This window comes from Meriones unguiculatus, chromosome 1 (genome assembly GCF_030254825.1).
Source record: "Meriones unguiculatus strain TT.TT164.6M chromosome 1, Bangor_MerUng_6.1, whole genome shotgun sequence".
Lineage (NCBI taxonomy): Eukaryota > Metazoa > Chordata > Mammalia > Rodentia > Muridae > Meriones > Meriones unguiculatus.
The window spans coordinates 199201086-199345264 of record NC_083349.1 but is presented as its reverse complement, the minus strand read 5'-3'; the positions used below and the strand labels follow the sequence as shown (position 1 = coordinate 199345264).

Genomic DNA, 144179 nt, shown 5'->3' with positions numbered 1-144179 from the left:
TTTTATTTTTATTGAGCACCTTTTAAAAATTGTTACACTTAGCATATAAAACATTTCACTATGAATATTGTTTGTGTATGTATATATTATGTATGCATGTATGTATATATCATTGTGCTTTGCTTATAGTTCCCCCATGCTGAGTCTCCCTTCTCTCTGTCCCTCCCACTAATTCCCTCTGGCCCCCTAAATAGTCCCCTTTTTCTTTAATGCCATATATATGGGAGATTGTAAATGCTGAACATTTTAAGGTTATCTTTTTTTAATTGCATGTATGTGTGTGGGTTTATGTGTGTAATTGCAGTTACTGCAGAGACCAGACCCTCTGGAGCTGGGACATGAACTGTTGTGAGCCACCTGATGTGTGTTTTGGAAACCATTCTCTGGTCTTCTTCAAGAGCAGCTAGTGCTCTTAACTACTGAGCCATCTCTCCAGCCCCATTATTCTATACTTTTAATATCAGTGTGATACAACCTGTTTTCATTATTATGTAGTCACTCTTCTGTTGATAGTGATTTGTTTTTTTTACAGTTTTGTGCTGTCATGCCAGCCATCTGTAATCACACTTTCTTGGGTATGTGTATCTGTATATATGGCAGGGGTTGACAAATACTCATGTTTGAGTGAGGAAATGATGCAGACTGCTTCACCTTGTTGGTCTTTGGTGTTTATGTTGTCCTAGTAGGACAGCTTTGTGCAACACGGGTTCTACTGGTCCAGAAAATCATCTATGATAACCATGATTTTTGTTTTGAATGAACACATTTATTAAGTACATAGCAAGTCAAAGTAAAATAAATAAATAGCAAATGATAGAGATAAATGATAGGTAGGTAGGTTGGTAGGCAGGTAGGCAGGTTCGTAGGTAGGTAGGTAGATAGATAGATAGATAGATAGATAGCAAAACATCATGAAATTGGACACTCAAAATGTCTAATAGAAATTGACTAGGAGTCCCTCTTTAAGGCAGACACCTGGAGTTCCCAAGCAGAGCAGAGTATCCTCTCAAGTGATATTCCCAATTGAAAGAGGAAATAATGGTAGAAAGGTTACATCGTCAAATCAGGCTCTCATAACATCATCAAATTGTGCTCTCACAACATCCAGCAGAAACCAGCTGGGGAAGGTGGGGTTAGATGGAGCTGCCAATTGAGCTGTCTCTGCATGATCAAGTTTCCCATTGTTCTAATTTAGGCTTCTTTTTCCATTGCAGGCATTTTTATATCATGGGATAAATAGCCATAAAATCTGCTAGAAATTTTTTTTTTTTAGCTGATCTTTTTTTTTTTTTGTCTTTCATTCCTAAATTTAATTTATTAAAATAATTCTCTACAAAAAGCAAGACAAAAGCTCTGAATTTGTTACAGTCTGTACATCCCCCTTTTCCTTGGCTCTCTACAGAAGACCTTAATGGCATGTATTTTTACTCTTGAGCTCTTTTATTCTCTTCCCTTTCTATTACAGAATTGGGGGTCAGTTCATTCCCAGACAGGAATCCACCCAAGACATTTGACTTACACATTCTTTGTTCTAAAATTAGGAAGAGGGGCAACCCCTATTCCAGTGCCAGCCTCTGAATCAGCACACGACAGTTTAATAATACAGCATTCATGACACAGAAATGCAAGCTGTGATCCAGGGCCAGTGACAATCTTATATTAACCAGTGTTCTGGTTCCACAGCTCCCAGATTCCTAGAAACATGCATCGTAAGGATGTTGAGGAAATGACTCACTGACTAGAAGAATGTCCCACTCTTGCAGAGGACCTGAGTTCAATAGGGTCCATGTGGAGTGGGTCATGGACAGCTGTAACTAAGCTCCAGACAGGGATTTAACACCTCTGACCTCCCCAAGAACCCACCACCACACACATAATTAGAAATCTTTTATAAGGGTACATATGAGAATTAAATATTGAGGTCAGATTATATATGGGTGAATGTTTAACTTTGATATGTTGTGGAATTTTTCTTTTGTGCACACTGACTCAGGAAACCCAAAGATATATCAAGCTCATTTGAAAAAGAAGCTGACCCAAAATTGGTCCAGAAAGTTGATCATCAGAGGTCAGGATTTCTTTAAGCAAGAATTGACCCAGGAAGACTATGCTTATTTTGAGGACATTCTTGTATCAAAGGCAACTGGAAAGAAGCCACAGACGGTGTTCCTGCAAGGAGTGGCAGGAATTGGCAAGTCCCTGATGTTGGCAAAGATGATGCTGGCCTGGTCAGATGGCCGTGTGTTTCAGAACAAATTCTCCTACATCTTCTACTTCTGCTGTGACGATGTGAAGCAGTTGAAGACAGCAAGCCTGGCTGAACTGATCTCCAGAGAGTGGCCCAGCCCCTCAGCTCCCATAGTGGAGATATTATCCCAACCTGAGAAACTCTTATTTATCATTGACAGCTTGGAAGGGATGAAATGTGATTTGACCGAATGGGAATCAGAGATGTGTGATAATTGGATGGAGAAGCAGCCAGTGAATATACTGCTGAGCAGTTTGCTCAGGAGGAAGCTACTCCCTGAATCCTCTCTCCTTATCTCAGGTACACCAGAGGCTTTTAAGAAAATAGAGGGTAGGATTGAGTGCACAAATTTGGAAATAATAACAGGACTCAGTGAGGACAATATTAAGAGGTATTTCTACAGCTTGTTCCGAGATAAGAACAGAGCCCAGGAAGCCTACAGTGTTGTGAGAGAAAATGAGCATCTGTTTACTCTGTGTGAGGTCCCTCTGATCTGCTGGATGGTGGCTACTTGTCTGAAGAAAGAAATAGAGAAGGGAAGAGAGCCAGTCGCCATCTGCCGACGTACCACCTCCCTGTATACCACTCACATCTTCAATTTGTTCATTCCCCAAAGTGCCCGTCATCTAAGTAAGAAAAGCCAAGCCCAGCTGCAAGGCTTGTGCTCCCTGGCTGCAGAGGGTATGTGGACTGACACATTTGTGTTCAGCGAGGAGGATCTCAGGAGAAATGGGATCATTAGTTCTGACATCTCCACACTGCTGGACATGAGGATACTTCTAAAGAGCAGGGAACCTGAAAACTGTTACATATTCCTCCACCCATCTGTCCAGGAGATCTGTGCTGCTGTCTTTTATCTGCTAAAGAGCCACGTGGACCACCCTAGTCAGGATGTTAAATGTATAAAGACACTCATGTTTACGTTTCTAAAGAAAGTCAAAGTACAGTGGATTTTTTTGGGCTGTTTCATCTTTGGCCTTTTGCACGAATCAGAACAAGAAAAGCTAGTGACATTTTTTGGCTACCAGCTGTCCCAGGAAATAATACAGCAGTTGTATCAGTGCCTTGAAACCATTAATGATGATGACGAGCTTCAAGAACAAATAGACGGCATGAAGTTATTTTACTGTCTGTTTGAGATGGAGGATGAGGCCTTCTTAGTGCAAGCAATGAACTGTATGAGACAGATTAACTTTGTGGCTAAAAATTATTCTGATTTTATGGTTGCTACCTACTGCTTAAGACATTGTTCTACACTGAGGAAACTATCCTTTTCAACCAAAATTCTTGTACTTGAAGTACAGGAAGGCAGGTATGTGTGAGTAGCATTAGTTCATGTATCTCTGTCATTCTTTTTGGTATCATTTTCAGAGTCTGTCCCTATGCATTTTTCATTTATATAGACTTGTGATTGAAAACTCGCACTTACCGGTTGTCCATTGGTGACCAGTCACCTTAGAAACCACATACTCACAAACAACAAAAACAGACTCAGCAAGTTATATGTGCATGTATGTATATAGACATATGTACATATTTTGTGTGTATATATATATATATATATATACATACATATATATACATATATGTAAAGGAAAAGGCTGTCAACTTGAGGGTTAGGAAACATGTAATTCTATGTCAATTAAACATTTTTAAAAAAATTTAAAGACAAAACAGAGCTGTTAAGGGGAAAAACACAAATTCACCCTTTGACAACAGCTTCCACTTTTTAAGATTTATTTTTATTTTACATGTATGTGGCTGCATGGTAGTATGTACATGTGTGCAGATGGCCTAAGTGGCCAGAAGAGGGCGTCAGATCCCCTAGAGCTATAGTTTACTGCCCAGTGTGGGTTCTGGGATTCAAATTCTTACTCTGATGAAACATAAGCACTTTTAAATTAACCACTGAACTTCCCAGTCCAACAGGCAGCATTTTGAGCCCTGGATTAACTCTCTTAAAGATAGGCAATTTGATATTATTAATATTTATATTGCTCATTTTTTTTTGAGACAGGATCTTACTATGTGGCTGTATCAAGCCTGGAACTCAGTTATCCTTCTGCCTGTCTACAGAGTACTGGGATTAAAGACATGCATCACCATGACTGGCTATTTTTGTTATTTATTAGTTGTGCATATTTGTGGAGTGGCAATGATATATCAATTCATATATACAGGAATTAGCTCAGTTGGCAGAGTACCGCCTGTTACAATGGGTCCTGGATTTGTTACCCAGCATCATATAAAACTGAGTATAGGTACATGCCTGTAATTCAAGCACTCAGGTGGTAGAGGCAGAGCAGAAGCACAGGGTCATCATTGGTTATATATAGTAAGTGCAGGACAAGCCTAAACTACATAAGACAGTGTATCTAAAGAATAACAAATGTTAATCCACTAAGCCATGGATGGGGTCCCACACTTGCAACTCCAGCACTCAGGAAACTGGGGCAAGAGGATCTCTGAGCATTTTAAATTAGTCTGGACATACAGAGGGAGTCCAGGTAAGTCTGGTCTAAAGAGTGAAATCCTGTCTCCAATAAGGAAAATCAAACAACAAAAATACATGTGTAAAATTTATGATCTCTTGAATCTTTTTGTTTCCATCCTGAGGCTACAATCCAGGGCCTATACCAGGCTAGCCCTTTACCAGGCACTGCAGCTCCAGATCATTTTTATTTTTTGAGACATGATGTAGTCTTCTCTTTGTTCTGTAATCAAGGCTGGCTTTGAACTTCCAATCTTGCTATAGCAATAGAATAGGTTGACTCTTTAGGAGCCCTGGAACTTATCCTTGGGACTTTCCTTTTTTTAGTTATTGTGGCCTTGTTATCAAAGCAGCAATGCTATTAACCCACCATACTGGGAGGATGGAGAGGGACGATATTTGTCAAGTGCGTGTCCTGCCCCTCTGAGGTGTGAGTGTCACACTCAGACTCTTTCTTGATCTCCTGGCTGCAAACTTCCATTTAAAAGTCAAATGTTACGGGGAATATGGGGATGGCTCAGCTGCTGCACAAGTGTGAGAATGTCAGTTTCATCCCCAGGACCCAAATTTTTTGAGAAGGCTGTGCAGAGCAGCAGGTATCCCAGCACTAAGGAGGCAGAGACTTGGCTTCCATATGTGAGCACACATGTGTGCATGAGCCCACAAACGTACACACAAAAATATGTAATAGATTGACTTATTTTATACTTGGAAATCATATAAAGTGAGCTGGCAAGATGGCTTACCAGATTAATGGTGCCTGCCCTCAAGTCTAATGACCTAAGGATTCTTGCAAGTTGTCCTTGGACCTCTACACACCTGATATGACACACACAGAGAGAGAATAAGAAATGTTATAAGGCAAATTGATTATTCTGCTAGAAGTGAGGAAGGAGGCAGAGAAGTCACATATATTATCCAGGACTTGTAAGTAGTCGCATCTAGAGCTTAAGCCGGGAGATTCTTGCTCTAGGTTTTGACTCAGTGGCTCTGAGACCCTGCCTCATTTTTCATTCTGAAACCACCAAGGTTGCCTTTAAGGCAGGTTTTCAGCACCACCAGGCCATCTGTGTGCTCTTCTGCTGCTATGTAAGTAGGAAGGGGAGGGGAAAGTCCCAGACAAGCCTGGTCCCCAATGTGTGGGATTCTCAGAGTTCTCTGGCCATTACCCAGTAGACATTAAGTACATTAAGTACCCTCTACCCTCCAGCTACAACAGCTGGAATCCCAACAGACCTTGCCACACATCTGGCTAAGAACTGTAGCATGAAATGGACTTAGCTGGCTACCCTTCCTCTGTTGAGGGAGTCAGTTTGCTACATTTATGTGCTGTGAATCCTGCATGTGTGCATGCATATTGTGTGCATACAGTGCCAATGGTGCCAGAGAGGGTGTCAGATAATGCTGGAATTGAACCTAGAGATGGTTGTGAGCCACCATCTTAGTGCTGGAAACTGGACTCAGGGCTTCTGCACAAACAGCAAATGCTCTTAACCACTAAGCCACTTCTCCAGCCCCTTGAGTTAACTTTTAAACAATGAAATGTATTCCTTTCTCTTCCATCACAGGGAAAAGTTACTCGTCTTTTGGCATCATATGTGCTCTGTGTTCATAAATAATGACATCCAGCTACTACAAGTCAAAGACACTCATTTCAGTGAGCAAGCATTCTTGCTCTTGTATAATCACCTGAAGTACCTCAACTGCAACCTTCAAGTACTTGAGTAAGTTAAAGCTGGACTTTGATTTAGTGGTAATATGGAGGTAACAGTTTAGTCTTCCCATCATCTTGCAGCTAACTGCATAAATGAAGGCTTCTACAGTCTAAAGTAGAATCTCACCAGTGTGCACCACTAATGTCTGTTGCTGACCATTCTTCGAGGGCTGTCCCTTGAGTTATAAGATGATTAGAGTGTGTGCAGGGTTCCACTTTCTTTATGCTGGTGTGACAGCCAGCATTGCTCCAGACATTTTACATAGTTCACATGGAAGAGAAAAATTAGCCAGTTTGAGAACCAGTGAGCAGTGTCACTGCATTATGAAATTAGAGTTATACCCTCATTATAGGATCTAGGATTGTACCAAAGACCCAGAGTTCAAGCTGGGTGGAAACTAATGGATACCTCTCTGTTGTACAGGGCAAATAACGTGTATGCACGTGATACCCACCTGTTCTTTGCGTTGATAAATCAGAGCCGAAGTTTGCAGCACTTGAACCTCAGCCACACATTCCTCTCTGAGACTGATGTGAAATTGTTGTGTGATGTCTTGAACCAGGCAGAGTGCAACATAAAAACTCTGCGGTAAGTTTGTGTTCACCAACTCACTATTCCCCTCAAAGGAGGCATCTTAATTTTGATCCCTCTTACTGTTATAAAAATGCCCTGACCTCAGCACCATTAGAGAAAAAAAGGTTTATTGGATTCAAAATTCCAGCTTATAGGCCATCGCTGTGGGAAGTCAGGGTAGGAAAAACTAACCTGGAAGCATAGTGGCATCACATCTACAATCAAGAGCCAAAGAGCAGTGGATTAATGCATGCTTGCTAGTGCTCAACTTTCTCTACCCCTAAACAGTTCAGGATCCTCCTTCCTGAGGAATGGTGCCACCCCCAGTGGGCAGATAATACCACCTCACCTAACTTCATCAAGGAATCACCCATACACATGTCCACAGGTCAGCCCCATCGAGAGAACCCTCACTGAGACTCCCTTTCTAGGTGATCCTATTGTGTCAGGTTGACAATTAAACCACCACAGGACCACAGTTTTTAATTTATGTACTTGCGTCCTATTTTTATGTTGTTCATGTGCAAACTTAAGAGCTGATCAGAGCTAGCCAAAGAGATGGATCAGTGGGTTAAGGCAGTTCTAGCCCAGGACCTCCATGGAGAAAGGAAAGAAGCAACTTCCACAGGTTGTCCTCTTTTATTCCACATTCTACACATGTCCTTTTGCATGCTGTAGCATATGTGCTCATGTGTGCACACTTGTATTAATAAATAAATGAATGTGATTTTTAAAATTTAAAACACTGGGCTGTTAAGAGCATTTGTTGCTCTCCCAGAGGACCCGAGTTCAATCCTCAGCACCCACGTGGTGGTTCACAACCATCTGTATCTCTAGTTCCAGAGGATCTGATAATCTTCTGACATCTGCAGGTTCCAGGCATGCATGTGGTGCCCAGACACATGCAGGCAAAACACACATGAAGTAAAAATGAGTAAGTCTAAATTTTTAAAAGTTTACCTGACTGTGGAATGTGAAGGTTACACACTTTGAATGTGAAAATATACACTTTGGAACCATTGCTTCTGTTCAGGTTTCATGGATTCTAACATAGCTTAGACTCAACTCGCACTATGTGTACGTTCGATGGTTGCGTGACTCCATTTGCTGATAGATAGGTGCTTCCTGAACCATTCATGGCAGGTGTTCAAACTTGAGAATTTGGAATTCTGACTCACAGTAAGCTACATGAGAAACGTGTGGTTATTGAGCATATCTAGATGGATCTCAGACATTGCTGGTAGCATAAATTTGATTAAAAATGATTCCACGTGGTTCACATATAAAGTCAAGGATGGACAGGACTGTGGTATTAAGAGGCAAGGATAGTATTTGTTTAGTGACAGAAAAGGGGGTGGGGTAAATATGGAGAAAGATGGTTCTTAGTGTGTGTGCTTTTGTCCTATTTTTCTGCCCTGGATACTCTGTATAGTTCTATGATAGCTATGCTTTGGGTTTTGAATGATTGAGTGTATTGAATATATAGCAAAACATTTTAAATATCAAGTAGCAGAAAGAAGCTACATATAACTAACAATTTATCCTCAGATCTGCCACTGATACATCATCATCAGAGACTAGGATAGCCCAATGACAGAGAAAACTAAAGATATCATCAAATTGGAACCTATAAACATCTGCAGAAATTGACAAGGGAAAGCTCATTGAAGCAATCAGAGGGAAATCCTGATTGCCTGTCTTGGGAGGAAGAACAGAGTGTGTCTTTTGGGCCCTCGAGTAAAACAGTAAATAACAGCAGGTAGATAATGTCTGCAAAGGAGCAAGACAGGTACTTAGACTCATCCAGCAGACATGACTGGGGAGGCCTTGAAACAGCCCTGCTGGAGTTCCCCTTTCAGAGTTCCAGGCAGAGAAGAGCATCATCTCCCCCCCATGAATTCCTTCCTGCCTTCCTTCTCGTGGTCAGTTGTTATTATGTTATGGCATCAACACTAGTAACTTTGGTTGGAACTGTTCTCAGGAACAGTGTATTTACTCTTGGGCTGTGTGACTGCTCTCCCCTCTCACTATTACAGACCCGAAGGGCCAGCCCATCCCTGGACAAGGAGTCTTAGAGGACATCTGCAGTAAACGTGCCGGAGTTTGGGACATGAAATTCCTGACTCTTAAGAGTTCAATTTCAGCAAGCTTAAACAGCACGACACAGTTTACCAAAATAGCATACATTACATCTGGTTGCTCATGGGCATTAAACACACACACACACACACACACACACACACTCACTCACTCACTCACTCACTGGAAAGATGGCTTGGCGGGTTAAAAGCACTTGTTGCTTGTTCAGAGAACCCAAGTTTAAGCCCTGTCCCAGCACTTGCCTCGAGTGGCTTACAGCCACCTGTACCTCTGGTTCTAGGGAATATGAACCCTTTTCTGGCCTCTATAGGCACCAGGTACAGATGTGATACATATGCATATCTGCAGACAAACACTAATACACATTTAAAAAAATCGTTTTAAAATAAAGAACAATGTCAAGTTCTGAGAGGTCCCAAACCTTCACAGGGATAGCAAGGGACAGTGTCGTGAAAACAGAGAAGAATGTGATGTTCTCCTTTTCCTGCAGGGTAGCAGACTGTCACCTTTCACCTGATGTCTGCAAGATATTTGCCTCCGTCCTGATCAGCAGCAAGACATTGAAGTATCTTAACTTCACATCCAATAATTTGGACAAAGGAATGCACTCACTGTGTAAGGCTTTGTGCCACCCAGACTGCGTGCTAAATGACTTAGTGTAAGTGGCCTTGAGGAGAGGGGACACTGTGGGGAACTGTGGGAATATCTTGAACATGGGCTCTGTTTATTAAAAGCTGCCTGTTGTGTGGCTGGGAAAATGAGTATTTTCTAAGCTAACTACAGAAGGACACTGTTTGTCTGCAACCCCAGAGCTGAGGGTTGAAGTTTCAGAGCTCAAGGATCAGCCATATTTGTGAGCTCCAGTCTCAAACAAGGCAGAGAACAACCGAGGAACACACTGACATCAGCCTCTGGCCTCCACACACATGCAGCATGCACACTGTTAAATTTTGGAGGCAGCATAGAGAGGCAGGAGGTAGAAAAGGAGACAAGCCTAATCTCAACAGACTAGACTGTTTCTTTCAGTCAGTGAAGGATAGTTTCCGGTGTTGGGGAAAGCTAGCTGTGACTCTTGATAGGGGTGGCATGTGGTTATTGTTTACATCCATAAGAGGACTGGACAGTTCTCCAGCCTCTTTTTCCTTCAGCTTAGAATGCAGCCAAAGAGTGCTTAGGAGGTTCTTCATTCTTTCCTTGAATTGTCATACCTTTCTGTGCTTACCTGCTAACCAGAGCATCATCATTTGTAGGAATCCTGTCCAGTGACCAAAGCATTCTCTTATATACCACACAGAGAAATTAGTTTTAAGAGCTTCCCATTGATACAGTCTTAGAGCAGAAGTTTCAAAGCATAAACTTAATAAACATAGGCAAGTTGCAAGGGGCTAGAGGGATGGCTCAGTGGTTAAGAACACACACATTGCTCTTCCAGAGGACCCATTTGCTCCCTAGCACCCATGACAGGCAGCTTAACAACCACTTGTAGCTCTAGGTCTGAGGAATCAAACACCCTCTTCTGGCCTCTGCAGATACCCTTACATAGACTGACCCACACATAGCACTCACCAATACACATAATTAAAAATCTTTAAAAGACATGTATGCCCCACGCTTGGTTGTACATCCCTGTAGTTCCAACCGTGCAGAAGGCTGAGACTGGAGGATTTCAAATTCAAAGACAACCTTTGAAACAGCTCATGTAAAGGTGGAAGGAGAGACCAGTTCAACAAAGCTGTTCTCTTACCTCCACATACACACTGTAGTATGCCCATACACATCATATATGCATACACACTATAATTATTCAAAACTTTTAATTTGCTCTCAACTTTACATTTGTAGATTCATTTTCTTGTTGATATTCCCTAATCAACATGATACACCATTTAGTTGGTATACAGGAGAGTATGGACAGGTTCTAGACACATGCTGAACTGTTGTAACGTAGCTCCTGAGCACCTGTGGAGTTTAGCACCCATGGTGACTCTGACCCACATGCACACACTGTGCTGCTGCCTATAGATACCAAGGAATTAATGTATTAAATTTCAAAAGATGTTAGACTAGATTGAAGTGTCAATAACTTCTATTTGCATGCAGAATGGGCTCTAAACTGGGACAGTCACAGAGTAACATGCCTATGAGTGCCTTGACCTCATTTCATCTGAATGAGCCTCTCTTGTAATTGTGGCTACAATAAGTATGTAGGCTAACATAGAAGAAAATTAGGGTCTTTGGAACTCAGGAGGAAAGGCTTGCTGCTTTGGAGGGGGCCAGATTATTATAATTTTTCATATTGTGTATTCCTATATATTTTATATTGTGATGGTTAATGTTAACTGTCTACCTGGCACAATGTAGAATCATCTGAGAAGACAGTCCCAATGAAGGATTATCTAGATCAGGGGGGTCTGTGGGCATGTCTGTAATTGTCTTGGTTATGTTAATTGATGTGGAAAGACCTGGGCTACTGTGGGCAGCACCATTCCCTAGGTTTGGGTCCTGGATTACATAAGAGTGGAAAACGTAGGCATACATGCATGAAATCTCTGTGCCCTTGACTCTAGATGTGCTAGAACCAGCTGTTCAAAGTTTCTGCTTGACTTTGCACACTGAGACTGCAATCTGGAATAGTGAGCTAAAATAGAGCCTCTCTCCCTGAAGTTGATTTTTATAAGGATATTTTCATCACAGCAACAGAAATGACACTAAACCACATACATTTTTTGAAATGTATTTTCATACTGTCCATTAAATAAGACAACATGGGTTTGGTTACCTATATTACAATAATCATGTAATATTAAAAGCATCATTAAAGCCAGTAATTGAGGCATTATTAATATAAAGAATTTAGGTTAGCATTAAGTAACATCATCCAAACATAAGCATTTTCAATGAATTTACTCAGTTTCAATGCTAGATCTGAGGTGAGTCAGAAGAAACAAAGGAAGATGTGTTAGGATAAGCCAGAAGTTCCTTGTCTAGCTTGAATATTTTGTTACTGTTATTATGCATAGAGTTGTGGAAATGTTACATTTTCCCTCTTCACATGCTGTCCTTTCCCTCCTACAGGTTGGCCAACTGCTCCCTGAGTGAGCAATGTTGGGACTACCTTTCCGATGTTCTTAGGCAGAACAAAACCCTGAGCCACCTGGACATCGGCTCCAATGACCTGAAGGATGAAGGACTGAAAGTTCTCTGTAGGGCTTTGACTCTCCCGGACAGTGCCCTGAAGTCTCTATGGTAGATTTTGTTGCTCTTTGCCTGAGCCCTGTCTAGGAATCTTTAATGTCTATGCCTGAGAATATGGAGGTTAGAGTTACTCACACCAGGTTCCTGAAGACCCTTTCCTGTGCCTCGACCTCTGTGTCAAGGTTTTGGTCTGAGCTGGGCAGCCACTCAGAATATAGACACAGGGACTGAGAGAAAGAATGAAATTATGACTTGAGTCCAGGGGGTGGTTAAGATGTTTGGAGTAGTGCTAGAAGGTGAGTGGATATCATCAAATGGAATACTGGACCCCATATTCTGGATGGAAGGTTATATTAGTGATACAGCTCATCACTGTGCCTGGGATGAGATACCTGACTGAAGCAACTTAAGGGAGGCAGAGTTCATGGGAGGTTACAGTATGGAAAGGTCTAATCTCCCCTGGTTCAGAAAAAAGCATGGTGGGGTAGCCTCATGGTGGCAGGAGCATGTATAAAAATTCTTCGCATATTTTTGTAAGCAGAGAGTGGAACCAAAATCGGGGTCTAGGATATAACCCTAGACACGGTGGCCCACATCTGTCTGTTAAACCCCAATATTCTAGATGTCCCACAAACTCCTAAAACAGTGCCCCCATATGAGGACTAAGTGTTTAAGCACATGAGCCTGTAGGAGACATTTCAAATTAAAAGAAAGAGTAAGACATGGAACAGGGGACCCAAAAATACATGTGTGAATTAGTGTGCATAAAAATTCTACCTTGGAAAGAATAAACAGTAGTGTAACAGAAATGAAAGAGAAATAACAGAACTCTTCATTTCAGCTTATAAGTCATATGTATTTGGAAAGTTTAGTGTGGTGGTTGTTTGGATCATGCCAAGTAGATTTGTGTTCCACGATCAAATGACTTCCTGTGAGAAAACCAGACATGGGACTTGGGAGGACAATGTCACCTAATCTGTTATGAAATCTCAAGAGTCACTACATTTTGTCGTGTGTAGAAAGGGGATAAGGAACAAAATGAAAACACAGGGTGGAATGTGTGTGGTTTTCTCTCTAATGATGGCTTTGGCTATTTTAGAAACCAAAAACAACTAAAGATGTCAGATTTGATATATTTTAAGGACATTAAAATTATCTATATTCCCTAACACTATAAAGAATGAAGAAAAAGTAACCTAAAAGTATAAACCATTTGAGGTCTCTAAAAAGGCTGAATATGTATTTTAAAAGCTGTTGGGAGAGGGAAAATGGGTTTTCTCCAATGAAATGACACCCTAAGGTGGGCCCCATAGTCCAGAGTAGTTGGCTAACACAAAATGGACTCCATGTTTTATGGGCCTTTTTGGTTGGTTTGTTTGGCCAAACTTGGCTAGAATAAGACCCTAACATACACACACAAGTAAAAAACGCATGGTACTTTCAAAAATCAAAAATTGCAAACGCTTTAAGAATATGAACTGTCAAGCCTCACTCAGTATTTTCACAGGTTAAATAAATAGTTGTGTGAGAACTGGAGAGTGGCTTAGCAGTTCAGAGCACAAGGTTCCCTTGAATGGAATCGAAGCTTGTTTCCCAGCACCTAAGTCCAGAGACTTAGTACCTTCTGTAATTCCAGCTCCAGGAAACTAGACCACCTCCTCTGGCCTTTGAAGGCACGTACTTACATGTGGCAGGCACACACACAAAGACAAATTTTTTTGAAGCAGTGTCAGATTCACACTGGAATTTGAGAAATTAGACCGAATGGGCTGCTCAGAAACAAGCCCATCCACTGGTGTTTGTATAATGCAAGTGGATCAACGATAGTTCAGGAAAAGAGCGAGCTTTACTGAGTGCTCCCAGTCAGCCACCATTCCTGTGGATGGCAAAGGCAGTAATGCTATGCCATCTTTCTTCTGTGATGTAAAAGTGTGGAAACCTTGAAAGCTGTACAGTAGCCACCCCACCCCTGCCTTATCCACAGTTTGGATTACCCACAGTGCTCCATTCCATTTTCATATGAGTTACCCAGTCAATCATTGCTCAGAAGTATTAGTTAACATAGTATTTTAATACTACTTAACCTAATATTTTAACCTTTAAAAAGATTTTTTTAACTTCATTTTATGTGTGTGTGCTTCTGAGTGTATGTCTGTACACCATGTGTATGCAAGGCCCTGAGAAGGCTGGAAGCAGAAATCAGATGCCCTAGAAGTGGTGGGATAGGTGTTTATGAGTTGCCTGATGTGGGCTCTGGCAGCCATACCTGGGTCCTCTGCAAGCACAGTGTGCTCTTAACCTCTGCGTACCTCTCCAGCCCCCTGTTTAAACTTTTATTACAGTGTATTACTCTTGATATCTTAGTGTGCCTGCTTTAGTTCGTTGTCTGTAGACCACTGAGAAGATGGTATTCCTGAGAGGCTCCGTGCTGTGTGCAGTTTTGAGCATCACTGTATCTTGTGAAACACTTCCTCTTTAGATCAGGGAGTAACCACTGCATTGTGATTTTTCTCTTGCAGTTTGAAAAACTGTCTTATCACCACCAGCGGCTGCCAGGATCTAGCTGAAGTCCTCAGCAGCAACCAGAACCTGAGGAGCTTAGAGGTTTCAGAAAATAAGCTAGAAGATGCTGGTGTGAAGCTGCTGTGTGATGCTATGAAACATCCCAACTGCCATCTAGAGAATCTTGGGTGGGTGTCCTCAGGGTCAGACCTATGCATTTGAGGGTGACAAAAGGCGAGCAATTAATGTGCAGAAAGAGAAATTAAAACTTCATTGGAGGGCTGGAGAGGGGACTCAGCAGTTAAGAGCACTAGCTGCTCTTCCGGATGACCCAAGTTCAATTCCCAGCACCCACCTGGCAGCTCACAATCGTCTGCGACTCCAGTTTCAGGGGACCAAACACTCTCTTAGAGACATACATGCAGGTAAAACACCAATGCACATAAAATGAAAATAAATTAATTAAAAAAAACCTCCATAGGGACATCGTAGCAGTTAGCAGGGATTGTATTACTAAGCCCCTCCAAAAACCTCACAGCCTGGAGACAGTGAGTCTTTACTGCTGGCTGATCACTAGTTTAGCCAGGTTTGATTTATCTCAACTGGCATACTTTTACAACATGATAGGGGACAGCCTAACTATTAGGAATGGAAGCAGAATAAGTAGATGGTACGTGGACAGATATGTAGATGGATGGCAAGATGGATGAATGACTGCATAGATGGGTGGGTGATTGATAGTTGCATGCAAGGGGTAGGTGTTTATTACATGGATGGATGTATATTTGGATGTGTACATGCAAAGGTGGGTGGGTGAGTGATTCATAGTTGCAGGAATAGATGTATGGTTATAGTTATAGATTGAAGCATGCATAGGATCGATAGCTGTTACATGGATGGGTGCATATATGGATACTGGAAGCATGCATGGGTGGTTGGATGGATGCATAGATGGTTGTCCACAGGGGGTGACAGGAGTGACTAAACCCCATATCATGTATTTATTTGTCTGGACTAGCTAATATGGCAACTGCTTTGGCTGCCATGATAAAAATCAATTGGGTGACTCATACAGCAGAGATTTGTTGATAAACATGGAGGTAGAGACTAGAAGTGAGACCATGCTATCAGCAGCGATGGTTCCTTTAGAGGACCAAGAGGGAGTATGTTCCAGGCTTTTTTCATTGACTTGAAAAAGGCTGTCTCCTCCCTGTCTTCACAATTTAAATCTCACCCTGTTGTACTTATTTTAACTTAGTTGCATCTCTGAAAACTTTATTTTAAGATTCAGTCCCATGGGACACTGAGGATTAGAACTTTAACATAAGAATTTTGAAGGGATGTAGTTTAGTCCATAGCAGAAAGAATCTCAAGGGTTCAGATCAAGCAGTATCAAAGTGCTTGAGGTATAGGCTCAGAACTCAGCAACACGTGCTTCATTGTGTTACCTAGTACAAGGTACAATGTCAGCCCACGTTCAAGGGCTGGGACAGCAGACTATTAGTGGAACTATTAGTTCACACAGACATGGATATGAAGAATGGACCATTGTGGTCACATCTGCCACAAAAGGGAGAAGTTGATGTTGTGAACGTTGAGCTTTTAAGAGACTGTCCTTGGAGGCTATGGAGTGAGTGTAGGCTAAATGACTAAATCACCTCTCACCCTTCTGCCTTCCCACCCTCATGTGGAACTGTTCCTTTCTGTTGCAGGCTGGAAGCCTGTGAGCTGACTAGTGCCTGTTGTGAGGACCTTGCTTCTGCTTTTACCCAGAGTAAGACCCTGTGGGAGATCAACCTGCTGGAGAATGCCTTGGACTACAGTGGGTTGATTGTATTGTGCGAGGCTCTGAAACGTCGACCGTGTGCCCTGCATGTACTTGGGTGAGCTGTCCTCTGTTCTCCTTGGTGGGAAGTCCTTAGGGCTAAGAAGGGATTAGCTAAGATCTTAAATGTGCAGCTAATAAATATAATTAAGATAGAAATACGAGCTAGGGAGATGGCGCAGTCCATAGAGTGCTTGGCACACAAGTATAAGGTCCATAGTTTGATCCCCTGAGACTACATGAAGAAGCCAGGCATGGGGTTTGCACTTGTAATGTCCGTACTGGAGAGGGGAAGACCAGAGGATACTTAATGCTCACTGGCCAGCCAGTCTAGTCAAATTAGTGAGTTCCAGGCCAAATGAGAGTCCTTATCTCAGAAATCAAGATGGATACCTGAGGTTGGCCTCTGGCCTCTCCATGCTTATACATACACATCCAAAATGCAAATAAATCAATAATAAGGTGGTTGGTCACACCAATAATAATCATGCCACTGTTACAGCAGCAAGCATATCTTGTCATGAAACCATACCCCTCGCTGAGGGACTGTGGCGGTTAATTGGTGTTTGGGGAGGGACGCCATAAAATAATTTTAAAATCAAATTAAAAATAAATTCAAATAATGTTCTCTCACTTACGGGTGTTGTTGCAGGAGTGTTAGATTAAATATAAAGCCCTCCCTTGCCCTGTGACTGGTGAGTGCTCAAGTACTGATGGCATTTGGTACTATTAAAATGATGAAACATAAATATACTTATATATTTATAACTTGTATAACTTATGTTTATGCAGACAGTCCTGACTTAAGATTGCTTGGAACTATAATATGGAGATCATTCATTTTTTTCTTCCAACACAGTAACCAATAATTATATGAGATATTCAGCATTTTAATGTAAGGTGGTCTTTATGTTAGATGATTTGATTTTGCCCACCTGGATACTAATGTGAACATTTAAGATAGGCAAGTGAAGGTGGTACACTTGTAGATAAAGGCTTATATTATGCATTTGCCATTTAAGTATGATTCAGACTACTTTATATCAGCATCAGATACATATAATGTGTATCATTTTATAAATATGCTATACATTATGTAATATTTTACAAATATTTGTGGTTAATTTTCCTCCCATGGTCCCAAATCCATATGAGAGCAAGGTAGTTTTATGAAAGTATGGTAGGGATTGTGTCAAATGTGGAGACCAGAGGGCAACCTCTATAGCCATCCATCATCAGTTGTCATCCACCTCAGTTCTTTTTGAGATGGGATCTCTCACTGGAACATAGGACTAACCAATTCTATAAAGCTGGCTGGCCAGCAAGGACTAGGGACCTGCCAATCTCTGCTTCATTGGTTCTTCGACCACAGGTATATGCCACTATCCCAAGCTTTTTTGTTGTTTTTTCCAGGACAAGGTTTTTCTGTATAATAACCCTGCTTGTCCTAGACTCGCTTTGTAGACCAGGTTGGCCTCAAACTCAGAGATCTGCCTGCCTCTGCCTCCTGAGTACTGGGATTAAAGGTATGCACTACCATGCCCACCTTTTTTAAAATGTATTTTTGTGTTATGTGTATGGGTATGTTCTGATATATAAACCCACATATTTGTGGTGCCTGAGGAGGTTACAAGAGGGTACTGAGTCCTCTGATACTGGATTCATGGACAGTTTTAAACTGTCATGTGAGTGCTGGGAACCCAGGCTCTTTGGAAGAGCAGTTAGTGCTGTTAACTACTGAGCCACCTCTCCAGCCCCTATTCCCAGATCTTTATGTGGATGTTGGGGATTAGCATCAGGTCCTCATGCTTTCATAGTAAACACTTCACTGGGAAAACTGTCTCTCCAAACCCTCAAGGTCAGGGTCATTTTATGTTGCTATTAAGCCACTCACTTATAGAAAAATAAAGCCTTATTTTGATGTCCAGCCTGTTGACACTGCAACATGGCTGCAGAAACACAGTTCACACTCAAAAACTATTCAGTTGGTTTTAAAAAAAAAAAACATTCTTACTGTTCAGTAAATTCATAATTTTGTGCTGGACCTTTTCATGGCTGCCTTTTTTTTTTTTCTTCATGTGACTAATGGGCTGGAGGTTGAATATGTGTTGGGTTAAAATGTTTGTAACTCTAACAGTCTCCCCTGGAAGGAAGACACAGGCTCACTTCCTTAAGTTCTTGCAAGTTCCCCAACTCCCTGGAAATTCGGAGTGCCTGCAAGATTTCTTTCTTACTTGGTTTTAGCTAGAGGTTGAGAGGGTACCGAGCTGGAGTGGATGCAAAATGAAATAGAAGAGGTGAGTTATCTGTCATTTTCTGAGCCATCCAGTCTGCATTTGCTTCCAATTCAGCCATGTTTACTCTGCACCCTGAGGCAAGGTATCCGTTCCTCTGATTATCAATCTTTGATATGCAAAGTAAGAGTCATTATTTGACATGAGACATTCAAAAATATATAGGTGTTATATAATGTGGTAGATATTGTGAAGCCAAGTAAGTTTTATTTGTTTCTTCTTGTCCTCCTACACCACCATGGAAAGTCTGAGAGAGAAGTGTACTGCAGTAATGTATGTCCAGAAGCATGGTTTGTTCCTACAGGACAAAGCTCCCTGAAACATAAAATATACATAAAATGCTGGTTTGGATGAAAATGGCTTCCATAGGCTCAGATGCTTGAGTACTTGGTCCCCAGTTGATTGTGCTATTTGGGTAGGTTTAGGAGGTATGACTGCACTTGAGAAAGTGTGTCACTGGGACAGGCTTTGAGGACAAAAAGCCTTGTACCGTTCCCAGTGTTCTCTCTCTGCTTTATGCTTGTGGTTCAAGATGTGAGCACTCAGCTTCCTGTTCCTGCTGCCACTCTTCCTGCCGCCATTCTTCCTGCCACAACGGTGGTAGACTCTAACCCCTCTGGAACTGTGGGGGTTTTAGGAAAATAGACCCATCATTCTGTAGGTTGTCTTGGTCATGATATTTTGTCACAATAATAGAAAAGTAACTAATATAGAACTAAAACAGAGGAACCAGGGCAAGTGTGTATGTGTGTATGTGTGTGTGCTTGCCTGTGTGCGCATGTGCACATGTATGCATAATGTCTGCGTGTCTGTGTCTGGGACTGTGATTATTGTGTATGGATACATGTGCATAAGAACAGTTAGTCAGAGGACTACGACCAGACACACAGATCATGGAAAGAATTACTGTTTGGGGCTGGAAGAAAAATAATCCTCAAGCCTTTTCCAAGTGTTCTGCTCAGCACTGTAAGGTTTAGATGGGATCAATGCTTCCTACCACTATTCTGGATATTGACATCAAACTGAAATAGACCACAGTTGAGTTGTAGAATTCATGGCACAGAGATGGCCAAAGCAGAAGCTGTGAAGAGACTCAGTCAAGTAAAGTCCTTGCTGCAGAAGTATGAGGACCCGAGTTCAGATCCTTAGCACCCAAGTGAAAAAAGTTGATTGTGGTCTCATGGGTCTGTAATTCTATGGCAGAGGAAATGAATGGAGACAGGAGGCTCCCTGAAGCTTGATGGCCAACAAGTCCATGAATGGCAGGTTCAGTGAGAGACCCTGTCTCTAAAAGATAAGGTGGAAAAGAACTGAATACACCTGCCATTGACTTCTAGCAAGCAGGCATACACACACACACACACACACACACACACACACACACACACACAAACCAAAAAAAAAATAAATAAATTTTCCTTCATTTAAAAAAAATTTATGTGTAGGGATATTTTTTCTGCAAGTATATCTGAGGCCAGAAGATGGTATTAGATCCCCTGGAACTGGAGCTACAGATGCTTGTGAGCTGCAGTGTGGGGAATTGAACCTGGGTCCTCTGCAAGAACAGCCAGTGCTCTTAACCACTGCTCTTAACCATCTCTCCAGTCCCCAGATCAGTTTTAATGGAAGAATCTGAATGTTAAACATGCTCATCATCTCATAGCATGGGTATGTCACCCTATTTAGAGGCAACATCTGGGTCTCCTGAACTTGGCCTTGGAAACAAATTATGGAGGGAAAATGAGATGTTGGGAAGCACAGAAGGAAGTGTGAGGGTCTGGAGAAATGGCTCTTCAGTTAAGAGCACTTGCTGTTCTTGCAGAGGACTCCACTTCAGTTCCCAGCACTCAATGTGGCAACTCAAAACTGCTTTAACCCTAGTTCTGGAGGATCCAATGACCTCGTCTGACTTCCACAGGCACCTGCACACACGTGGTACACCCATGCACATACATAATAAAAATTTTAAATCTTAAAAGAAGACTAAGTTAATTAAAGCTGTTTTTTTTTCTTTTTAGACTGCGAATTACTGACTTTGATAAGGAAACCCAGGCATTTCTGGTTGCTGAGCAAGAGACAAGTCCTTGCTTTACCATCCTAAGCAGTATGTAAGCAGAAACAGAAAACAAGGGTAGACATTTGGATTCAAGAAACATGGATGTATTCTGACCCCAAACTATCTCCAAAAGAAATAGACGGAATCCTTATTTTGACCCATTGTATACAAAATTACAGATCACTAACATTCCAACAAGATATGATTTCTTCGCCCCCCACCCCAGATGAGTTTTGCATGATAGATGTGACTTTTTGTTTGCACCTCAGTTTCGGGAAGGCCAGTCAGTGACCTTCACACTAAAATGACTGCTTTATGATGATTTTTTTTTCCACACTGGTATTTTACATGCCCAATAAAGTGTTAACTATCTTTATATGCTTTGGAAATATCTTAAAATGAGATTTGCCTGTTGGTGGATTCCTGGAGCTATAGTGTAGGTTCAGGCAATAATGGCACCCTAGAAGGTTGTTGGCAAATTTTTATTTGGCCATACATGAGAAGCCTTTAGCAGAGGGTCTAGACTGAACACTCAGATAATGGGAACTGTTGCTGTTTTATGTTGTGTATTAAATAATAATTTGTGCATTTTGCAACTCTAGTGACTTGTAGTTTCAAACCTTAATGCATATACATAGTCATGTGCATGTGTTTATGTGTGTGTGTAAGAGAGAGAGAGCATGAATGTGTGTGTGAGCGCATGAGTAGTTACCTGTAAATGCCACAGGAGGGTGTCAGATCCCTTGGTGCTGGAGTTACAGGCAGTTATGAGCTGTCTGTCAAGATGCTGCAAGAGCAGTATGTGAGCTTAACTGCTGCACCATCTCTCTACCCTCTCATCTATCTTGACCTAGAAAGATGATGACCATACTGAGAGCCTGAGAAAGGCTGATCTCACTTGATTCTCAGTCCTACTAGCAGTCTCATTATGACTTTCTCTTCTCTTCCTGGATGAAGGCATTTAAAAAGCACATTTTTATAATTTTTTTCCAAGATAGGGTTTTTTCCAAGATAGGGTGTAGCCTTGGCTGTTCTGGACTTGCTTTGTAAACCAGGCTGGCCTCAAACTCAAAAAGATCCACCTGCGTCTGCCTCCCAAGTGCTGGGATTAAAGGAATGCACCACTACACATGGCTACATTTTTATATTTTCATTAGCTCTTTGATATTTTCATGCAATGTGTTTTGATCATATTCACCCTCCCTCTTAACTCTTCCCAGATCTATTTTCCTCTCTCCACCCAACTTTGTGTCATCCCTCAGCTCTTGCATCAATGCCAATATGTGTTGTCCAAGCATTACTGGATATGTGGTCTTCCACTAGGGCATGGCCAGGGGCTATATTTTCTTCAAGCAAACTGACCTTCCTTCAGTCACCTTCCTTCCAGCAGCCAACAGTTACAGCCACTCAGCAGGGGTGGAACTTGATGCCCAACTCCACTCTCCATGCTGGGATTTGGTCTTAATTTGGGCTTGTATAGGTCTCAGGCATGTGATAAACACATTTTAATAGAAATCACCCATTCCTTTACCTAATAAGTGCAAATACCCTTTTTAATCACACCCTGTCTTATTTTCCTTTTCCTAAATTCCACAAGTAACCCTATCATAAGACAAGTGGATGCTCTTACAGCATCACTCATATATACTTAACCAAGACTTTAATGACATAAAACATTGAGTTTTTTTTCTGTTACGTAGAAGATACCACATCTTCAAGGTGTCAATATTGCTAGTCTGGCCCTGGAGCTACTTGTATGTGCTTATCAGCACAGATAGAATGAGTGAAAAAAAACATAGACAACATGTTTAAATGTGTATATACACATCTGTCTCTGTGTGGCCAGACTAAAAGCAAAAGTAAATATGAAATGTATGTATGTATGTATATAAATGAACAATTTTTAGTGATGTCTTAAAATGTTAAAGTGGGGTAGGTATGTTGGTTCAGCAGGTAAGTATTCTTGCCACCAACATGGATAGGCTCAGCCTTATATCTGGAACACTGATGGTAAAAAAACATCTGTCTCCCAAAAGTACTCTTCTGACCAGACACAAATACACACATAAAATGAATGTACAAAAAGTATGTTTATGTGACCAGGTATGGTGTCCCACATATGTGATCCCAGTACTCTGGAGGTGGAGGCATACAGTTCAGGAGTTCAAGGTTATCTTTGACTGCATAAGGAGTTTAAGGGTAGCCTGAGCTACATGAGACCCTGTCTCAAGCAAAATCCCAACTAAGGAGAGGTAAGCGTGAAATCTCACCTCTATCTAAGCTCTTAGCAACTGATATGTCCTGAGAGAGAGTCAGTTTCTTTAAGGGTTTGGCCAATGGTAAGGCTACCATTCTCCAGTAGACAGCCAGACATCCAAGAGTATGTGGGCAGCAAAAATTATAAATAAGGTATCCAAAAATGGACACAGTTTAGTGGCAAAGTGTTGTGTGATAATTATGCCTAGAGACAGATGAACAGGTTCTCTTCACTCCAGATAGGGAACCAATGACAGAACAAAGTATACCACCAGTATCCAGCATTGGTGGACCAGTGAGTTTTATTGAGGTTACTTATAAAAGCAGACATGACACAAAGCCTTACCCCAGTGTGGGTGACAGCTAGGAACCTGGAGCACACTGTACAGCCTGCAGGCAGCTTAGGTAGCGGGCTGATCTCTCTTCTAGGCAGTCTTGTTGGTCTCAACTTCCACGATGGTAGTGTGGTCTCAGAAGCTTTCTGGACAGAGTGCAGTGGAGGGTGGGGGATTGGACTCAGTGCAATGGTAGGTAGTGGCCTAATGAACTGGTCAGTGTCAGGGCCTTTATGGAGCTATTCTTAGTTAACTTTTCTGTCTTACTGTGTTCTCTAGGTAGAACACACTCTTGTTTCACTTCCTTATAAAAATCCTGTCCTAAAAATATCCTGTTTTCACCTCCCTTTCACATGCTGTGTTTTATGATGTTTCTCTCCAAGTTGGTAGAGTTTTTATCTCAGAAGAAACTGCTTCACAACAGTGGGGAAGGCAGTGCTAGGTCTGGGAGGAATTGAGGGAGAAGTGAATATGATCAAAACGAATAGTACAAAATATTCAAAGAACTAGTAAGCGAGAAAAATATTTGTATATATTAACCCTTATTTTTTAACCTGACATGTAGAATACAAATACCTGATTTTCATATCTATTTTACAAGGCTGTTAGGGTTTTTTGTTTTTTTTTTTCAAGACAGGGTTTCTCTTTGTAACAGTCCTGGCTTTTCTAGAGCTCACTTTGTAGACCAGGCTGGCCTCAGACTCACAGAGATCTTTCTGCCTCTCCTGCAGAGTGCTGGTTAACAGGAAAAGTATCGGCTTAGAACACCCAATTCCAAGGAACAGGACCAGAACCTACCACAGAGGGCCTCTGAAAGACTACCCAGCTCAATAGGCAAACAAATTAGGCTTTTAAGGGGAACCTGAGGGAAGGTGGTTGTTGGGCAATGAGCCCTCTCAAACATATTGAAGTCCAGCAATCAAAAACCCCCTTTAGTTCACCTAATTAACATGCTCAATTAAAATTAAACACCTCATCCTAACATGGGGTTTTCCATTTTACCTTTATAAACCACAGTTTTCCTTTGTCCCACATTGTCTCCTCTCTGAGGCAGTCCCTTGTTCCCCTCTGGGACAAACACCCCCCCTCCCTCTCTCTTGTTCCTTTCCCCTTCTCCCTTATCTTCTATCTCCTGTCTTTGTTTCTTATTCCCTGTCTTCCGTCTCTCTGGGGCAAATAAATCTCCTTTGGGCTGAGAACTTGGTCTTGGGGGTCCTGAGTGATGTGCTTCAGGCCCAGGACAAGTAGCTCCATGTTCTCCCAGCATTCCTTAGTCCCTACCTGCTGCAGTGCCTGGCTGGCAATTCTCTACTATCAACCCTTTACCCTGAACTTTCCAGGGCAGGGGCTTCCCCCCCTCCTCACCATGTAATCTGTACATTTTGGTGCTATTACTTTTTTTTTCTCTCTCTTACCCCCTTGCATAGCAACCAAGAGCTGCTTCCAGTGAACCTACGTTTATATGTTTTAATTTGCCTTACATGAGAAGCAGTCATAGCATCTCATTTTTAATTATAGAAAAAGGGAGAATGTTAGTATTTAGGCAGCCTGCTTCCGGGATGCCTAGCAATCGATGATGTCATCATGTGTCCCTGGTCCTCCACCCCTGGACAGATATCTCTCCCCCTTTCCCTTGTTCCTTTCCTCTTCTTCCTTGTCTTCTGGATCCTGTTTTTGTCTCTTATTCCCTGACCTTTGCCACTCTTGGGAAAATAAAATTCCTTTGTGCTAAGAACTCAGTCTTTGGTTGTCATGTGTTGAAAATAGGTCCCTTCACTTGGGATGTCTCCACTCCCCAGCACTGTGCACCATGCCATGCCCAGCTTTTGATGGGAGTGCCAAGGATTTGAACCCACATTCTCTTGCTTTCACACCATGTCCTATTGCCCACTGAGCTGTCTTCCTGGCCCATTCAGGACACAACCTACCAGCAGTTATGTTTCTCAAAAGAAAAACCAATTCTCCCTCGATCGCCAGGGGCTCCTCAACTAGGGATAGGGCCTTTGGAGCCCCGCCCCCCACCATGCTGATTTTTGACTGCCTTCAACTTGTGCCAGTCTCCTGCAGGCAACCACAGTTGCTGATAACAACCTCGTGCACCATGGAGAGAGGCATGGTCTTTGCCAGCTGCCTTAGTATGAATATGAGAGCCCAGAGAATATGAGGGGTGACAGCTTGGAGAAGATGGATAGAGAAAGAAGGTAGATGGTTACCGGGACTGCTGGTTATCCTGACTACAAGATTGGTATTGTCCCAAAAGAAACCGACAACCCTAACCAGCAGTAACTAAAGAGGTCTATGGCCCCTGTCACCACTAACCTTTCTTTTCTACCTATAGTTGGAGTGAGGGTTGGTGGAAGGGAAGTAAAGGCATTAAGAAACTCCAAATAAAACAGAGTTTAAAAAATAGCTCCTACACACACCCTCCCCCCTCTTATTTTTTGAAACTACCTCTGTATAGTATATAAGGTGCTTACAAAATATAAATGAATGAAAAAGCAGCCAGCTGGACTTCTAGACAGAGGGTGAGTCTCTGGTGGAGCAGAGAATCCCCTTGGGTGAGGCTTCCAATAAAAAGGGGAAAAAAAGTTAAGAGATGATGTCGTCTAATAGAGAGCTTACAAGATCCCTCAGAAAGCCAAAGGACAAGTTGAGGCAGTAGCTGGAGTTCACAATGGTGCTTTCTCTCCATGGCCCAGCTGCCCATGGATGATTCCAGTGGCTTCTGTTCACACTGTAGACACCTTTATATCATGGTATAAACAATAAACCTCTGTTGGAGATGATTCACCTTCCAGCTCTGAGCTGTTTTATTCTGTCTCTTATTACAGAGGTAGAGTGGGAAGCCCCTCCTCAGGCAAAAGGGTCTTTGTTGCTAACAATAAAAATGGTGTTGAGCTAAATATTTTTTATTAGCCCTATGATTATTATGGTGGTATTATTTAACAGATGTCTGTGTCTGTGGCTCTAATATCCATTATACTGGTAAACTGTCATGGTAGATTTTATAATTGCCTTATTTAACTTGGGATGGGCAGATATTTTCATCTACGATATCTCAATAACCTCATGGCCTGGATACCATGCCTTCCCCCTTAACCATCCTGTCTGGGCTACCTTCCATCCATAATCTTATAAATACTTGCTTATATTTTTTATCTTGATGTCTTCTCCATCCACACCATCCTTGGAGTTCTTCCCCCCTGCTCACGTGGTTCCTTCTCTACACCAATCCATTGTGGCATCCTCCTTCCTCTCTCTTTTTGTCTGTCTCTCTGCTTCCCATGATTCTCCTGTCCTCAAAGCCCAGGAACCTTTAGCCACACCTACCCCATTCTGCCCTTCCCAGGTTTTAGGCCTTTTAATCAACCAATCAGGAATAATAATGTCTTAGGCATTATTATTTACACAACAAGAATAGATGTATCCAGGCAGCAACTAGATCTTGAGGGACAGTAATTAGCATCAAAATATTAGCATCAGACCAACCCCCAACAGGTCCTGAAGAGCACTTGACCTACAAATGCTCGGGTCTGAAGTGTAGAGACAGGAACCCTACTTTCAGAGCCAGCTTCTCAATGAACTCAAATAACACGTGACAGTTTACCAGTATAAAGTACATTAGACCCTGCTGTGGAAGCACATTCTGATGGGATAACCTTTTTTTTTTTCATCTGTTGCAAACATACTTCCTACCTATGAGCTACCAATGGGCTTCCATGTAAGAAAAACACCACTGAGTTTAGCCACAATGAGGTATGTGCTGGTACTGTGCCAGACTAATAAAAGTGGGGTACGTATTAAAACAAGAAACTTCATTGCCTCATCAATGTAGACTGTACATTAAGGTGCATATATGTCTCTTCTACTCATAATAGTTTGGGCAAAAATAATGTTTGTGAATTCATGTGACCACAGGAAGCCCATCCCTCAATACACCTGGATATAGAAGATCTAAAAACATCATCAAAGGTGCTCTTCTGTCTTTTTATGACTCAGTCATTTATAGAACTTGGCTTTGAGCAGTCTCTCCCCTTTACAGTAGCCAGGTTCAGCCCCAGCTAAAGGAAAAAACAGGAAACAGGACAGGAGCCTACCACAGAGGGCCTCTGAAAGACTACCCAGTAGTGTATCAAAGCAGATGCTGAGACTCATAACCAAACTTTGGGAAGAATACAGAGAATCTTAGGAAAGAAGGGGGAGATAGTAAGACCTGGAGAGGACAGGAGCTCCATAAGGAAGTAACAGAACCAAAAAAATCTGGGCCCAGGGGTCTTTTCTGAGACTGATACTCCAACCAAATTCATGGATATAAACTTCATGGATATAACCTAGAACCCCTGCTCAGATGTAGCCCATGGCAGCTCAGTGTCCAGGTGAGTTCCCTAGTAAGGGGAACAGGGACTGCCTCTGACATGAACTCAGTGGCTGGTTCTTTGATTACCTCTCCCTGAGGTGGGGGAGCAGCCTTGCCAGGCCACAGAGGAAGACAATGCAGCCAGTCCTGATAGGTCATGATAAGCTAGGGTCAGGTGGAAGGGGAGGAAAACCTCCCCTATCAGTGGACTTAGAGAGGTGATGGGAGGAGATTAGGGAGGGAGGATGGGATTGGGAGGGAATGAGGGAAGGGGCTACAGCTGGGATACAAAATGAATAAACTGTAATTAATATAAAAAATAAAAATTTTAATTAAAAAAGTCTCTAGCCAGAACTCCAGCAATACATGGCCAATAAATCCTTGGCTATAATATCCTCAAAATTTATTATGCCATTCTTTTATTTGGCATAGATAAAATTGGTTTACAGTTTAGTTTCATCCTAAACATCTCATACATTTATAATTTTAGAACTGTATAATGCTTATGAGAAAGTATATGTTTGCAGAACGAAAGGACCGGACTGGAGATGCTGGATCAAAACTGACAGAAATCCTCCTTCCAGCATGCTGAGACATTGACATATCTGTTCCAGCATCTTGCATGTTCCCGCATTCTGCTTGTTCCTGCCTCAACTGCTTTAATTGCTATTTCTCATCAAAGCCTGCTCTCAAGAGAGCTTTAAAGAAAGCTAGTAATCTCAATTGGTCCAGCATTTTTAGACTGTTCCAAACAGGACTTCAATTAAGCCTCAAATTTCTCAACATTCAAAGACTGGACCACAAATGTTAATGCTTGCTTAATTAACCATTTTTCCCAATTTCCTTTGGGCCCCCTAACAGGATTTCTGCGTGTCCAAAATGTCAGTTAGAAGAAATTCACAAGAACAATATCCAAACTCCTTTAAGGGGGATTGGGTAGGTTTTTGGTTGTTTTCTGTGGCTATGAATGTTTATTGTCATTGTGTTGGAGGGTGGTCTTATGTTAATTACTGGCCTCCAAAATCTTGTCCCTGCTCAGAAGAGCACACTTTTATATAAACCTATCCTTGTTGTGTAAACCTGCCTAAGTCATTAAACCTGATTGGTTGATTAAACAGCCTATACCTGGGCAGGGAAGAATGGGGTAGGTGTGGTTCCTGGGCTTTTTTGGGTTCAAGAAAGAATCACAGGAAACAGACAGGAAGAGGAGAAAGGAGGACACCATGATGGGTTAGTGTGGAGGAAGAAAAACCATGTGGGCCAGGAGGAAGGACTCCAATAATGGGATGAAAAGACCCAGATGAAGAATATAAGCAAGTACCATGGGATTATGTATGGAAGGTGGACCAGATGACGATGATTAAGGAAGACGGCATTAGATTGGGGGCTGGGAGAGATGGATGGTGAGGTTATTGAGCCAATGTAGGTGAAATACCTGCCCAGCCCAAGGTAAATATGGCAATTATAAAATATAACAGGTGTCTGTGTCTCATTATTTGTGATAGTGGGTTAAATAATACTACAGTGAAAATCTTAGGGCTAATAATAACATTATATAGCCCAACACTTATTTATTATTTACTACAGCATCATTGGGAGATGGTTATAAATTATTAGTGGTCTTATCAGAGAGAAAACAAGGTTAGACTCGGGGATTTCTCTCCTTTCCTTATTCTTTTCTCTAGCTTTCTTTCTTAGATAAGGAGAAAAGGGGTTGAAAAGAAAGAAAGGGGAATACAGGGATATCTTATAGGAATAATAAGACAAAAGGTAGATTATTGAATCTACTCAAGGTTTTATTTGTTATTCTCAAATAAGCTTAATTTTAACTCTGGTATAGGATTTTGTATATTGATGCAAAAATAAGTCTATTTTTAATACATTGGTAAATTTTAGTATATTGATACAAATTCAAGGTTATGTCCAATACTTTTAAACTGCTATTACCAACTGTTTAATGTATTAGATAATGCAAGTTAATTGCTAGTTAATCTCATAGTCATGTCAGACACAAGTCTAATTATCACAGGAGTATACATCCTAGGTTTAACAGATAGATATGATTTTGTAGACAGATCAATTACATAAAGATAGGTAAGTCTTCAAAAACTTAAGAAACCTACAGAATATGGCATTTAAAAATGTCTTTTTTATTTTAAAGATTCTTTGACAATGAAACAGGTCATCTCCTGGCAGCACCCTGCCTACCTCAAAGAAAATGATGAGCATCAAAGAACCTCCATATGGAGATGGCTTCAAATGTGGCAAACAAGCCAACCAGGCAAAAAGAAAATCTCTCGTTTCATGACAGACAGAATTCTGCCAAAAATGGGCAAGCTTAAATGCAGGACAAGTCAACTTCCAAATTCTGCCATGACAGGGCAAGCAAATCCTAAACAGTTCCTGCTTCACATATATGTCTATCAAATACTCTGAGCCGGAAGGCTGAAGATGATGCTCCAACGTTATGGTTATCGATGACTGTTCAGGCAGCAAACTGTCTCTGTCAATTTTTTATTTTTTGGAAGCTGCTAACATGCCCTTCCTATATACTCCAGTAACTAATTTTATTCCTTCTCAAGGCTGTGGTGGGGTTGAAGACCAAATAGTTATAGTTCCATAGTTAAGGTTAAGTTGTTTAAAATTTATGAAAATATTTTCATACAGATAATACCAATAATGATAAAAGTTAATTTAGGTATAGAATTCTAAACTTGTCAGGATAGGATAGATAATCAAATACTTTCTCCTAAGTTGCCAAATGCATGTGAACTGGACATTGCACGTGTAAATCTTACCTAATAGTTTTCATAACTTATATAATTATTGTATAAATATTGTATTGAAAGAAAAGGAGTCTTTTATTGGACTTAAAGGGGGAATTGTTGGTATAATGTTCTTTTGGAATATATACAATTTACCCTTGTTCATTCAAATGCTAATTTCTTTATGCCACCATCTGGTTTCAATCCAGACATTGCATTGTGATGCTTATTCTAAGCATCACCTGTCTCAAGTTTGTGTAAACATGCCACCATTGGTTCTCTGTATTGTCAATAAAACAACCAGCCACAACGCTGAGCAATGGAGAGAATAGGGTGGGACATCCTGATCTGGAGGGGAGGAGAAGGAAGGGAGTGGGAGGAGTAGGAGAGCTGAGGTCAGCAGGGGAGGACTTCAAACCATGAGGAGAGATGAACCAGACCTAAGATATGACTAAAAGCAAGTATAATGAGTGAAATCTGAATGGTAGGAAACTATGCGGGTTTGGAGGTTCAGGATAGAGTAACTATTGCCCAGCATTGTGCTCTAGGTTAATTAAATAAATCCTAGTCTCTGTGTGGTGATTTGGGTATACAGCTGGTTTAGGAATAACCACCCATTAATTAAAAGATATACCAATAATAAATATTAATATCCAACAACAACCAACCAAATGCTGGGATTACGGGTCTGTGCCACCATGCCCAGTTTTATGTGACACTGGGGATGAAACCCAGGCCTTTGTGTACACAGTGATTCACAGGTATGTGCACCAAAAACATGCTAATAAATGTGAATTTTGAAAAACTAAGAATAATATATTGTAGGGGCTATGGAGATGGCTCAATGTATAAAGCATGCACTGTGCAAGAAAGAGGACTGGCTGATAACTCCTGAATTAAAAAGGAGGGAGTTGTGAGCTCCAAACCAGAAATAGACACTGTCTTTAAAGAATATGTAAGCTGGAAAGACGGCTCATGGGTTAAGAGCGCTCACTGCTCTTGCAGAGGACCTGGGTTTTGTTCCCATCACCCATGTGGCAACTTAAAACCACCCATTACTTCAATTCTGGGGATTTGACGCCCTCTTCTGGCCTCCATGGGCACCATGCACACACATGATACACAGACGTACATGCAGGCAGAATACATTCATACACATAAAATAAAAATAAACTTTTAAATAATAAATGAGCTGGGTGTGGTGGTGCAGGCTTTTAGTTCCAACACTGAGAGGACAAAGGTTGGCGGATCTATGAGTTCTCTGCCAGGCTGGCCTACAGAGCTAGTTTCAGACAACCAGGGCTACACAGAGAAACTCTGTCTTGAAAACCGAAGAAACAAAGAAGATGAACAGCGCCTGGGGAATGACACTCAGGGCTGATTCTTGGCCTCTATATGCACATTCAAGTACACACACATACATAAACATATGCTTAAGAATAATATTTCATCCCATCATTTTGGAGACAGAGGCAGGAGCCTCTGAGTTAACAGCCATCCAGGTCTACAGAGTGAGATCCAGAACAGCCAGGGCTACACAGAGAAACCTTGTCTTGAATCCCCCCTCCAAAAAAAAAAATTAAAAAAAAGTGCTAAAGATAAATGTCAAATTTGCCCCCAAACATTCAATATGATATTTAGCTTATTCCACAATGAATATATTTAATGTCATTTTGTATTTCATATATACACAGAATTATGAAGGGTCAGCTTGTAGTAAAATTTTTTTAAAAAATAATAAATACCATGTACTACTTTCAGGCTAAACTTTTTAAAAGTAAGGACCCTGAATCTACACTGCTTGGGAACACCAGGTGGGGTTGTTTTATCCGAGGTCCTACAGCACATAAGATTTAAAAGAGTCTTTGATTGGAGAGATGGCTCAGTAGTCATGAGTCTAGCAGAGGACTTAAGTTTGGTGCCCAGCACCCAAATTAGGCAGCTCACATCATTCTGATGAAACTTTAAGGAATCCCATGCTCTCTTCTAGTCTACATACATACACATACAATTTTAATTTTTTAACATCTTAATAAGAATACAATCTAGTTAGTAAGAAGGGATGGGAAGAGTGAATGAGCTTTTCTGAGCAGCTGCAGGGCGTGTGTGCCAATACCCCACACAGCTGTTCTGAATCTACTGGGGAAGGGCTAGTCAGAACTTGCAGCCAATGGGCATTAAAGGCATGTGCTAGCCTGAACTTCCCCGAGAGCTAGCATCAGGTGCGTGTGGTGCAGAGGCAGAGCTGGCTCTCTTCTTGCGGTGATTGCCAGTTTGCAAAAAGTAGGATCTGCACTTGAAGGTGAGATTCTGGGTAACTTCTATGTTATTCCCAACCTGGTAATTGGGGGGCTCATAAATTACTGTGATTATGGCGTGAGATGTTATATGAGCTGGAGGATTGTGTGTTGTGGTTGCCAAATGAGGAAACTGAGTCGAGGGTCATTTATTTACCTACAGAGGCAAGGGGAAACTTGCCAATTAGTAAATGTTTGATTTGAAGACTTGTAGTCTTTTATTTATTTGCTTGTTTTCTCTGTGTGCATGTTACCAGTCTTGGCAGCCTTATGGAGATCAGGGAACAGCATGCAAGAGTTGCTTCTCCCCTCCTATGACAAGGAATCTGGGGATTAAACCTGGGTCCTCAGGCTTGGCAGCAAGTCCCTTTACCCACCGAGCTCTGTAGTCTTCACTGCTTCTAACAAATCATTTCAAACACTTGTGGATAAATGGTGTGTCTGGGAAGGCAGGAATGATGCTGGAAATACAGGCGAAAGAAAAGGGGGGAGGGGTTGTTGTTTGTTTGTTTAGTGGGTTTTGTTTTGTCCAAGACATGGTTTCTCCATGTAGCCTTGGCTGTCCTGGACTCACTTTGTAGACCAGGCTCACCTTGAACTCACAGAGATCCGCTTAGCTCTGCCTCTCTGAGTGCTGGGATCTAGGGTGCCACTGCACCCAGCTTGTTTTGTTTTTTTTTAAAGACTTTGACTCTGCAGAAAACAGTCAGGAACAGTTTGCAGTTCTTTTACTCTTCCCCAACCCTTCCCACCCTCAGATTCCCTAAACAGTGTCTCAGCTGAATCTCTTTTCTCCTGACTCTTGTCTTTGGGGAAATGATGCTTCCATTCTGATATATTATGGAATCCGGAATATTCTAAAGTGCTTTAGACCAAGACAAAGTAATTTAAAGTATTTGACTTATCAGAATATCAGCTTTAGACCCTGAATGAAGGACCAAATTCTATTCTTCTGCCACTGCCCCCCTTACGTGCTTATGTGAAATTAAATGAATTAAATGAGGTAGTGTAAAACCCTTCCCACAAAAACAAAACAAAACAAAAAACACGACAACCCAGGAAAGAGTCTCTTTTCTCAAGGAAGATTTTGCTGGTCAGCTCGTTTAAAAAACAAAAACTTGCCCTCCATCCTGCTAATGTATTATTTATGCGGGGGGGGGGGGGCGTCAAGATGTATGTTGAACTCAAGTAGTGTGACTATAACAATGTTTAGATTTCACAGTCTGAATTTTGTTGTTTCACCCAGTGGTTGGGAGATTTTTTTTCTATTTAGGTTTTCTGATCTCCATATTTAAAAATCTTCCCTTTTATAGAAATCTAATGTCTTAAATTATGCACTTTTATTATTATTATTATTATTATTATTATTATTATTATTATTTGAGATGATTCGTATAGCCCTGGCTGGCCTGGAACTCACAGAAATCCCCCTTCCTCTGCCCCCTGAATGCTGAGGTCAAAGGCATGCACCATCACACCCAGCTAATATATTTTTTTTTAATGGTCACCCTGTAGTCAAATTCTTCCTACAGAGATACATAGAAAAAGCTTCTTTCTTCCTAGCCTTCTACGGGGTTGTTGGGTTTCCCTTTGTCTGCTGCTTCTTTGGTCTCGTGGATTTTACAGACAAGGTCCTGCAGTGAAACTCACAACCTATCCCTCCCCACCCCTCCATTCCCCCCATCCCTGCCATCTCCACCCCTGCCTCCTGAGTTATGGTGACTACAGGTGTGAGCTGCTACCCTCAGCTCGAATCCACTTTTGATTAGCAAACACATAACTGTTCAATATTTCATGGTTAAGGTTATCAGTGGTGCTTTGGGATTGCTCCTTCATGGATAAGTATTGATAAGCCGTCTTGGTGAAATGTTTATTTCTGCTAGCTTTTACTAAAATGGTTAAATTGGGATTTTGGTGTACCTCTTAAAAAGCAATAGCATGAGAAACCCGTCCTTAGCCCACATTATTTCTCCCCACACCCCATCTCAGGTGTTTTATCATTGCCCAGAGTCACTCTGCTCAAGGGCAGGTGGTGTTCAGCCTCTGACAGCCAGAGGCTTCCATTTCTGCTAATTTGTGTTGAAAGGGTGCAGAGCCTCTTCTCGGTCAAATAAACCCAGGTGTCATTAGTTTTTGCTGTTTTCACCAAGGCTTGGGGAGGGTCATATTTGTTTTTACAGGACATCAGTATTTGCCCGTACCCTAAGGGAGTGGTACCTATTTCCTTTTACAGTAAAATAGGGCTCCTCTTCACAGGGCCCACGATATCCATGTCTGGTGCAGCGTTGAAGACACTCTCATCTTGGTATGTCAAAAAATATATATATACTGTTTGGGTGTGGTGGCACATGCACCACATCCCAGCACTCAGGAGGCAGAGGCAGACTGATCTCTGTGAGTTCAAAGCCAGCCTTGTCTACAAAGTGAGTCTAGGACAGGCGGGGCTATTACACAGATAAACCTTGTCTCAAAAAGCAAATATATATACTTATATATGTATATATTTTAATGGGTTAGTTAAAATTGTGAAAGTATTATTCATCCTATGTCTCAAATTTACCAGCTTCAGTTCAATGTTTTAAAAGTTTGTGCATATTTTGGGAGCATGTGTTGGGAGGGTGCACTTGAGTGGCTTGGTTCATGTAGAGGTCAGAAAATACCTTTCAGGAGTTGGTTCTCTCTACTTCCACCAAGTGGGCCCTGTAGATGAAATTGGGTCATCTGACTTAGTGGCAAACTCCTTTACCTGCTGAGCCATCTCACCAGCCTTCACCCTTCTGTTTATTACCCACCCAAGGAAGCTTTAAAGTTTAGTGACCTTTAATTACATTATATTTTTAGAATGAAGTGAATTGGATTCATTTTGGTTGTCTTGTTCATACTATCAGATTAAGATGTTAGGTCTGATAATCTGATTGGCCTGCTCTTTGATCACCTCCCCCTGAGGGGGGGAGCAGCCTTACCAGGCCACAGTAGAGGACAATGCAGCCACTTTTGATGAGAACTGATAGACTAAGATCAGAAAGGAGAGGAGAACCTCCCCTATCGGTGGACTTGGGGAGTGGCATGCATGCAGAAAGGGGAGGGAGGGTGGGATCAGGAGGGGAGGAGGGAGGGGCTTATGGGGGGATACAAAATGAATAAAGTGTAATTAATTAAAAAAAAAAAGATGTTAGGTCTGGTGATATAGCTCAGATTAGGTAGAGTGCTTGTCTTCAGTCTCCAGTACCAAGCTGGAAGATCAAAAGTTAAAATACAATCTCTGATACATGGTAAGTTCAAGCCCAGCTTGAGATACGTAAGGCCCTGTTTACAGAAAAAGAAAAAAGATTCTGATGTTGTATTTCATCTGAATTATTTGTGGGTTAAATATAAAGACATCTGTGCATATAAATGGTTTAGACTTTAGTGCAGTGGTTCTCAACCTGTGGGTGGTGACCCCTTTGGGGGTCAAGTAACGCTTTCACAGAGGTTGTCTAAGAAAACACAGTGGAAAACACAGATATTTACATTCTGATTAGTAACAGTAGCAACAATAATTTTATGGTTGGGGTTATGATAACATGAACTGTATTAAAGGGTCATAGCACTGGGAAGGTTGAGAACCACTGATTTAGTACATCTGTTGTCTTCAACTTTAGGAAACAGTAACTGTCTTTTTTAATATTTTTATTCTTTGAATATGTAATATATATCTGCTGTGTACTTTGGTCATTACCTCTCTCCATGTCCCCTTGAGGCCCAACAACCTGTCCTCCTTCCAACTTGATGTCTTTTCTCATCTTGTTTTATTTTTTGAGACAGGCTTTCTCTGTGTAGTCCTGGCTGCCTGAAACTGCCCTGTATACCAGGCTGGCCTCTAGCTCACAGAGGTCCACCTTGCCTCTGCCTCCCAAGTGCTAGGATTAAAGGCATGCACCATCACACCTGGTCCTTCCTAAGTCTCTTGACCTGCTCCTTGCTTGGCTGTTTGTTCTTGTTTTCCATTTGTCCTGCTCTTTCTACTTCCTAGTCACTGGAGATCCCCAGTGGTTGGGGTGTGCAGCATGCATAAGGCTCTGACTTCAGTCTCTGGTAGTGTGTGCATAGTATGAGGAGCCCCTGGTTTCAATCCCAAGTGCACAGTGTGCCTGATGCTCTGGGTTTCATTCATGAAGCCCTGGCTTCAATCATCTCTAGCACTTATGTAATAGAAGTTTTGGCTCTTTGTATGTTATGAAAATATGCTTTTGTTTTAATCCCAAGTGTGAGATTTTAGTTGGGCTATAGTTTGTCCACACCTGTTAATTGTCTAGTGTGAAGTGTGATCTTTGCCAGCTGGTTAATGGGTACCACATGGAGAGGGGTGTGTTTTAGGACTGAGAGTATAACTATGAGTCCGAGAAAGAAACCTTGTGGTGGTGGTCTGGACTGGTTGTTCAGTGTAGCGTTAAGTGTTGGCATGTGACCTGGAGCAGTTTGGAGAGACCAGAGAAGGTATGGAAGTTTGGAGCAGACAGACAGAGAGAGAAACGCTTCTGGGGAAAGTGGTCTGGAGGAGGAGCCTGCTAACTGCATCTGGGGTTGACAGAGATTAGTATAACCCCTTGAGCCTAACTAGCCGGGAGAAGTGAAGGGGTCGGGGCTCCCTCTATCTACTCACCTTTTCTCTCTCCCACTTAAGGTTGGGAGTTTGGAGGTAGACACTTAAATACCACAAATAAAAAGTTTTAACCAAGAGTGCCACTGCTGCCTTTCCACTACACACTTACAAAAATTTTTCTTGGCCACCTTTGAAGTCATAATCATATAAAAAATGTGCAGACTCTGCTTGTCTTAAATCTCCTGTGTCATGAATTTCAGACATTGAATAGCTTTAAGGCTATCCAAGCTTTGCCCTTCATATGCACTAACTTAAATGCATCATTAATTTGTTTTTATTGTTTTGTTAAGTTATTGTTAACAAAAATAACAAAAATATTATTTTATTGTTAATTTATTTTTGTTGTTTTGTTTTTGAGGTAATACATACCTTTAATCCCAGTGCTTGCATTGGGAGACAGAGACAGGCAGATATCTGAGTTCAAGGTCAGCCTGGTCTACATAACAAGTTCTAGAGCAGCTAAGATTATATGGTGAGACCCAGCAGCCCTCCTGTTGGACACTTACGTGAATTCACTTGGTGTTCGTGATTCTCACCAGTCAGTCCTTTTCTCAGTAACAGTCATCCTGACCCATGTGGAACCTCCAGGCAGTGTCAGACATGGGCTCCCTCTGGTGGCATGGGTCTCAAGCTGAACCAGTCATTGGTTGACCACTCCAATTTCTATGCCACGTTTACCATAGCACATTTTGTAGGGAGGACAAATTGTAGGTAGAAGGCTTTGAGGCTGGGTTAGTGTCCCAATCCCTTCACTGGAAGTCTTGCCTGGTTACAGGAGATGGCCTGTTCAGGCTCTCTATCACCCATTGCTAGGAGTCTTAGCTAGGCTCACCCTCATAGATTCCTGTAAGTTTCCATTGCACTAGGTTTCCACCCTAGCCCCAAATACCAATTCCAGTTGACTCCCCTAGTCCTCTCCCTCCTCTTCCCCCTTCACCTTATCCCTCCTTTACCTACCTGCTTCCTCTTCCCCCATGATAGTTATTCTGTTTCCCCATCCCAGGGATAGTCATGGGTCTCCCTTGAGCCTTCCTTGTTTCTTAGACTCTCTGGGTCTGTGTATTTTAGCATGATTATCCCTTAATTTACAGCTAATATTCACCTCTCAGTAATCACATACCATGTTTGTCTTTCTTGATCTGAGTTACTTCATTCAGGATATTTTTTTTTTTAGTTCCATTTGTCTACAAATTTCATGATGTTATTTTTTTAACAACTGAATAATACCTCATTGTGTAAGTATACCATGTTTTCTTTATCCATTGTTCAGTTGAGAGATTTTTAGGTTGTTCTAAGTTTCTGGATATTATGATTGAAGCTCTTATGAACACAGTTGAGCAAGTTTACTTGTGGTATGATGGAGTGTTCTTGGGTATATGCCCAGGAGTGGTATTGCTTGAGGTACATTGGTTTCCAATTTTCTGAGAAACTGCCAGATTGATTTTCATAGTGGCTATACAAGTTTACACTCACACATTGCTCCACATCCTCACCAGCATGAGCTATCACCATTCTGACAGGTATAAGTTGGAATCTCAGAGTCATTTTGATTTGCATTTCCCTGATAGCTAAGAATGATAAATGTTTAAGTACTTCTCTGCCATTTGAGATTCCTCTGTTGAGAATTTTGTTTAGATTTATATCCCATTTTTAATTGGATTATTTGGTTTGTTGATGTCTAGTTTCTTGAATTCTTTATGTATTTTTGAAATTAGCCCTCTGTCAGATGCAGAGTTGGGGAAAATCTTTTCTCATTCTGTAGTCTGCTGTTCTGTTCTTTTGATAAATGCCTTACATGAGGTCAGTTTCATGAGGTCCCATTTTATTGATTCATCTTTGTGCCTGCACTATTGGTGTTCTCTTCAGGAAGTTATCTCCTATGCCAATGTGTTTGGGACTATTCTCCACTTTCTCTTCTATCAGGTTCAGTGTATCTGGTTTTATGTTGAAGTCTTGAATCCATTTGGACTTGAGTTTTGTGCAGGGTGATATGGATCTATTTCCATTCTTCTACATGCAGACACCTAGTTAACCATTTGCTGAAGATGCTTTCTTTTTTTCCATTGTGTATTTCTGGCTTTTATCAAAATCAGGTGTCCATAGGTGTGTGGATTTACATCTGGGTCTTTGGTTCGATCCCATTGATCAACCTGTTTTTATGCCAATACCATGTAGATTTTATTGGTCAATTTATTATTGGTCAGTAGTTACATTTTAAAATAAGGAATTGTGATACCTCCAGAAGGTTTTATTGTTCAGGATTGTTTTAGCGATTGTGGGATTTTTGTTTTTCCATTTGAAGTTGAGTATTATTCTTTCAAGATCTGTATAGAATTGTGTTGGAATTTTGATGGGAATTGTGTTGAATCTGTAATTGTGTTTGGCAAAATGACCATTTTACTGTGTTAATCCTACCAATCCATGAGCATGGGAAATCTTTCCATCTTCTGATACGTTCTTCAATTTTTTTCTTCAAAGACTTGAAGTTCTTGTCATACAAGTCTTCCACTTGCTTAGTTAGAGTTATAACAAGATATTTTATTTGTGGATATTGTGAAGAGTATAGTTTCCCTGATTTCTTTCTCAGCCTGTTTGTCATTTGTACATAGGAGGGCTACTGATTTTTTTTTTTAAATCTTGTATACAGCCACTTCACTAAAGGTGTTTATCAGCTGTATAAGTTCCCTGGTAGAATTTTTGGGGTCGCTTATGTATACTATCATATCCTCTGCAAATAATGATATTTTTACTTCTTCTTTTCCAATTTGTATCTCCTTGGTCTCCTTTAGTTGTTCTCCTTATTGCTCTACTAGAACTTCAAGCACTATGTTTAATAGATATGGAGAGTGGACAGCCTTGTCTTGCTCCAGATACTGGTGCAACTGCTTTGAGTTTCTCACCATTTAATTTGTTGTTGGCTATAGGCTTGCTGTAAATTGTCTTTACTATGTGTAGGTATGTCCCTTGTATCCCTGATCTATCTCTTCAAGACTTTTATCATGGAGGGAATTTGGATTTTGTCAAAGGCTTTTTCAGCATCCAATGAGGTGATCACGTGGGTTTTTTTCCTTTCAGTTTGTTTATATAGTGTATTACATTGACAGTTTCATAGGTTGAAATACCCCTGCATTTCTGGGATGAAGCCTACCTGATCACAGTGATGAGTGATCTTTTTTATATGTTCTTGAATTTAGTTTGTGAGTATTTTTGCATCATTGAGGGTTTTTGTTTTGTTTTTGTAACAGGCTCTTGCTATGCAGCCCTGGCTAGCCTAGAGATTGGACTTGATTTCACAGAGATCTGCCTGCCTCTGCCTCCCAAGTGACAGGATCAAAGGTGTGCACTATCAGGCCTGCCTTCAGTTACTTTTAATGCCAAAACTTTATTGACTTTCCAAACTTGTTGTTAACAGGCATCAAGCAGAACAGAGTTACAAACGGTGCCCTGTATTGTTAGTAACAACTGGGAACCTATTTACTATTTTTTTGAGGTTAGTAATCCAAGAACATTCTGTGCTGCATGTTGTTTTGGAACTAAGGATTCAGCAACTGAAATGTTCCAGATTCTATATTCTAGTGACAGACAGGTAGCTGGAGTGAAATTTACAGAGAACTATCACTACAAAGTGGTCTTGGCTCAGTATGTCCCATAGAAGGGAGTCTGCCCAGCATCCCACAGGTCCTTCTACACTGTGTTACCAAAGAATCTATTTTTCCATGAAAGCCTGAGGACTATGAAAGAAGCATATTACCCTCCCTCTTCTACAACTACACACTAAAGTGGTTCCTCAGGGAGCTAGTTAAGAAATAACTCAGGATGTTTAAGCAATTGTTGAAGGAAAATACTCAGACTTGATAACATATGAGCTTCCGAGGGTTGAAGTAGATTTTGCCACCAATGTGGAATGGCTAGTCTCCCTCTTACTTAAATATTACCTAGGACCTGTTTCCTGGGACATAACCATTTGTATTTTTGGAGATATGATACTCTTCATGCTCTCTAGGAAAACAAAGAATGAGATGAAAAGTAAGACTTGGGGAAAAGACTCCATCTCAAGCCTTTGGTTTTTGGAGACAATCTCTATGCAGCCCTGGCTCTCCTGGAACTCCTTTTTTTAGACCATGCTAGTCTCAAACTCACAGAGATCCACCTACCTCAGCCTCCAGGATACTTGGATTAAAGACACGCTCCACTATCCCTGGCTCAGTTCCAACTCTTAATGGGAATGGGGCACCAGTACTCTTCTAGTTGTATCCACCTCTGATGTATGAGTCTGGACCACAAGAAATGTAATTCATTGCATCCTTGTTGGGTAGAAGTCACCATCTGTGAAATACTGGAAGAAAAGTGGGTAGAAACTTTTCTCACTGGACAGGTTTAATGAGACTGACAGAATGGCATTATAAATGATAAGCTCAGGCTCCAGAGTTGATTTGCTATTAGTGGGATTCTGTACATTTGTGATTCCCTTGCTTCAGCCTCTCTGGTTGAATTCCTGTCCCGAACCTTGGACAGAATCACAGCTTCTAGAGATATAGTATGTAGTCCGTTGCAAAGGTTTCTTGGAATCATGTATACAAAATGGCTGGCATTTGGTTATCGAGAACACTGGGATCACCCTATGGGCTCAAACACTGAAGTTAAAATTCTGATCTAAAAAAACCCAGCTTGGATTATTCTTCCATATTGATCAATGAACTTAGATTAGGTTGTGTGGCTACCTTAGGATATGAATGAGAGAAATTATTTTAGCAGGTGAATTCTCTTTCAATTGCAGGCTTAAAACTTAGAATAAACAGTTTCATGGTTGGGCAGGTAAACTGGCATAGAATCTGTAGGACTCATAGGGTATAGATGTTCAAACCTATAACACCAACCAAGGAGGCTGAGGCAGAAGGATCACAAGTTTAAAGACCACCTGGGTAGTTATATATGATCTCAAAATGGGGGGGGGGATTGCTGGAGTAGAACACTGGCCCAAAATTCATCAGTAAGATGCTACAGATGTGCCTCAGGAGTCAACCACTTGCTTAGGATCCACCAGTAAAGAGCTTGGGGTGTTGCTCAGTAGTAAGGTATGTGTTGGAGATCTACCAGTGAGGGCCTGGGGATATGGTTCATTAGTAGAGCATCTGCCTAGAATTCCCTAGTGAGGGGCTGAAGTGTTACTCATTGGTTAGAGCACCTGCTTAGAATTCTACTGGGCGGGGCTAAAGGATTCAGGAGCTCACAGTCATCTCAGCTACACGAGATCTCAAAAATGGGGGAGTACAAAAGTGCTGTAGGCAGTTCTTAGACCACACTAAAGTGATGTAAAGTCTAGAATTGCTTCTTATCTGGGTGATAACAAAGAATGAGAAGCTAACTTCTTGGGCACTGGATAAAGATGAATATTGTTTGCAGAAGGAATTTGCACTGTGAAGGCTTTTAAGATAAAGCGTTTAGCAATCAGTTTCTACTGGTTGACTATGGGATTCAGTGGACAAACATGAGAACTCAAGTTCAAATCCCCAAAACCCATGTAAAGAGCCATTTGTGACAGCTCATGTTTGTAAATCCCAGCCCTGTTAGCCAGAAGATGAGTAGACCAAGGTCATCCATGGTTTAGATCAGGCATGCTCCAGGTTTAGGAGAGACCCTGTATGGAAAAAAATAGGTGGATGGGTTCCTTGTTGTCCTTCTGTTGCTGTAAAAAGACAATAGGACCAAGGCAAAATATAAAAGCATTTAACTTGGGACTTGTTTTTACAGTATTGGAAGTTAGTCCATGCTCATCATGGCCGAAAGCATGGAGGCAAGCAGGTCAGTACTGTACAGAGCAGTAGCTGAGAGTTAACTAATCCCAATAGTACACTGCAGAGACAGTGAGACTGGGCCTGGTGTGGGCTTTTGAAAGCTCCTTCAACATAGCCTCACCTCCGAATCCTTCTTATACTATGGTCCAAACATTCAAATATATGAGCCTATGGGGACCATTCTTATTCAAATCACCAGAGTTAGGGCTGGAGAAATGGTCCAGTGTCTAATAGCACACACTGCTCTTGGCAGCCACCAGTGTGGCTCACAACCAGCTGTAACTCCAGTTCCATAGAATCCCAATGTCCTCTTCTGGCCTCCAACGGCACCTGCATGCACACAGACATAAAACAAAAAAAAATTTTTTTTTTCAAAACTAGGCAGGTGTCTAAAAAAGGAAAGATACCATGGTTGACACACATGTACTCCCACATGAGCACACACAAAGTTGAACACACCTCTAATCAGGTGATTCCTGAGTGTCGAGTGAATAGCTGCTTACACAGCTCTGCAGTTTTAAGGCATTGAGGATGACAAAGATGAACACTCGATCCTGTAACCCAGCACCTCATCCTGCCACCTGCCCAAAGCTAGCCAGCAGAGCCCTATAGAATGCATGTGGTAAGTTCCAAATTGCCACATCTTTACCTGCCTTTCTCAGTTGCTTCACTGTACTTCTGAGGCAAAGGACCTTACTATCATAGACTACTACTACTACTGAGCAGAGGCTTGCCTTAATTCCCCTCTGTATGAAGTGTTCTCATACCTAGATGGGGCAAGTAGATGGTGACTTAATAACAGCATTCTCTCTTCCTCTCTGTTGCAGAAAGCACAATGAGTAAGCCAGAAGACAAAGATGAACCAAGCCTGAGTGAGCAAGGACCAGAGGAGGAACAGACTCCAGGTTTGCAGGCAGGGTGGGGTGTAAAGAAGATAAAGCCACATGTTGTATCATTTATCTGAAGAATTAGACCCTTGAATTCATGTATGTACATATACAGTATTAGTTTGGTTACCAGCACCCAAATTAGGTGGCTCAGAGCCACCTCTGACTCCATCTCCAAGAGATCCAACACCTCTTTCCTCTGCCAAGTGCTCATACATATCCATCCACAGGCACAGAATTAAAAATAACTATTTTTAAAGGTGGCTGGAAAGGAAGGCAACCTAAGGTTGATCTCTGGCACCCACATCAGCATGCACACACATACTTGCACTCACCACATGCCTTGGACACATGCACAGTAACAATTATTCTAAATTGTTTAGAGGTGTTGGAAGGTAATTTTGGGTTTCTTGGTGCTATGGTCTATGGGACTGGCCTTATTCAGCTATCCCCACTGGTTTAAATGTTTTGGGATAAATGACTCTCTACATTTGTCTGCAAGATTTGGGGGGCCATTCTTGATCCTATTGGTTCTATCATGAATTTTAAAATCACCTTGACAATTTCTTGGAGGGAAATGGTCAGCGAGACTTTTGATAAGAGATTGCATGGATCTGTGGTTTGGGTATATAGCTGTTATTAGTAAGGTTGAACCTTAATGATCATAATGCTCAGTCATGAAAATGCTTGCCTGAGTTATGAGATTCTTGTATCGAAACAGGTTAATTAAGTAACAAGAAAATTGTACATAGCTATCTGACTTAAAACTAGGGAGGAGGGAGGGAAGGAAGGAAGGAAGGAAGGAAGGAAGGAAGGAAGGAAGGAAGGAGAGAGAGAGAGTGTGTGTGTGTGTGTGTGTGTGTGTTGACACATTTGTACATGTTAGGAGAACATATATTGCTACATTATACATTGTACATTGATACATTAAAGGCAATTAGCATATTCATTATCTTAAATGCCCATCATTTCTTTTACTATAAGTTTGTTCAGATTTCTCCCAGAGATGTTCTAAGCCATTGTTAATTATACTCATCATGCAGATATGTATTTCAATGTCACTAAAAATAAGATTTTTTTCAAATTTTTTCTTTTATTCTGTCCTTTTATCTGACTTCGTACTGTGGAGGTGACCTGCAAGACTACAAGGCCCATGTGATATCTAAATTCGACACAAGTATGGATGTATGCTATGACAGCCCAGAGAAGAAAGTATTGTCTGATGCTTTTAAACAGAAAGCCTTCTGTCCTCACACTGTTATCCTACATGGAAAACCAGGGATTGGGAAGTCGGCTTTGGCCAGAAGTATCATGGTGGGCTGGGCACAGGGAAAACTCTACCAAGACATGTCCTATGTCTTTTTCTTCTCTGTTAGAGAAATAAAGTGGACAGAGAAGAGCAGTTTGGCACAGTTGATTTCTAAGGAATGGCCAGACTCCCAAGCTCCAGTGACAAAGATCATGTCCCAACCAGAAAAACTGTTGTTTGTCATTGATGATTTTGACAATATGAACTCTGTCCTCCTACATGATGACATGACACTTTCTGGAGACTGGAAGGATGAACAACCCATATACATCTTGATGTACAGCCTTCTGAGGAAGGCCCTCCTCCCACAGTCCTTTCTCATTATCACCACCAGAAACACAGGCTTAGAAAAACTCAATTCAATAGTGGTGTCCCCCCTCTACATACTAGTTGAAGGATTGACTGCAACAAGAAGGATTCAGCTAGTCCTCGAGAACACCCCTGATGACCATCAAAGAATGCAAGTCTTCCATTCTATGATAGAAAACTCCCAGCTATTTGACCAATGCCAAGTCCCCTCCATATGCTCTCTGGTCTGTGAGGCTCTGCAGCTGCAGGAGAAACTGGGAAAGAGATGTACCCCAGCCTTCCAGACTCTTACCAGTTTGTATGCCACCTTTGTGTTCCACCAGCTCACCCCAAGAGATCCTTTCCAGAGCTGTCTCAGTCAGGAAGAGCAAGTTGCTCTAGTGGGTTTGTGCAAGATGGCAGCTGAGGGAGTGTGGAACATGAGGTCGGTGTTCCACAATGATGACCTGAAGACCCATGGCCTAAAGGAGTCTGAGATCTCCACCCTCTTTCACATGAACATCCTTCTCCAGGTTGGCCACAGCAGTGAGCACTGTTATGTTTTCTTCCACCTCAGCCTTCAGGATTTCTGTGCTGCCTTGTATTATGTTTTAGAAGGACTAGGGGACTTGTATCAGTACCAAAAGAGCAACTTGGAGCTGAAGGAAACCAATGACACTCACCTTCTCGGAATGAAGCGTTTCTTATTTGGCCTCATGAACAAGGACACCATGAGGACCCTAGAGGTTCTGCTTGGATGTCCTCTGTCCCCAGCTGTGGAGAAGAAGCTCCAACATTGGGTTTTTCTGCTAGGACAGCAGGTCAAAGCCACCAGCCCAAAGGATTACATGGATGCCTTCTACTATCTCTTTGAGTCTCAGGATGAAGAATTTGTTCGTTCAGCTCTGAACAACTTCCAAGAAGTGTGGCTTCTGGTCAACCAGAATATGGACTTGGTGGTATCTACCTACTGTCTTCAGCATTGCAGGAGCTTGAGGGCAGTCCGGGTGGATGTCAAAGACATGTTCTCTGTGGATAACGTTCCTGAGCTGTGTCCTATTGCTCCCCAGAAGTGAGTATGGGGTGATTCTTATCCCAAGCCAGTTAGTAATTTTTGTGTGTTACTGGACTTAGACATGACTTTCAGAAACATTCAGGGTACCAGATGGCTCCTAAAGGATAATCTACTTACTAGTAGGACCTAACCTGAGTCTGGTTTGTCAGACTGAGTCCCACGTTGGGGCTACAGCTGGTAGATGTATTTCTGTTGATAGCATGCTTGCCTAACATGAATGAAGCCCCGAGGTTAGACCCTAGCACTGCATGGACTGAGTATGTTGTGGTAAACACCTGCAAGCCTAGAACTCAGGAGGAAGAGGTGTCAAGCTAGGTTCCACTGATAAGCCAAATAGAACAGCCAAATTAATGATAAAATGTAGAAAAGATTTATTCATTGTCGCCACTTTGGAAAGAGAAACAGATCAAAAATCCATAGATCTCTATTGACCCCCTCCCCATAGTCTATCTTTTGGATCCTGAAGTAAGGTTAAAATAGAGATGTGTAGAACCAGACAGATGCACATTAAGTAGTTTTGATCAAAATGTGTGTTCTCTGCCAAGCACTGATCCATCATTTGCCCCCAGCCTCTCCAGCAACATGGTCTGCTCTGTGAGGAACTGCTCTCTGAGAGGCAAGTTCTCCTCTGGCAGGCACCAGGTTCCAGCCTTTCTCTTCTCCCAGCATGAGACTCCTGGGAGATTGACAGTATCCAAAGTCTGATAGTCAGAATGATGAATAGATTAGTGGACAAACTTATCTAGGCAGGAGGAGGACTCAGAGATTACTAATATGTCCTGCTCTAACAGAGGACCAGAATTTGGTTCCCAGCACCCAGGTGAGATGGCTCACAATTACCTAAGCTCCAGGTCCAGGGCCTCCAGCACCTTCTCCTGGCTTCCACAGGCAACTGCATTTATGTGCACATAGCCATACACAGGCACATGACACCATCACTATATATTAAACCACAGTGTGCAGATGGTCTAAGTTTTGTTCCTCTTGATTGTGATTTTGTGATCTTTGACCAACTTCTCTCCCCTCCTCCTCCCAGTCTCTGACTCCACCACTCCACTATCCACTTCTAGGAAATTTTATTTTAAAAAAATACTTTGTTTCATTTATTTATTTGTGTGTGTGTGTGTGTATGTATGAGCGTGTGTGCATGTCACAGCATGCATGGAGGGCCAAGAATAACTAGAACTTATGAGTGCCCCACCGTAGAGGTCTCAGGCTTTGAGCTCAAGTCGTCAGGCATCACAGCAAAGTCTGTTCTCACGCAGATATGTCCTCATGAAAGCTGTGTCCTGGAGTCATGTTTTCAATTAACTATTTACTTCCATATATATTCTAGCATACTCCAAGATCACCTGCAGCTGAGGGAGGGTAAGAAGTCAGCTAGACTCCCAAGTCAAGGGTCCTGTAATCCTCCTCTTGCTGCTACTAGGAATTATGCATACTTCTTCTACCATAAACCTGGCTTTTCCTGTATTCTGTTCAGTTAGTTGCCATAACTAACAGGAAGTTGTAATCTGTACTCCAAGATGGAGTTGGAATGATCATATAATCTCCAAGGTTAAAAAAAAAATCTAAAGAGACTAAAGAGATGGTTGAGCAGTTAAGAGCACTTGTTGCCCTTCCGGAGGACCTGAATTTGTTTCTTAGCATCATGTTGGGTGGCTCATAATTGCCTATAACTACAGCTCCAGGGAGATTTGATGCCCTCTTCTGACCTCCATGAGCATATACACAGACATGTGTCTTTGTGAGAGAGAGTGAGTGAGTGACTGGGAGGGCTTGAAGGCTCTCTGATTGGTCTATCATACCCCCAGGGGATATTGAAGCTGGTCCTGTGGTGCACCGGGCAGCACCCACTGAGCTGGCTTTATTTCCTCAGCTGTCCTGTACTCTCTCTGATAGTCTAGTCTCCCTTCTGTGGCCTTGCTGTGGCAGTCACTCATGATCAAATTTACCTGTTCAATCACATTTTCCTCCAATTTTTCTCTCACTGACCCAGGACACAACATAAGCCCCTCCTCATACAGTGGTGGGAGAATTTCTGCTCTGTGCTCAGCACCCACTCAAATTTGGAGAAGCTGGACTTGGGCAGCAGCATCTTGAATGAATGGGCCATGAAGATACTGTGCCTCAAGCTGAGGAATCCATCCTGTAAAATACAGAATCTGACGTAAGTGCCACCCAGCCTGGTACAAGCAGTCTTTCCATGGCATCTCCTGCCAGACAAGGCCCAGCTATAAACCCTAAGGAGAGGGGATAAGTGCTGTAAAAGATATCTTGCATGAACCAAGTTACTCATGCACAATGTAGGAGATGACTAAAGGACCCTATAAAAGGAAGTGCATGGGTTTTTTGAGGCAGGCTTAATTACTGTGGATTTTGAAGTATAAGTAGGAGTTGGTTAGTAAGGGAAGAAAATGAGAGGAGGACTTTGGGGCCAATCATATAACACGACATCAAGGTACATGATTCATGTGCTCTTTGATCACTCTTTAATACCTTTAAGCTAGCGAATACTGTACAAACATGGGAACAGCTAACCATTAAATATAGTAAGGGTCATAGCATCAGTCTGCAGAGAAGCTCGTGTGCAGTTCCCTTCCGAAGATGCAGTTTGCTGGAAGAAAAGGGCCTCCAAATGGAAGGAAAGCAGAACTTACTGAAACAGTACAATATAAAGAGAGCTAAACATGATGGAACTTTCAGGTGGAGAGGTTCCCTTTAAACACTGGAGAGCAACTTTATTAAGACTAAGAACAAGGCAGAGAGGCTAGAGGGATGGCTTTGTGGTTAAGAGCACTGGCTGCTGTTGCAGAGGACTCAGGCTCTATTCCCAGCACCCACAAGCTGACCCACAACCTCTGTAATACATCCTCTTGCCACCTCCACGAGCTCCTGAATGCATGTGATGCACATACACCCATGCAGGCACATGCACATACACATTAACATCTTTTTTTTTTTAAAGAGTGCAAATGAGAGTGTGCTTGAGCGAACATAAGGGGGGGTGCTGGGTTGAGTCCAAAGGAGCCACTTCAGAAAGCACCTTCATGTCTCAATGAACCCCGGGAAGTCTCTGGACCTAATCTGCAGACCAAAGGAAAAGTCTGACTTTTTAGAAGTAGTGAGAAGTTTCATATCACATGATTTAGTTCAGTACAGCATATGTGACAAGGAGCATGGAGGACCCAGGTGTCATCAATTGAGAGCTGTCATGTCACAACACAGGCAGCTACTTAAATCTCTGTCCCGGTGAGAGCTGCAGGATGTCTTGGCCTGTTCTCTGGCTACAGGATCTGGCCTTTTGTAATATACACTATCCTTTAGAAGCAGCCCCATGAATACAGACCCAAGCCTGCTACAGATGCCAGGGATTTTTTGGGTAAGAGAATAAATGCCAGCTCTACTTTACTTTAGAGAAAAAAAGTCCACTCTCTAACTTGCCCACCCAAGCCAGGAGAAATCTACATGACATCCATCTTGGGCCTGGTCAAGTTCTTGACTGCTAATGCACACCTTGAGTTTCTGTCCTGACTTCCCTAGAAGACGAATGAGAAGCTGAAATAAACCCTTTCTTCCCAAAATTGCTTTTGGTCATGGTGTTGTATCACAGCACTAGAAAACCCAACTGAGACAATAACTAAAAGCAACATGGGGAGAAGAGGGTTTATTTCATCTCATAACTCTAAGGTCACACACCACTGAGGAAAGTTGGGACAGGAACTGAAACAACAGCCATGGACGAACACTACTTACTGGCATGCTCCACGTTGCTTGCTCAGTCTGCTTTCTTGTACACTACCTGCCCACAGGGGTGGCACTGCCCACAGTGCACTGGGACCTCACGCAACAGTCATTACTCAACAAGTGCCCTACAGACAGGCCTGCAGGCCAATTGGCTTAAGGCATTTTCTCAATCAAGGGGTCCCTCTCTCCAGGTAATTCTAGGCTCATCGAGTTGACAAGGAAAAATTAAAACGGGAAGGACCCTTGGTAAGATGCTCAAATCTTCATTCAGAAAGGTTAACGGGATAGACATCAGAAGGCGGCAAAAACAAGGAACAAGACAGGAGCCTACCACAGAGAGACTCTGAAAGACTCTACCAGCAGGGTATTAAAGCTGAGACTCCTAGCCAAACTTTGGACAGAGTGCAGGGAATCTTATGAAAGAAGGGGGAGATAGAAAGACCTGGAAGGGTCTGGAGTTCCACAAGGAGAACAACAGAACCAAAAAATCTGGGCCCAGGGGTCTTTTCTGAGACTGATACACCAACCAAAGACCATTCATGGAGATAACCTAGAATTCCTGCACAGACATAGGTCATGGCAGCTCAGTCTCCAAATGAGCTTCCTATTAAGGGGAACAGGGGCTATCTCATACATAAACTCAGTGGCTGGCTCTTTGATCACATCTGCCTGAGGCGGGAGGCGGGGGGAGGGCAGCCTTACCAGGCCACAGAGGAAGACTATGAAAGACAGTCCTGATGAGACCTGATAGGCTTGGGTCAGATGGAAGGGGTCCTCCCATATCCGTGGAGTGGGGAAGGGCAAGGGATGAGATGAGGGAGGGAGGTCACGATTGGGAGGGGACATGGTGGGGGCTACAGCTGGGATAAAAAGTGAATAAATTGTAATAAAATTTTTAAAAAGAGTTAAAAAACAAAAGTTGTTCAGGGTCACCCTTAGCTACACAGTGAGTTTGAGACCAGTAAGGGATAAATTAGACCCCATCTAAGTTAAGAGAAAACCTTAACTGACAGAGGTAGCACAGGGTTGTGATCCCAGCACTTGAGAAGTGAAGGCTGTATGAGACTGTCTCAGCAACAAACTGTATGCAAATAGTTACAGCTTTGAGAGCTGGCTAGAAGGGAGAGGGGAGAACTATTAATGAAATGTGATTAATAATTAAATGGGACTACATTCCTTCTCTTTCTCTCCCCCCCTCCTTCTTCTGTAGGTTTAAGAGTGCACAGGTAGCATCCGGCCTGCAATATCTCTGGATGACCCTTATTAGAAACCGGAACTTAAAACACCTCAATCTAGGAAACACTCCCATGAAGGAAGACGATATCAAATTAGCCTGTGAAGCACTGAACCATCCAAACTGCTCCCTGGAGACTCTGAAGTGAGCTTTAGCTGTAATTTCAGCGTGTGACTTTTCCTTTAAACTTCGGAATAATTTCCAGGAAGCTGCAAAAAGGGGTGGGTCACAACCCCTTTGGGGGTCGAATGACCCTTTCACAGGGTTGCATATAAGATAAACTGTGTATCAGATATTTATATTATAATTAATAATAGTAATAGTCATGAAATAGCAATAAAATTTTATGTTTGGGATCACCTCAACATGAGGTATTCCATTAAAGGGTTGCAGCATTAGAAAGGTTGTGAACAACTGCTCTAGAGAATTAGATGGAGAAGTTCTTGAGAAGGGGAACAATAGTGATTTGGCAATGCTGTGAGTGGTAATGGGGGAGCAGGAATTGGGGGAAAGAATGGGCTACATGCTAGCAAACTGAGCATTTTAAACATTTAAGGCATAAATATTGTACTGCAATAAAACACTTTCCATGTTCTGTGAAAATTAAAAACAGGACCAGTGAGATGGGCCAGGGGATGAAGGGGTTTGCCACCAGGCCTGGTGACCTGAGTTCAATCCCCAGAACACACACAGTAGAGAGAGAAAAATGACTCCAAAAGTTGTCTCTTGACTTCCATATGCCCATTATGGCACTTGTGCACACACATGTTCAGTAAATAAATGTAAAAAATTATTAAAAACAAGTACTGCATGCTGAAAAGGGTACTGTGTACCTGTAATCCAGCATTATGGTTGCTGAGTCAGGGGGAGGGCAAGTTTGAGGCCAACATGGTTAGCCTAACAAGATCCTGTCTTCAGAAAAAATGGGGGAGTGCAGTCCAGACCTGCCACTTGGTTGGTAACGTGCTTGTAAGCATGCAGGAATAGCTGGTTTTGGCCCCCATCACTGCACAAAGCCAATCATTGTTCTCAAACCTGTAATGCCAGCTCTTAGGAGGTAGAGGCAGGAGGGGCAGAAGTTCAAGACCATCCTTAGCTATTTAGCAATTTGGATAACCTGGACTCCATGAGGCTTTGTCTCAAAAATAAAGAGATTACATGTAACTTCAGGAAGTTTCTTTGAATGGTTATGTAACTACAGTGAGCTTTCTAAATGTGAACTGTTATAGGCCATCTTGTGAAGCATTTCCAAGTCATGTTGAGGAGTTGGCACTGTTTTTTGAATTAGATTTTATTAATTGTGTGTGTGTGTCCACACGCACGTGTACATGCATATATACATACCACAGCATGTGTTCAGCCAAAGAACAACCTGTATGAATGGATTATCTCCTACTACCGAATGGGTATTGGGATCAAACTCAGGTGTTCAGTCTTGGTGGCAAGCACCTTTACCCACTGAGCATTCTTTTTTTTTTTTAAGATTTATTTATTCTTTATATAATGTTCTGCCCGCACACCAGAAGAGGGACCATATCTCACTGTAGATGGTTATAAGCCACCATGTGGTTGCTGGAAATTGAACTCAGGACCTTTGGAAGAACAGTCAGTGTTCTTAACCTCTGAGCCATCTCTCCGAGCCCCCACCGACTGAGCATTCTTACCAGTCCAATTTTTATTTTCCTTTAGCAAATATAAATAGGTTCTTGTATCTATGGGGGTGTTGCATGGTTAACATGTTGATGGACTATTATAAGGAAAAGAGGAAGTAAAACTATTTGAGAAAAGATGCCTCTGGTTCCTAAGGAGCTGAGTGTGGAGTGTGTTACCCTGAGTTACCTAAGAGGGACAAGGAAAAATACTGTGCTGCCTGTCTCTACAGATTGGATTCCTGTGAGCTAACCTACCCTTGTTATGAAATGCTCTCCAAAATACTTCATTCAGCCACCAGACTGAAATCTCTCAGCCTGGCAAAAAATAAGGTGGAAGAAAAGAGCATGAGGTCTCTCAGTGTCACCTTGAGTAGCTCGAAGTGTATGCTGGAAAAGCTGATGTGAGTCTTGCTTCCTTTTGCCCCATGATGATTGTCCTGTATAGAGATGTCCAAGTAGTTGTGGGAGTGGCAGATGTTTAAGTCCAGAATGAGGATGGTACCTCTGGCCTCATGGGGAACCCTGTTCATTCTCTCACAGCAGCCCTTCTGTTGAAAGGGAGCCCAATGGGAGTCTGCTAAAGACCTCTGTACTGGAAAAGATCCTTTGGAACATGACATGAGCCACGTGGGTTAGTTCACACTTGACTCTACAGTTAGAAAGATCCACTCATTGGCCAAGCCCAAAACGGCCCATGTACATGGTTGACACAGGGTATAGTTTTATATGGCTGTAATGTCAGCACCCAGGAGGCTAAGACAAAATGATCATAGTAAGCCTGAAGTTAGCCTGGGCCAGGGAATGAGATCTTGTATACACACACACACACACACACACACACACACACACACACACAAGTACTGGGGATGTGGTTCTTCAGGTAAAGAACATGTTATGCAAGGATGAAGGAGCAGAGTTCAGATCACCAGAATTCCTGCAAATAGTAGATGGGTTGGTAGGTTACAACACAGCACTAAGGAAGAAGAAATAGGATCTCCAGAACAAGCTGGCTTGCCTGACTAGACAAAGCTTTGGGTTCACTGAGATACCCTGTGTCAATATAGAAAGATAAAGATTGATTCAGGAAGATGCCCAGTGTCTACCTCAGGTCTCCACAAACATGTGTGCATAGACATTTACACCTGCACACATGTGTATCTACACACACAATATACAGTATACATACATGCACTCACTATACATGCCAAAAAGAGGAGGAGGGTCCTAACGGAATGTCATCTGAAATGTCAGATAGCTCTGACCTCTTGTGGAGACAAAGGAGCCAACAAGAGGCCAGTCTAAGAATGCTGTTTTATAGACGAACTTCTACATGGAAACTTGGGGGGGGGTTTTCCATGTTCCTTACCAATAGTCCAAAGGAAAGTTCAGTTGTTATTGGTCAAACTATCCTGTTATAAATAGGAGAGTAATGAGGTAAAAATTTTAGAAACCATTATTTAAATCATAATGAGATTTACTAGCTTTTGTCAGTGCCTGCCTTACTTCCTTCTCCAAACATGTCTATGGAGTGGCCACTGTCTTTAGTTTCATTGGTAAATGAGGAGGTAGTTTTAGGCTAAATCACCCATTCATGGATAAACTATTATCACTGGCCAAATGGGAAAGCAAACCTATGGTCACTGCTCAGAGCTATGTGCTGGCACCTGTCTAGCTTATTAAGTTAAGTCACTGCAAACACTGAGAACCAAATCATACAAATCATCCTTTAAAGGCCAGAGGCAACACTGGAAAGATGGCTCCAAAGTTAACAGGACTTGTTGCTCTAGTAGAGGACCTGGATTTGATACCAGGCCACCCATATTAGATCACAAACTCCAGCTTCTGACCTCTACAGGGACTGCACTGGCATACACCTATACATAGAAATAAAAATCTTAAAGGCCAGAAACAGCAGAAATTACAAAGATGTCGATATGGTTGCTAGACATTGGTCCAATCCAGCTGGTGTTTCTTTATTCACCAGAAGAGTAAATTCAGTATCAACCGTAGTGATACTGAAGACATGATACATGCAATAGACTATACTAAGAATTCCAGATATGTTGTTAGTGGTCACAGCCCTATCAAAGCCCTATGAAGCTTTTGTTTTCACATCTGGCAGCTTTCCTTTTTATGGCTAAGTATGAGGTAATCAAATAGACTACACATTGTCAAATATATGTCAATTATGTCAAAATATATAATCAAATAGATTACATAATCTATTCTTACACACAGGATTTTCCCCTTGCATTCATAATGGTGTGCTTTAAGAGGGAGAACAAAGACAAAACATAGGCCAATGAGATGGTTCAGCAGGTAAAGATGCTTGCTGCGAAGCCTGACAACCTGAATTAGATCCCCAGGACACGTATAATTGACTGCCACAAGTTGTCCTGACTGTCACAAACATGCCATGGCACACATGTGCCCACACACATAAAGACAAAAACCTTGTAAGGAGTGAGAGGTAAATTTTAAAATTACTTGGTTTTTGTATGTGTACACTAAGATTTGCTTTATTTTGTAGGTATCTTCATATTGGTGCAGAACCTAAGGAGGACAATATAGGTTCTGGGGACTGAATTTAAATTCTCTGGGGAAAAAGCAAGCTCTCTTAAACCATTGAGCCATCCCTGCAGACCTCATACACGTATATACTGTGTATGTTCAGCATACGTAGTCATACACCAAATATCCATATATCCATAGTCTCCTTTTTCTCACCCATATTCTCACCCTCTCTTCTCCACTATTCTCCTGGACATTTCTAGTTTCATGACATTCATACATACACAATTGTATGAGTCTACATAAATTCTTGGGTTGTCTGGGGAGATTGCCACCAAGCCTTGGTGATCTTAGCATAGTTCTAGTCCCACATAGTAAAAGGAGTAAACTGGCTACTTTCAGTTGCCTTCTAACACACGTGTACATACACATGCACCCACACACGCACACTGTGCACCCCATATATGCACATAGTAAAGTGTAACTTTAAAAAGTGTGTCTGGAGAGATGGCTCAGCAGTTATGAACACTTGTTGCTCTTCCAGAGTTCCCAATACCCACATCGAGTGGCTCACAAGCAGCTGTAACTCCAGCTCCAGAGAATCCAATGCCCTCTTCTGGTATTTTTGGACACACACGTAACATCCACATAGATACAGACAGACATGCATGTATACAAAGAAATAAACATTTTAAAATAATAAAAATTTAAATATTTAAATCTAAAAAACACAAATGAAATTGGCTTAATTCGTTTAATATGCTTGTTTTGGACAAGCATTTTCCTACAAATGACATAACTTCATCCTTCTTTATTGGTGAAAAATATTCCATTAACTACATATACATTTTCCACATTGAGTTCATAGGTTAGCTGTCGTGAGTAGTGCTGTAATGTTGGTGTGTGAGTTTGGAGGAGGAAAACTTAAGAATGGACCTCATTGTTTCCTCTGTTGGGGGGGCTTTCCTTGCAGACTGGACAGCTGTGACCTCACACCTTTCAGCTGCTATATTCTGGTCTCAGCCCTTTTCAGCAACCAGACCCTGACTCACCTGTGTCTGTCAAACAACCAAATGAAGACTGAACAAGTGAGAGTGCTGTGTCAGTTTATGAGACGTCCAGAATGTGCTCTCCAGCGGCTGATGTGAGTTTAGTTCATTTCTTTGGGAGAACATCATAGCTTTCGACCTCATAGGAGTGTCCATTCTAATAGGGAGTTGGGGGAGGTGGAGATGAGAGTGATGGTATATGGTAGGAACAGCATCCTTCATTGTGTTTGTTACTTTTCTATTGCTGTGACGCAACACTCTGACAAAACGTAACCTAAGGGGGGGGGGAGGCAGTGGTTTTAGCTTATGATTCCAGAGGGATAGATTCCACCATGGTGTGGAGGAAGCTTGGCAAAGTCAGGAAAAACAAAATGGCAGGACCAGAAAGCTGATGAGTACATTTTTATGCACACATAGGAAGCAGAACAGGTAAGATAAGGCTGTAAACCCTCACAGCCCACCCCCATGGACATGCTTCCTCCAGTAAGGCTCCGCCTTCCTAAAGAGTACCACCAAGTGGGAACCAAGTGTTTAAACACAGGAACCTCAGGGGGACATTTCAGATTCAACCTACCACACCCAGCATGTTTGCACCTCTGGTCCTGTGACCCTCATTAGTACAAACACCTTCTTGTTATTGCTACTTATACATATGTTTTTAAGATGAATCTAGGCTTTAATTACATTATTATTTATGTATGGGGTAGGGATGAATGCCTCAGCACACACATGTAGGTCAGAGGACAACTTGCAGGAGTTGGTTCTCTATTCCACCCAGGGATCAAACTCAAATCATTAGGCTTGGCTGAACGTGCCTTTACCCACTGAGCCATTTCACCAGCCCTTAAGATTTTTTTTTTTCTAAATGCAACCTTGTTTTTTAAATTTGTGTGTATATGTGTGTGGGAATGGTTAAGGGGGTGTATACATGTATTCAAGTGTATATGGGTACAAATGTGTATACGCATGGATGTGGAAGCCAAAGTTTGCTTTGGTGTCTTCTTCAATAACTCCCCATCTAATATATTAAGGTAGAGTCTCTAGCTGGAACCCAGCTAGCTCAGCGGATCCTCCTATGTCTTCCTTACAATCACTGAGATTACTTGAGGGTCACTAAGTCTGCCCTGCATTTATGTGGATACCTAGAATGTGAACTCAGGTCCTCATGCTTACAGAACAAACAACTCTTTACCCAGTAATCTTACGGTGCGTGCGTGCGTGCGTGCGTGCGTGCGTGTGTGTGTGTGTAGGTAGGTATAAAATGGTGTATTCACATTTTCCTGTATACTCTAAACCTTACTGTTAATACCCAGTGAAGTAGAAATGGCATGTAGTCATTATATTCTGTTACTTAACATGGACCACCCCCCAGAAAAAAAATGTGTACATGTTTATTCATTTTGGGCACAGCATTTTTTTTTTCTGATGCAGAATTTGTTGAATGCCTGGGTGTAGAACCTATGCCTGTGGGTAGCTATCTGTACTGAGCCCTATCCCTGTTTGTCTCCTTATTTTCCTTTACCCCTGGAAATCTACCTCTCCAACTTTGTTTTCTCGGAGTGGAAAGGGTTCCTTCAAATATAGTGGAGCTGCATTCTATCAGTATCCTCAACTGACCAGTTTGGAGATGTCATGGGATTTTCTTCCTGGGAAGCTTTGATCACACTTTCATCAGCCACTCCACTCTCAGATTTATTTTTTTGTGTTCTTCCTCATACCAAACCTTCCTTTAAAGTTGGTTCGTTAACATTGAATTTGGACAGTGCTACTGTGGCTTGCGCTGGAATAAGCATCACCTAGCATATCCTGGGGAAAATCACAGCCCCCTGATGATTAGCAGTACTACACATTACTTTTTGTTGTTTTGTTTTTCTCTGTGTAACAAGCCCTGGCTATCTTGGACTCACTCTGAAGACCAGGCTGGCCTTGAACTCACAGAGATCCACCTGCCTCTGCGTCCCAGAGTGCGGGTATTAAAGGCGTGCACCACCATGCCCAGCTGCATATCACTTTTTAGTTAGGGTATGTGGGAAGTGAACTTTCATGTGTGAAACACTTATCCATCTGAGTACACTTGCATGCCACACTGAGGACAACCTTACCTGTTGATTCTTACCTTCTACCTTGAGACAGATCTCTTCTTGTAAGCATATGCCAGGTTAGCCAAATCAGCAAGCTCTAGGTTGAAGTGAAAGGCTGCCTCAGTGTAATTAGGTGGTAGAGATCCAGCAAGGAAGACACCGGCAGTCAACCTTCTGGCTTCTAGCCATTCTCTCTCCCATTAGGAGTGCAGGGACTGCAGATGTATATCAGATATCCAGACACAGGCCCTTACAATTGTTTAGCAAGCACACTACCCACTGAGCCATTCCTCCAGCCCAAGGATCTCATGTAGCCCAGAGTGTATCCACCTGCAGAGAGCTGAAATTACAGACATGTACTTTATATGGTGCTGGAGATTAAATGTGAGGCACACTTGGCAAGCACTCTACCAACTCTCAACTCCCCCCAGCCCAGCCTGGGGCCATTTTAAACAACTAAATTAGCACCAGAAAGCACAAAAATCAAGCATGACCGTAACTACATACCTGACTACAGACAATTTTGTTCAGTATGAGAATTGAAACTAGTCCCACCTCTACCAGGGGCAGAGTGCAATGCTGGAGACTGACTGACTTGTGTCTCTGACTGTGTGTGTGCATCAGAGAGGACCTGTGATTTGCCATTAGTGCTGATGTTTGCAAGTTATTAATAAATTTTACCAAATGGGAAAATTTACAAATAGCAAATTCACAGATGATGCAGAGGAATTGTATGTATTTGGCAAACAGTGTTGGGTTTTTAATTGTATAATTATTGCGTGTGTGTATGTGGGGGGCAAACATGCCACAGCACTTATGTGGAGGTGACACTCAGTTCTCTCCTTCCACCATGAGGGTCCCTAGAATTGATCTCAGGTCATCTTGCTTGTGTTAAGCACCTTGACCCACTGAACCATCTCACCAGACAACAAATCGTCTAAGTTACGGGTAATACAGAGTTGGAAAGGCATGTGGTGAAAATCTCTGTGTGAAAATTCAATAAGATTTTTAGGGAAGCAGGGAAGACAGCTCAGTGTCTCTCTCCTGCCACCATAGCATGGGGACCTCAGTTCAGATCCCCTGAACTCACACAATTGAAAAGCCAGAAGGAGGGTGCACCATTATAACCCCAGTGCTGGGAGCAGGAAACGGGCACATGTCTGTCTGAATCAGCAGCCATCTAAAGACCCCTCAAAAAACAAGATAGGATTGGACCACAGAATATGGCTCAGCAGCTAAGAACTCCTGCTGATTTTGTAGAAGACTCAGGCTCAGTTCCCAGCACCCAAATGGTGGCTCAGAGCTATTAACTGCAGTTCCAGAGGTCTTATGCCCTCTTTTGGCCTTCAAAGGCACTACACAGTACACCTAGGCATATGCATAATACAAATATTTACACATGTAAACTATAAGTCTTTAAAAATGAAGGTGGCTGGCTCATGAGGAACAACTCTTAGTGCTGTCGCACACATGAAGATGAACACACACCTATGGAAATAAATTTTTAGGTAGATGAAGTTGACTCAGGGCTAAAGGCCACTGATATATGATGTTGGAGACTCCTGGGAACACCACACATGCAGGCTGCAGTGGGATCAGCATTTTCCTTGGCTGCCATGTCACAGTAGTTCCCTGTAAATGTTTTTAAAACTGCGAAGTTATCTTCAACCATAAGTCTTGTATCTGACAAAGAAAATGAGAGATTCTTGTTAACTTGGACTAATGCAATGTGCTCACTCAGGGCAGGGCTGCTTCTTATTCTTCCCTTTGAACAATTAGTCCACCAATAACTTCATGTGAATAAAACATGTGATGTGGGACAGCAGGTAAAGGAGCTTGCCACCAAGCCTAGTGACCTGATTTCAATCCCCAGGACCCACATAGTGGAAAGAGAGGGCTGGGTCTCACACGCTGTCCTCTGGCATTCCTACATGCTGTGGCATGCGTAACATATGCATTCCTACACATGCTGTGGCATGCGTAACATATGTACATGTTAAATGACACATGTAATGACTGTCATTTGAAAGCACATAGATGTGCCTGTCATAAACCAGGAAGTCTGTTAAAGAATATAACCTTAGCTTGGTGGGGTGGTACTTGCTTTTAACTACAATATTCAGGACATGGAGGCAGGAATTCTAAGTTATCCTCATCTACGAAATGAGATCCCAGTCACCCTGGCCTAACTAAGACCCTGCCTCAAAGATATAAAATCAAGATGGCTCATCAGGTAAAGGCACTTGCTGCCAAGCTTAGCAATCTGAGTTTGATCCCTGGAACCTGCATGGTACAGGGAAAAGAACCAACTTCCACTAGTTAGCCTTTGACCTTCATTCATGCACCAAAGCATATGTGCAGTCACACACACACACACACACACTTATACACACACACTCATACTCACACAATAAAAGAAAATGTAATTTAAGTTTTTATTCTTTTAATTTTTTATTTTTATTTTATTTTATTTTTTACCAAGACAGGGGTTCTCTGTGTAGCTTTGACTGTCCTGGACTTGCTTTGCAGACCAGGCTGGACTTGAACTTATAAAGATCCGCCTGTCTCTGCCTCCCTGAGTGCTTGGATTGAAGGCATGTCCCACTATACTAGGCTAACTTAAAGAAATTTAATTCAATTAAAAATACAGGAGAAATAGAGGTTATGTATACATGTGTGCATGCTTGTGCCTGTGCCTGCACAGCATGCATATGGGTGGCAGAGAGGGTAGGAGTCATATAGCTCCCAGAGAACAAACCCAGGTTGAAGTTCTCAGGCTGGACAGCACTTTTACCTGCTAAGCCATCTCACCAGCCTGGTCAGCGTTTGGCTCTCTTCCAGTATGGCCTAATGTTAGTAAGTGTCCCAATAGCTACATTCTTTACTCACCCACCACTTAAGTCTGAAAGTAATGATCAATAAGAGCCCCATCCTACTGAAGAGTGAACTGAGAGGATTCTCCTATCCAAGGCCATGAGAAAGATCAGTAGGGGCCGGACATGGTAGCACATGCCTTCAATACCAGCACTCAGGAGGCAGAAAAAGGTAGATCTCTGTGAGTTTGAGGCCATCCTGGACCACAAAGCAAGTCCAGTACAGCCAGGGCTACACAGAGAAACCCTGCCTTGAAAAACAAAACAAAAACAATAAAAACGAACAAACAAAAAGAACAGTGGTGTCTCCACAAGGAGAGCAACAGAATAAAATTTGAACACAGGGAACTTCCCAGAGACTCATACTCTAACCAAGGACTATTCATAGAGTTAACCCAGAACCCTGCACAGATGTAGCCCAGGGCAGTTCAGAGTCCAATTGGGTTACATAGTAATGTGAAGAGGGACTGCCTCTGACATAATCTGATTGGCCTGCTCTTTGATCACCTCCCCCTGCGGGGGAGCAGCCTTACCAGGCCATAGTAGAGGACAATGCAGCCACTTTTGATGTGAACTGACAGACTAAGATCAGAAAGGAGAGGAGAACCTCCCCTATTAGTGGACTTGGGGAGTGGCATGCAAGCAGAGGGAGGAGGGAGGGTGGGAATGGGAGGGGAGGAGGGAGGGGCTTATGGGGGGATGCAGAATGAATAAAGTGTAATTGATGAAAAATTAAAAAAAAATACAAAAAAAAAAAAGAACAGTGGTAACCTTCCTCTTCCCATTTGTGTCCCCATAGACTAAATCACTGCGACCTCAGAGAATACTCCTACAGCTACCTGGCGTTGATGCTTATGAACAACAGAAAGCTGACACACCTGAACCTGAACCTGAACCCCATGGAAGATGGTGGGATGAAGCTTCTATGTGAAGCTTTAAAGGAGCCGACTTGTTACCTCCAAGAACTGGAGTAAGTAGACAATGGGGATTAAGGATCATCTCCACTGCCCAGGTTTCTAGAAAGCAAGAGAGATGGACAAGGAGATGTGAGCATCAAAAACTAATTCTCGGGGCTGGAGAGATGGCTCAGAGGTTAAGAGCTTGGCTGCTCTTCCAGAGGTCCTGAGTTCATTTCCCAGCAACCACGTAGTGGCTCCTCACAACCATCTATAATGAGAACTGGTGCCCTCTTCTGGCATGCAGGTATACATGTAGACAGAACATTGTATACCAAATAAATAAATAGATATTTTTAAAACCTAATATCAGGTCAAGTGCTCATGTTCCTGGGAATCATACTAGTTAGGTAAAGTGATGTGTTGGTCCACAGAGTTGAGGGAAAGGAAGAATTACTATAAACAGGAGCCTCAAGGCAGGATTATGTGTTCTGGGTCATCCTTGATCCCTAAAATCTGTTTCTTTGGAAATTATTTGGTTTGATTTTTCATTGTTGTTGTTTCTGTCTCTGGTACTCCAAGAATGGAACCAAGATCCTTGCATATGTACTCCACCACTGAACCACACTGTAGCTCCTCGCTGGGGCATTCTAGGCCAGTGTGCTACCATTGAGCCATACTCCCAGGCCTGGGGGTTAAGGCCCAAATCTAAATGTAAAGTAGACTTATATTTCATACATGCCTTACACATAGAGTGTAAAGGCAGTTTTATACAAAGCTGTAAGTGCAGATATGTTATAGCTGTGACCTGTCATAGAAGGTCAGGTATGCAATTTTCCCTTACAGGCATGATGATACTAAATTTCACATTCAGAGATGTCTGTGTTTCAGATGCATAAACTCCTTGAACAAAGTGAATAAAGTGTAATTAATAAAGAAAAAAACATAAAAAAGAAGAGAAAGTAAAGAATGTGAACTCAAAAAAAAAAAAAACTCCTTGAATTATCAAATCAAATAAGCAGTCTGTCATGATGGCACATCCCTTTAATCCCAGCACTCAGGAGGCTGCAGCAGGGGAATCTCTTGAGTTGAAGTCCATCCTTGTCTCTACATAGTGAGTTCCAGGACAGGCAGGGATGTATAGAGAAACTGACCCCCCCCCAAAATATTTACCTGTTACTATGGGGTCACCCCACTTCTATTCACCCCACTCTGCCTGGAAACGGAAGCACAAGGTGCCAACCCTTTGGAAGTCCCAGGGTCTGTTGGTATTGAGAGTTTGTCTCCTTTCCTCTCTGTCATAATGCTCTTCCAACAATCTCTTCAGTCCTTGCCTGGTTCTCTGCCTGTGGACAGCCTTGGCTCCTTCTACAGGTGAGACTCAAGCTTTGGTATGCTGTTATTCTTCCAAAGATGCCTCTACTCTGCTGCATGTCCCTCTCCATGACCATCCCTCTCCCAGGCTAACGGGACACCTACTCTACACCATTCATGAGAAGAAATAGAAAGGCCATCTCTTGGGGGTGGAGAGATGGTTTTATGGCTACAGAGCTTGCTGAAGTAAGCATGAAGATCTGTATTCAGATTTGCAGAATCCATATAAAAGCCTCCAGCGTATACCTGTAACACTAGGGGAGGAGGAGCCAAGCAGAGGCTTGGCTGGCCAGCATGTCTCAAGTTTAAGGTACACAGAAATAGAGAAGTATACTTGATGTCGATCTCTGGCACATAAACACACACACACACACACACTTACACACATACACACATACACACACACACACATACGCACACACACATACACACACACATGCACATATAAGTAAACCACACTCAGAATAAAGACCATGTATTTTTAATTTGTTTTCTTATTTGGAGTGAGGGTCTTTTTATGCAACAATGCTCACATAGAGGTTGGAGGACAACTTTCAGGAAACAGCTCTCACATTTGACCGCTTGGGTCCAGGGGCTCAAACTAGGATCATCAGTCTTGTTGGCAAGTACTATCCACTGAGCCATCTCACTTGACCCCAAGATACCTTCTCAGGAGAAAATAAAAGGAACTGTTCTAAACATTTCTGAGCGTTAACTTCCACTGTAGTTCTTCCCCACTGAACATGTGGATTTCTGCGTCTCTTGCAGAGTAGTGAATTCCCAACTCACAAGGGACTGCTGCGAGGATCTGGCCTGCGTGATCAGAAAGAACAAACACTTAAAGAGCTTGGATCTTGGTAACAACGCCCTGGGTGACAAAGGAATCAAAGCTCTGTGCGAGGGACTAAGGCAAAACGAAAGCTTCCTGAGGAGACTGGGGTAATTTCTTGGGGTTACCTCTTTGAGGGACTGAGCTCAGAGGAGATGGGAGGATCTGAGCATGAAACCAGGGTGGTGCTGTGTTGTTACCAACTCTATAAAGTCAGACAGTATTTACGTTGGTGGAGTCAAGGGAGTGGCTGTCAGACCTCTGTGCTAGGCTTGGAGCTGGGAGCTGGATGGTAGAAATACAGAAACTAGTACTACTTCAGTGGTGTAGCACATAGAATCTAGCAGGAAGAATGAACACAAAGTGACCAGATACAACTTACGACTTTAGTCAGCATCTCATCCACCTGGGAGCCTGTTAGACCTCAGTGCTACCCAGGTAAGGTGACTCACACCTGTAATCCCAGCAAATGAGGATAGAATAGGAGAATCACCTTGAGTTTGATGCCAGCCTGGGTTACATTCTGAGTTCTATGAGGTCCTAACACAGGCACGCACACATGCACACCCATTCATACACTCCCACAGACACACAGAGTACACATAAATAAAAATAAAAGTAACTTCTTAAGATATTAAACAATGGGCCTGTGAGATTGCTCAGTAGCAAGAGGCATCCGACAACCTGAATTCTGTCACTGGGATTCAAATGGAAGGAGAGAACAAACTGTACTAAGTTGTCTTTTAGGCTCCACTCATGCACCATGGCAAGCATGCATAAGCATGCATACACAGAACAAACAAGTGTAACTGTTTAAATGTCAGAACACTCTAAAATACTATTATCAGTTGCTTTTCTTTCCTTTGAGGCAAAGTCTTTCAGTGTAGCCCAAGCAACCCAGATCTTTTTGTTTATTTTTTCATTAAATCTATTTTTAATCACTTTGCATCCTTGTTGTAGCCTCATCCCACCTCACCTCCCAGTCCCACCTCCTTCCTTCTCCCCTTTCCCCTATTCCTCAGAAAAGGGGAGCCCCTCTTCCTATCCACCCCAGCTCATCAAGTCTGATCAGGACTAAGCTTGTCCTCTTTCCCCTGTGGCCTGACAAGGCAGTCCCACCAGGGAGAAGTGATCAAAAAGCTGACCGGAAAGTCCCTGTCAGATGCACTCCCTGCTTTCCTTACTTGAGGAGCCTAAGCTGCCCATCAGCTATATCTTTGTAGGGCTGTCTAGGTCCAGATTATGCACGGTCCTTGGTTAATGCCTCAAACTCAGCAAGCCATGGTTAGTTGGCCCTGTTGGTCTTCTTGTAGAGCTCCTGTCACCTCCAGGTCCTTTTCTTTGTCCTCCACCTTTTCTACAAGACTCCATACACATAGCCCGATGTTTGGCTGTGAGTCTCAGCATTTGTTTTGAGGCTCTGCTGGGGAAGCGCCTCTAGGAGGACGACTCTGAAAGGCTCCTGTCTGCAGACTTGGCCAGAGTATCATTCATAGTGTCAGAGGTTGACACTCTCCCGTAGGGTAGTGACCCAGATCTTAAGATCTCCCTGTCTCAGCCTCTTGAGTGTGAGGATTACAGGAGCATGCTGCCATGCCCAGCTTTATGGTTTCTTGACCTTTTTTATTTAAAATTTATTATATGAGCACATGTGCGTGCCTGCTTCTCCTTAGTTGTATTACATGTGTGTCAGTACCCACTGAGGCTACAATAAAGCATCAGATCTCCTGAAGCCGGAGTTAGAGGCAGTTGTAAGCCACCTGATGTGTGTGCTGAGAGCCGAGCCAAGTCCTTTGCAAGAGCAGCAAATGTTTTTAACTGCAGAGAGATTGCTCCTACACCCTTGTTAATGATATTCTCCGGCATGCTGCTCTTCTTAGGATAAAGTCCTAAATTTTTTTTATGTAATATATGCTTTCCAAGTCCTAAATTTTTTTATGTAATATATGCTTTCCAAGTCCTAAATTTTTTATTGCCATACATTTATCTTACATAGTATTGGGTTTCACAGAGACACTTTCATACAAATATATAATGTACTTTGACCACACACATCTCTGAACCTTCCCTTCTCACATCCCTCCCCCTCACATCCCATTAGTCTGTTTCATTCTCCTAGAATCAGCTTCACATCCCCTTTAGTGCCATATATGACTTTATGTATCTGGGCTCCACAAACAATATTTGTCTTTTCAAAACTGGCTTACATCATTTAATATACTAATCTCTAGTTTTATCCATTTTCCTAGAACCCTAACCCTTTACTAACATTTTCAGCTTCCTCTCATCTGTCATAGTCCTGTGACGAAGCTATGACCATCTAGGCATGATTATCTCATAAGAGCCCCCCCCCCCCCCCCAGACAAGAGCAGTGTCCATACGGCTCCATATCATGCATGTGTTTGGACATCCTGCCTCCTTCGTGCAGTTCTCCATCCTTTGAGTCTTTGGTGCAACATCACTTATTAATCAGCACGTATTTCTGTGTTCCTCTCCGTGTTACCTATTTCAGTGTCACTGGCCTTGAGGTACCCAACACCTCTCTCAGAGAAAGAACCAGAATTTAGAAATGGGAAGGTTTAGGCAATTTAATCAAGCTCTGCATGGAGCCTCCCCTCACCATTTTTAAACATTGGGCTGAGGTGAAGGATCTGTCATTGATGGGCTCTTCCTTGGGCTTCTCTGTAGACTGGAAGCATGCGGGTTGACTTCTGACTGCTGTGAGGCACTAGTATCAGCCCTCTCTTGCAACCAGTATCTGACCAGCCTAAACCTGGTGAAGAATGACTTCAGTACATCAGGGATGTTGAAACTGTGCTCTGCATTCCTGACCTTTACCTCTAATCTGAGGATAATTGGGTAAGTCCCTAATGATTGTCTCCTTAGACATAAATCTGACTCTCTGAGAAGTTACTTGGAGAAGCAGTAATTGAAATTACTTGGGTAACTGAAAGTAGTTGGAATCATGGCTCGGCAGCTTCCTATATCTAGAGCAGTAGTTGTCAACATTCCTAATGCTGTGACCCTTTAATACAGTTCTTCCTGTCGTGATGACCCCTAAATATAAAATTATTTTCATTGCTACTTCATCACTGTAATTTTGCTACTGTTATAAACTGTATGAAAAATATGATGTGCAGGATATCTGATATGTGACCCCCAAGAGGAGAGGGTATCGATCCACAGGTTGAGAACCACTAACAGAGTTCCAGGACAGCCAAGTTATACAGTGAGACCCTAGTTAAAAACAAACAACAAAAAAAAACCCAGACATTTGTACATTCATGTTTTTAGTGGCATTTTTCAAGAAAGGGAGTTTGATGCATGCTCCTACATGTACAAGACACAAGGACTTCATGTAAGTAAAGCAATTCAGTCACAAAAGACAAATATTGTGACTCTATTCATGTGAGGTTTCCAGATGGTAGACTCATCAAGACAGAAAAATTAGAGGTTGCTAAAGGATGAGACAAAGGTTGGAGGTTTAACTTAGGTAGAGCCCTTCCTTAGCATACATAAAGTCCCTAACACTGCCAATTAATTTAAAAGGTAAAGGAAAACTTTATGTTTAATGTCTATAGGTTTGGGGGATGATGGGAGAGTTCTGAAGTGGCAGTGGTTGCACTACAGTATGCCTGTGGGAGTGTGATGCCACTTACACACCCAAAAATAGTTAAAATGGTTAATTTTTCCTAATGTCGTGACTCACACCTATAATCCTAGCCCTTGTAAGGCTGAGAAAAGAGGCCAAACAAATCTGGGGCCATCTTTAACTACATAATGAGTTCCAGGACAGCATAGACTACAGAGAGAGCAAGACCCTATCTCAATCAAATATAGACAAGTTTGTCGTGCATGCTAAATATTTAATGTTGCCACTGATGAGTGGCTGTGTTCTGATGAATAACACCTCCACTAATTATTAAATGGAGTGGGTCAAAATGGGGCTGGAAGTATAGCTTGATACTTGAAAGCATCTGCTGCTCTTGCAGAAGAACTGAGTTCAGTTCCCAGAACCCACATGGTGACAAGCTTTTGTGTTCCAATATCCTGTTCTGACCTCTGTGGGTACAGCATGTATGTGATGTACATATACAAATGCAGACAAATGCACATACGTTTTTTAAAAATATGAACATTTATTTGTGTGCATTGTGGAGTGCACATGGGGAGGTCAAAGAACAACTTGCAAAAGCCAGTTTTCTCTTTCCATGATGTGGATCCTGGGGATAAAATTCAGGTCATTAGGCTCAGCAACCAAGTATTTTAATCCACTGAGCCCTTTTATATGCCCAAGTATACTTTTAAATCCAATAAAGTAAATTTGGCTGAAGTGCTGAGCAAGGTGGTACATGCCTGTAGTCCAGCTCTAAGGAAGCAGAAGCAGGAGGATTGCTGCAAATTTGAAGCCAGGCTAGCCTACCTAGGTAGCACTATATAACAAGACTCTGCCTCAAAAACAAAAAATAAAAACAACACAAAAAGAATTTGTCTGAAGAAGATAGGGCTGGCAGCCCAACAGAGGCTGATGGTAAAATGACCTGGTTGAATAACTTTTCTAGATCACAGCCATGAGATTTATCCAAAATATAATTTTTAGCATGTGGATATAAATGCAAAAATGCCCAGGCATGACTGTAGGGATGAAGTGTGTCATTGACGGCAGGCAGGAGGGAATGGTGAATTGGGAAGGGAACTCTGGCTGGGTGAGGCTGGCAATATGTACATAGATATGTTACAAGGTACATGTGCAAACAAGCCCAAAGGGCAGAATGTCGATTAAAAGGGACAACTGAAACAGTGAGCCACACAGCACAGCAGTCTTTGACAAGACCCATGATATGTATGGCCTCAGCAGTTGGTGCAGTTTGGGGCAGATGGTTCATTCTGTAAAGTATTTCCCACACAAGCCTGAGGACCTGAGTTCTGGTACCTAGAACTCAAGTACAAGCCAAATGTGGTCTTGCACACACCTCTAATCCTAGCACTAAGGAGGCAGAGATCAGAAGATCCTGGAGTCTACTGGTCAGCCAGTCTGCCTAGCCTATCAGCAAGGTTTAGGTTTGGTGAATTTGTCTCAATAAACTGGAGATGGAGAAATACTCACTGATGACCTCTGTTCCTCCACCTGAGTGTGCTCTCTCCCCCCTCTCCTCTTCTTTCTCTCCACCCTCTTTCCCTCCCTTCATCCCTTTCTGCTTTTCTCTAGCTCCTGCTCTCTCCTCCTCTCCATCCTTCCCTCTAGCTCCTTCTGTTTCCTCCTCTCCCTCCCTCCCTCCCTTCTATCTCTGTCTCCGCCTCTATCTTCTTTGTCTCTTACTCCCTGTCTGTCTCTCTCCCTCCCCCTCTCCCATCTCTCTCACTGGAGCACATTCACATGCATACATTACTTCCACTCCTACCCACAGTCAGACTTGGATTTTTACCAGCTGATCTTTCACAGGCAAAATGGAATTTCTCTGTAAATGCTTGTATTCTCTTTTCCTCAACTAGAATGGTTGGGACTTTGTCTTAACCTTGTCCATCACTGTGCCTCAAACTAGGACAAGACCCAGCACAAAATAGATTTCTGTGCATTTAGGACTATTCCATGTGTGGATTCATGTGTGTATGAAAACATGTACATCTGTGGTTCACTTGCATATATGTGCCTTTACATGTGGAGGCCAAAGGGTTAACCTCTGGTAAGAGGTCCCAGAATGATTATCCATCTTGGACTTTGGGTTGTTGTTTTGTTCTTTGTTTTGAGATACGGTCTCACTCTGTGATTCTGGCTGTCCTGGAATCAAGCTGGCCTCAAACTCACAGAGATCTACCTGTGGGATTAAAGGTGTCTACAACCATGCCTGGCCCATTTTGGGTTTTGTTTTGTTTCTATTTTAGATGTTTTCATTTTATGTATATGAATGTTTGCCTGGATGTATGTCTATATACCACTTGTTTATAATGCTCATGGAGGCCAGAAGAAGGCATCAGATCTGGGACTGGAGTTTCCGATGGTTGTGAGTTGCCCTTACAAGGTGCTGGGGAATTGAACCCAGGTCCTCTGGATGGGCAACCAGTGCTCTTGACTGTATTGTTTCTTCAGCCTTGAAGCCTATCTTTTCAGTGTGGAATGAAAGCAGCTCCTCGTGCTTGGTATAACAAGTACTTTATAAACTGAGCTATCTCCTCAGGCCTTTTATTTTTTTTAATAGTTGTTCTTTGAAATCTTCATATACCTATATAATGTCTTTTGATGATATGCACCCCCACACACACACCACTTCCCTCCAGATCTTCCTGTGATCCTCTAGGTCTCTCTCCCAACTTTATGTCCTGTTTTTTAAAATTAGTTTAATGACCCACTGCCTCCAGTTAGTGAAGCTCATATGCACATGGGTATGGGGCTATCCACAGGGTCATTAACAACTTACTAGTGGCCACATCTCCAAAGAAAAATGATTCTGTTCCTTTAGAAGTAGAGCCTTGGAAGCCCCTCCCCCAGTCCTTTTAATCTACAGGGAATGTGCTACTCTCATTAACAGTTCTCAAAAAGGTTTGTAGTCCCTGATCTGGCTTCCAGGACATGTGAAGGAAGGGAGATGTCAAAGACTGGTCCTAGCATGACAGTCCCCTTTCTTCCCAGCCTGTGGAAACAGGAGTACTGTGCCGAGGTAAGAAGGCAGCTGGAGAAAGTGCAGTCTCTCAAGCCTCACACGGTGATCGATGGTGACTGGTACTCCTTTGATGAAGATGACCGTAACTGGTGGAAAAATTGAAGACACGAGCCCCCCTCCCCTTCACGTTCTAGGATCTCAGTATCTGTGAAATGTTTGTCTCACCTCAGAGGATGTATTGGGAATAAAATAAACACACAGCATTTGAAAGAGCATCAGGTGGTCATGTTGATCAGTGGGGGTATGATGTCAGGGCAGAGATGGGATGGGAGGATGGCTCAGTTGGTGAAAGGCTTATCATGCAAGCATAAGGACTTGAATTTGACACGCAGAACCTAGGTAAAAATCCAGGTGTGGTTGGCATATGCTTGTAATCCCAGCAATGGGAGATGGAGAAAGAAAAATATTCTGACAAAATCAACTGAAGGAAGAAATGGTTGATTTGGCCTGGTGGTATGGTCCATCAATGCAGGAAAGATATGTCATATCACATCCAACTTAAGCAGAGAGGGAAGAATGCATATAGCTGCTTAGCTCCCTTTTCCTGTTTATAACATCAGGCAATGGTGCCACCCACAGTGGGTGAATCTTCCTACCTGTCATAGTTAGGTTTCTGTTGCTATTAAAAAACAAAAAACAAAAACAAAAAACAAACAAACAAACAAAAACAAAAACAAAAAACACTGACCAAAACCAGCTTGGGGAGGAAAGGGGTTATTTGACTTAACATTTCCCTTTCACAGTCCACAATTGAGGAAAATCAGGGCAGAAACCTGGAAGAGGATTCCATGAAATGCTTTTACTGGTTTGCTTTCCATGGCTTGCTCATGCTCATTGCTTTCTTATGCAGCCAGGACCACATGCCCACAGAAGGTTGGGCCCTTGCACAGCAATCACCAGTCAAGAAAACATCCCACCGACTTGCCCACAGGCCAATTTGATGGAGGCATTGTCTCAACTGCGTTTTCCTTTTCCCAGGTAATCCTTGTGTCAGGCTGACAACTAATGTGCACACAACCTCAATATAATCAACATAGTTGATTGTCCCCCAGAGGCTGGACACCAGGTGATTTTAGGTTCTGTCAAGATAATAACACCAGCCATCACATAGAAAAGACAGAAAACCCCAAAGAGCTCACTGGCTGGGCAGCATAGCCTATTTGGAGAAGTCAAGAACAATGGAATGCCCTGTTTTTTTTTTTTTTTAAAAAAAGATGGAGAGCACCTGAGGATCCCTGAGGTTGTCCTCTGCCCCCTACACACACAAAGCAGAGGTGTGAAGGAGGATTGAAGACGTCAACCTTGGCCTCCATTTTCAGATAACACAGGTGCTGGTTGAAGCATACAGCTATCACTCAACAGCTGAGCCAGGCACAAAGTGTAAGCTTGATGGTCAGTGTCACAGACATGCTGTACTGCAGAGGTGAGCTGCTCAGGGTGTCATCCGGACAGTCAAATGTGGCTGGTTAGCATTAGACTGTTTATCCATGAATCCCTTTCTGAATGGCCGATGTTCCAAAGCCAAGAGCAGCCCCTGGCTGGCATGCAAACACATGTTTACAAAAAAGTTGTCTTGCATCCCTTGGCTAGATTTGAGCCTGTTTGGGCAGATCCTTGTTATCAGAAATAAAAACAATATCCTGAGCCAGGAGTCTTGTACTGTAATCCCAGTACTTAGGGAGGCAGGGACAGGCAGAGCTCTTCGAGTTCAAGGCCAACTTGGTCTACAAAGCAAATCCAGGATAGCCAAGGCTATACAGTGAAATCCTGCCTTGAAAAAATATGCATATATATGTATATCTCCTGACTATAAGAGGGCTGGGATGAAGCTCAGTCAGTATAGCTGACTGAGTATAGCTCACTTACCTAGCATGCAGGAAGCCCTGTTCATCCCCAGCACCATAAAAACCCATGCACAGTGATTTGTGGTACATGCCTATAATCACTGTTTCCTCTTCCCATTAAGACTCTTCATCTGGGACTGGGAAGATAGCTCAGCAGTCAAGATTTTGCCATGAGTGTATAAAGACCAGGATGGAGGGCTAAGTGTAGTAGCCTTCCAGCCTGCACACTCAGAGACAAAGGGTCCCCAGGGCAAGCTGCCTAGCAAAACTGTCCATATCCATGAGCTCTGGGCTTGACTTGAAAGATCCTGCCTCACTCAATAAGATGGGGGAGAACACTGGAGTATAATTTTACAAAATCAACCTCTAGACTCCATGTACACATTCACAAGTGTGGGGACCCACATACTTGTACACACATATTCAAGAACATGCATATACACATAAATACACCACACAAAACTTTTCATCCCCCTAGACCATCTCCTTGATGCTCTCTTATGATGCATACATCCACTTTATCTGTTGGCCTTCATGCTACCTAAGACACAAGTAGCTTCTTCCCATCTTACAGAGAAGGAATGTGAGGCATGGGATGCCTGAGCATTCCCATAGAGTAGAGTAGGTATAGAGCCATCACTCAAACCCAGTAAATCTACTACTGGATGCCATTGTCATACCTGGAGCATCAGGGAAGCATTTGTCCTCTTCCACCTGCCTCAAACTGCTTGTTGTAGCCCCATAATTCAAACCTCATTTCCAAGGCTTGACAATGTTCTAGGCTCTTTCCTTGTAAAAGCGTAAAAGTTGCCTGGTGTAGGGGGCATATGCTTTTAATACCAGTACTTGTTAGGCAGAGGCAGGCAGATCTCTGTGAGTTCAAGAACAGCCGGTGTACAAAGCAAGTTCAGAACAACAGTGCTTATATAATGATACCCTATCTTGAAGAAAACAAGCCTAAAAATCAGGCCTTACTCTCCCACCAACCTTTCTAATGAGAATGAAAAGCTTTATTTCTGGGAGTGGGGACAAGATGGCTCAATGGGTACAGGCACTTGTCACTAAGACTGATCCCTAAGACTCAAATAAGGGAAAGGGAGAACTGAGTGCCCAGGTTATCCTCTGGCCTCTACATGTGCACTGTGGCGTGCTTGCATCCATTCACACATAAATACTTTTTAAATTTTACCAGGAGTAGAAGTATGCAGTTATTCTGTGCTGATATCATTAGCATTGTCCCTATTTGGAGCTTCTTTGCAAGAATGCCTCCCACATCCTAAGAGACATTTGTCCAATGTGACATGATCTATGAGGAGAATATGGGGGTGGAAGGGGCTATAGTAGTTCCCCACAGGCTAGGGAAGTGTCAATCCTTCAGAACACTTGGCCACCTCAACCATCTGACATACACATACAGGGCACACAGCTAGCACCAATGCTTGTGTTGAATATTAATACTAACTAGCCAGGGGTAGCAGCATAGTCCTGTAATCACAGCACCCAGCAGGGAAGGCAGAAGAATCAGATCAGTGTCGGCCTGCACCTTGTAATTTTCAAGGCCAGCCTGGGATACATTAGATGTATTTTTTTTTTAAACTCCAAAAGTAGAGAATGGGGTGGTGATTGATCCATATGAGCCCTAACAGCTGTATATTACATAGACAGGTAGACGCCATGCACCCTCACAGCCTTTCAGCTACAAGGACAGATGCAAAAATAACTTTCTGGGGCTAGAAAGATGGCTCAGTGGTTAAGAGCACTGGCTGCTCTTCCAGCAGACCTGAATCCTAGTCAAATCTATAGCTCCTATAGTTCCAGGGCATCTGCTGAGCATTTCTGGCCTCCAAGAACACCAGGCATGCACATGGTGCAGTCATGCATTCTTGAAAAATACCCATGCACTTAAATATTCAAGAGTGAGATCTTGACTCAGAAACACAACAAAAGGTCAGCAAAGCCACCACATAAAAGAAGCCTGCCGGCCAAGGGACATGGGTTCCCATTCAAGCCACTTTCCCCCACCTGTCTGTGGAAGGCAGTGAGGGGTCAGCAAGAGAGTCCAGAAGCTCAGGCTGCTTGGCCTCTGGTTACTGCTGAGGCACCCTCACGAGAGTTCCCACGCAGGACAGCAAAGACAAACTCTGAAATGGTGGTGGTTCTCAAACAATTGGTAGTAACAATCAGATTAAACTCCCAAATGATGGCCTCCTGTTATTTACATTTCTTCTTTACAAAGGGTGAGCCATTCACCTTAGCGAATATGGTAACATTACATTTACTAGGTTGGCCAGGTAAAGCAAAGCTGAAAGTTCCCAATTATTTGCTTTTTTTTTAAGGAATTTACTTATCTGTGTCTGGGTCTGTGTCATGAGTGCAGGTGCCCTCAGAGGACAGAGGTGTTTGATTCCTTGAAGCTGGAGTTACAGGAGATTATGAGCCAACAATGTGGGTGCTGGGATCTGGGGGTCTGTGCAATGGCATCTGTCTCCAGCCCCTCTTTTTTGTATTTTACTCTAAATCTCAGCTTAGGTTACTTTATCTCTGCATGCCTGGCTATCCTGCAGATTGGTGACATAATGTGTGTAGCTAAGGCCATTAAGTTTCCTGCAGCATTCAAGAAAGAGCCCTTATGAAGAACATTCCAGGTTCCATTTAGTCCCCTTATGTTCTTGAACTCCATGTTCTCTCAATGAACACCAGGTGACAGTAGAGTGCCATGTCTCTGGACTGACCAGCTGGAGGAGTAGGAAGATGCCTCTCATTTGTTGTTGGTAGGTTACCTGACATGGGGCGCCAACTTCTGTGTTAAGGGTTTTTCTGTACATCGGGGTGCAGGAAAGCATGCATGTATTCAACTCACTACATGCCAGGAAGACTACCCTGACCCAGATACAGCAACCAATATTGCCGGGCCACAATCTCCCTGGCCTGGGCCTGAGAGCCATTGATTTACATTATTTGTGGAAATACTGGTAGCACCCAATGGTTTTCCCTTTATCTTTGCAAAGTCTGAGTCAGGAGTCAGTCTGTGTCTCAAGGTGTCTGCTAATTTCTGTCACAGGGAAGTGACAGCCTTTGGCATTGTCTGTCCTTTGCAAGGCTGGTCTGTGTTGTAAGCTGTGTCGTGTCTCCAAACCTTTTGGTGAAATACTTCATTGTTTAAGGGTAGACCATCTCTCTGGGCAGGGCTGGCTCTGTGGTAAACAAGTAGCCAGAACTTTTCAAACATCTTTGGGTTTTGTTTTGTTTGGGGGAGGGGGATGTTGCATGTGTGAAAGTGAGAGGACTAGCCAGAAAGTGATGGCACACACCTTTAATCCTGAGAGGCAGAGGCATATGGAACTCTGTGAGTTTGAGGCCAGCCTGGTCTACAGATCGAGTTCCAGGAAGGAAGGAAGGAAGAACTACTTTTGTACATGAGCTCTGTCCTTCTACCATGTGGGTCCTGGAGATGGAACACTTGGATTGTCAGGTTTGGAGACAGGCACCTTTAACTACTGAAACACCTTGCTGACCCCAGGCAGGTATTTAGATATGGCAAAAACTAATAGGGGCTAGCCTTTCTGCTCCACCTCAAAAGCCTCTAATGAGTCTCTCAATGCTCTGAGCCCACTTTCTCCATCAGTTAAGGGATGTGACATCTACAGTGATCCAAGCACACAGCTGGTGTACATTAAACTCCCCCCCTCCTCCTAGAATCAGGCAAACCTACCATGACAGTGCTTCACTGGAGATGGAGGGTGGGGGTGAGCAGCCACTATGTACACTGATAAAGGGCCCAGTAAATCAGTCTTATCTCTCAGGAGTGAAAGCTTCATCGTCCAGAATCCAGCAAACACACACATACCTTTCACAAGCATGGATTCCTGCAATAGCATTGGTAAGCAGCAGAGAGCCAGAAACAAACTGCATCCACAAAGAACTAATTGAACCCCTTACATCCACACAGTGAGATATTTGAGTGCTATTAAAAGAAAGTGTTGACTTACTTAGTAGAGTACTTGCCCAGCATGCATGAAACTCTGGATTTTATCCCCAGAACCATTTAAAAGGCATCATAGTGGCATATTCTTGTGATCCTAGCACTCAAGAGAGGGGGGCAGAATGATCAGAAGTTCAAGGTTATCCTCAGCTATGTAGCAAGTTTGAGGCCTGGTTAGGACAGGAATGGGAAAGGGGGGAAGGAAGGGGGATAGAAAGGAACAGAGATATAGAGATGGAGAAAGAGATGAGAGAAGGGAGAGAGAGTGTAGAAGGGCAACATTGGGAGAGAAAATAGATGTGTAATGCCCTCTCTGGACAACCATAGATAATTGCAGTTCGTGGAAACATAGATGGTGGCAAAGGTAGAAGATGAGGTAAATGGGGACTCAATGGCAGAGTATTTGCCCAAGTGAATAGGCCCTGGATTAGATTCCCAGTAATGGGTGAAGGGCAACAAAGAGGGGTAAATTGGAGATACATAAAGGGTGGTATGTGGGGCATGCTCATATTGAAAGAGTGAGTTTATTACTGTGTGTGAGCATGTAGATGTGGGCATAGGTACATGTATGCCAGAGCACATATATGGAGGTCGGGGACATCTTTTAGAAGGCAGTTTTCTCCTTCTACCATGCAAATCCCAAGATGTAAACTCTAGTTTCAGCTTGCACGGCAAGCGCTTTCACCCACTGAGTTATCTCACTGGCCCTGAAAAGGTAGTTCTTTAAACCATCTAGTGTGCATCTGTGAGTGTACGCCATGAAAGCAGAAGGGGACTATCTGTAGAACCATAGGAAATGACAAGAGAAATGGAAGGAGAGGAAGAGGAAGGGGAAAGACAGATATGAACAATGTACAAATATATTTGTCATTGTGGAACATGTTTTAAATTGCATGTGTATGTGCACACAAATGTGTGTGTGCTTGTGCATGTGTGCATTTGTGTGTGTGTGCCTACAGAGACCATAATAGTTCATCAGATACCCAGGTGCTGGAGTTAGAAGTGATTGGAAGCTGCTTAATGTGAGTGCTGGGAACTGAACCCAGGTCCTCTGCAAAAACAGGAAATGCTTTTAACCACTGAGCTATGTCCCTGACCCCAGAAACACATTATTTTTAGCTGAGTGAGGCAGCACACATCTGCAGTCTCGGCAGTGAGGCAGAGGTGGCAGGATCCGTTGAAGGTCACCTTCAACCACACATCAGGTTCCATGGCTAGCCAAACCATGTTGCAAAAAATATATATATATATATATATATATATATATATATACATACATATTTTAATTTTGTACACGAACTTTTAAAAAAATTAAGCCCTGTTTTTGTACGAAGTATGTCAAAGAATGATTCATTAAATAAGGACTCTAGAAGCTATTATAGGTAGGAGGAACTTGGTAGCATTTCCTCCAAGTATCCAAATGCAACCAAACATCAATTTTTTGCCCAAATTTGTCCAGTATAGCTCTGTTCAGCCAAAATAATTATACCAATCAAATCAGTCTATTTGGACTGATGAGATAGCTCACAGATAAAACACCTGCCTCCAAGCCTGTTGTCCTAGTATAATCCTCAAAATCCACGTGGTGGACATAGAGAAATGACTCCTGCAGTTGTACTCTGACTACCACAGGCAAATGCATGCATACAATCAATAAATGAATGTTTTTAAAAAGTCAGCTCACTCTGGGCTGGTTTCAATGAAGCATAGTATATTGACTTAAGAGTCTAGTGGTTAATAGTGCTATCATCTGCTGAGCAAACCTGGGACAGCACTTGGCCTCGATTAACTTCTGTTTTCTTAGCTAGAAAGTGGGAGACTGCTCCCTAGTGAGGATTAAGGTGGATAAGAGACTAGGATGCCTGTGGACTGAGCTGGAGGCTCCATTGGAGACCTAGTACAGGGGTCTCTGTCCATGGTGCTGACAGGCAAAGATCACCCATCACACCAGCCCCAAGATACTTTGTGAATAGGTTTCAGAACCAAACAAGTTCAGAAAAGACTGAGTACTGTATCTCAGCTCTTCCTGCTCCTGCTCTTTCTCCTTTTCCCATAGTCCCCTCCATCACTGGACAACATACAGTATGCTCTGCAGAGATGCAGCTGTGTGTCACTAGCTGGGAGCCAGTTTCGACAGCGGAGGGGTGTACCATTTTCAAGTCTTCCAAGAAGCACAAAAATGGGAGAGGGAGAACTTGGCACCATGAAACATGCCAAGCACTGTTCTGTGTATTAAAAAACTTGAATGTGGCGTGTTCCCAAGTTACTTGAGCATAGAACCCAGTTTTCTCCACACATCAAAACACCCTCCAGGACACAGTGGGAAGCAGATGTACTCTGAGTATTCCTGGATACACACTACACTCAGTCATAGATGGGAGGAGGGTGAAGAGGCTCTTTCCTTCTCTCCCATGTCTGTTCTACACTCCCTGTGGGCCCTCTCTAAGCAACTGCCATACCTTGCTGGTGTGTCTCCCTTCACTCCAGAGGACAAGCTTCACAAGGACACAGAGAGGCTGGCTGTCAAGGTCACTATGTTCCTGGAACTTAGCTGAGCCCCTGGTATATAGCACATGCTCAGTAAACAAAACCAAGTGGGACTTGACTCGAGGTAGAGTGTGGATTTGGGGATGTGGATTGGTGTGGGGAGTAAATTTGGCTTCACACTGGGATTGGAGTCAAGCTGTCTCCATGCTAGCTGTAGCAGCAGCAGCTCCAAGAAAAAGTACAGAGTTGGGCTGTTAGATGGTTCAGTGAGTGAAGATGCTTGCTGCCAAGCCTGCCACACCAGATTTCAATCCTGAGACTCAAGTGATGGAAAGAGAACTAACTCTTGTAACTTGTCCTCCATATGTGTCACGATGTATGCACACACACAATGTAAAAAAAAAAAAAAAAATTGAGAAATTCATAGCATCATAAACACAAAACCACTAAATGTGTGCTGTACACAAAAGCTGGTGCCAAATGATACGTTGTTCCCACTGCCACCACCTGTCTTCAAAAATTGAGGTTGTCATTTGTTCTACATGTGTCCACCTGTACAATGGGACAGCAGGCTAGGGACTAGGTAGTGAGTCCCAAGGGAATACATGCCTTTCTTCACCCAAGCACCCAATTAAAGGTCTCACAAGACTGAGGTTGGCCTGGCGCTGGGAGGGGGGCGGAGGTAGAGGCAGGGACACCACAGCCTCAGAGCAGATACACTGGCTCAGTAAATTCTCTATTAAATGAGCTACATTAAGTACCTGAGGCCCAAATGAGTAGCTCAGAGCTGGGATTTAAGCACCAGCTCCTCACCACTGCATTCAGTTCCTCTTTGGGGGAGGTGCAGAGCCTCATGATCACACACGTGGCTTAGATCACCTTCAACAGCTCATGAGAGGATAGCTCTTCCTTCTACAGAGAAAGCCAAATCAAGGACTAGAGAGAGTGACTCACCTTCCCACAGTAACAGCCTGTAAGAAACAGAGGGGAAACATCTTCAGTTTTTCCATCTCCTGGTGGTAATCTCTGGCTTATCTCTGTAAGAACACAGTATCTCCCCTCCATCTCTGGCCTCCAACAATGTCCAAGGTCAGCAGCATTTTGGTAGAACCAAAAGGGGTTTTAGTTTTTGCTGCTGCTGTTGTGTCTTAGGGAGTTTGAGACAGGGTTTCTCTATGTAGCCTTGGTTGTCCTGGAGTCCTTTTATAGACCAGGCTGCCTCTGCTTCCCCAGGTACTAGGATTACAGCTGCGTGCCACCACGCCCAGCAAACCAAAGACTTTAAGCAACATTTCTGCAATCTTTACTAACCTGTGCCCACCACACACAAAATGCCACCTCTCCTTTGGAACAGTACCATTCAGCCAAGCTAGGCAGTGACCACTTGAGATTTCTGACCTACAACTACTGATAAATTTTCCCAAGGGTGGTCATGCCCTGGCGCACCAGCTGCCCAGTGACCCTCACTTTTGACCCTCCCCTTCAGATGAGACAGAACAAACAGACATAAACAGGCACACTCAGGACTCATACTTCCACCCACAACACCCATTAACGAAAAGTCTCCTTACTCCTTGGGATGGTTGGAAGAAACCTACAGTTCATACCTCGCTTTCTCAGACTAGGCTGAAAGTATTCCCTGGCAGAGTCAACAATACAAGGCCCAGGAACAGGCAACATTGAACTGGGGGACTTTGGACCCAGGAAACTACACCTAACACTAAGGTCTCTTCTGATCCTGCAGTTGCAAGGGTTCTTCAGGATGCACTAGACTGTCACTTGAGCAGCACCTGAAACAAAGCTCACCATGGTAACTGCCAACATCCTGGCCTCATTAGGGTGTTGGTTCCAGAGACACTGTCTATCCCAAGCGTATCCTCCTCCACCTTTGATATCTCCTTCACTGGACAGTAACAGCCACCAAGATGCAGCCTGCTCTGCAGGGAATGCAGATATATGGCTAGCTAATAACCAGAGCTTTGTACAAGAGAAGGGTGGTCATTTTTTTACATCCTCCGTGAGTCAGAAGGCAGAAAGGATCTCTGGGAGCTACACTTTTCCATGGAGATGTTAGCTCCCAGAACCCTTTCCTACCAGCAGCACAACTTCCTCTGAACCATGGCCCTATACCAGGTCAGCAAGGGGCTCCTTAGCAAACAGGCCTCTTTTCTGGAACCTGATGACAACACTCTGGGCCCAGCATGGCCATGCCTCATTTGGCACTATCACTTGTAGGCACCAAAGTGAGGACAGCTCAATTTAACCTCTTTCCCTTCATCCCAAACTCAAAACGCAGGCAGTGCTGGGACAATTGAATAGTGCCATTTATTGCCCCCGCATCCCTTCTTCCACTGCCAGGGCAGGGAACACACAGGACCCCGTCCTCTCAATGAGACCGTGCTGGGAGCAGGAGGCTACTTTTTCACTCCTCTGCTACTGTAAATCCAGGAGGGAGAGGAACGACTTGGGCTAGAAAATCCACAAGGACCCGTGGGGCAGAAAAATTAACGGATGGGAGCAGTCAAAAAAGTATGATTTAAAGAAAATTCTAGAAGGGAAGGAAGACCCTCTCGATGCACAAGGCCCGGATTCCCTCCATTCGTTAGGACACCGTGATCCCACACCTGTAGTGGGGGTTGGCCTCTCCCTTGAGGGTCTCCTGCTGATTGATCTACAGTTCTCTCACATACTGTCTCTGGCTCCCAGGCTGGGAACCTACAGAGTGCTGGTCCGCTGGGAGGTAGGGCAGGTCAGCAGAGAGGCTGTGGGCAGTCCTGAGAACCTGCCCTGATGGCTGCGGGTCCTCTCACACCCGAGACAGCATGGGGCAAGGAAGGAGGGAGACGAAGACGTTGCTCCTTTCGTCTGGCTCTCCCTGGGCCTCGTGGTCTTGCTTGCTGGTAGTCCCCACTGAGCCCGAGGGGCCCTGCCCACCCCCCGGGCGTCCCCATCCCTACCGGGCCTCCCCACCCCGACACTCGGCACACCGCCCACCAGCCGACTGGTCCTCGCCATCGTCCTCCCCGCCTGCCCGATAGAAACTCTGTCCGCAGCTGCTGCAGACAGAAGGCGCCCCAACTGCGTGGATCTTCTTGTGTCTCCGCAGCGCAGCTCCCTGCACGAAGCCCTCACCACACTCCACGCAGATGTGTGCAGGCTCCTCGCCACCCACTGCCCCCAACCCATCCCCATGCTGAGCGCGCTGGTGGGCCAACAGCCCGGCCCAGTGACCAAAGCCCTTCCCGCACTCCATGCACACGTACGGCTTGGGCGCCGGCGCCCGCCGCGACCTCGGCCCCGCGGCCCGCGGCCCCACCCCAGCCAGGGCTGCAGCCGCTGCAGCGCCATCCCCTGGCGCGCCCACCACAATGATGCCCTCGCCATCGCCCACTGGGATGGCGATCTCGCCATCTGTAGCCGCTGCCTCCTCAGGTGCCTTGGCGCGCCGCACGCTAGCTGCCAGCACCTTGGCTGCCACACCTGGCCCTGACAGCTCTGGGTGCAATCGCAGGTGGCGCGCCAGGCTCTTAGGCTGGCTGAAACCGCGGCCACAGCGCGGGCACACGAAGGGCTTGAGACCACTGTGCGAGCGCCGGTGCTTAGCCAGGCTCTTGCTCTGTGTGAAGCTGCGGCCGCAGTCGGGGCAGGTGTAAGGCTTCTCGCCTGTGTGGATGCGCTGATGCTGCATGAGGTTGGAGCTCCAGCTAAAGCGCTTGCCGCACTCAGAGCAGGCATACGGCTTCTCGCCCGTGTGGATGCGCCTGTGCTGCACCAGGTGTGAGCTCTGCGAGAAGGTCTTGCCGCAGTCGCTACAGGCGTTGGGCCGCTCGCCTGTGTGCGTGCGCTGGTGCCGCGTCAGCTTCGACCAGTGGCTGAAGCTCTTGCCACACTCGTTGCAAATGTAGGGTGCAGGCGGCCGCGGCCGGGGTGGAGGCCCGGGAGGAGGTGCAGACTGGGGTGGGGACAGCTTGGTCGGGGGCCAGCTGGGGACGTCATCGTCATCCATGATGAGAATGCCCACTGTAAAGCAAGAGGGAAGGAGGAGGCATATCAGAGGTGGCAGGCCGACAGGGACCATCCACATGCAGGCTGCCAATGGATTCCAGGTTCCTGAGTAGCACGGCCCGCGGCCCGTGCAGCTCATCAGGGCCAAAGATAGAGGTGCTAGAAGAGGCTCCAGCACAAAAGACACCTGAAACCCAACAGGGATAGGAGGGGCAGGCCTGCAAGCTCTGAAGTAATGCTGTCACATTTGGGCAATCCTAACGAAGGGTGGGAAACAGAAAAGGAGGGAAACAAGTTGGACAAACAGGACAGGCCACCAGCTTGGGAGGTATGCTAGGCCTACTATCTGGGCATGCAAGGGCCCACATAAAATTTGCCTCTATTGCAAATTAACTTGCATTTGTGCCTCCACCACCCATCACCACAACCACCACAAAGAAAGGACAACCACCGTGTAGGGACCTTTGTCTGGACAACTAAAAACAACACCCAACCCTCAGGGTAGCCCAGTCTTTCTACATGTGCCTCCTGGCCAAGCCCAGCTTGTCCTGCTCTTGAGGCATGGGTGCACTTTCCCTGACATCTGCTCTCAAGAGGCCTGCCCACCCCTCAAACTTCCTCAGCCTTCCCATTTCACAGCAGAATCAAGGCCCACAATCACATGCCAGGGCCTCACCAGGTACATCCTGCCAAGCAACTCAGTTAACACCTTGAAGTCTCCTTTCAAAGCCAGGCTCTCATAACCCACTGGAAGCTTTCTTACCCTCTCACCAGCTCTAAGAACCTGTGGGGCTCTGTGCCCTGGCTACACTTTTCCACAGAAGGAATGTTCCAGTACTTCTGGTGATAGAATCAGAAATTAACTAAGATCTGTAACAGCCAACTGGATCTCCTGAACAATCACATCAATGGTCACTGGCACAATATACCTGCAGCAATTCCCATCTCAGAGTAGCCAGGGAGATTCTCCCAGCCTTAGGACCTTTCAGTCTTCACTCTCCCATCCTCCCAACTTCAGTTGTACTTTCATAAGCTCAACCAGGTCAATCTCCATGCCCAAGGCTGAGACTCACTAGTCTAAGGCAAAGACTATCAGAACCACCCAAGTAAAAAGCAAGTACTAGCACAAAGTGGGCAGAAATACTAGTATGACCACATTTACTGCACTATTCATCACTAGAGCCAAGAAGTAAAGCCAGCCTAGAAACCCTTCCCCAGAAGAACAGATAAAGAAATGCCATACATATATACAATGCACTTTTATTCAATAGCAAAGAATGAAATCTACAGGAAAGTAGATGAAACTGGAGATTATGTTAAGTAAAAGAAGCCAGTCTCCAACGTCTAGTTCCCGCTGTCACAGCCACTGCAGTACACTGAGCTCCAGAGACAAGCGCCAGGGCCAATGGAGGCGTATGGGCACTGGGTGACTCTGTGCCTTGCAGACGAAAATCAACTAAACATGAGCAAAGGAGATCCTAAGAAGCCTGAGAGGCAAAATGTCTTCATTTGCATCTTTGTGCAAACCTGCCAGAAGGAGCACAAAAGCACCCGGATGCCGTAAGCTTCTCAGAGTTCTCCAAGAAGTGCTCAGAAGAGAGGAAGACCATGTCTGCTAAAGGAAAGGAGACAAGGCAAAGGCTGACAAGACTTCTTATGAAAGAAAAATGAAAACCTACATCACCCCAAAAGGGGAGAGCAAAAAGTTCAAGGACCCCAATGCATCCGAGAGGCCTCCTTCAGCCTTCTTTTTCTGTCCCGAGTAGTGCCCCAAAATCAAAGGAGAGCACCCTGGCTTATCCATTGTTGATGTGAACAAAATAGGAGATATGGAACACCACCAGTGCGGATGACAAGCAACCTAAGGAGGCTGACAAGCTGAAGAAGTAGTATGAAAAGGACACTACTGCCTACAGAGCTAAGGAAAACCCAATGCAGCTAAAAAGGGGATGGTCAGGGTTAAAAAGAGCAAGAAAGAGGAAGATGATGAGGAGGATGAAAAGGACGACAAAGAGGAAAAAGGAAGACAAAAATGAAGAGGAGGCTAAGTTGGTTCTGAAGCATTTTTTTTCTTCTTGATAAAGCATTTAACCCCCCTGTACACAATTGAAATTAAAGGTTGTATAAGATGTTTTTAAACTGTACAGTGTTTTTTGTTTTGTTTTGTATAGTTAACACGCTACTGAATGTATCTTTAGATAGCCCTGTCCTGGTGGTATTTTCAATGGTCACTAACCTTGCCTGGTATAGTCTGGGGGCTGTAAATTGGCATGGAAACTTAAAGGAAGTTGGTGCACAGCACAAATGAGTTATATATGGGGATGGTGAGATTTTTTCTTTTTGTTTTTTTTCTTTCATTTTTTTTTAATCTTCAGTTGTCTGTGATGCAGCTTATACGAAGAATACCACTCTGTAATTGCAAAAAATAAACAATAATGTGGCTGTTTTGTTGACATTCTAAATACTTAAGTAAATACAACTTTATTAGGAAACAAAAAAACAAAAAAAAGCCAGACTCCAAAAAATATCACTTTTCCTCTCATATTAAGGTAGATTTAAGTATGTATGGGTTTGGGGGATGTAGCTCACAGGGTAAAAGTACTTGCTGTGAAAGGAAGAGATTCCAAGTTCAAATCCCTGACACTCACATAAAAGCTAGGCCTGAATCTTCAATGCTGGCCAGTGAGTAGAGACCAGTGGATTCCAGGAGCTCCCTGGCAAGGTAATCTAGCTAACACATGGAGCTTCAGTTTCTGTGAGACCTTGTCTCAAACTACTAGATAAAGTACAATAAAAATAAAAAATAAAAAAATCTGCCTCTGGCCTGCATGCATACATACACACACACACACACACACACACACACACACACACACACACATTTTAATACTCAATTTGGGAGAGGAAATTAGAAAGGGGATGGGGTACAGGGGCAGGGTTCTAAAAGGGCATGTGGACAGAAAATGAGGGAATAGAATACTTAAGAAAGCAGGAGGGAATATTTAAGAGGGGGAAGGGAACCAGTCCGAACAGCGGTGGAGGAAGTGGGTAAAAACAAAATGCAACAATACATGTATGTTCAAGTGTCATAACTGGACCAGGGAGATGGCTCAGCAGATAAACGTGCTTGCTCTAAGCCTGACAATCTGAATTCAATCCTCCCACGTGGTGGGAGGAGAACACCAACTCCCTCAAGCTTTCTTCTGGCTTCCATGTGTATGATAGCATGCTTGCCCCAACACACAGACAAAATACAATCTAAAACATTTTTTAAGCTTAAAACTTCAGAGTGCCAGTGTACTGTATGTTTGAACAGTATTTGCAGTCATGACATAGAACTGAATGTTGAAAACAGCAAGACACAGGGACTCAAGGTGACAATTTGGGGAAGAACTGTCTAAGAACTGGAAAAGGCAATAAGCAAGGAGAGCACTGGTCAGGCATGTTCCTTCCTTAGGTTCTGACTTTTTCTAAGTTATCTAGTTATTCAATTTACTGTGCTGTTTTGTAAATAAGCAGACTTTAAGTGACAGGAGGGCTAATCACTTAAAAGGTGGTGTTCCTTTTTAGCAGATGCCTGGGCTCCCCAGGGACAGGCAGTTTTGAAATGTAATGGGGTTTGGAAGTGGTAGTATGGGCATTTACCAGGGGTACTGCAGGATCAGTTTTGGTTAGGTTCTCTCAGACATGCTGACCCAGGAAAAACAGGGCTGGCAACCTTTTCTCCCTTAGTGTAGTCTTCACAGACAGCTCATTGGGCACTTGTTACCTTTGCAGAGGACTTAAGTTTGATTCCTAGCACTCACATGGTGGCTTAAAACCATGTAACCCCAGTGCCAAGGGCTCTGACACCCTCTTTTCACCTTCACAGGCACCAGGCAAGCACGTGATATACATGCATGCATTCAGGCAAAACACTTATACCCAAATTAAATTTTTTTAATATTTGAATAGAGGCCATATGGCTCTGCCGGCTTCACAGTATGTTCAAGGCACCTCTGGAACAGTGGACTGGCAGCCCACCTTTGTAGCCCAGACTTGCCAAAGACAGTCCTGAGATGTCCTGCCCTCTCCCAGAAAGAAAGGCTCCTTTCAGGAGACAATGGACCCTCCTGCTTTCTTCTCTCAGGTATTCTATTCCCTCATTTCCTGTTCATTTGCCCCTCTGAAACATCTTCATAACCCTGTCCCCCATCCCTTAATTTCCTCTCCCACTTTGAGTATTTAAATGTGTGCGTATATGTATGTATGTATGTATATGTACGGCGTATGCATGCAGGCCAGAGGCAGATGTAGATTTTTTTTTTTTTTTTTGTATTGATCTTTACCTAGTAGTTTGACACAAGGTCTCACAGAAACTGAAGCACATTTCAGCTAGGTTACCTTGCCAGGGAGCTCCCAGAATCCACTGGTCTCTACCCACTGGCCAGCATTGGAGATCAGATCATGGACCAACTGGATACAGAAGGGGCAGCTATACTACTTTGCAAATAGAATTGTGAGATACCAGCAGTAATGACATAAAGACGACACATCAGGGTCAAGCTCTTGGTACTTGGCTCACCTCAGGAGGTTGTAGGCAAGGCATCTGCCCAGTATTCAAGTGTAGGTTGGTTCTCTATTCTTCACCAAATGAGTCTCTCCCTTCCCAATATCATACCAATGCAGACTCTAGGCTGGTCCTACTGGCACAGGCCTGCAATCCCAGCTACCTTGGGGGGGTGAGGCAGGAGGTTGCCTCAAGGCTTGCCTGGGCTATGAGCTCAAAACCAGTTTGGGCAACTTAGCAAAATAAAAACTAGAAACAGGGCTGGGAATGTAGCTCTGTGGAAGGGCACTATCTAGAATATTGAAGACTTTAGGTTGGATTCCCAGTACCACAGCAGAAACAAACATTATATTAAATTCACTCAGGCTAACACTGCCCATCTCTGGTGAGTGGGTACCTCCTCAAAGCTTGTTTTCCTCCCTGAGTCCGGGTGCCCTCAACAGCATGCCATCTGTCTTACATGCTGCTTGGCCCAGACCCGCCAAGGACAGCTTTCCAAAGCACTCCTCAGGGAACAAAATCAGGAAGTCCCTATTTGGAGTTTTGTTTTCAAATTAGCAGTGAATCTACCCTGCTTGATTGCCATACAAATTCCCAGTAAGCAAAAGCTTATATTTAAACTATTCAGTACCCTCCTCTTCCCCACTGAAACCCTATCATCAGTGTGGGTGATAACAGAATCAGAACACAGGTGTCACTTACTGGTTTGACCCACACTGCCTTCTGGAGACAACCACACTAAATACCCTAAGGAGTCCCTTTCCATTTTCACAGCTGTCTCCATAAGCAGATGTCTGGGTAGCCAGCTGGTCCTGTTCTCCAACTGAACCCCTGTTCACTGCCACCTTTTGTCTGCCTCACCCTGGTCACTGGGTTTGGCCAAAGTCCAATCATCAATAGATTTTCAGGAAAGGCACACAGGTGAAGGACCTAACTGTGCTCTTGTTCTTTGTCAACACCCTTCATATCTTTGGCTCACCCCTCACCTTGTCATGTTTACACTTTTGTCAGGCAATCTAAGTTTCCTTTACTTTTCCATGTAAGCCACTCACTCTTTCTGACAGGAAGCTGGATTTTGGTTTACAACAGGTAGGAGCAAACACAGGGCCCTAGGCATGCCACGTAAGTATGTCACCAGTGAGCCACAGCTCAGTGAGCCTTCAGCTCTCTTGAGCTACTCTCAAGGTTTGTGATTTGTTCTCTCAACAGAGCTCAAGCTCAGGGCTCCTCACTTGAATTAGTTTTTAGGAAGAATCTGTATTTGTGTGTGGATATGCCTGTGTAAATGCATGCCTCAAGTGTATGGGTAACCGACAGGCCAGAGAGGATACTGGATTCAACTTGACACAACCCAGAATAATCTGAGAATAGTCTGAATAAAAGGTTGTCTACATGGGGTTGTCCTGTGGGCATGTCTGTAGGGAACTGTCATCAGTTAACTATTGTGGGAGGAGGCAGCCTAATGTGACGGTATCATTCCCCTAATCAGACTGTTACAAGTGGAAAAAAATCAAACTGGGCCCAAGCAAGCAAACATGCATTTATTTCTCTCTGCTCTTGGCTGTGACTAGCTGCTTCAAGCTCCTGCCCCAGTGACTTCATGGCATGATGGACCTGGAATTAAAAATTAAATAAGCCCTTTCTCCCCTAAGTTACTTTGGGTTATTTTAGCACAGCAACAGAAAAGAAACTATGACAGTCAGCATGTCGAGTCAGGATTGTGCCAAACCTTTATTGCAATCCCACACCAATGGGTACGTGGCTGTGTACAGGTGGAGGTGACGAGACAAGCAACCTTGGGCCATGACAGCAAACTCTAAGGAACACTGAAGCAATGTGTTGTAAGCACCAATTTATTAAAATGGAGGAAGCCAACGCCATCTGCCCCAGGTGGCAGACACAGAGCACCCTCTGTACCTTCTCATGAGCTTTCTTGTCATCAGGCTGGACTCACCAGGGAGAGGGATGAGGGTGTTGGTAGGCCAGGATGTGTATTACCCAACAAACCTAACCACCACGTAACCCACAGATAAATTTGGTTCAACCCAATAATGCTTTATTAAACAAACAAAATACATGTTGCCAACACCTAAAATGTGAATAATTTTATATTTATCCCAGCCCACCCTTCCCAAATCTTACCATGTGACCTCAGATTCCCCTTCCCAGTCCTTCCCTCATTCATTACAACTTCCAGACCCTGGGTTTGGAGGGCCTACCCCCGATGTGAGGAGGAACCAGGTCACAGTATTCTTGGAATCAGAACAGGGTATTGGGCACAAACAACAGCCAGCTGCAGACTTGAGACAAAAGGTGGCCCCAACAATCTGGGCGGTCCTATCAAAAGGACCCTTAGGGACCTGAGCACCAGCCTCTCATTCTAAGCTGGGGGTGTGGGTCTCTTGGAGGACAAGGGGCAGGAGTCCAGACACACCAGAGTCACAAGGAATGATTCCCTGGCCTGGTGGGAAGGCAGTGGGGTTGGTTGAGGAACCACTGAGGCCACCTCACCTGGGTTCTCATGACTGGCCATCTGCTGGTCCTCAGAATCCAGCGGCCCCGGAGACCAAGCTTCTTCCCGCAGCTCCATGTTGGGTCCCTGTTGGAAGGGAACAAGACAGGAAGACAGAGATTATAAGTACTGAACACACACAACAGAGGACTCCCCAAGGCAGGCACTGTCACTCAGACAGAACCCTACACAGTAGCAGTGGTGGCTCAAGCTGTGAAACTCCTGACTCAGGAGACATAGAGTTCAGTCCCATTAGCTACATGGGCCACAGACATCTGCCCAGAGCCCTGCCCAAATCCACCCAGCTAGAACCTAGCACAGCAACTATGCAACTCCATCTCCATGGCTCAGTTTCCTCAGGGGCAAGATAGAGGACTGAGGTGCATGGGTTTTCAACACAACCATCCAGACTGGGTATTTGCTGGAGGAGGCCCATATGCCTCCAGAGTTATAACACCCAATTGAAGGGCTCCCTAAACCAAGCACGCTCAAGTACAACTGGGAGGAGAAAGCTGTGACAGAAAGCTGCCAATTTCTACATCAAAATACAAGCAACAAAAATAAATTTTAGAGGTAGAAACCCTTTACTCCCTGTATCAAACATTGTAGACTGACTGGCTGCCTGAATTTATACTCAGAGCAACTGCAGAGAGCAGGGCTGAACAAGACCGCTCCACAAGGCAACACTAACACACACAGGTCTTCTAGGCCAGCCAGTATCCAGCTCTCAGTAATATTCTGAACCACAGGTCCCCTACCAGTCCAGCCACTTGGGCCTCCTCAGCTGTGTTACTCCTGGCTCCTGAGAAACTTTGGATTTTGTATTTGTTTGTTTGTACATTTTTTTTTCTTCTTTTAATTTATTTTATGTATGTGAGCACTCTGTGTGCATGTTCACACGCATGCCAGAAGAGGGCATCAGATCACATTATAGGTGGTTATGAACCACCATGTGGATGCCAGAACCTCTGGAAGCGCTGAGCCATCTCTCCAGCCCTCCTAAGAGCCTCTGAACAAGTGGTGACAGTTGCCCCTGCCAGACTATGTTTGGGGTGACTCACCTCCTCAGAATGCCTGTTTATCCACCCTCCACTCCTACCTGGCCTTTTCTCCTCCTCGATTCTAGTGACTCTTCATGTTGTACCAAGTTAGTCTGTCCTCACACATCTATTCCAAGGTCAGCACTACCTACGGGAAACCCAGCACCCACAGAAGCACCAGGCAGCCTAAGTGTCCCAGAGTACAATGGTATAAATACAAAGGTGAACGAAACTGGACCAAGGAGAAGCTTAAAAGACAAAACTGGATGAATCCTAGCACTTGGTCCTGCCTCAGACCTGGCTCAGGAAGGAGAGCCACATAAAACAGACAAACAGACCCAAGTAGGACCCAGTTGCTGTAGCCAGGTGTGAAACAGCTCCATGAATATACACAAGGGGGCCATACGGCCCAAGTGCTGCATGCAAAGGCTTATGGAAATCCCATATGATGACCTCTCCAGAAGCTACTGGAAGAGAAAACCCCAAAACTCTGAAGATGTTTCTTGCAAGAACAGCAAGGGTTAAAGTGGGAAAACTAGAAGGACAAAGTGTCAGCAAACCATGGGAGTCTACTCCACACTGAGCATGTTTATCTGTGGGGATGGGGGAATGAATAAGGCAGTCACAGGTCATAAGGGTATGAAACCAATAGGGTCTTCCTGCTCATAGAAACTGAGTCCAAATATCTTTTTTTTTTTCTCATCTGACAAACTTACAGAACATGGAAGGTGTGAGGGAAAAAGCTAACAAAATGGGCAGAACCCCACCAGAACACACCAGCAAACCAAGGAAAATTTCAGCCCAAGGTCTCTAGGGATAGCAATGACTCCTTTTTTCTTCCTGAAAGCCAGAGTATAACTTCCTCTTAAGAAATGCCCTCCTTGTTTCAGGGGAGTAAACTACCTTATCAGGGACAGGAGCCAAGGCCAAGGGACTTCTGCACAAACAAGCCTCCCATCCACACTCTAAACTCAAGTCCATTCAGAGAAACACCAGGCCCAGCCACTCACAAGGCCTTGCTTTCACATGATGCCCCCACACATAAGAAGGCACCTGAACTTTTTCTGGTCAATCTGCTTTATGTCTGCTTATTTCTCAGACTTAGCAGGGCAACTCTTAAGAGCGAGAAACTTCTGTCTCCCCTACACAAGCCCCCATATGGCACACCACGAACACCAAAACTCCAAAGGAAGCTAGGTATGGTGGTGCACACCTGTTAATACCAGCACCTGAGAAGTGGAGGCAGGAGGACCAGAAATTCCAGGCCAGCCTCAGCTACATAATACATCCCGAACCAGCCTGGGTTACATGAGATCTTGTCTCCAAAGTGAAACAGAGAACAACTCCACAAGGAGAACTTGCAAGTACACTGGGAAATGTCAGATGGCACTGTCACTCTGGAAAACAACCCATTTCTCAATCGGTAAGCAGTTACCAAATAACCCCATAGTCCCATTCTTGGCATACACCCAAAGAAAAAACACATCTGCATAACACTATGAGTGAACAGACATGCAGCGCTATGTGTGGCAGCTAAAAAGCAGAAACCAGATGCTAGAAAAAGAAACAAGGGCTAAGCCTATTATTCCATGTGCATGGACTTCCCAGGGTCAAAGCCCAAAGCCACCACAGTGTAAGACCAGGGCCATATGGTTCCATAAAGTACCAAAGGTCACTAAGTCTAGGGCCACATGGTGTATGGCTCCATGTACATAAACTGCCTGATACCACAAAGTCCAGGGCCACCAGAAATAGGTTTCTGTGTGTGAACTGCCCAAGATTACTAAGCTCAGGGTCAAATAAACCCAGGTGGTATAAGATTCTGTGTTCATGGACTGCTCAAGGTTAAAAAAGTCCAGGGACACATGGCATAGGATTCTCCAGATAAGTCCACAGACAAGAAGCACACAAGTGGCTGTGGTACTAGGACAGGAATGACAGTGACCATGAACAGGTATGGGCTTCCTAACAGGTAAGGAAAACATTCAGGACTAGACAGATGTGACTGCTATGCAACTCTAAATATGTTAAGTCACTCAATTGTTAAGTAGCATTTTTTTGGCCTGGCAGTGGTGGTAAACACCTTAAATTCTAACACTCAGGAAGCAAAAGCAGGTGAATTAGAGTTTTGAGGCCAGCATGGTCTACCAGAGTGAGTTCCAGGACAGCCAGGGCTGTTACATAAAGAAACCCTGTCTTCAAAACAAACAAACCACCAGCATATTTTCAGCACACAAAATATCTTTGCTAGAAAGTAAACTTTTAAAAAATGTACATATACATGATTACAAAACCATCAACATCACAAGCACCTTAAGGAAAGAAAACAGGACTTGAGCTGCAGGCACTGCCAGGGGTCAAAAGGGCGAGAAGAAAGTGTTGGCCTGAGAAAGGCAGCTGCTAAGTGTGACACTGTTTTCTCATTTAAACAATAAACCCTGAGCTCAAGTACAAGAATTCCCAGCTCCAGCTGACTTCCTACAGGGAGAAAGGCCCAGCTATAAGCAGAGGGGAGGCAGGGCAAGCCCTGCCTGCTTTCTACTCGCCTCACCCCTACAGAATGCCTTCAGTAGTCAGAGGAAGACAGCCTCTATTTCCTGAAAGCCAGGAAGCCTTACTTATCAGGCAGTGAGGCAACCCCCAAGGACACTGAAGCCCAAAAGAGTTGGCAGGATGAGAGGCAAGGATGCAGAGCCTAACTTGTGGTGGCTGGAAAAGGTTTGCTGGACTGGCCAAATTCTTCCTACTGACACTGACACGATAGTATCTCCCCACAATGGTCACATTTCAAATGCTCTGAGTCACCTATATGAATCACAATTTTGGTTTGCACTGTGACCCATAAAGCTTCAAGTATTTAGTTAGAGGAAAAGTTTGGTTGACTCCTAATGTTAAAAGCAAGAGATGTGAAAAATAAAGGAAGCTTTCAAAGCCAAGCACTGTGGGAGCCATTAGGAAAGCCTAGCTTATGCTCCAGGCATGTGCTGCTGCTGTTGGTTACTGTCTGTTAAGTTCCCCTGAACCAAGGGAGCACACAAATCCACAGCACAGGTGGGCCCAGAATACAGGAAGGGTTGGCTCCTACTGCAGAGGTAAAATACCACATAAAATGTCCTGGTAGGGACTGGAGAGAGAGCTCAGTCTGGAGAGGCCTGCCACAAAAGCCGAAGTTCAGTCCCCAGAACCCATGTAAAAGCTGGATAAGGCAGTACACCTGTTCCCCACTGCTGGGGAAATGGAGACAAAAGAATTCCTGAGCCTTGCTGGCCAGGAGTCTAGGAAAATGGGGAGCTCCAGGTTCAAAGACAGTTTTAAAAATTAGGAAAATGACTGGGAAAGACTTGCCATCAATGTCTGACCTCCAGGCACACACAAATGCCTTTAAAAGTTTAGACTTCAGAAGGGGAAGGCATTCTGTTCCTCCAGCCTTGGCCCCAGGCTCCTGATGGCAAGCTGGCAAAGAGGTACAGGAGGCCACACATCACAAGAGTTTGGGTTTATCTGGGTAGTAGAGGCAGCTCTTCACCAGGCCTCAGAGGTGCCCCTCTTATGTCCTGTCTCCTTTAGACAACAGAGCAGCAGGAATGTCTGTCTAGGTGACTGACTAGAGCAGATCAGAATGCTCTCTACAGGAGTTGACAACACCTGTTGAACTTAAGCAAACTGAGAGAAAGCCTGAGACCAGAGAGGTACGCACCTCTCTTCACCTGGAAAATCCCAGCCTGGAAGCTCAACCCAAGTGTTACAACAGCTGCACACTGTGACCCTGAGCAATGAAGAGGTCTCAGACCCTCAACTATACCCTTGCAGGACAGGTGTTTTAAAGCTGTGTGAAGCCTCCAGTGTAAGCAAGTTTGTGGGGATGAATCAGGCATTCCTATTCTTGCAAAGGGTTTAAGAAGGGTATCCACTCCTCTACACATCCCATCCATTCATTCACTCATTCATGAAGGTTAGTGTTGGCCCTCTTGTTCAAGTTCTCAAGGTGTGGAGCCCTGAAATCTCACAACCAGGGGAGTGGCATTTTTCGTCTGCAGGGGAGGCACAGAGGAACCAGGGGAATCTTGGGAGACACAACCCAGCACTGAAGTCTCAGGACTACTCCCTGGAGAAGGGCCCCAACATGAGCACTAGAAAACTCCAAGATGTGCAAGGGTGTTGAGTGGCAGAGCTCATGACTGCTGTGTGACAGAGGCCCTAGGTTTGATCTCTAGATCAAACTAGATCTCTAGTCTCCAGAAGCTCCACAGAAATAAAAAGAATAATCCAGGCCAGGCAACTTCTGACCAGGAACCCTCAAAGTGCGGTCCACCCTCGACTTTTCCTCCTCCTCTCCCTTGTCAGCCAGAACCTCCAGCCTCTCCACACATGCTCACCTGCTCTGACTTCCACCTTGCAGAGGTAGAAGTAAGGGCAGCCCCTCTCAGGCCCCACCTCTCCCAGCAGGGCCCTTAAGCAACCCAATTAGCACAAGGATCTAACAGGGCTATTAAGCCCAGACAAATTATTGTTATTATTGTTCTTATTAGACCCCACCCACCCCCTCTGGATGCCTGCCCACCAATTATCCCCTTGCTTTCTTCTGCTGCCAATCTCACCTCCTCTTTCCCATGCCTGCTGGGCCTGGGTGCAGAAGCAGGCCCTCCTCCTGCCCCTCATCCTCTCACACTCAACTGCTTCCCCGTTCCTTCCTGGTGTCCCTCCTTCTCTCCTCCCACTAGCAGTAAGGAGTGACATCCAAATGCACCTCATTTCTTCCAGTTTTCATTAGCAAACACCCTCTCTGACTTCTCTGTCACCAAGTGCCCCTAACTACTTTTGACTCTCAATTACCCACCCCTACCCCCACATCCCTGGGTCACCAGCAAGGACATCATCTCCCCCCTTCTCAAAGTCCCCAACCACGCCATTGTCTCCTCTGGTCTTTCCCTTCCTTTCTCTTTTTACCTGTCCAGCCTGAGACCAGCTTCTGGGTGTTTTCCCTTGCTAGCATCCCAGTTCTGGATCCACCCTGAGCCTCTCAAGACCATGAACTTAAATCTTTGTAAAAAGTTAGTTCAAATAACCCAAATAAAAACTGGGCAAACAAGCAGAGGCAGATGGTTCAGTGGCTGCACAAGCATGTAAACAAGTCCACATCCCCAGCACCCACATAGAAACACTACATGTAGCAGTACAAACCCATAACCCCAGCACTGGGAAGGAGAGATAGGCCTGCTTGGGCAGAGGAGCTAACAAGGCCAACTAAATAATCTAGCCAAAAGGGTGAGCCCCAGGCTCAATGAGACCCCCATCTCAGAAAACAGGGTGAAGGGGCTAGAGAAATGCTCAGTGAATAAGCACCCATGGGCAGTTTACAAATGAACTTCAGTTCCACAGGAGCCCATGCCCTCTTCTGGCCGAGTATTTGCATACACATGGCACAAATAAATAGGCATGCAGTCACGTTAAATACGTAAGTAAATAAATCCTTAAAATAAGGAAGAGAAGTGACTGAAGTCAACTTCCAGATAGATGTGCACACTCATAAGCATCCACACACACGTGCACACACACAAGACCACACAAACCCTACCCTGGGCAAAAGGTCTGAATAGCCTTGTCTTCAAAGATATCCAGATGGCCAGAGAGCACATGAAATGATGCTGCCAGAGGGAATTTCAAACACAGCCATAAAGAGGCACCACTTCACACACAGGCTACTGTCATCAAAGTACTGGTGAGGATATTGAGAAAGGAAGCCTTCGGCTTGGCTGGTGAGAGGGCAAAGTGGCACACCTGCTTTGGAAAACACCTGGCAGTCCCTCAAGGTTACAAACAATAACCATCAACCCAGCAATTTCACTAGTCTACACCCTAGAGTAGTGGAAGAAAAAAAAAAATACTGCCACATGAAAATCTAGATGTGAATGTTCAGGGAAGCAATACTCACAAAAGCCAAAATGAGACAATACAAATGGACATGTGAAGCAAGGCACTCAGCCATGAAAGGAGTGAGGCACTGACACACACAACGAAGTTGAACTTCAAAGGCTTTCTGCTTCTAAAGCAAGCCAAATTCGGGAAAGCACATACTGCTCAACCCTATATAAGAAACCTAAAATAAGCAAACCCATACAGCAACAGTTCTCAACCTGTTGGGGGGGGGAGTCGCATGTCAGATATCCTGCATATCAGATATAATACATTACAACTCACCTCAGTAGCAAAATTAGTTATGAAGTAGCAATGAAAATAATTCTATAGCTGGGGGTCATCACAACATGAACTGTATTAAAAGGTTGCAGCATTAGGAGGAAAAAGAAATGGCTCCCAAGGCTAGGGCAGGCAGAAAGGAGTGACTGCTGAGGGTTAGTTTCTCTTTGTAACAATGAATTTTCTAAAAGCTCCTTTGATGATAGACACACTACAGTGGACATGCTAAAAGCCAACAATCTGCACTTTCAGTGGGTGAACTGTACGTTACGGAAGGGATACTCTAATTCAGTAAAACTGCCCTGCCCAAACCAGCCCCACCACACAGATCCACCACACCAAAAATTCACCCTAGGTCCCACAGGACCCCAGTCTAGCCTAGGTTCTGCAAACTCCCATCTTCCAGACTGGAAGAATCCTGCCCTGAGTTTCTAGCTGCCTGCTCTTCCTCCTCCCCTCTCAAGGGCTGACTCAAGTATCTCCTCCTCCTATGCCCAGGCCCCACCTCCTGTCACATGCCAGCTTTGTTATTATTGCTATCATCTTTCTATTTCCTTCTGGGATCCCTAAGGGCAAGTACTAAGCATGCCAGGTACCTTTTGTTCCAGAATGTTACATAGATGGGCCACTAGCTAACCTCTCAGCCCACTGTCCTGCTGTCCTTCACTAGGGTGCTCCTTACAGCAACCACTCTGCTTTCCCTAGCAGATTCATTCTGCATATGTTTGCAGTAGCCTCTCCCCTCATGCCAGACCCTTCAACTTCCTCTTTAACCAAGCCCTGCATCTAGCACCAGACCAAAGCTAAGCCTTCATCTCCTCAGCCCAAGGGCAAGGCTTGACCCTCTAGTTGATGCATCCCACTGTCTGTCATCCCTGGGTTCTTTCTTATGCTTGTTCTGCAGGGATGAGCTCCTGGGGACTGCTCCATCTTATCCAGTTTTGGTAGTCACACTCTGAGAACGTCATCTGCACCTCATGCAGATCTGAGGGTGTATTTAGACATGGCATGGAGCCAATTCCTTGGTCCTCCTGGTCTTCCCTCCAGTGTTTCAGCTGGTGAGATGTCTCTGCCTCCTAACTGGTCTAGCATAACCATTTCCTGTGGGTTCTAGTGCATTCAGTAGAGCACGGTCACTGTCAACCCCAGGCTAGGGCCTGCTTGGCAAGGAAAAGTAAACATGATCAGGATAAAGGCGTTGGCCCCACCTCCCCCAGGAGAGCCTTCTAAATCCTTAATCCAATGTAAAGCTGTGACACACCTTGCACTCAGCTGGAGCAGTCTCTAAGGGGCATCCTGCTCCTCCCTGGCCAACTGCAGCTAGGAAGTAGAAGCCAAGTCAGACCTGGATTTGCAGCACTAGTTCTCAGCCCCAAATGTGTCTGCAGATCTTCAGGGTCACTCCTGAGCACCTGAATTCTTAACCATTAGCAAGTAACTGAACTGCCAAATAAAACCCTCTTCAGGAGTACACTGTGTATGCTGTACAGATTTATCAGTAACATCAGCTAGCCCAGCATGAGGTTGGAGTGGGATATCAACAGTGGGGTGCTTGGGATTGGTGGGAGGGGCAAAAGGGAACTGTGTCTCCTGCTCAACTTTTTTGTGAACCTAAAACTCTCTAAGAACATTTTGCACTGCAGATAAAAAAAAAAACCCATGGGCCATCTCACTCAGCCTCTGAGCTGGGCTGTTTTCTAGGTGTGCAGATACCACCTGGCCTTATGCCTCTCTAGATCTGCTGAGGCACCACGCCTATGTGCCAAGATCCAGAATCAAAAATTCTTCCCTGGGAAGCCTTCCCAACTCCTCCCCTCTCTCTGCTGTAACTGTCTTCCTTGGCCAACAGTACAGATCACATTCACCAAGTGCAGATCAGACCACAAGCTCTGAGGTACATGGTACTCTAAGTGCATAAGCTTGGATACTGATCCCCTGAACTGACAGGGAGAGAGAGAGAGACCAGAGGACAATTCCTACAGGCACACTGCCAGGGTCAGAATCTACCCCACTGATGACCAACCATGAGACCTAGGCAAAGTGCCTCATCTCACCCCACAACCAGTAGTAAATCATGACACATGCCCAGTACTGAACAAGAAACCTGCAGACACCTTATACCAACAGACACACAAGGGAGCATTTATTAAACACCATCACCATTATATCTCTTTCAGAGATGAGAAAGTCAAGGTCCAGATAACTGAGTGGCTAAAACAATGTCATACAGCCACAGAGAAAAGGCCAAGTCAAACCTGTGTCGGCCAGACATCCTCTCAGGACATTGGCATTGCTCCCAATTAAAATCTGTCCTGTAGGCTGAGTCCTCAGTAATCTGGCAGATTCCTATCTTAAACCTAAAATTCTTTCTATAGGTTTCCCTCCCTCAAACATCACAGGGAATATCCAGCAGATTGAGTCCTCAAAGGAGGGCATGAACTATGCTCAGTCCTGACTAACTGACCCTGCACACAGACCCTTGCCCTTAGCTTTGAGACTGAGATTGCATCTGATGTGTGTCTAGTAGTCCCCAGCATTATCCCCTGCAGGGCAAGAACTCCCACATGGAGCTAGACAGAACTCCCCAATGGACCACAGGAGAGAAGCCACTGTTCTAGGAGCCCAAATAGAGAGGCCAAACAAGAAACCAAGGGCAGAGACAGAAGAGGAAAAGTACAAAAGCAAGTGGGTTGCCCAGACCACTTGGATGGGGCTGGGATGGTCTCTATACAGCTCTCTGTAATCCGCCTCAAGGCCACTGGCATTAGGACAGTGACAGCTCAGTTTCCTACCCACCCTGCTGGCTAATGAGGCCTCCACCACAGTTGGCATGGATCTCAATTCTTACCAACCATTCCAGCCACCAGTAGAAGTCACTTCTCTTTATCCTACTATGCTACAGGTCCCCTATAATGAGAGGCCAGGTCTCAAGAGTCTTCCAGCCAGCATCCCTGTATGCAGGAGTCCTCCTGACATTTTTACCCATGAGAATAGGGAAACAGTAACCCCAACCCAAAGGCTAACACTTAAGAAAAGTCCTATAACCCCAGATTCAGCCTTGCCCAAAAGAACTGGTCCAATAAAAGGGATGGCACTACAATCATGGGCCTACACATACTATATCCAGAAAGTGCTTTAGGGCCTAGGGCACACAAGTACCAACTCAAGCATCTGTCTATTTTGCCAAAACCAAGGTGACAACCTCTGTCCCAGGGCCTCAGAGAACTTAGCACCAGGTGCCTGCCAAGCTCTCAGAGAAAACTATCAAGTGTTCAGTCTCTCCTAAATATGGAAGCACAATACCTGGCATATCCCTGTGTTAGTCAGAGTATGACAATATGGTTTTGCAAAGCCTGTGAAGTGTGTCTAGGCACCCCCAAGAGCTATCAGTGTCCATCAGTGACTACATAGTTGTTGATGGCCTTGAGCTATGCATCCTGCCATCTCCCATAAGACCCAGGGTCCCCCTGTCCAGGACCCACCAATGTTAATGTTAATCACAATGCTCCTGCACTGTGATCACAGCATGTACTCCCTGAAGGCCCCAGAAGATCTCTCATGGCCACTCTGGCATATCTTACTCTTGTCCTGAGCATCTCCAAAAAGGAACTACAAGATCCTTGTCAAGTTGACCAGTATCACCCACCAGTAGGTCTGGCCCATGGAAACCTTGAGAATGTCTCTCCAATCCACTTGGTGTCCCCAGCAGAGCAATTCAACGTCCTGGGACTAACTGTTTGCAGTCTTGATGAACCGGGCTTATTCAAGGAACAGTAACAATGTTCCTCCACTTAAGGAGACTGATGAGGAAACAGCCTGTGAAAGGGGAGGTGACACATCCAAGGTCACAGAACTATAAAAGAGTCAAGACTGGGCCTCAGGAACACTGGCTCCAGAGACCTTCTGAGTAACTCTTGCCTGAAAAAGTAAAGTATGATAATTCTTGTTCTGGAGAAAATACTGGTATCATCTACATTGTGTCATCATGGGAACAGCATCAAGTTTATCTATGGCTGAAGTTAGGATGCTGAAGCAAGGCTCTGAGCTTCAGAGCCCGTGGGGAATTGTCCCAGTAGCTGCAACTCATTCTTGAATTTCATTATGGGCCAAACCCGAGGATATATGCCCTTCCCAGTCTGTTCTCAGCTCAGATGGAGACTACAGGAGTTAGGCCAGGTCAGAATCTGATGTGAAAGTTCTCTGAAAGTCGAGCACAGCACTCGACTCCAGAGAAGGCAGGGAAGGTTAGCTGCACCTGACCCAAGAGGCTTAGGGCCCACTTGTGCTTTCCCCAGAGCTGAAGCCAGCTCTCAACTAGGTCCTCAACATGGGGGTGAAGGGGAACGCCACTAAATCGCTCCTTTTTTAATAACGACCTGAGCAATTCTCTTGGGCTGTGCTGGATCGGGTCTCAGCTTCTGCTTTCCACCCCTACTTTGTGGTCATCTTCCTCTCCTGGTGCCCAATACAGGCCTGGCACTAAGACAGGTGTCGGTTCACTTGCTTCTCGTCTGTGGATCATTATTCCGACTGACCTTTGCAAGTGCTAGGGCCAGGATTTGGGGGTCACCCTGTAACCTAATCTTACGCAGACTGGAACGGAGGCCGAAGTGGCTGTTGAGGGGCGGGGCTCCGATGGGACACTGCCCTGAGTCCGCCCTGGAGAGGAAGGCAACTGTCCAGGCTGAGCCCTACGGCCCACGCGGCGCTGACCTTGGCCTGGTGTTTCCCCTCCCAGGACTTGTTTCCTGCAGCCCGTCAGCACGCGCAGCCAAAATAGATGAATGGGCCTCCCACCGCCTGCATCCCGGTAATTACCCGGCGGATCAAAGACCAGCGCATGGCGCCCGGGGCAGCAACGGACCAGGCCGACTAGAAATGGGGAAGGAGGGGACATGGAAGGACTGAGGCCTAGACTGTCCCTAGGCCGCCGTTTCCGGTCAGGCCGGTCCAGGCGGCGGGGGCCCTTCCCCCATCAGGCATCACCCCACCCCCAAAAAGTTCCCGGCATTTCTGGCCGTGGCCGGCGGCAAGGAAGGTCCCGGAGGTCCGGACTCAACCGCCCGCGTAGCGGAGGTGCCAGCCTGCCCCGCACAGCCGCACGAGTCGCGCACGCGCATTGCCCCAGGCCGCCACGCCAATCACCCCCCAACAACACCCACCGCGCGCGCGCGAGAACACACCGGCGCGCGCCCGCTCACGCCCACCCACCCCAACCCCTAACACGACGCGCACGCGCACTCGCCCGCTCTGCTGCGCTCGCCCTCCCGCCTCCCCACCCACCCCCGTCCAAAGCCAGGCTTCCCCACACGCGCCCACCCCAGCCCCTCAGCGCACGCCCCCCTGAGCCCGCGGCCGCCCTCACCTCCTCGGCCCCGGGGCCGCCGCGCCGCACCCTTCCTCCTCTCGCCTGCCTCGCGGATGGTGGCAGCGGCGGCAGCGGCGGCAGCGGCGACTCAGACCCTGGGGTCAGGGGGACGGGCGCCCAGGCCGGAAGTGACCTTCCTGGCCGCTTCCGCTCGCGCCTCTCCCTGTCCTCCCCCTCCCGGGCCGCCACCGCTTCCTTGCCGCTCTAGGCATACGAACTCCGCGACCCCTGACCGCCACCCTTCTCCAGCTCTATGGTGCCGAGAGTCGCCTCAGGACGCCACTTCCGGATTTATCTAGGACCTGGGTCCTCCGTCCTGCTCTATGGTGGCTCGCTCGGAGGGGCTCCGGCCCCGCCCCCTCCCAGGACAGAAGGCCGGGCTCGACCCGTTAGGAGCACACTTCCGGGTGCCGGGGCGGCCCCCAAACCCAGCCTCGCCGTTCGCGCCTGCGTGGTGAGCTGCCGTCGGGGACGCTCCTGCCACTCCGGTCCTCCTGGCGTCTCTATCATCGTAACCCGTTCCGCCCCGGGTCTCTTCCAGGCCAAACGCCGGTCTCTTCAAAAATTCGGTTCCCTCGGTCTACTACCCTGTATCTCCTGGACTGCGCGTTGCATTATGGGACAACCTTATCTTGAGGTCCGCCTCCGTTTTGCAGAAGACCAGAGGTCACATCACCTTATAGTGACACAGCAAGAATGACGGAGCCTGGGCTCGAACCTTCAAAGTCTGCCTCCAAATTACGTGTTTCTCTATGACCTAAACACTCTTTCCTAGAAGGAAGGTCCATCACGGTTTTCAAGAATGCTGATGATAAAGAGAATGAAAAACCCTCTGCAATTACCTGCTTCCAAAACACAAGTTGAAACATGAATGCCAATGTTAGCTTCTCTTGAGACAAATGGTACATCAATGGTCCAAAACTACCTTTAAAAAAGCAGACATCAGGTGCTGCCAGTATTTGGACTAAGTGAAGTATGTACCTTCTTTGAAACAAACTCCTTCACCAGAGAAAATCCCGTACAGACTAAAAAAGCAAAGCCTAGAGACAAAAAGACATGGCACCTGTGGACAAGCTAAGAAAATGAAAAGCATAGGTGTCCCCTTAGCAAGATACAGACTATACATGCCCCAGAAGCACCATCCAATCTTTGCTGCTAGGGCTGTTAGGGTGGGTAGAGAAGTAGGAAATCCAAGAGGAGGCCTATGCTGAGCCCTGTAATAGAAAATGACCAAGCTGCCTGTAATTCATGTTCAAATGCTGGAACTTCTGTGGCTAGATTAAAGATAAACCAGCAAGGACCTTTCAGATCGAAAGGCTAAAGGTAAACCGATGGCAGGGGCTTTAAAATGGCTCCAAAGCTAAAGAGTAAACAGAGAACAGTAAAAATAACTAACTAGTCCTTCCTAGCTCAAAGCTAACAAAACTAAAAGGCAACCTGGCAGTAATAAACACGGTTAGGGTAGTTATCATCCCATCCTGAGTCCTAGGCCGCACAGAGGAATTCTTAGAATGTTAGACCAAGTAGTATGAAGGTTAAATATTTCCTTCACATGCATACAAGCTTGAAAGAGTGTGGAGTGAAAGTTGGGGGGTTGGAGGGGTGTGAAATGCACATTCACCTAATACCCATGAAACCCTGAAGCGTACAGTTTTGTGCTCCTTCAATAAAAACAAGGAACAAAGGCCCTAGGCACCCTAGGCTTTCTCTTATCTCTCCAAACATACAACTATATTCACATATATATGTATGTGTATGTGTGTGTGTGCATATATATATATATGTATTTTTTTTTAACTCAGTAAGGGTGCAATTCTGTCTCGCCACTTCCCTTCTCATATCTCACTATACCTCCAACTTGATGCTAAGGGTACATTCCCTCCCTAACTCCAACCAACTACTCTCAAGTCACTTTTTGTATCTGATGTGTGTGCACATGTGTGTGTGCATGTGCTTTAAGGTCAGAGAGCAACTATCCAGAGTTGGTTGGTTCTCTTCTTCTATCGTGTGGGTCCTGGTAGTCTAAGCCAGTCTCAGAGGTTAAGAGTGCTTGCTACTCTTCCAGAGTCCCCAAGTTTGGTTCCTAGCACCCACATAGTAGAGCTCTCAACCACTTGTAACTCCAGCTCCAGGAAATGCAACTGCCTCTTCAGGCCTCTGCAGGTGCCTATACTAGCATGCATACAGACAACATACAGACACACAGATATACACATAATTAACAATAAAATCTTTATTATAAAGCCATAGAACTGAATAAGATAGGATGACAAGAGAGAGTTTATGTGGAGAAAGAACACAAACTGGTGGGCTTGGGACTGTCACTTGACACAAACTGACTAGTCAGTAGCCTTCCCTGGCATTCTCTGAATCAGACAGGAGAGTCTATGGGTCCTGTGGTAGCTGGGGTTGGCAATCTCTAGAGCTGGGAACAGCCTTGTCTCTCAGAGTGTGGGGTGAGCCTGTTGGTAGAGGAAACATATGAGGTTGTGCAGAGAAGAAACAGACAAAGGAAGGCCCAGCCCTTCACAGGCCAAAAGCCTTGGGTGCTCCTAAGACTCCCTGGCATTCCTCTTGGCTTGTCTCACTCTTCTCCCAAGCCATGTCTCCAATACACACACACACACACACACACACACACACACACACACACACACACAAAAAAATGTATACTGGCCTTTAACTGATTCTGCCTGCCTGAGTTTCTATCACCAAACATCTCAATCCTGGTTCCATATAAAGCAATAGCCTCCAGAGTCACTATGCTCACATGAATTCCCAGGTACACATGTCTGAGTGGCAGCCCCCATCATAGAGCCCTTTGAAAACCTTCATCCTCCAGGGAATGCCCTGTTCCCATAGAATGATGGGAATAGCTTCAAGTAACCGAGGGGCTGCACCTGTTGAAATACAATGAATACAATCCCTTTAAAGGTCCCCTGGCTACACACACACACACACACACACACACACACATGCACACTTGTCTTTCGCAAATTATTATTACAAAAATTAGCAACCACTTTTTTAGTTTTCCCTGGACCTTCAAAATGTTTTTGTTTATCTTTCCTTCTCTTCCCATAAGGGAGTGTAGGCCATTATCTCAAGGTGGGGGCCTCGAGTATGCAGCATTGGCATCACTCAAAAACCTATGAGGAATGTAGAACCCTGGATTCCTTTTTAAACTGACTAGGTTAGATCTGTAATTTTTTTAGATTCATTTTTATTGTTTTTATTTATGTGTGTGTGTGAGTATCCACTGGCATTCTGAGTGAATACCATGTATGTACCCAAAGAGACCAGAAGAGGACACTGGATCCCTTAGAACTAGAGTTAACAGGTAGCTGTGAGCCTCCTAACATGGGGCTGCTGAGAACTGAATGTGGGTCCTCTGAAAAAGCAGCAAATGCTTTTAACTTCTGAGCCCTCTGTAAAGCCCCCAGAATCTGCATTTTAACACTGGCCCCGAGGGATCCTCCTACCCTGAGTACTAGAATACAGTACAAGGTCTTGTTCAAGCTCAAAATGAACAATAAGAAGGACTGGGTGAGATTACATTATCTATACCCTCCACTTTTTCTCTGAAAGATTGCATTGGTGATCCAAAAGATGGATCAGTGAGTAAAGGTGCCTACCTCCAAGCCTGATGACCTGAGTTCAGTCTCCAGGACCCAAATGGTAAAAGGAGAGAGCTAACTCCCACAAGTTGTCCTTTGACGTACTTGCCCCGTGGCATGCATGTCCTTTACCTAAAACAAAATAAAAATTTTCACAATGGAATATGACTCCGCAATTTAAAAAAAAAAGAAATCATGAAATTTGCAGGCAAGTGATAGGAACTAGAAAAGATCATACTGAGTGAGTTATCCCAGAAGCAGAAAGACACACATGGTATATAATCACTTATAAGTGGACATTAGATATATAATATAAGATAAACATACTAAAATCTGTACACCTAAAGAAGCTAAGCAAGGAGGAGGACCCTGGTAAGATGATCAATCCTGATGCAGAAATGCAAAGGAGATGGACATGAGAAGAGAGAGAAAACAGGCCACAGGACAGGAGGGCTGTGGAAAGACTTTACCTACTTTACCTAGCAAGGTATCAAAGGAGATGCTGAGACTCATAGCCAAACTTTGGGCAAAGTGCAGGGAATCTTATGAAAGAAGGGGGAGATAGGAAGACCTGGAGGGGACAGGAGCTCCACAAGGAGAGCAACAGATCAAAAAATTCAGGGCACAGGATCTTTTCTGAAACTGATACTCCAACCAAGGACCATGCATGGAGATGACTGAGAACCCTTGCACAGGTGTAGTCCATGGCTGCTCAGTCTCCAAGTGGGTTCCCTAGTTATGGGAACAGGAATTGTCTCTAACATGAACTCAGTGGCTGGCTCTTTGATCACCTCCCCCTGAGGGAGGCCAGCCTTACCAGGCCACAGAGGAAAACAGTGCAGCCAGTCCTGATAAGACCTGACAGGCTAGAGTCAGAGGGAAGGGGAGGAGGACCTTCCCTATCAGTGGACTTGGGGAGGGGCAATGGAGGAGATGAGGGACAGTGGGTGGGATTGGGAGGGGATGAGGGAAGGGTCTACTGCGGGGATACAAAGTTAATAAACTGTAATTTATAAAAATATAAATTTGAAAAATAATTTTAATGTAAATAAACAGATAAAAGATTGTATTGGGGACTGGCAAGATGACTCGATAGATAAAGGCATTTGCCACCAATCCTGAGAGCCTGAGCTCTACCCATAGACTGCCAAAACACATTGGAACTCTCCAGGCTGCAGACAGAATTAAAGAGCCCTTGAACAGCTCCTCTGGTGTTTGTCCCTGGGATTCAAGCCCTGTTACCTATAAAGTTTGTTTTTCCTTGATAATATCAGGAAATGATGAGCCTTTAGGTTTCCATTTGGTTGAGGTGAATCGTGCTTCAGCAATGATAAAATGTCGAGGCAAAGGTAATGAGATGTAAAGGAGCAAACTTTAAAACCTAGTAGACATTCCCTTTCTGGGAACCTAGGAAGATCTCATCTGCAGATCTAACTGGTCTGGAAAATGCTTCCTTCCCTTTCTCTTCTTGCAGCAGCAGGTATTGTTTATTGAAGGCGTCTGTTCCCAGCAATTCTAAGCCACACAATATAACATTTTTCTGTTGTGCTTCAGTCTGAACTTACACTTGCATGTTTGCACCTGGTGAGGTGGTATGGGTCTCTACTTAGGTGAGGTGGCTGGGCCTTATTCACAGATCCTTCTGGATGTGAAGGTGGGAGAGTCACCACTGAGTCCTTCAGGGTAAGGTGAGGTAGGAGGCACAGGAAGCCCTTGACACTCCATTATCTCTGACACAGAGAAAAGCCACTGCAGGGCTTGAGAAGGTCATATTGTTCAGTTGATAGAACACTTGCCGAGTGTGTACAGAGTCCTTGGTTAAATGCCCAGCTTCATACCTCAGGCATGGTGCATCCCTTGTAATCCCAGAGCTCTGGGGGTGGAGGGAGGAGGATCCGAAATTGAAGGTCACCCTTGGCTACATTGGACACATTTTTCATGGGTCTTCAAGATAGTTACTTGAATGTTTGGTTAGAACTTGTTCCCAAGAAATAAAACTAACAAATTATTTCTTTTTGCTTGTTAAGGGTTTTTGTTTTTAAATTTTTTGTTATTTTTTCCATATGAGTATTTGCCTGAGTATATATATGTGTGTGTACCATGTACATGCCTAGTGACTGAAGACGCCAGAAGAGAGTGTTAGAGCCCTTGGAACTGGAGTTACAGGTGGCTGTGAGCCACCATTTGAGTGCTGAGAACTGAACCTGGGTCCTCTGCAAGAGCAGCCAGCCCTTAACTGCTGAGCCATCTCTCAGCCTCAGTTTTTTGTTTGTTTGTTTGTTTGTTTGTTTGTTTGTTTGAAACAAGGTCTTATGAGTCCAGTTTGACCTCATACTTGCTATGTATGGAAAGATGACCTTGACTTTCTAATCCTCCTGTCTCTACCTTCTCAGTGCTAGGATTACACATGTCACCCCATGCAGTTTATGTTACAAAGGAGGTTCATGGTAGTGCATGCCTATGTCACAGTACTACATTCAGGAGAAAGACAGAAACAGAAGGATCAGAAGTTCAAAGTTAGGGCTAAGAGATTCTGGCTCAGCAGGTAAGAGTGCATACTGCTCTTCCAGAGGACTTTAGTTCCCAAGCACTGGGCAAGTCACAGTGACCTATAACTTTAGTTCCAGGAGGTGCAACATCATCATCTGGCCTCTGGAGGTGTCTGCATTCACATGTGTATACCCACATACAAACACATACACAAAAGTTTTTAAAATTTAGAGTAAATCATTTTTATGAAAAGTAAGTTCAAGATCATTTTCAGTTTCATAGTGAGTTCTCAGTCAGCCTGGAACGCATATGACCCTGTCTCAAAAAAGGGGGGGTGTGTGCTCCAGATCATCTGTAGATTCTATATTAGTGAATATACCCACTTGCTAACATAGATTGTAATCCCCAGAATAGATTCTTAGTGTGTTCATTGTTTCCCCATCATTCACAAACAGGCACAGGACAATAAGGTTACTAAGATGTCCACGGTGTATGCTGGCCTTTATAGACTGAATTTAAAATGTTCCTCACAGTTGTACAAGGAGGCCAGAAGTGTATATCATGTGCCCTGGATTTGGAGTTCCAGGTGGTTGTGAGCCATGTGATGTGGGTGCTGGTAACTAAATCTGGGTCTTCTGCAAGACCAGCTGGCACTCTTAACCCCTGAGCTGTTTTGTATTGTATTTGTGTATGCGTATGCCTGTCTGTGTCTGTTTGTTTGCATTTGTGCAGGTACCCACAGAAGGCAGAAGGTTGTGTCTGATCTCTTGGGGCTGGAGTTACAGCATTTGTGAGCTGTTAGATGTGGATATTAGGATCCAAATTCTGCTCCCTTACAAAGCAGTAAGTGTTCTTAACCACTGAGCCACCTCTGCTGGCCCAATCTTGTCTATCCATCCATGTGGCCTGTAACTTACCTTGTAGCCCAAGGTGCCCCTTGAACTCACAGAGATTCAACTGCCAGTGGCTCACACATGCTGGGATTACAGGCTTTCACCACCACACCCAGTTTATTTGGTGCTGCAGACTGATTCCAGGGATTTTTGCTTGCTAGGCAAGCATTCTGATAACCGACCTACATCCCAGCCCATCATTTAACAGTCCTTCCTCAAATGTCTCTGTGAACCTGTAGATCAAAAGATAACACACACTCAAACCTCACTCCTGAGAGCTCAGACTAAGAGGCATGGAGTGACAGTCCCACCCCTTGCTCACACTGCTCTTTCCTGGCTCCTTTTCCCCAAGAGCTCACCTGCTCAGCTCATCCATCATCCATTTGTCCAATAAATATAATCTGAGCCTCCTAGCACCAGGGGCAAGAGACCCAGAGATGAACCAAACCACATCCCTGACCCGAAGGATCTCACTGCTTCAAAGAACCACACAAAGAGCAAACAGTAATTATTATTTAGAATAGTAATTATAGTGGTGCTACAAAGAAGCCAGGGAGCTTTAAGAAGGTATAACCCATAGGTTATACCAAAGAAATTCCTACCCTGGGGCTTGAGAAGTCAAAAAGGAACCTGTTTTCTTGAGTCTTTACTCCTCCAAAGGGCAGTCCCCAGCTGGGACCAGGGGACGGAAGGCATCAGCAATGGTGGCCCTCATAGAGCCACTTCCCTGGGGCCGTGCAGGGCAGTGACATGTACATTACATTGGTAAGTTGTCCTGTGCTGCTTGAATTCAATGAAAAGCTGTCCCAGAAAAATGGGGCTTCCACATACATTTCAGGCCCATGTATGTCTATCTCTAAGTAGCCTCCAAATTTTGAGGACAGGCTATCCCTCAGTGCTGTGATAAGGAGTGAAGAGAACAGCACAACTACCCAAGAGTGAAAACACAGTGTCCTTGAGAGCAGCTAGAAGGTAAACCATCTCTAACAGACAGTACTATTGTTTATCTCACTGTATAAACCTGTCTACAATGGGAAAGAGAAGCCAGAATGGGGTGTTTGACCATGAGAATTAAGCCATGGATGGGAAGCTTAGCCACGGAGAGAAAGCTAAAGATATCGGATCAGAGGTTAAATAAATGTAACTTACATTTTGTTTTTTAAAAAACAGAATAGTTTGGCTAAGAATGGCTGAGGTGGGCAGGTGTGGTGGCATATATGTATAATTCTAGCACTCTGGAAGAAAAGGCAAGAGGATTAAGTTTAAGACCAACCTGTGCTTCGCAGCAAGATCAAGGCCAGCCTGGATTTCAAAGCAAGAGCTTGCTCAAAGGAGGTGTGTGTGTGTGTGGGGGAAGGACATGAATGTGAATGCACCATATCTAGTGTGGCTAATTCACCACCCTACAGGACCCTCCCCTCCCCTCCAACATCCCTGGTAGAGGTCCTGATTATCACTGGTGCTTCCTGGTCCTCAGATGGCTCCCATAAATTTTTTCTTTTATTTTATATGTACTTGTGTGCATTCATCACCTGTGTGTGCAGGGGGCAGGGGGCAGGGTGCTGGGTACTCTGGAGCTGAAGTTATAGGTAGTTATGAGCTAGATATAGGTGCTAGAAATCAAACTTGGGCCCTCAGCAATAGCACACAGAGTTTTCACTCTTGGACTGTTGTTGGGGGGACAGCCTGCCCTCAGAACTGCCCTCTCTTTCTCTCTCTTTTTCCTTCCTTCCTCTTTTTTCTTTCTTTCCCACTTTCTCTCTCTCTGTCTGTGCTAGTTTTATGTCAGCTTGACATAAGCTAATCTGAGAGAAGGGAACCTTGTTTAAGAAAATCTCCATAAGATCAGCAAGCTAGTCAAGCATTTTCTTAATTAGTGATTAATGGGGGAGGGCCCAGCCCATGGTGGGTGGTGCCATTCCTGCACTGCGCAAGCGTGCCAGTAAAGCAGCACTGCTCCATGGCCTCTGCATCAGCTCCTGCCTCCAGGTTTCTGGCTGTTTGAGTTCCTGTTCTGACTTCCTCCAATGATGGACTACAATGCAGAAGTGTATCCCAAATAAACCATTTCCTCCTCAGTTTGCTTTTTTTTTTTTTTTTTTTTTTGTCATTGTGTTTTGTCACAGCAATAGAAACCCTAAGTCAAGCACTATACGTTCTTAAACATTGAGTCATTGCCCCAGCTCCATAGCTGCCACTCTCTAGTGTCACCTGCAGACCAGATTGCTGGACAATGTTTTCTTTCTGGTAATCTCACTTCCATAGTGGAAGAAACACTCCCAGAAGCTCCACTAGCAAATCCATTTTCACATTTCTTTGGCTAAAGCACCCAAATACTTGAGCTTCAGCCAGTCTCTAGCAAGGAGTCTGAGGTATCTGGATTGTCTGTAGAACACAAGTATCCACCTCTTGTTGGGTCTTTTTTTTTTTCTTGGCTCTATTCAGTTTATTGAATAAGGCAGTATACTATACTAAGTTTTAAAAGTGGACCCCTAGGGGCTGAGGAGATGGCTCAGTGGTTAAAAGCTCCACAGAGGACTGGGATTCAGCTCCCTGTACCCACATCATGGTGACTCACAGTCATCTGTTAGTCCAGTTCCAGGGGATCCAACATCCTCTTCTGCACAGGCATTCGTATACTAAAATAAATCTAAAAAAAAAATCAGACACACACACATTAACACACACTAGCACATATGTGTACTGGTTATGTTATCCAGGCTGTGAGGTTTTTAAACCAGAAACTGAGGACAGAAGGAAAGTTTTCACCCATTTCAAGGAAAGCGTCATTTAAGCTTCACAACTGACAAATTGTTAGCTAGTTGATGGTTCTTATTCAGTACAGCCCCTGTCAGGAACTGGTATATGTTCTTGTGCTGGTCACCCTGTAGCTGAATAACTTCTTCATCCTTGGATGTTCCATCACAGTTCCACTGTAGGTAAATTTCTTCTTAAACACCTTCATGAGTTGTTTTTTTTTTTTTTTATCACAATCATCAATGATCCCTTGGAAAGTGCTAAGAGTCTTCCCATTGTTCCTGTGATGAATTATTACATGGATATACAGACTTCTTGGTAGCAGTAGAAAGCAGGTTACCATCCTTAGTTGCAGCAGCAAAGGGGAGAAAAAGGTGGAGATTCATGATAACAGACATATGCCATGATGCCTTAACTTCAGTGGAAACAGCCTGTGGAAGGCAGGCACGTGCTGCAGAAGTTTGGGGTAGGAGCAACAGAGTGTCAAGAAGCAAGGGAATGAGAGGAGTGGAATGACTCAGAGATAGAAACTGGGTCTCTTTCTTTTTCTTCTTTCCCTGGAATAGTGGGAACTGAATATTGGGTTGCATGTTAGGCAGAGGCTCTACCACTGAGCCACACCCCTAGCTTTCACTGGGAGATTCTAGGCAGGTGCTCTACCACTGAGCCATGCCCCAGCCCCTCAGTGGTACATGACAGGCAAATGTTCTACTACTGAGCTATATAACCCCTGGCCTCTTTTGCTTTGTGTTATATGTTGTATGTATTTGTTTGTGTGGGTGTGTGCATGTGTGTGAGTGCCTGTGTGTCACCTTCAGAAGATAGGTGTCAGGGGTCTTCTACAGTTTCTGACCACCTTATTTTTTTTTAACTTTTAATTACACGTCTAAGTATTTATATATGCATGTGAGTTTCAGGTATCTGAAGTCAGAGGTGTCAGATCCCCTGGAGTTGTAGATACAGCTGGTTGTGAGCTGCCAGAAATGGATGCTGGGACTTGGACTCAGTCTTCTGCAAGAACTTCGTGTGCTCTTTTATCTATCTATCTATCTATCTATCTATCTATCTATCTATCTATCTATCTAGATATACAGTGTTCTGCCTGCATGTGTGCCAGCAGACCAGAAGAGGGCACCAGATCTCCTTACAGATGGTTATGAGCCACCATGTGGTTGCTGGGAATTGAACTCAGGACCTCATGAAGAGCAGTGCTCTTAAGCACTGAGCCATCTCTCCAGCCCCTGCATATGCTCTTAACTGCTGAGAGATGGCTCAGCAGTAAGCCCTGGGATGCACCTGTCTTTGTTTCTCTAGATCTGCGATTCCAGATTTTGCTTCACTGGAACCAGCTTTCATATGAGTACTGGGAATCCCAGCTCACATTCTCACGCTCATGAGGCAAATGCTTCACTGACGGAGCCATTGTGATCTATATCCAAGGTCTTCTTTTTATGTCTCATATTTGATCTCAGCCAAAAGGCTAAGATGCAATCTTTTTTTTTTCTTTTAACTTTTTATTCTGGAACAAGGTCTCAGATAACTTGCCCACTGTGTGGCTCAAGTTGGCCTTGATGTTTTGATTCTCCTGCCTTAGCCTCCCAAGTAACCAGGATACCAGGCTTGCACCACTAGCTTTTTTGTTAGGTCTTTATTAATCCCCATGCTAGTTCTCTGAGTGCTATAATTATCTACATCTCAGATGAAGATGATGGTGAAGGGCCAGCTAGTAGGCTCAATGGACAAAGGTACTTTCTACTAAGTGACAGAATCCATCCCCAAGACTCACATGGTGAAAGGAAAGAACATTCTATGTCAACTTGGGTTACCTGATGAGTTCTGGGCTAACCTGGGCTACATGTGACCCTGTTTAAAAAAAATCTGCTTGAAGCAAATTGCTGGACACATTGCCAGAGTTTCTGAATCAGCAGGTCTGAGGCTTGAAAGACCACAAATTAGGAGAGTACACAGGCAACTCTCTCTTAGAGAAGCTCACATGTATGCTTTGGATTATCTTACTTTCTTCTGAGCTTGAGTATTTGTTTTTCTCTCAACTATTATCATAAGCCTATATTAACATATCTTTATTAAAATCCAACTCTGGAGAGGGCTGGAAAAATATGAATGCATGCAGGTGGCCAATGCAGTATAGCAATGAGGGAGTGGGATGAGAAGTGCTGGGCTACAGGCCTGCATGAACCTTATCCCTAGCCTGTAGGCACCTGGCCAAGTGGGAAGTGGAGGCCGAAACCTTCCTCCTACTCTATTTGCTCTGTCCCAGTGCCCTGGCCCAGGCCTGCAACTCCTGAGGACTGCCTGTTTCTGCTGATGTGAACAAAGACACTGTATTTGTAACAGGAACTGAAAGAATCAGACATGTGGGTGACCATGCAGGAAAAACTGGAAGGTCTGAAACAAGAGAGAAAATTCTGTGTCTAAAAGAATCCTCTCATGCATGGATAAGCAAAATGGTGCATATTCATTCAATGGAATCTTATTTAGTCCTGTTCTTTGTGGTGCTGGGAACAAACTCAGGGTCTTAAACATGTTAGGCAAGATTTCTGGTACTAAGCCATGTCCACAGATTTTGTTGTTGTTTTAAATTGGGTGGTTGTCAATATGGTTCAGCAGTTAGGAGTGCTTACTGCTCTTACAGATGACACACACACACACACACACACATACACATAAATTAATTTTTTTCATAAATTAATTTTTAACAACTGACTATACATATACAGAGGACAACTTGTATAAGTCAGTTCTTTTCTTCTACCATGTGGGGGCCAGAATCAAAGCTTGATAGGCTTGCCAAGCAAGCACTTTTACTAGCTTAGCCATCTCACTGGTTTTTGAGACAGAGACTCATGTAGTCCAAGTTGGCCCCAAACTCACTGTATAGTCAAGGAGGAAATCTTGACCTCTTGATCTTCCTGTATCCACCTCCCAAATGCTGAGATTACAATTTTCAGTTTTACAAAGGAAAGAAATTGGGCCATTGAGATGGCTCAGTGGGTAAAGATCAAACCTGTGGTTTGACCCGTGGTTAAACCTGATGTCCTGATTTTGATTCCCGCATTCTGTTTGGCAGAAATAGAACCAACTCCTGAAAGTTGTCTTCTGTCCTCCACATATAAACTGTGACACACACCACCACACACACTAAATCACAATAAATAAACGTAGCTAATATATATATAAATAAATATGAAAAATAAAATCGGGCATGGTAGTTCACACTTTTAATTCTGGCATTCTGGAGGTAGAGGCAGAGGATTATCCTTCGCTACATAGTGAGTTTGAGACTAACCTAGGCTACAAGAGACTCCATCTCAAAAAAGTTTAAAAGTATGTATGAAACGAATACAACTGGAATGTGAAATGCAGGAAAGGAATGTGGTATCACAAGCTCTAGAAATAGAAAATCAGCTTGTGTGACTGGCACACTTAGCAAGATGAAGTACATAGGGGACAGAGAGGTGGAACAGGGTTAAGTTTAATAGCCATAGGAGTAGAATGTCGGTCTCCAAGTTCTAAATTAGCCAGTAAATAGCTGTAGAAATTAGGGCAAAGATATTGTCCATCCACGAATTTGGTACGGACAACAGCAACTTCTGCTTCATATATGCTTGCCTATGTCACCACTGTCACCTTTTTCCGAAGTTCAGTGAGGAGGGGTAGTCTCTATAATCTGTCCGTCCCACTTGCTTGCAAAGGGCCAATCCTTCACCCGAACTGAAGCAACCTCTCATAACTTTCTTGGGAGGAGGGTGCTTTGGGAGGTGGGGGGTGGCCGGAGAGATGGAAAAGAGGTTAATGGATACAGGCTAATTTTCTAGTGGACTTGGATTTCTAGCACCCACATGGTGGCTCACAAAAGTCTGCAACTACAGTTCTAAGGGATTCCACTTCGTCTTCTGGCCTCCGTGGTACTGCACGCACGTGGTGCACAAATTTTTACAGGGAGGCAAAACCACCCATACACGTTACAACAAAATAAACAGAAAAACAAAAACAAAACACCAAAACCCAAAACCTTCTTCCCATTCTTTCCTATTAAGTAGGGAAACGAGGCTGTGGTTTGTCCAACGGGTTTATACAAGGACTGTTTGACAGGTAGTATTTTCTCTATTCACAAGAGGGGAAACTGAGGTCAGAGTGGGCGGTACTGGGTGAGCGAAATAATAGTACCCAGAGGTCGGCTTTCGTTCACCAGCCTCAACCTTCCTTTAATCTAGTACTAGAGAGGCAGGGCGAAACTGCAACCGTTGTGAAGGATCTCCCACTGTTGTTTGTGAACTCTGGCCAGGCCATTTCGACTTCCTCTACTGGCGCTCGTAGGTACGAAGAGCCGAACTCCCAAACGCGCTGCCTCCACTGGTTTCCACGACAACGAAACCACCTATTCCTCCAGTCCCTCCCCAACACATCTGCGCATGCTTGAGGTCTGCCTGCAGGACGTCCTGTTGTGAGGGAGGGTAGGGGGAGAAAATACCACGTGAAGTTGTGAAATCTGGGAAATGTAGTTCAAGATCAGAAACGCTCTGTTTGCAAGGGTGTGGGCCAATAGGAAGCAGGTTTTGCTTCTTTACTTTTTGAGAAGTATAGTTTTCGTGCTGGCAGATGGCCGGCTCGGGAAGCACGGGCGTATGGGGTCATCACAGTGAAGACCAATGGAAAGCAGCTTTTGCCGCTATGCTACTTGGGAGATGTAGTTTCCAAGGGAAAGAAGCGGTGTTAGTAGAATTGGTGATTCCGAGTGTGGGGGTAAGGGGACGTGGGGGCGGGGAGGGACGGGTGAGTTTGGCGCAAAGCCTGCTGGGGCATGGAGTCCTGGTGAGCTTTGTGCGCATGTGCGGGAAGGTGAGGGTGTTTGGGGGGCCTCGCCCAGGAGAGTGAGGTGAGCTAGGGGGAAAAGGAGGGAGCGTGTACGGGGAACGGGCGGGCCACGGGGAAGGGTACCCAGGTCTGGAGAAGGGAAGGAGGGTTAGAGGGAGAGAGGGAGGGATGGGCGGCTTTGGGGGAGGGGGGATGATAGAGGCTGGGGAAGGTGCGCTGGGGGCGGGAGAGGTAGCGGATGGGACGCGAGGTGCAGACGCGGGAGAGTTGGAGGTCAGGGGAGGCTGGGTAGCAGAAGGAGCTGATCCGGCTATTCGAGGTGGAGTCCTAGGGTAGCTGGAAACTGAGAGTTGGGTGTAAGTCCAACTCCATCGAGGAAGCCTGTGTCTCCGGGACCTCCAACTCCTTCGAAAAGGATTGCGGGAAGGAGTTCATTTAGGGGCATCGTGCCCTAGCAGCGTAGATGCGTGCAGGTGGCTAGTCATGTGCGCTGTTCTCAAGTTCACTTGCACTTTTGTCGAGTTGAGATTCCGGAGGATTAAGTATTTTCTTTATTAAAAGAGTATCCGCCTCATTAGCTTGTCGCGGGAGGCGAAATTCGTTAATGTGCAAAGGGGACTTGGAGACTGATTTTAATAGGATAAGATGGACTTACTCTCTAGGTTCTGTTCCTCCTTGCCCAGCCTCTCAAGTGCTGAAATTACAAGTGTTGGCCCAGTGTTTTGTTTTAGTAGGGTCTCCTGTAGCCCAGGCTGGCCTTAACCACACTCACTGAGTAGCCAGGCCAACCAAGTCTTGAACTCCTTCCTGCTCTTGTCTTCATTCCGAGAAAGCGCTTGAATAAAAAGAAATAAACAAGACCTGTCTTCACCCCTTTTATATCCTATTTTAACACCTGTTCCAATTTATAAGTTAGTCTTGGGTGCTTATTTCACAGTGACTTTAACTCCACACAAGGAGATTGAGGGTAAACTCGTGTTAATAGTAAACACAAGCTTTTTATTTTAATGATTTATTTTTATTTTAACCTGATTGGTGTTTTGCCTGCATGTGTGTCTGTTGCATCCCCTAAAACAGGAGTTGCAGACAGTTGTGAGCTGCCATGTGGGTGCTGGGAATTGAACCCAGGGTGCTTTTGTGCTCTTTATTTTATTTAACTCTCCAGCCTGGATTCTTGCCCTCATTTTACAGCCAAGGAAATGGAAATAGTGTGTGAAAGGTGCAGTTGTTCTTTGACCAAGGACACATTCCGGCTGGTAGGCAGCCAGAATTTGCTCCAGTTCCATAGCTCTTGTTTTCTGGGCAAATATTTGTCGAGTTGTATAGCTGAGTCCCCAGAGCAGATTCCTGGCCCACTGAAGGAATATTGATGGAGTTAGAGAGAATGAACGTCAGGATAGAGATGTAGGGGAGTGAGGTAGAAGAAGGGGACACTGAAAATTACACACTTAATAAAAATAAAAAGCAAACCAAAAACAGATACTGGGGAAATGGCTCTGTGGGTAAAGTACAAGCTAAGGACCTGAATTTGGAGCAATACCCAGGTAAAGGTACACAAGAACACCTTGATATGTGCTTATTGGTTCTTCATCTCAGGTGAAACAGCAAGTTTCAGGTTCAGGAAGAGAAGCCTTACCTTCAGGCCTCCACAGACAATATGCACCCACCCCTCAGAAAATCAACAGCTTAGACAAGTTGAAAAGCAGGAAGATGGTCTGAGATTATTGGAGGGGGCAGAACTCCCTCTCTGCTTATAGTGGCTTGGACCTTGGGCAAGAAATCAGCTGTTCATTCTTTGAGGCCAACTTTTGTAGCATTTAGTTTAACCAGCTGTCAGTAAGAGTTCCTCCCTTTGGCTTGGAACTCAGGTTGTGTCACTTAGAAAGATGAGTAACAAACTAGTGTCACTAATTTACATTTTAGTTTTGTAGGCTCTGTGTGGGGAAGGAATAGCTGTTTATCTCACCAGTCCCTGCTTTTCCTGTGGGGCAGTTTCAAGCTCTTGCTGTAGCTTCAGCTTCAGCCCTGCAATCAGTTACAAGCAGCCTGGGATCTTTTGTCACCCACTTCGAGGCTTGTGCTTAATTTATTTTTGATCTGGCCCCTGAAGGCCAGTGACAGAACAAGAGCTCAGCTTGGAGATTTTCCATCTTAACATTCTCCAACCCCTCCCTTGACAGGATTTCTCTGTGTAACAAGCCCTGGCTGACCTGGACTCACTTTGTAGACCAGGCTGGCTTGGAACTCAGAGATCCGCCTGCCTCCCCTAGTGCAGGGATTACAGGTGTGTGCCACTGTGTCTTAACCTTTAACATAGGCCTCCTTTTGAATTTTCTACCCCCACCTCCACCTCATAAGGCCCAGCTGTGAAGGTCCATCCAAAGGCTACTGTCTAGGGCACTACTTATGGGGGATATGAAGTACATGTCTCACTGATATTTCCATTTTCTTACTTTATCCATAGGTGTGTCCTCTTTTTCCATCTGGCTTTTAGGCTGGCCACTTTAGGTCTTCTTCTTCTTCTTTTTTTTTTTTATGTATATGAGCATTCTATCTGCATTTACATCTGCCAGAAGAGGGAATCAGTTCATATTATAGATGGTTATGAGCCATCATGTGGTCGCTGAAATTGAACTCTTGACCTTTGGAAGAGCAGACAGTGCTCTTAACCGCTGAGCCATCTCTCCAGCCCACCACTTCAGGTCTTAAAACTGGATTTTCTCTTTATTGCAGGAATTGGGTCTTACCTCACAGGAAGTCCCCTTTCATTTGATCCATACATAAAAGACATTTGCTGTAGACTTTTACCAGGGGGATTACTGATTGCTCACACCATTTCTCAGAAAACTAATGTATTGATAGGCTTGTGTTTCCCAGGGCTCCTGGAAGGGCGAAGGCTGGGGAAGCCCTTTCCCATTCTCCCTGCCTAGCATCCATACTGCAGTGGTGTGCAATCAGTGTTAGGTGTTTGTTTTCCCTATCCATCAAGTAAGGACTTTTTTTGGGAGGTTGATGTGTTGTCTCTGGCAAGGCTTACCTTCAGCTAGTAAAGCCACAGAAGAATGGAATCAAAATCAGCCTTAAAGACAGGCATGCTGAGAGGCTAGCACATGGCTTGGCTCAGCAGTTAAGAGCACTTGGTGCTCTTGTAGATGATCAGGGTTCCTTTTTGTTTTTAATGTTTTATTTTGTGTGCATTGGTGTTTTGTAGGCATGTATGTTCATGTGAGGGGGTCAGAAACCGTGGAATTGAAGCTATAGGCAGGTGTGAGCTGAACCCAGATCCTTTGGTAGAAAAGCCAGTGCCCTTAACTGCTGAGCCATCTCTCCGGCCCTGATGACAAGGGTTCTAATCCCATCACCCATATAGTGGCAAAAACAGTTGTAACTCCATTCAAAAAAAAAAAAAAAAAAAAAGCCAGGCATGGTGGTGCATGCCTGTAATCCCAGCACTTGGGCAGGCAGAGGCAGGAGGATCTGTGTGAGTTTGAATCCAGGCCAGCCAGGGATACACAGAGAAGCCCTGACTCGGGGGGGGGGGGGGGGGGAAAGAGAAGAGTATGCTCTTAGAAAGACTTGCTTTTTATTTTAATTTTCATTTATTTGGTGTGTTTATGGTGGGGTGAGGAGGAGATACAGTATATGTATCTGACCCATATACATACGTATGTATGTATATGGGACAGATGGAAGTCAAACTCAGGTCCTTAAGCATGGAGGTAAGGGCCTTTACCCACTGAGCCATCTGTCATGTTCTTATTCTTTGTAGGAATCCCTTCTTTACAACGTCGGGTACTCGGGCTCTGCCTTTTAGAGTTATTTCAGCTGCCAAATCATCAATAGTAGTCGGTTTTTGTTTTGTTTTGTTTTTTTCTTCACTGTGTGTCATCAATTGATCCTTTTGGTTGTATTCAATTTAATTTAGCTCTCACAACTCTTTATTTATTAAAAATTAAAAGCCAGGTGGTGGCTTACACCTTTAATCCCAGCACTTGGGATGAAAAGCAAGCTGATCTCTTAAGTTTGAGGCTATTCTGGTCTACAGAGTGAGTTCTAGAATAGCCAAGGCTACAGAGAGAAACACTGTCTTGAACCCCCACTCCCCCCAAAATTAAAATATAATTAATCATTTCCTCCCTCCCCCCAACTCCATGTATATTCTCCCACACTTCATTCTAAATTGATGGGCTCTTTTTCTTTGAAACACACACACATAATACATAAATATATAAATACATGCTCGGTCCATTTAGTGATGATTGGATGTATATGAATTCAGGGCTGACTGAAAAACCAGTTAGGAGATTCATCTATAAGAAATACCTCAGAGACTCACCCTGAGAAGCTAATTCTTTCTCAGCAGTCATTAATTACCTGTAGTTCTTTGTCTAGGGATGGGATTCCTTCTGAGTTAGCATATCTGTTGATTTTGTTATTGTTCAGCTCTTGTTGAGGTATCAAGTATGTAGGTTCCCTGTTATTTCTAGGAGACACAACCTTACACCAGACTTCCTGATTCTCTGGCTTACAGGCTTTCTGCCCTTTCTTCTGCAATGTCCCCCTGAGCCTCAGGTGCAAGAATTGTTGTGGATGTATCTATCCTTTGATGTAGTCCGTTGATCTCAATTATGACAGTTATTTTTCTGACTTTGTTATAAAGTGAATCTTTGATAAGAGGTGAAAACTACACTTACCTGTAGGTACAAGCTGTAGATTGCAGCTAGGAGTTATGCTCATAAAGTGGAGATAGTAAATTCTCCACTAAGATCCATTACCTCAGTAGTACCGGGTAGCTTGCTAGGTTTCCAGTACCAGAGGTAGGATGTAACCTTTTAGTGGACAGGGGGCCTGTGTAGAGGCAATGTAAAGAATCCAGGAGAGGTTGGAAGAGATAGAAGGTAGTAAGCCAGTGCCAGGCTGTGGAGGAGTTCGTGCATTAACAGAGTGCGCAGACAGTCAATTAACTTTTAGCATCCTGATCCCAAGTTAGGGCAAGCCCGATCTTTGTTTCAAGATATCTCCAACTGCATCAACAGCAACCAGGAGAGGCACCCACAGCATTCTTCTTCCTTGGAGCCCCCTCAACACTCTGTCTGGGCTCTGGCATTTATTCCTTCCCAGAATCCTCAGAATCTAAACTACCTTCAGCTGGGGAAGAGCCCCTCTTACCGCCCACATGAGGCAGACAGTTAGCTGCCGTGGACAGCCTGAATAAGTCCCATATCTGGGATTAAAGCAAAAACATGTTTACGTATCATAAACCAAAAAACAACAAGAACTGGCTACATGGTGGTGCATATCTGTGACCGTAGCACTTGGGAGGCAGAAGCAAGAAGGTGAGAAGTTCAGGGTTATTCTTGGCTACAAAGTGAGAGGCCAGCCTAGGCCACATGATGTCAGCTATTGTAATCAGGCAGTAAGTAGTTAGGGCAGATGGTAACCCACATCTGAGCACTTAGTGCAGGCCAGGCTTCATTGAAAGTCTTTACTGTATTCTCTTTAAAGCCTTACAAAAGGTCCTTAAGATGTGGTAGTGTCTGTCTGTCTGAATATGTGTTATACATGTTTGTGTGCCCAAAGAGGCCAGGAGACAATCAGATCCTCTAGAATTGGAGTTACAGGCAGTTGTGAGCCATCCAGTCTGGGTACTGGGAACAGCTTCTGTGGAAGAGCAGTAAGGGCTTTTAACTGCTAAGCATCTCTCAAGCTCTTCCCATTTTTAAGAAGGTTTTTATTAGCATATTAACTATGTTAATAATGGGTCCCATGACATGTATATATGTTGTTTTGTTCATATTCACATGAACCTCATAACCTTCTGGTTTTCTTGTCACTCCCAGTAGTCCCCTTCCTCTTCTCAATTTGTCTTCCTTTTGTGTGTGTGTCTGTTATTTTGTTTTGTTTTGTTTTTCCTAGCCCTATGAGTTTAATTAGGTTACTTACCTGACCATGGGTGAGGGGTTATTTACAGGCATGTAGACAGTGTAGAAGTGACCACACCACTGAAGAAAGTGCTATCTACCTGTGGATCCACAGGGAGGAGTGGACCTTGTTAGCTCCTCCCCTGTAGCAACTGTTAACTGTCTGTAATTCCTCATGGAGGCTCAGGGGGAGGCCCCTCCCCCATCCAATAGAGAATGTTGATGTGCCAAGACTTGAAGGTAATACCAGCTGCTGAGAGTTCAGGAGTGCAACTGGCATATGTTCCAGAACACTCCATCCTTTCTATGTCTTACATTCTTTCATCCTTCTCCAATTCACTATACCCTGAGCTTTGGAGGGAGTGATACAGATGTCCCATTAGGGCTGAACATTCAAGAACCACTTGTCTTTAATACTTTGACCAGTTATTAGCTTTTGTAGTGAAGGCTCACTGCAAAAAGCAGCTTTTCTAACTGAAGATGACAGCAGCACCAAGCTTATGGGTGTAAGCATAAGTATTTAGAAGGCAGTTTGACAGATATATCATGCCTGTGTGACAAAGCAATAACAGTAGCTACCTCACTAGGGCCTTTTCCAGCCACAGGCTTTCTTTTGATTGGGTTCATAGGAGTAGGTGTGAATTCCCTCCTGTGTGGTGGGCTTCAAGTCCCATCAGAAAGTGTGAGTTACCCCTGTAACTGTCATGTCACTGTTGCACCAATGGGCACATCTCATAGCTAATTGGTAGTGTGGCACCTTCTAGTGTTTCTAAGTTGAATATACACAAAACCAGGAAGAAGGAGGTTTCCCCAGGCCAAGGTTACACTGCACCAGGGAGGGACAAGGCCAAGATTTGAGTCTGGTCTTGTAAACTACTACTAGTACTACTACTTTTCTTCTTTTCTTCTCTTGCTTCGTCGTCTTCTGCTTCTTTTGCTTCTTTCTTTTCTTTATTTGAATTTTAATAAAATTTCTTTTTTCCTCTCTTTTCTATTTTTTTTATTGAAAATAGATTTTTTTTTTTCTGTGCAATATACTTTGATTATGGTTTCCCTTTTTGTAAGTGTTACAGCTGTGAGGGAAAAGGTCTCCCCAATGCAGTTGCTGTGGCTCTGAAGCTAAAGGTATCCCGGAAGTCAGGAGCCAAGGAATACCACAGTCTCCACACAACAAACCTCACAGATTTATTGGGACACAGGAGGGTGGCTGCCTCTGCTTGGGTGGGCAAGCAGCAGCAAAGAACTAAATGGAAGGCAGACTTTATATTAGGTTTCTGGGGGGGGGGGGGTTAAAGGGACAGAGCTTTCCAGAGTGGGGATTGGTGGAATTTCAAGTTTTGAGCTTGGGTGGGCTCAGGGTTTGCTGGATTTTCAAAACCTGGAAGTGAACCTAGATTATTTCCCCTTCAATCCTCCCCAACTCCCCTCCCATCCTCCCATCCCACACTCTTCCTATCTTGTTAGAAAGCAAACAGGCATCTAAAGAATAATAATAAGATAAAATAGGCCAGGCATGGTGGTGAATGCCTTTAATCCCAGCAGAGGCAGGTGGATGGATCTCTGTTCAAGGCCAGTTTGATCTACAAAGTTAGTCTAGGACAGCCAGGGCTCAAAATCCTGTCTGGAAAAGCAAAAACAAAAAAACAAAAAAAGATAACAAATCAGAACAAGACAAAACAAACATGCAGAAGAAAAAGAACCAAAGAAAAAGCACAAGAAAAGCACACAGTTTTATTGAAACAAAACTGGAAGCCATAATATAAAATGTAAAGGTTCTGTAAGGTACAAAAGTAAAAATAATGGATAAAATAAAAACTTAATAAATTAAAAAATGTCCTGATTAAATGTTATGAGCAAAGAATCTCTAAAATGCTGGTGAGTTCATTTTCTGTTGTTGGACATGGACCCTGTTCTTAAGAGTGGTTTGATTACCCAGTGAGACTATTGGAAAAAACTAATTTTTAATTTGCAAGTTTTTTAACGATTGGAGATAGCTTCTTTCTGGATTAGGGATGGGGGCATGAGTTCACTTCTTTCAGTTCTGGGACTCCCTCTGGCACTTTCCTCTGGAAGCCCTGTGCATACTGCCGCAGTCTCAGAGTTGATATGTGTGTCAATCCTGTTGGGTCTAGAAGACATGGTTTCCTTGGTGGCATCCATCCCCTCTGGCTCTTACAGTCTTTTGTTGCCTTTTCTGCAAAATTCCCCGAGCCCTGAGGGGAGAGATTTGATGGGGACATCCTACTTAAGACGGAGTGTTCCAAAGTTTTTCACTGGCCACATTGTCCATTTGTGGGCCTCTGTTTTTATTCCAGTCTGCTGTATGAGGAAGTTTCTATGATGATGGCTGGGCAAGGCACCAATCTATAAGTATAGCAGAATGTCATTAGAAGTCATTTTCTTGCTATGGTCTTCTAGCAGAACAATAGTATTTGGTTTTCCCCCTGGCATGTCTAGTCTCAGCCTCTTGGCCACCCAGTGTCAGGTAGGTTCCATCTCATGGAATAGACCTTAAAGTTAGTCAGATTACTCCACAACTTCTGTGCTGCTATTACAACTGTGCATTTTGCTGGCAGGTCATCAATGTAGATAAAAGGGTTTGTAACTGGGTTGGTGTTTACCATTCTCCTTTGGCATTGTGCAGAGTATCTTCCAGTACCATGAACACTAGTTAGTTCAAGGGGTAAAGGCTCTAGTTAGGCAGCAGCTCAAGTTTTCTGTCAGTGTTCAATTTGCTGTGTAGGTGTTAGTCTTAAGCGATAGTGCTTTACCATCAGTTTATGGAGAGCAATTGTGATAACCTTGGCAAAGCTGGAAATTCCTAGTACTTGGAGACAGAGGTGCCCAGTCTGGTCTACAAAGTGAGTCCAGGACAACCAAGGCTACACACAGAGAAACCCTGTCTCTAAAAACAAAAAATTTTGGCAATAGCCTAGATTGTTTGGGGGTATTCACGGGACCCTGCTGGTAAACAACTTGGTTAGATGTAAGCCATTCCCAGTACTGGATGCTTTATTTCTTGACGAGATATCCAGTGGGCGCTCCTCCCATTACTTGATTTAATTTAGATTGCACACATACACACGAACACACGTACATATAAATACATATAATATATTATATACATATAATATACATAAAGTATATTAGGAAGCTTCTGCGCTATTAGGTTTCCCGATGACTCCAGAAGAGGTAATTCTAATAAGCACAGATCACAGGAACCATCTCCAATGGCCTGACCTCTCTTTGATTTGAGAGGCAAGCAGGGTTTTGCAGAACAGGAAATCAAAGCCCAAAAGACTGCTGAGAAATGGGCTAGCCAGTAATGGCAGATATCCATTTGCCTTCGGGCTAGTTCTCTCGTCCACGCCCAAATACGAGGTGGACTGCTGAGCTGGACCTTCCCATTACTGACTGCTCTTCTCCACAGGTGCTGGTTACTGGAACCCGGGTGGCCACATGGAGGCCCCGGCGTCCCAGCCGGTGAAGCAGGAGAACCTGGCCGTGGAGACCCTGATGCTTGACTCTCCGTGGCACCGCTTCCGCCACTTCCATCTGGGTGACGCAGCAGGGCCACGTGAGGCCCTAGGGCTGCTCCGTGCCCTGTGCCGGGACTGGCTGCAGCCAGAAGTGCACACGAAGGAGCAGATGCTGGAGCTGCTGGTGCTGGAGCAGTTCCTGAGTGCCCTCCCCGCAGACACCCAAGCTTGGGTGTGCAGCCGCCGGCCCCAGAGCGGAGAGGAGGCTGTGGCACTGCTGGAGGAGCTCTGGGTGAGCAGGAGGCAGTGGTGGCTATGGGAAGGGCTTCACTGGACTAAGCTTCTCAGCATGAGGCTGCACATCACACATAAACAAAAGCACCCTGAAAATGAAAGTGTGGTCTGTGGCTGGGGCCAATGTGGCTCTTCTGAAGGTGCAAGGGTGCCTCTCCAATGTTACCTGCATCAGGGATCCGCAGTTCCTCCCTCAAGAAATAGTTTGTTGGAAGGCCTAGCTGAAGCCTGCCTGCCTAAGGTTCCCATTAATGCAGAGAAGGACACCAACTAAAGGAAGCCTCAGGAGGCAGCATGGGATATCCTCTACTGAAGATGCTCCAGGGCCAACTGGTCTTACCTACAAGCAGGGAGCCCTCACTTGGTGTGGTAGGGCATACCTGTAAAAGACACTCAGGCAAAAGGGTCATGGCGAGTTCAAGGCCAATCTGTAATAAGACAAGACCCCTCTTTAAAAAGAAACAAAGCCCCCAAAACAACACAAAAGCAAGGGGGTGGTGCCAATGAGGACAGGAGGATTTTTCCTAGACCTCAAGCTTGGCAGCATGGCTTTCCCATGTGGCTGATCTGTCACCAGCCTCTCCAGAGCTTGCCTGTTCTTTCATGGTTCAACCCTCCCCCTTCCCACACATACCTCAGATCAGTTACATACTTTTTTGGTCTGGTTCGGGGCCCAAGCAGAGACCCTCTTTCCAGGTATGACGTTTTAATGTTCATTTATGACTTCCCAGAAGCCAGAACAACAGCCATCCCTCTGTTGGATCATTAATTTTTTTATCTTATGACATTTGTATGTTGTTAGTGGTGGGTGAGGATCATGTACATAACACTTTGCATGTGTGGAGGTCAGAGGGCAACTGCAGGAGTTGGTTCTTTCCTTCTGTCATGGGACTTACCAAGCTTGGCAACAAACACCTTTATCTGCTAAGCCATCTGTGTGGTCCACCCTGTTTCTTTTAGCTAAGGATGGTAAAAGTAGTTGCTTTTAATGTATGTATGTAGCATAATAAAAATAAAATAATAACAATCCAAATTCCTTAAAGACATGTGTGGTAATGCACACTTGTAATTATTGGGAATTAAGTTGGGAGGGCTTTGAATTTGAGGCCAGCCTCAGCTACAGAGTAAGACTATGTCTGAAAAGAAAACTTTTATTGGCTAGGTGGTAGGGTCCTCATGATCCAGAAAATCTCCAAGCATGGAAGTCAGTGAGCTCTCTGGGTCTAATGACTCTTTTCAGCTTCTTGGGCCCTTGTAGTTTGGGCTAGTTTAAGGAAATGCCTTCCAGGAATAGCCATGGTGCTTATATTACCTGCTGTGATAAAATACTGGCAAAGCAACTTAAGGGAGAATGTTTCTTTATACTCACAATTAAGGGTTCAGTCTGTCATGGTGGAGGAGTCATGGCATTAGGAGCTAGAGGCATCTCATCAGTGACCTGGTGAGGAGGCACAGAGCAGTGAACACTACTGCTCAGCTCTTCTTAATTTTATTTTATCTGTTTTTCAAGACAGGGTTTCTCCCTGTAGTACTGACTGTCCTGGAACTTGATCAGTAGACTGGGCTGGCCTCAAACTCAAGAGATCCACCTGCTTCTGCCTCCCGAGCGCTAGGACTAAAAGTGCGCACTACCACACTTGGTTCTCAGTTCAGGGACCCTGCCCATAGAGGCCGCACAGTTAGGGTGCATATTCCCCCACAAAGGCATGCTCCTTCCTAGGTGATGCTGTTCCTAAGGTGACAGTATAAACTATCACAGTATATGTATTGTTCTTCAGTGGTGTGTGTGGTCCAAACTGCATCAGTCCTCCTTAGGTAGGAGCCTTGTCCTGTTCATTCATGTGCCCTTGGTTGGAACAGCCCCTGGCATTAGTAAGTGCTAAGTAAATGCTTGTTTTGGCAGTAATGAGGAACACTGCCCTGCCTTGAAGTTTCACACCAGAAAGCCAGAGTATATTCTTGGTCACTTCTCTTGAGACAAACTCTGATCTGCTCTGCATTCCATAGAATAACCTGCCAATAGTCATCCAGCCTGTGGTCGCACTATACAAGTAGGCATGAGACTGTTTGAGATCCTGGGAGCAAGGTGTCTGTCAGCCCAAGAAACCTAAGTGAAGGCTGGTGGCTGGGCTACGAAACTAGGGAGAGGCAACTCCAGCCAGTGCCTGTGGTTAACCAGTCTCAGATCAGAAGTGAGGCAAGTCTTAGAGCCCAAGAGGCAACTGGGAGCATGGAAAGTTAGCACAAAATACTGGGTATATGATGACAAGAGAAGAAATTAATAAAAGAAATAATCTAAGGCATGTTAATTGATAGAGCTCCAAACTCAACCTTTGAAAAGCATTAGGTGGTAGTACCACAAACCTATAGCAAGTTGCCCAGGAACAAAAGAAGAGAACAAAAGGAGAGATAAGATAGGCACCAGAGGCAAACAAAACAAAAAACCCAAAGCAGTAATGGGCGGTGAGTAGATGGGAGCTGCTGAAGCTGGGGCAACTTGCATATATTTGAAACCTAGAGAGAGTGGACTTTGGGGGAGGGGAGGTGAAATTCAAATTGCCAAAGTAGTCTCATGAAGAAGCAACAAGCCTGAATCCTGAAAACCAGAAGGCAGAGGGATCAAAACAGTGACTGAAGCCCTTACACAAAAGAGGCACCAGGTCCCAGCAATTTTATGTGTTGAAGTGCTGCCAAATCTCCGAGGAAAGGATCATTCTAAAATGTTTTTACAAACTAATTAGGGTATGAAGTGGGGTGGTACCCAGCTCATTTTGCTAGGTTGCCAACGCCCTGCCCCCACCACCCCACAATCTAACCAAGCCATTTCAAGGACAGCCAGAAAAAGCAAGCCTAGCTTATATAAAGGAGAGTCAATCCAATAATCTCAAATAGAGTGTTGTTTGCTTGAATCCAGCCAAGGATTGATGCGTTGTAGCAGATGGGCTTTACACAGATGGAAAGAATTTTACCAGTGCAGGAAATTTACCAATGAAGTGTAAAGACTGGAGAGAACCTATCATTCAAGGCTGAGGCCATCCTCAAGTGGAGGCAGGTGGAATTGGGGGACTTAGCAAAGGCCAACATCATCACAGAAGCAAGCAGTAGGGCTTGGTGGTACATGCCTTTAATCCCAGCACTCAGGAGGCAGGGGTAGAGGCTGGCCTTGTAGTAAGTTCAGAGATGACTCACTGTATGTACAGCTGGGAGCTGCCTGAGTAACTCGCTGACTCTCAGCCCACCAGTGTGGAGTGACCACACAGGCATATGGCTTCAGGATCCACATTGCTTCCTGGGAAGGCTAGAAATGTTTCCATATGATTTTTGACCAGCAGGTGGAATTATGTGTATGGCCACTCACCCCTGCCTCTCCTGTGTGACCTAGGTCACCCTCCAGGCAGTGGTCCAGTGCATTTAAAACAGGATGCGAGGAGTGCAACTCCTGCATGTACACACAACTGCATGTGTAACTGCTGCATCACTTCCTGGGAGCATGAAGTTAGGAATCTACCATGTGCTCTGGTTCTTAAGTTCATGCTCTTCTCAGTTAAAGGTTACTTAAAGTTTTCATTTTACCCAAAGGCCAGCGGTTCAAGTAAGATTTTAAAACAGATGTGTTATCTGTTGCTTCATAAAAAAATGGCCCCAAAGTCATGAATTTCTTGTGGGTCAGAGGGTGGGAGTGGCTTAGGAAAGTGGATCTGGCTCAATGTCTCTTAAGAGGCCACATGGTCAGTGTCTCTTAATTGGCCAGGATTGTCACCACTTGAAGGCTGACCTGAGGCTGAGGACCCATTTTCAAATAACTTGCTTATACTGATTGATGGGAGACCATGCTTGAGCAGCAGCCAGCTTTCTCTGAAGCATGCAGCGAGCCAGCTCAGTAGATGTAGGTTCTTGTCACATGGTGGAAGGAGAGGGCCAATTTTCAAAAGTTGTTCTCTGACCTCCATATATACAACTCTACCCCCCCCACACACACACTGAAAGGGTGGCTGCTCTTTGATTAAGAGCTCTTGCTATTCCTGAAGAGGACTGGAATTTGGTTCCCAATGCTCATGTCAGGAGTTTCACAAGTTCCTGCAGCTTCAGCTCCATAGGATCAGCTGCTCTCATCTTCTGGCCTCAACATGCATATGTACCTGTACATCTTCCCCCTGCCAACACACATAGAAATAAATATTAAAAAAAAAAAAAAAGCCAGGCAGCCACGCATGCCTTTAATCCCAGCACTCAGGAGGTAGAGGCAGGTGAACCTCTGAGTTTGAGGCCAGCCTGGACTATAGAGCAAATTTCAGGACAGCCAGGGCTATGCAGAGAAACCCTGTCTCAAAAAACAAAAACAGACAAATGGAAAAAAAAAAAAAAGCAGGCAATAGGTTTTGAGAACTGTGGGTAAGGTGTGGAGGGGAAAAAGGTAAATACAGGCTATTATAATTTCTCAATTTGGCATATGCTATCTCTCATTTCAGGGCCCAGCAACCTCCTCAGATCGGTCGTCAGCAATGAGGACACCTCAGAATACAACAGAAGGCTCGGGGGTCAGTGCTGGAAAAGAAGAAAGTGGGGTGATTCCCTTAGGTAAGCAGCTATCTTCTTTCCCCACTTTTTTGGTTTTGGTTTTTCGAGACAGGGTTTCTCTGTATAATAGCTGTGGCTGTTTTGGACTCTAGACTAGGCTGTCCTTGAACTCACGAAGATCCATCTGCCTTTGCCTCTGGAGTGCTGGGATAGAAGCATGTTTCTCCATGCCAGGCTCCCACTTCTTTCCTGATGACCCCAGCATCAGGAGTCCTGTCTTCCAGGCTAAAGGCAGACTCAGACCTGGCTTCTTTACTTGCTCAGTGAATGCTGTAGGCTCTTGAGGAGCCCGTGGAGATGGGCTCAGATGCTTGCTGTCTCTCAGCCCATGGAAACCCCATAGAAACATCTAAAGACATGCAGTCTTTGGAGCTAGGGCCTCCCTGCATAGCCCAGGCTGGCACAGTCTGCTTCCTCAGCCTCCTGAGTGCTGAGATTACAGGCATGCCGGCATGCCAGTGAGAACATTTAGGTGCAGGGTTCTAAAAAACTTACCCAAGGTGGGTGCTGTTAAACCAGGATGGGGCCCAGGCAGCCTGCCTTGGAGCCTCTGCACTCCAACATGTAGGTCCCTTTCAGACTAGCTCCAACGTTCTTCCCCTCCCAGGTGCTGTGGTGGTGTTCTGTGTCATGTGCCCAGCCTCCAGTTATCTCTAGACAGTGGGGCAGATGCCAGATATCCACGAACATACCAAATAGCTGCTGAGGGTGGGGATGAGGCAGCAAGGGGAGAAAAGTGGGCATTTCCAGGCAGAAAAGGATGCCAAGTTCGTGATGTAAAACTATCAGAACAAAGGTTGTGGGTGTCCCTGGGGCTCCACAGAGCAGGTGAAAACCTAGACAGAGGGGTCATATAAGTTCATCTGTCACCCAGCTTACCTGCCCCTGTCCATTTGCTTGTTCCATTCGGACACCTTTGTAATGTCCCTTCTCTTTCTACCACCTGGTTTCTCCATCTATCACCTTTGTTCATAAATCCTCACCTATGTGTCTATCGGTCCACTCCTCCAGCACTCCTCCTCCTCCCACTTATGATCTTGTTACATCCTACTCCTTGTCCAGTCAGCCACCTATTTAGTATGTATTTATCAGGAAGTGGCCAGCTCCTTGCTAGGAGGCACAGAGGTAGGAAACTTGGACTCCAGGCCACCTCCCTGCCCCAAATTGTGCTACTCACCAGTTCAGTCACAGCCCTGACCCTGTTCTTTTCCAGCAGGAACGGGGGCCTCCAGAACAGAGGTGACTGCAACGGGGAACGCCGGGGCCATGCGCCCCTACAAGCAGGAGCCTGGCAGTCCCCCCCCACCTCCACCAGTACCCGTCATCCCTGCCTTTCTGGCGGCCCCAGGCACCGTGTCATGCCCAGAGTGCGGCAAGTCTCCCCTTAAACCAGCTCACCTGCTGCGCCACCGGCAGAGCCACTCTGGTGAGAAGCCCCACGCGTGCCCGGAGTGTGGCAAAGCATTCCGGCGCAAGGAGCACCTGCGGCGCCACCGTGGCACGCACCCTGGCAGCCTGGGGCCCGCGCTGCGCCCCCTGCCGGCGCGTGAGAAGCCGCATGCATGCTGCGAGTGCGGCAAGACCTTCTACTGGCGCGAGCACCTGGTGCGCCACCGCAAGACGCACTCTGGCGCGCGGCCCTTCGCTTGCTGGGAGTGCGGCAAGGGCTTTGGGCGGCGCGAGCATGTGCTCCGCCACCAGCGCATCCATGGCCGGGCAGCTGCGGTGGCGCAAGGGACCTCAGCACCAGGTCCAGAGGGTGGCGGTGCCTTCCCGCCCTGGACCCTGGGGTAGCTGTGGTTCCAGACACCTGCTACAGGGCATCATCCCCTTAGAACCCCCCACCCCATTGCCTTTTCCTTACCCAACGGTTGCCTTCCTATTCGGGCCCTGTGTTACTCCTTCCTCCCTTCCGAAGCTATCAGCGTTCACCCACCCCCCTGGGAAAGATCCTTCTCTCCCTCACTCATTCCGCCCCCTTTCCACGTGGGAAAAGGAGATCAGGGAAGGAACAGAGCCCCCGCTTCTCCCCTCTCCCCCCAAGGAAGGCAATCTTGATCTTGGTCCCTAGAACAGAGTCGGGGCCAAAGGAGAGGGAGGCCCAGACCCGGATCTGGTTCTCTCCACAGCCCAGAGGAGTGAAGTGGGCAGAGGTGCCCGAGAAGCTCATCACAGGTGGCAGGTCACCAGCATCTGAGAGAGTAATAAAGTGACTGACTCTGTGTACAGGAGTCTGCAACTTTCCTGTGTTGTGGCATCTGAAGCACAGGAGACTTGGATTGGCTCTACCTCACTTTCACATTTCAGAAACATGGACTAGACTGATGTAAAGTCTAGTACCAGACATACTCCCATTGGGATTGTCCTAGCTGTATAGCTTCAAGCAGGTGGTACCCTTTTGGAGCAATAGTTACAACTTTTCAAGTCATAGTGCTTGTGATGTCACTCACCATCCTCGCTGAGTTATTACGTTAGGTGACTGGGGGACCTCTAGATAACCAGTGCCAGCAGGTCTGGACAGCACATTTTGCTGAGGAGACTATAGTGGCCTTGGGAGGGCGAGGATTGCCCCTTGTCCTCAATTCTTCATTGACAGTCCAGGAGTCTAGGAAGGAAGCACGTGGAGTGGGCTGTGTGGCTTGGGAAGAAGTGGGGCAGTCCTTGGACTGGCCCTGCTGGGGTCTCTGGGCACCTGCCTTGAACCCCTGGGCCCTGTTTCCTCACCAGAATGCAGTATAACTGCTGCACAATGGGGGGGGGGGGGGGTAGAAGGTCTTCAATAACCATCCTGGTTACTGTTTTGTTTTGAGATAGGATCTTGCTGGAGCAGTCCAAGCTGACCTTGAACTCACTATGTAGCCAGAGTGACCACAGATTTTCTGATTCTTCGTCTCTAGCTCTGGGATCATAGGTGTGCACTATGATGCCTGGAGTCTTTAAAGGCATGTGCCACCATGCCCAAGTTTTATTCTTTTTGTTTTGTCTTGTTTGTTTGTTTTGAGTTAAACTCCATGTAGTCCTGACTGTCCTGAAACTTACTACATGGATCGGGATGGCCTCAAACTTAGAGATCCACCACCCAGCCTCCTGAGTGCTGATATTAAAGGTGTGTGCCACCATGCCCCGTCCTTATTCTTAATACATACATGGGACCTTTCCTGGAATACATACCGAAAGAAGGGTCAAGACAGGATGCAACTATACTTTTTAGAAAAAGAATAATGTATGAATAAATGGCAGCATGTGGGTGGGGTTGAGGCTCTGGCAGAAATGGGTTCACTAGGAAATATGCTTAGGCAGGTAATGTGATAGGAAACTAGGGCTGTCTGTCTTCGAGGCAATGATGCCCTCTGGTGGTAACAGCTGTTTCTAGAAGACGGCATTGTCTGCGAGTTTTTACAGCTCGCAAGTAGGAAAGAATGGGGGACAGCCCTTTTTGCAAAGAGAATTTTCACAGGCAATTCAAGGAGCTGGATAAGCACATGAACTCTCCTTCACACCTCCTGTAGTCCTGACTGGTGCTCCATCCTCACCCCTAAACCCCCTGTCAATTATGCTGCTGCTACCCCCTGACCCAGTTGTGGCAGATGAGTAGAAGACTGTCTTAGTTGGGTTGTCCAACATTTTACAGATACTCAGTTTCAGAGACTCACAAAGGTGTAAACACACATGTAGGTGCCACCAGCATCTTTGACAATGCTGCCAAGCCCAAGTGCCCACCCTAGCATAGCTAATGAACCCTAGTTCTGAAAATTCAGGGTCCACACCTGTGCAGTATCTTTCATGGCAGCACTTTCACTTGGTGTTGAGAGGTTAGCTTTGCTGGGAAGTGGGGTAGGCTGGAGAAGTTACATCATTGGCTGCAGGCTGTCAAGTGACTACAAGGAACATGGAGCAGTGGGAAGGTCTGAGTGTCATAAAAACTGAGGGAGTTTCATTTGCAATAACAGGGAAACACATGGTGAAAACCCTGTGCTAGGCTGAAACAATTCAGAAAGTACAAAACTTGCTCTATAAACACAGGACCTGAGTCAGTTCATCAGCACCTGTAGTGTTGCACTGGTGTAAAAACAGACCCATTGCTCAGTGAAATAGAATTGAGAACCAACACGCCTACAGCCACTGGGTTTTAACCAAGAGGCCAATAATATACACTGCAGAAAACACAGCATCTCCGACAAATGGTGCTGGTCACACTGGATAGTTGCATATAGAAGAGTGAACATAGACCTTGCATAAAATGCACCTCCAAATGAGTCAAGGACCTTAACATAAGACCAGATACTCTGAGTCTAACAGAAGAGAAAGGGAATAGGGTTGAACTCACTGTCCCTGGAAAGACTTTCTGAACAGAACACTGATAAACACAGGCACCAAAACAAATGATTAATAAATAAGACCTCATGAAGCTGAAAACTTCTGTGCAGCAAAGAACACCATCATTTCACCAAAGTTGACAGTATGGGAAAAGAAATCTTTACCAGCTACAAATCTTACACAGAGGTTGTGCCTATAATATATAAAGAACTAAAGAAATTAAACATAATGGAAACAAGCCAATTTTAAAAGTGAGGAACATGGGGGCAATGGTCTCCTGAACCTACTCAGACCTTGGACACCACCACTGCTAGTTCTAGAACTGACGCAGGATGTTCCAATGAGGGGGTTAAGGCTTCTCATAATATTTCCTATAAGCCCACACCTGTTTGTCTATATCCCCCATTTTTATTCATTATTAGCCAGATAGAGCCAAGTAATTGTGGTAATGATACTTGCTTTTTTGCCCAATGCTGGAATGCTAGTAAATTTAGGTATGCCCTGGTTACTCGCATGCCTCACTGCGTGCCTGTGCCCGTTGATGCCCCTCACGCTATGACTCTCTTCAGACAGAAAAGGGATCTTGGAACTACAGCCACCATTGTTACTACCATCTCATTGGCGGCTGTTGGAGCTACCACCGGGGCATTAGCCATGAGTCATACTGGGCAGACTGCTCAGACCCTGAACAATCATTTAGCCAATGTAGCTCATGACTTAGTTGTACATAAAGGAATTAATGCTCAACTAAAAGGAAGCTTGATGGTGTTCAATCAGAGGATTGACCTCGTGCAGGAGCAAATTGATACCCTATGGCAAATCGCTCAACTTGGCTGTCAATGAAAATATGCTGGACTTTGAGTCACTAGCATATAACATGAGAATTTTTCCTGTGCTGCAAATCTGTCTAAACAATTGTCGAGCTATATTTTAGGTAATTGGACTGGAGAATTCGATACTACGATGGAGCAGCTGAGAGTGGCCATTGTCACAGTAAATTCTACCAGAGTGGACGCAGGACTAGCCACAGGATTATCATCATGGATTGCTGCAGCCATGAATCATCTGAAGGAATGGGCGGGCATGGGAGCGTTAGCAGGCCTTCTGGTGTTGGTCTCCTTGGTTTGCCTGTGGTATATATGCAAGATTAGAGTCTCACAACAGTGTGATGCAGCCATGATCATTCAGGCCTTTACAGCCATTGAAGCAGGACATTCTCCCCAAGCATGGTTGGATACCATAAAAAGCTAAAATGTTACGCTCAGGATGCGAGGCTAAGCACTGCACTCAGGGTCAGCCGCTTTGGACCCAGAGAAGAGCATGTCTGGTTGCATGCGGGTTGATGCCCCAGGTCCCGCCTCTGAGAAAAAGGTATCGGACGGGTCTGATGCTCTTTGGGTGGATGACACCTAAATGAACATCAGTACAAAGTCCCAATTTATTTCTAATATCAGAGATCAGACCTCTACTCTTGCCTGATGCGTCTAAAACAAAAAGGGGGAACTGTAGAGAGCTGCGGAATGCTATGCCTTAAAGATGGAGCTGGTTTCCGCCTTCCACCTTCCTGATGGTGAGTGCTCTCTGTCACGAACAATTCCACATTTGGCTAAGGCTGAGGATCTGGCTTGCTTCCATGTATGTGAACCTATCTGCATTGCCCATGTGGCATGCCTGGGTTGGCTACCCAGAGGCTATTTAAGCTGTGGGCTGGCTTTCCCCAGGGTCAGATGATTGTTCAAGGTTCCTGAATAAAGTGCATTGAAAAAAAAAAAGTGAGGAACAAAGTTCCCCAAAGATTAAACACAAATTCCTAACAAACATTTTTTAAAAATTATTTATTATTATTATTATTTTTAAATGTACATTGGTGTTTTGCCTTCATGTATGTCTGTGTGAGACCATCAGATCCCTGGGAACAGGAGTTACTGATAGTTGTGAACTGCCACATAGGTGCTGGGAATTGAACCGGGTCCTCTGGAAGAGCAGTCAGTGCTCTTAACCACTGAGCCATCTCTCCAGCCCCCTAACAAACATTTTTTAAGTGTTCAGCATCCTTGCCCATCAGTGAAATACAAATTAAAATATTTTGAGCTGTGCAGTGGTAGCACATACCTTTAATCCCAGCACTTGAGAGGCAGAGACAGGTGGATCTATGTAAGTTCAAGGCCAGCCTGGTCTACAAACTGAGTCCCAGGACAACCAGGCATACACAGAGAAACCCTGTCTCAAAAAACCAAGCAAACAAGTAAATAAATAACAAAGGCTGGTGTTAGTGTGGGGGAAGGTGGACAGTTACTCATTTGCTGGTGGGAGTACAAACTTGTGCAGCCACTGTGGAAATTAGTGTGATGGTTTCTAAAACAAACAAAAATTGAAAACAGCTCTAGCTACAGCACTCTTGAGCACATACCCAAAAGACTATACTGTCATAGAGACACTTGCTCATCCATGTTTATTGCTGCTCTGTTTATGGCCAGAAGGTGGAAACTGCCTAGATGTCTATCAATGAATGAATGGATAATGAAAATATACATTTACACAATGGGCTGTTACTCAGCCGAAATTCACAGATACATGGATGGAGCTGAAAACAGTCATTCCAAGTGAGGTAACCTGGACCCAGAAAAGTAAACATCACACATTTTCTCTCTTGTGGATGTTAGCTTTAAGACTTCACATTCATATATTTCATTTGGAATACCCACTGAGGTTAGGAAGGTCGTGAGGAGTTGGGATAGAGGTAGGGGCTTTCAAGTGAGGGAAGATAGAAAGTGGTCATATAAACCCTTCTTTTAGAAGCGGAAGCCCAGCTCAAGTTGACTTTATCAGTAAAGCATTGGAATAGGTAACTTGAAGAGTAGAGATAGAGGGGCTGTGAGATGAAACAGCTAGGCAGGATCACCACTAGGGACCCACTCTGTGCACATTGTGCTGGTTCAGACATAGCCTGGATATCCCTGAGTTTGGCTTCACCTCCTGGTTACAAAGAGACACAACAGCTCCCGTGGCTGGGACATTCTTTGGGTGAGGAAGAGAGGAAGGTGAGACAGTGAGAGAGGATGTGGAGGTTTAGAAAACACTCGGAAGAACTGTGGAAATGAGGCAACTGAAGAAAAGGCTCAGGACCTAAGAATGCCTGCTGTTCCTGCAGAGGACCCATGTTCAGTTCCCAGCATCCATATCTGGTTGCTCATAACAGCCTGTAACTCCAGCTCTAGGAAATCTGACATCCCTTTTTGGCTTCTATGGGCACCTGCATACACATGACACATGCTCACACAGACACAGGCACACATAAATAAAATGCAAATTATTTGGAGAAATAGAATGATTAATGGTGGTGCCTTTGGGCCTCTCTTCTCTTGTCTCTTTCCCTCCTTCCTTCCCTCTCTCTCTCCCTCCTTGTGGTCTCTAGGTAACCTCCTCTAGGCATCCATCAATAACCCTTTGTCCCCTGTCCTGAGGACATAATCTCTCCACCTCCCTTCTCTTTCCCAGAAAAGCCATTTACACTCTCTTGTCACTTTCTCCTCCCTAAGAGCCCTCCTCTTTTTATCCCAGATCTGAGGACACATCCTTGATGCCTCCCCATCCCTCTCCATGACTACCTTTAGGTGTGGGGGCCAATGTGAAGACAGCACACAGAGAGACAAAAGTGCTCTGTGGTCAGTGTGTGATATGGGTGAATACAAAGCATCTTGTCAGAGAGGAAGACAGATTTCCCACCATCTCTTAGGGAGCCAAAGGAGAATGGCAGGAGTTAGCTTCCTCCTCAGGTTCTTCTTCTTAAAACTGGTTGCCTTGGAACAAAGAGGGAGAGAAATGAAGAGACCATTAATTAAAAAATGGAAGGAGAGAGATAGAGCACACACATGGCCCCATACAGCTGTTTGTTGAGGTTTAGGAATGATCTGTTTTAAGAAATTATTGATTGGCCAGTGAGATAGCCCAGTGAGAAAGGGTGTTTGCCATCAAGGCAGATGACTTGACTTCAACATCCAGGACCCATATGATAGGTCAGAAGTAACTCCTACAAGTTGTTTTTGGACCTCCACACACATGCTATGGCATGTGCCTACCATAAATTAGAGTGATGAAATTTTAGTGTACTTATGTGTATGTATGTTTTTTTGTGTGTGCATGACAAAGTACCTATGCACATGCACAGAGGACAGTGTGTGTCCTTTTTTTTTTTTTTTTTTTTTTTTTTTTTACCACTTTTCACCTGTTCCTTTAAGGCAGCATCTCTCCCAGAACCTGGGACTCATATTTTCTTCGTTAGGCTGGAAGTCACCAAGTCCTGGTGATCTACCTGTTTCTGTCTGTCCGCTCCTGCCCCAAATTGGGGCTGGAGTCACAGGGGAGTATAGGATATCTGGCTTGTTACATGGATGCTGGGATCCAAATTCTGGTGCTTGTGATTGTGCAGCAAGCACCCTTTAACCTTTGAGCTATCTCTCCAATCTCTTATTTTGTTCTTGAGTTGTTTGAGTCAAGGTCTCACTAAAGTCTACACTGGCCTGGAACTCATGATTCTCCAGTCTTAGTTCCCCAAATGCTGAGATTACAAGTGAGAGCCGTCGAGGACAAGCAGTGGTGGCACACGTCTTTGATCCCACTTGGGAAGCAGAGGCATTCGGATCTCTAAGTGTGAGGAGAGCCTGATCTACATTGTGAGACCCTGTCTCAGAAAACAAACACACTGTGTGAGCTTTCAAGCTAAGCCCTAGGAACCATTTTAGGATGAGGTTCATGGAAAAACAAAGCCACTGAGACAGACAGACAGACAGACACACACACACACACACACACACACACACACATGAAGAGGGAAGGACAAGGAAAGACCTTGAGCACATAATACAACCCCAAAGAAACACAGGTCAAAATGGGTGTGATAACAGCTATTATAATCATGGAGGTGAGGCAGGACAATCAAGATTTCAAGGTTATCTTCTGCTAGACCTGGAGTTGAGGCCAGCCTTGGCAACTGATTCCCTGTGTCAAGACAACAGAAACACGAGGGGTCAAGTAAATGTGCTTGATGCCAAGTCTGACTACTGGAGTTCCGTCCCTGGGAATCAATCACACAATCACACAGTTGAAGAAGAAAACTAATACAAGTTGTTCTCTCTCTCTCTCTCTCTCTCTCTCTCTCTCTCTCTCTCTGTCTCTCTCTCTCTCTCTCTCCCTCCCTCTCTTTCTCTCTCTTTCACACACAAACACACATCAGAGAGAAGATAACAGGCAGTGGGGGAAAGCCGGAGAGCCTTAGACCAAGGAGCTGCCAGGGACAGCTGCATGTTCTCTGCCATAAAGCACCTTTGTCTGACCTCACAGACCAGCTAATAAACACTCAAGTGGATGAGTCTCCTCTCTTCCTCTGTCCTTGCTACCCCGCCCATCCTTGTCTCTCTCCCTAACCTCTTCTCTTTCAACTCCTCATTCTCCTCAGAAGCGTAAAAGCCAGGACCCTGAGAGCTGCTGAGTGCTGTGGAATCCACATAGGTTAGAGCCTGGGCTGGAGGGACTGATGGATGAAAGGGTAAAGAGTGTCTTGGAGAGTGAGAAGGATGAGAGGACGGGACAGCAAGAGAGATAAGGCATCAGTGATGGATGAGTGAGAAGGTATTGGCAGAGAGGAGGGAGTGGGTATGGATGAATGCCATGTGATGGGTGATAGTGGGTCTGAGAAACATGGGGAAAGGATGGATAGAGGAAAGAACTGACTGTGTCTTTTACTTGTTTTCTTGATTTTTCCACCTTTTTGTTAACATTATTTACTTATTTGGTGTATTTGTGTGTTCATATATGTCCCATAGCATGACTGAGGATCTCAGAGGACAACTTCTAAGAATCGGTTCTCTCCCTACATATTGTTGCTCCTAGGAATTGAACTCAGGTCTCATTAGGCTTGGCAGCAAGCTCCTTTTATCTGCTCAGCCATCTTGCCTGACCTCTTTTGAGACAGGGTCTCCTGTAGTACAGGCTGCATAAGAAAAGAATGTCCTTGAACTTCTAATTCTCCTGCTTCCACCTCTGGAGTGTTGGAACTATAAGTGAACACCACCACACCTAGTTCTGGCAACCATCATTCTGTGCTTTCCTGCTCTCAGTATTCTATCAGTCAGCTATCTATACCATAGTTTCCTAATCCAGAGATTCAAATAACCAAAAATTAAAAATAATCAGGGAAGGCCAGTTGGATGGCTGAGCTGGGAAAAATGGTTGGAGCTAACACTGATGACCCAGAGTTTGACATCTAGGATCTACAAGGCAGAGGGAGAGAATTGACTCCTGAAATTTGTCCTCTGACCTCCATGCACATACTGACATTTTTCTTATGTTTCCTTAAGTACACAATGTTACAGTACTTACAAAAGATTTTATTTTCACTGTGTCAGACAACATTGCCTAGAGGCAATGTAGAGTATACTGGAGAGGTGGTTCAGTGGTTGAGAACAATTGCCATTCTTGCAGAGGATCTGGGCTCTTACTTTACAGCACTCATATCAAGTGGGTCACAATTGATTGTAATTCCATTTCTAGGGGCCATGACACCTGTTTCTAGGGTGGATTCGCATAGGTTCTATGGAAATATTGTGTATTTTATACAAGGGACTGGAAGAATGGCAGATGTGGGTATCTGTGGGGGAAAAGTCCCATGGGCACTGAAGACAGTTGTATATATTTAATAGTACATTTTCTCTCAGCCAACTCTCTTGTTTTCTCCCTCCTCCCCTACTCCTTTCCTGTTTCCTTTTGAGTGCTGCATGTGTGGAGGTCAGAGGGCAATCTGAGGTGTTGATACTCACCCTTCCCCTTGTTGGGTGCAGGGTCTTTTGTTTACAGCCTTTGAGCTATGAACATAAAAGTAGCTGGCTGTGAGCTTCAGGACACTTTCCTGACTCCACTTCCATCTTAGTGGGATTGCAGATGCAGGTTCCTTCATCTGGTTTTCATATGGGTTCTGGGATCTGAACCTCAATCTTGCTAGGTGAGTGCTTTGTCTATCCACTGAGTCATCTTCCTATTGAGTGTGCTTCCAAGTCTCCCACCCTTCTTTCCTCTATTCCTTCTTTCCTTTGTTTAGGATTTATTTTAT

The 144179-nt window shown here is 44.5% G+C and overlaps 4 protein-coding genes across 11 annotated transcripts in view; 3 read left to right on the top strand and 1 right to left on the bottom strand.

The window, feature by feature from the left end:
* LOC110564030 (NACHT, LRR and PYD domains-containing protein 4C-like) overlaps positions 1 to 21055 on the top strand; it is a 22583-nt gene extending 1528 nt beyond the window's left edge. Inside the window, exons 2-9 of the mRNA XM_060377906.1 lie at positions 1994 to 3566; positions 6308 to 6463; positions 6878 to 7042; positions 9618 to 9785; positions 12203 to 12373; positions 14842 to 15012; positions 16537 to 16707; positions 20962 to 21055. Of these exons, the coding sequence (XP_060233889.1) occupies positions 1994 to 3566; positions 6308 to 6463; positions 6878 to 7042; positions 9618 to 9785; positions 12203 to 12373; positions 14842 to 15012; positions 16537 to 16707; positions 20962 to 21055 (2669 nt within the window). The remainder of the gene's footprint in view (positions 1 to 1993; positions 3567 to 6307; positions 6464 to 6877; positions 7043 to 9617; positions 9786 to 12202; positions 12374 to 14841; positions 15013 to 16536; positions 16708 to 20961) is intronic.
* A 23226-nt stretch (positions 21056 to 44281) lies between these two features.
* On the top strand, positions 44282 to 72027 carry Nlrp5 (NLR family pyrin domain containing 5). The gene is made up of 10 exons (XM_060387159.1): positions 44282 to 44351; positions 45454 to 47002; positions 49005 to 49175; positions 51963 to 52130; positions 53869 to 54039; positions 57123 to 57293; positions 62952 to 63122; positions 65191 to 65361; positions 67940 to 68110; positions 71880 to 72027. The coding sequence occupies exons 1-10, from the start codon at positions 44282 to 44284 to the stop codon at positions 72010 to 72012; spliced, it is 2946 nt and encodes a 981-aa protein (XP_060243142.1). The 3' UTR covers positions 72013 to 72027.
* A 10499-nt stretch (positions 72028 to 82526) lies between these two features.
* Positions 82527 to 104248, bottom strand: Znf787 (zinc finger protein 787). 5 transcript variants are annotated; one of them, XM_021654399.2, is made up of 4 exons: positions 103890 to 104248; positions 102171 to 102340; positions 91289 to 91376; positions 82527 to 84243 (listed from the first exon to the last, which is right to left on the bottom strand). In XM_021654399.2, exons 3-4 carry the CDS (start codon positions 91365 to 91367, stop codon positions 83177 to 83179), a joined length of 1146 nt encoding a protein of 381 aa, XP_021510074.1. In that variant the 5' UTR covers positions 91368 to 91376; positions 102171 to 102340; positions 103890 to 104248; the 3' UTR covers positions 82527 to 83176. The 5 variants fall into 5 exon arrangements, with proteins under 5 accessions (XP_021510074.1, XP_060231963.1, XP_021510073.1 ...); XM_060375980.1 differs by lacking the exon at positions 103890 to 104248 and adding an exon at positions 103343 to 103624; XM_021654398.2 differs by lacking the exon at positions 102171 to 102340 and having other exon boundaries at positions 103890 to 104244.
* A 14031-nt stretch (positions 104249 to 118279) lies between these two features.
* Znf444 (zinc finger protein 444) lies at positions 118280 to 134983 on the top strand. 4 transcript variants are annotated; one of them, XM_021654402.2, is made up of 4 exons: positions 118280 to 118413; positions 127837 to 128177; positions 132649 to 132757; positions 133971 to 134983. In XM_021654402.2, the coding sequence occupies exons 2-4, from the start codon at positions 127866 to 127868 to the stop codon at positions 134549 to 134551; spliced, it is 1002 nt and encodes a 333-aa protein (XP_021510077.1). In that variant the 5' UTR covers positions 118280 to 118413; positions 127837 to 127865; the 3' UTR covers positions 134552 to 134983. The 4 variants fall into 4 exon arrangements, with proteins under 4 accessions (XP_021510077.1, XP_060231938.1, XP_021510076.1 ...); XM_060375955.1 differs by having other exon boundaries at positions 118281 to 118413; positions 133974 to 134983; XM_021654401.2 differs by lacking the exon at positions 118280 to 118413 and adding an exon at positions 118441 to 118546.
* Positions 134984 to 144179: the final 9196 nt, after the last annotated feature.

Coding starts and splice junctions, on each gene's coding strand:
- Znf444 (XM_021654402.2), top strand. CDS start 127,866: ATGGAGGCCCCGGCGTCCCAGCCGGTGAAGCAGGAGAACCTGGCCGTG. Junction 128,178..132,648: donor CACTGCTGGAGGAGCTCTGG/GTGAGCAGGAGG, acceptor CTCTCATTTCAG/GGCCCAGCAACCTCCTCAGA. Junction 132,758..133,970: donor AAGTGGGGTGATTCCCTTAG/GTAAGCAGCTAT, acceptor GTTCTTTTCCAG/CAGGAACGGGGGCCTCCAGA.
- Nlrp5 (XM_060387159.1), top strand. CDS start 44,282: ATGAGTAAGCCAGAAGACAAAGATGAACCAAGCCTGAGTGAGCAAGGA. Junction 54,040..57,122: donor TGTATGCTGGAAAAGCTGAT/GTGAGTCTTGCT, acceptor CTTTCCTTGCAG/ACTGGACAGCTGTGACCTCA. Junction 57,294..62,951: donor TGTGCTCTCCAGCGGCTGAT/GTGAGTTTAGTT, acceptor GTGTCCCCATAG/ACTAAATCACTGCGACCTCA.
- Znf787 (XM_021654397.2), bottom strand. CDS start 103,366: ATGCGCTGGTCTTTGATCCGCCGG. Junction 91,377..103,342: donor GCTGGTCTTTGATCCGCCGG/GTAATTACCGGG, acceptor CCCTTCCAACAG/GGACCCAACATGGAGCTGCG. Junction 84,244..91,288: donor GGCCAGTCATGAGAACCCAG/GTGAGGTGGCCT, acceptor CTTGCTTTACAG/TGGGCATTCTCATCATGGAT.